The sequence below is a fragment of the Hyaena hyaena genome, unplaced genomic scaffold (assembly GCF_003009895.1).
Source record: "Hyaena hyaena isolate Hyena2069 unplaced genomic scaffold, ASM300989v1 scaffold_350, whole genome shotgun sequence".
In the NCBI taxonomy this organism is placed as follows: Eukaryota; Metazoa; Chordata; class Mammalia; order Carnivora; family Hyaenidae; genus Hyaena; species Hyaena hyaena.
Genome location: NW_024080980.1, coordinates 1,731,858 through 1,873,604, shown reverse-complemented (window position 1 = coordinate 1,873,604; position 141,747 = coordinate 1,731,858). Strand labels below are relative to the sequence as shown.

The following is a 141,747-nucleotide window of genomic DNA, read 5'->3' as shown; positions in this document are numbered from 1 at the left end:
ACCCCCAGGTGGGATGAGGGGAAGCCGGGAGGCACAGACCCTGGGACTGTGGTGTCTAAAGGGCTCAGGGGCAGAGCTGGAGCACCCAGGAGGACCTCTGACCTGGCTGAGGACAACCGTTCTCATTCTTCCCCCACTCCATGCCCTGTCCAGATGCTGGGACACCATCAACTCCTCATTTTGGTGGATCATAAAGGCCCCCATCCTCACCTCCATCTTGGTAAGGCCTCTTCCCACCATGTAGAGATAGGGAAACTGAGGCCCAGACTGGGAATTCACTTACTTCAGGTCACACAGGAAATTCGTGTTAGAATGAGGACAAAAACATAGGCTTCCCAGCACCCCTAAGCAAGATCATCACCATCCTTTTCCCCATCACTTCCTGCTCTAAGATGAAGAAAACAGATTGGGAGGGCCAGTCCCTAAAGATGTGAAGTAGAGTTCCCAGATGACCCGCCCAAAGTGGGGGAAGCTAGGGAAGAGATAAGACAGACAGACAACAGGGTCCTGGGGAAAAAACCAGGCCATCAGTCCGGGGAGCTAGGCACCTCAGCCTCCCCTCTCTGACCACTAACCTTGGCCCCATCTGCCAGGTGAACTTTATCCTGTTTATTCGCATCGTCCGAATCCTGGTTCAGAAACTTCAGTCCCCAGATGTTGGGAAGAGTCACAGCAGCCCATACTCGTGAGTATGCTCTGGCTTCGTCGGTGTCCACAGCCCTGGTCCTCAAACCTGCCCACGTGTCTTTGACGTTTTCCAGGAACTTAGGTGACTCCAGAGTCACCAAAGCCACCTTGCTCTTGCCCACTACCACCCCCATGACCTGGCTCAGCTCACAAGTGTCCCCTGCTCCAGCTCCATGCTCACCAGGCTCATAAACCCTGTGCCTGCTTCTCCTGCAGTCACTCACTTAGCAGGTGACCTGACCCACATATTTATCTTCTGCCAAGCCAGGGAGCTTGAGAAGACAACAGATAACTTGTACCCTATTCACTCCATGTGCCCAGTCCCTGGCATGTACCTGGCACGGAAAAGGGACACAGTAGATGCATGCCCTGGGGAAGCCCTCAGCTGAACAACGAGGTCACCGCATTCAGGATTCAGGAGTCCCCAGTAATAGTAACAGCAGTTTGCATGTGAGGTGTGTGCTAAGGGGTTTCCACAGATCGTCTTATGTCATCCACACAGTCCCATATAAACTGTCCACATTTTGCAGGTGAGGAAACTGACACTCCCTCCTCTTCAAGGGTGGGAAGCACATGGCCATGGCAGGGGGAGGGGGCAGTGTGCCTGGGATAGTGGTCATGCTCCTTGCTTGGAAAGGTGTGTGGGCTGCCCTCTGCTCTTGGGAGGACTGTGGAAACAGGAAGGTTTTCATGAGAACAGGGCTTGAAGACAGAACTAAAGAAACATGGACAGGGTGGCTGTGTGGAGGTGAGTAGGGGTCTGCGTGCCGTCAGACGAGAATAGAAGACTGATTTTCGGTGCTGCAGAGATGGGACAACCCTTAAGTGTCCCTTAAGGGCCTCCCAGTCCTGGGATTCTGGACTATTCTTGGCCTGGCTTCTCTTGGGAGAGTCTTGTGCTGTGGTTCTAAGATTCTTAGCTAGAACGTCACCAGCTGCTGGATTTAGGATTCTATTCTGGAATCCTGTGATTCTCTCTGATGAGACTAAGACTCATGTTCCTGGTGTGATGGCATTCTCCCCTGCTGTGTGCGTAGGAGGAACTTCCCTTCCAGTCTGAGAATGGGGTCTGTAGCCTGCCCGGAGGCAGTACAATAGACCTGTGCATCCTTATCCTCTGCTTTGCCTGCAGGGCCCAGTTTGCCCCAATGGAAAACTGCTCCAAAGGGCTTGAATCTGAGGCAAAGGAAGCTGGTCATCACCAGGTCCACGTGGCTGAGATAGAAACTGAACAGCTGTTGGCAGGCAGGGGGCGGAGGGAACAGGAGATGGAGCTCCCCGCTGAGGGGCTGTCAGTTCCCACTCTCCACCTCCCCATAAGCCTTCAATTTAAAGAAAGCCACCATCTGTCAGCCTCGGGCATGTGGGATAGAGTTGTGGGCAAAGAGGGGTGGGCAGTGCTTAGGATCTTGGCATGGCTGGGAACCAGGTCCAGGAAGGAGCAGGAGGGGCCAGTCCGTGGGACCTCAGGCCCAGGACTAGGCTTCCCTGGACTGACTGCCAAGGCAGAAGAGATCAAGGCGGAAACCTCCTGCCCCTCAGACCTCTCCCAGCCAGGGAACTGTGAGCTCACACTGCCTGGGCCAGCTCTGAGGTCAGGTGGCTGGGAGGCCTGACCAGGATGATCCCTGCTCCTTTGGAGAGGTATGAGAGGTATGAGTCATTTGTTATGAATATCGACCCTTTCAAGCACACAAGGCTGGTGGAGGAAGAGCTGGTCCTTCAGAGCCTGCTGAGAGTGTGTGCATGGATGTGGGAGGCTTGGAGGGAGGGATGCAATCTCAGAAAAAAATGGCAACTTCTAGAGAAGTGGACAACAGAGAAGCCAAAGACAGAGCTGTACTAAACTGGAGAGCTCAGCATTCTCCCAAGTGGCCTTGGGCACATGTGGTCAGGACCCCAATTACAAAGTTTTCCTTCCCAAATGTCCTCATCCCTAGTAGAGAATTAGTTTCTTGTGGATGAACTGCACTTAATAACATCCAAAGCAGTTCTGAGTTGCCAGTGGACCCTTGTTTCCATAATTTTTCATGTTGAGCATACATGTATCCCACCATAAAGATTAGGAAAGCTGAGACCAGGAAAGAGGGAACCAAGACCTCCTGTAGGCTGAGAGCATCTCTCCCTTGGCTGCCACAGAGCCTGAAATACTAGGTTTCATCCTCGGGGTTCAGCACTGGCCTCCTTTATGGTCCCTCCTCCAGAAAGGTGAGAAAAGAGAGTTTCCTTCTCCTTTATGCTTGCCTTTAGGCTAAGAGACCTGGAGGTGGCGGGGAGAGGGATGAGGATAGAGGCACTGCAGATAGGAAACAGGAACACATCGGCACATAGTACTTCCGGAAGCCAGCAGCCCATCCTCACAGCCCGATCATTGTCCCTACCTCCTGTACCCACTGTCTGTCTTTCCCTTGTCCCCAGGAGGCTCGCCAAATCTACTCTTCTTCTGATTCCCCTGTTTGGAGTGCACTACATCATGTTTGCCTTCTTTCCCAACAACTTTACAGCTGAGGTGAAAATGGTCTTTGAGCTCGTCATGGGGTCTTTCCAGGTATGAACCATCAACCAATGTCTGTGTTCTTCTCTGGGCTCAAAGGGAATTGGGGTCTTGGACCCTTGCCACTGGATTCCATTTTTCTCCCACTGTAATAAGTCGTGATTAAGACCTACTGTATACTTAGTCCTTTGGTTAATCAGGGGAACCTAGGGACAGGGACGGGTGGTACAGGGGCTGGGGTCTCCTGGAGTCTGTCTACCTCACCCCCCCTACCCTCTTCCTCCCTAGGGTTTTGTGGTGGCCATCCTGTACTGCTTCCTCAATGGCGAGGTAAGCCACTCCCAGACCTTGGGGACCAGGCAATAGCACTCAGGTTTCAAGATCCGGAAACACAAATGGGATATGTGCAGAGCAAGGATGGGTTAAATCTTATGACTCCAAGTGTGATTCTCAGACTAGAAAATAGGTGATGGCCCATAACTAGGACCTTGTGAAAAATGCTGATTTCTGCCCTCTGCCCAGACCTGCTTAGAATCTGCATGTTAACACACACACACACACACACACACACACACCCCTGGGATACCTGGGTTTCGTGTGCACATTGGTTTGGTTAAGTGGCAAGTGGGGATAGGGGAAAGGGGTGGGCAGCCAGTGGAGGCTGAGTTACTGTGGAGGGTTACAAAGCACAGAAATCTATCCACTCAGAAGAGCTCGTGTGAGCTGGAGGGCAGTGTTCAGAAGAATGGGGATTCGACCATGTCGGGGCAGCACCCCTCTCCCTCCCCAGACCTCATTCTCTGATCTTCTCTCTCCCTCCTACCTCCCCACCTACCTCCTCCAAGGCCTTTATTCAACCCCTATCCCTAGTGCACTGTGCATTAGCCAAGGTAGCATCTGGGTCTCTCAATTTAGACTCCCCTAGAGGATCTGACTGGCTGGCTCAGCACCCTAAATCCAGAGCAGCCCAGTCAGCCACGGAGGAGGCTTACTAGGAGCGGACTTGAATACCTCGCTTTTCCCAGGTGCAGGCGGAGTTGCGGCGGAAGTGGAGGCGCTGGCACCTGCAGGGCTTCTTGGGTTCGGACCCCAAATACCAGCACCCCTCAGGAGGCAGCACCGGGGCCACATGCAGCACGCAGGTCTCCATTCTGACCCGTGTCAGCCCGGGTGCACGCCGTTCCTCCAGTTTCCAGGCTGAAGTCTCCCTGGTCTGACCGCCAGCTCCCATGGGCCCCCACCAGCCATTCTTTCCGCACCTCCCACCCCGGGTGGCACCGGGCACCGAGGCCTGCCCGGGGGACACCAGCCCCAGCCCTGGGCTCGGAGGCTGCCCTGGTCCCCAGGCTACTGTCCGGACGCCCCCAAAGAACTCTGCCCTTGTGCTTTCCTGAGGAGAGTAGAGTGCACAGATGCGGGAGCCACTTCTCTGCAAGTATGGGTGTTGGGTGCTCTCATCTGGGAAGATGTGGGGTGGAGCTCAGCCATCAGAGTCCTCATCTACCAATCAGGGGCAAGAAACCCACATGCTCTCACCTGACTCGGCACTGGTAGCTCTCAGGCGCAGTCCAACGTAGGCAGCAGCCCATCCCTGGGCAATGGCTGGGGAGTGTGGCCAGTGCCGAGGACACAAAGATCTTGCACCTAAAGGTCACCCACTGCCACCATCACCTCAACAGAGCCTGAAGTTCCACCGTTCCTGTCAAGTTTCTTCAGGTTAAGCATCATTATCATTAATGATAATCATCTTCCAAAATGTAATCGCCTCCCCCGTCGTCGTCTTCTGAGCAGCTGGCTCCTCCGAGTGGAGGAGTTTCTCTGCCTCAGGCAGGTGTGGTTTTACAGGGAGTTCAGTTTAGGGGGCACAGGTATCTACATAATCCCTGCTGTAGTGAAGTGGTCCCAGGGTGGCTGGAATGGTTGGGACTGCCACCAGCCCTCCCATCTCTTTATGCAGTGGGAGTGCCCCTTGGCTTCCCACCAGGTGTGCCAACGATTAGGATCAGGCTGAGAGATGTGCACTCATGGGCCCCTTAATCCTCACATCAACCCAGCAAGATGGGAACGACTGTCCCTATTTCACAGGTCAGGAAACCAAGTCTCACAGAGAGGTACTTCGCCTTTTCACACAGATAGGGCTTGATCTCAGTTCTGTCAGATGAGAAAGCAAAGGCACAAATTCTTAACTGCTGCTTTTTATATATTGTAACAAGCTTCATCCTCTTAGTTATGTTATTGCCACCATCCCTGCAACCCCATTCCCACCGGAGCCACACTGGAGTATGGCTGGGAAGTCCTTGAGCCTGTATATTGTCTGGACAAGAGCCTGGTGGTCGTGACATCCTTTGTCGACCCTGCACCCTGTGGCCACATGGCTTCCTGCCCATGCTTCAGCCAGGAGACCCCCTCAGGACTGCAAACAGTCTGTGCAACAATAAATGTTGGGTTGAATTGGCTTGGTTTCCCTGGTGGTTGATGTTCCCTCGTGACCTAAAATGGAGACCAGCTCTCAACTTTTGGCCATTTCCCCACATTCAGAGGAGGGGAGGTCACAAGCATCACTGAAGCCAGATGTTACTACCCCTCTGGCTTGGGATGAGAATCCTACACTTCAGGTGAGAAACACAGGCCAGCATCAGAGTGACCATGAACCCAGGGGTAGCTCCAGGCACATACCCTTGGATCAGTGGCCCAGCAGGTCTGACTGTAGCAAACTCCATCTAGAGTCGCGTGCCATCCCTGCCCTGTGCATGGTCAGCTGTAGGACAGAGGAAGGAATGTCCCTGGCTTTGGTTTCAGGCACACTCTGGCCTGCTGGAGAGAGCATTCTCAGCACTCACCATCCCTTCCTCTGCCCAGGCCAACGGTGGTGACCACTGATTGGGTGAGGAGAGCTGGTCATGGGCACTTGGGTCACCTGGTTCTTGTTCTATTCTTCCCTGAGAGAGCCTCCTATCCCTACTACTCCAAGGCACAGGGGATAAGAAATCAGGACCAGGCAGGATGGCCATGCTCCTCTCTCCCAGCTGGGCCATCTCTCTCTCTCTCTCTCTCTCTCTCTCTCTTATTTCCCTCCCTATCTCCCCAGCTCAGTCTCTCTCTAAACTGTTTGCAGAGATGTCGTCTACCAGTAAGGTCCAGAAGACCCAGCCCTACTCTTTTAGTCCCAATTTTAATTCAGATGTTCTCATAGATCTTGAGCAGTTTCTTGTATCTGTGGGCCTCAGTTTTTCCACTTGATGGATGGCTAGGCTTAGCTCCTGGCTAAGGCATGAATGGCTTATGAGGAAGTGGCTTCCTCTGGGCTCGGGGAGGTCAGCAACGGGAGAGAGATCCCCAAGCTGACTGGGGGCCAGGGGATGCAGAGAGGATGGAGGCTGAGAGAACAAGGAATCGTTCTCTGGAATTGAGGATGAGCTCAGGCTGGTGGAAGAGGGTAAGGGGAGGAGGGAAAACAGATATGGGAGGAGTTTACAGATCTTAGAAGTTGGGTATTTGTAGTGGAAAGGGCAGCACCTTGCCTTCCAAATCAGTGATCCCACAGGCTGCCTGAGCTATGGGAAGGCCAGGAAGGACCACCAGACCAAGCTAGACCCAGTCCATCCACCACAGTGCCCGAAATCCCACCGTTAGTGAGTCATAGCTTCAGAGGAAAGGAGAGAGCCCAGAGGAGACCAGATTTATCAGCCAGGACTGTGGCAAGTGAAGTAAACATGGAGAGATCCAGCAAAAGGAAGAATACTGGTGAGGTCCTGCCCTGAGAGTAGGTGAAAAGTCCAGTGTCGGGCATTCGGGAAGAGAGAGAAGCTGAAATACGGTCTCGGGCGGGTAGATGCCATGGGCAGACATCCCAAGCTGCCTGTGGAGTGGGGCAACCATGAGCAGATTTCTCCTACACACCTTCTTCCCTCCAACCTCCGCAGTCCCTCTCCTGCCTTGCAAGGCACTTGTCAGACCAGTCCAGATCATCTCTAGCACCACCTGCTGGGTACCTCAAGGACTTCACCAATGTTGGCCATCAGGCCCCAAACATCACAGAGTTCAGGCCCCTCCACAGGAGGTCACGTGACACAGGCCTCTCTCCTCAACTCCATTTCAGAGTGAAATACAAGAGGGAAGAAGTAGTGAGGCCACAGGATAGGTGACCCCAGGGACAGCCTAGGATTAGGGAGACCCAGTCCCCTGACTTCCGTGGCACACAGTGATTCCTGTCCCAATCTCAGCTGTAGCGTTGGGCCTTTAGGGCACAGACTAGGTCCTGTCCCTTGACTGAGCCCTGACCTCAGCTCCTGAGGGCAAAGACCAAGTTAACTCAGCTGGGCACCTCCTGGAAAAAGGAGCAAGGAGCCCCCTCCATCCTGGTGCAGAGGGCCACCATCAATTCGATAGCAGAGGTCACCATGTGGACAGTACCTACCACTCTGGGGCACAGGCTGAACAAGGAGGGTGGTCAGTGTGCCGGCTGAATGAATAGGGAGCAGCTTCCCTTGTGAAGAGACATCAGGTTGTCTCCAAGGACTAAGCAGGTGTCTCTAGGTACGAAGGGAGCATGACAGGTGTCAGGGACACCCAAATCCAAGTAAACAAGTGCCTAAGGTGGGCTCCTTAGTGTAGACTTCTTAAGTGAGGCCAAGGGGATGAGGTGGACTTGGGGCAGGCCACCCTGGCTGCTGAGAAGGGCCCCAGGGGCAAGCTGAGGAAAAGTTGGCAGTCCATCATCCAGGTGAGGGAGGAGGAAGAGGAGGGGATGTGGGGAGATGGTGACCTGGTTGGGGACATGCTGAATGTAATGTCTGTGGGGATGTTTGGGGAAAGCCCCAAGGCTACTGAAATCAGGATTGAAAGGGACAAGGCCCAGGTCGGGGCAGCCCCCACGGGGCAGGGGCACAGGGCATCTGTATCTGTAGGCACCTCCATTGAGCAGTGCTGGGCCCAGCAGGATGAGGAGTCAGAGTCAGCCCCTCTGTTCCCACCACTTGCCCAGGGCCTGTTTTCCTGAGCAATAACCCTGCCTCCTGGCAGCTCCCCCTATGTGGGAACAGGAACTGCTCTTATCTCTCCCAAGGGAGGGGGCCAGAGCCACAGCTGGCAGTCATTAAACACCCTGATCAGGCCGGGGATGGTGGAGATATTAATAGCCAGGAGTCGATGGCCCAGGAGACACAGACTCCCAAGGAGAGGGACAGTAACCTCAGCAGGCCATGGGGATGAGGAAGATGGGTCAGGAGACCATCTTGGCAATGCCTTAGCCTCCATGCAGGACAGATGGGGTAACCAGAGTCCAGAGAAGGGAAGGGGCTTGCTTGGAATCATCAGCAAGTCTTTGGCACAGCCCGGCCATGGACCCAGGTCTCAAAACCCTAGAGCCCCGCTTCATTATATGGATTGACATAGGTGAGATTCATCAAGAGGGCCCTGAGTGGAATCACAAGCAGAGCAGACTTAGCAGGAGACACTAATTCTTTAGTCTCTTTATAAAAATCGTGGTATTTGTTCATTGCATATTTTTTATATTAGCTTTGATTTTTTTGAAATATTGCACTAAAATATCGTTTATTCTGATTACTGACTTTTTTGCCACCTCCTTAAAATCTGCATCTGAGGCAAATGCCTCGCTTGCCTCACCCTGGTCCCAGTCCAGCTCTTTGAAGTCCCAGTATCCCTGGGTTCCAGCATGTCAGCATGGAAGAAACTGACGTGTTCTGAGCCGGCCTCTATGTGGTTCAGAGGGAAAGGGTCCCACCTGGGTGATGCCTAGTAAAAGCATGCAACTCCAGGGTTAATGCTGTGGCTCAACCTAGTATTTTCTGTCTGTCCCCTCTACCATTCTCAGTATGTTGACTTTCATCCACAGACTTATCCCCTCATGATTGCAAGATGGCTGTCACGATCCCAAGCATCATGTTCTCACAGAACTCCATCTAGTGCCAGAGAGAATGTTTCCTGTGTGTCTCCATTTATCAGGAAGATAAACTATCCCAGAATGCATCTTATGCACACTTTCCTCAGGCTCCTGGGCCAGGACCAGGTCACATACCCAAGCCCTGCCTGCAACTTCCAGAAGGAAAGTTGATCTAGTAAGGAAGAATGGGGGGATGGCTCCTGGCTCTTTCTAGATGTTTCTTGGCCTTTCAACATCCCTCCATCTGAGCCGGGTGGGATAGTATATGGTAGAGGTGAGGAAGCCCAACCAGTCAAGGTGAAGTGCAGGAAACAGAAAACCACACTCTAGGTATTTTGTACAGAAAGATATTCAATGTAGGGAATTAAATGTAGAAAGATCTGGAGGCATGGAGGTGAGGGCACACTCTGCCCTGTGGTAGGTCACACTATCCCAGCTGCCACCTTGTAGGAAATTCTTGTCAGTATCCTAATTGCACGTCCATTAAGTGGTGACAAGAAAATCGAAGGAACACAGCATCCTGCTGCCGTGGAAACTCCTGTCTGCCAGATCCCAGCCAGCAGCCACCACACTGCAGGAAGAATGGCCTCTGCCTCCCTCTACCTTCCAGCTCACCCCTACGGTGCTTCCCTCTGGTGGAGCAGTAGTGGGTATTGGTGAGCATAACTGCCTTCCTCTGGTGGAGCGGTTGTGTCCAGCAAGTGGGGGCTGGGAAAGGTAGTCTTCAGCCTTTCAGCCCCTGCAACACACGGGAATATGGAAGGGGCAGACAGGGAGGCTGGGCACAAATAGGTCATTTTTTTTTTAATGTTTTATTTATATCTGTGAGAGAGATAGAGACAGCATGAACAGGGGATGGTCAGAGAGAGAGAGGGAGACACAGAATCTGAAGCAGGCTCCAGACTCGGAGCTGGCTGTCAGCACAGAGCCTGACGCGGGGCTCAAACCCACGAACAGCGAGATCATGACCTGAGCCGAAGTCAGACGCTTAACCGACTGAGCCACCCAGGTGCTCCGCCAATAGGTCATTTCTAGCACAGAGGTTCAGGTTGTCTTGTAGCCCGTGTTGCCAGAAAGAGAGCCCGAGACAAGAGTCTGTGATCAAGAAACAGGAATTGGGGACAGAGAAATGTGAAACAGGGGAATAGGAAAGCCAAAATGGTGGTGAGTTATTGCACTGGTTGCCTGTGTGGCTACTGGGAGCCTCTATGAGAATCAGGCAGGGTCAGGATAGCATTAACTCCTAGCTCCCACTATCTATCACTCAAGTCTGCCCATGTCAATGTCTTTCCATGCATGAGTTGTCAAGTGGAATCTTGCTGGTGTCCCACACCATGGTTTCGGAGAAACACTGGGCAGAAACTGATAGCTGAGGTGGGGAACAGGTTATTCCTGTAGAAGCTGGAAAAGGTAGGCCCAATAGGATAAAGGCAGCGAATCCAGCACAGGTGACCTCCTGCCAGCAGAGAAAAGGAGACTTACACAAAGGTCTCTGTGCTACTCTCTCTTCAAGGATATTGTCTTCATGCATATCCACTGTGGCTGAGACATTCATAGCCTGCTCTCTTGGCTGGGGCCCCAGGGCCTATCCTTGCAGATCCAGCCCAACCTTGGCTCATGCTGGCCCTTCAGTCATGCCTCTATCCAGCCCTGAGTGTGAGCTACCCTCACCTCACCGTTAGCCATGGTGGTGCCACATGCCAGGCCCACCAGCTCTAACTCAGCCATCTCCCTTATAACCTGCAGAGCATGCAAGAGCTTCTGGATCCCTACCAGGCCTCTGGGAGCCAAGAGTCACTTGGTGGTGCCCACTACAACCTCACCATCAAATCCACCCATCTACCTTTTTTACCCAGTAGGGTCACCTAAGGGGCACAGGCTGCCTGGGAGACTGGTTCCAAATGCAGAATGGGACACATGCCCCCTCTGTTTTCACTTTTTAGGGTTTTCCTCCCTCAAGATTTCCTACCAGAGGATGAGGGCAGGACACGTCTGAAGGATTCTTCCCCTTCTCTCTCTTGCTGCTCACCAGCTTAAGATGGGCTTTCCACTCTCCTCCTCCATCCTCCCTTCCGGTTTCTTGAGATGCCATCTGTCCACCGTCCCCTGGATCATAATGGTGGAATGACTTCTAAGGAATATAGTTTCAGGGGTTAGGAGATGAGAATTACATTGGTTTAATATTTTCAAAGTATGAATGGCATAATACTCATTCAGCAAAGAGTCACTGAGCACTTACTGTGTGCACAGAGTGACCAAGGCAGAGGCCCTGCAGGAACGGAGCTGACCCTCTAATGGAGGAGTCAGATCCTTAAATGGGGAAAATTACAGGAGGCTGAAAAGGACGGCATAGGGAACAGAGTCAATAATATTGTGATAATGGATGGCGACAGATGGTGATGACACTTACCGTGGTGATTAATGTACAGAGTTGTAAAATCACTATATTGTACCCCTGAAACTAACATTGCATGTCAGCTATACTCCAATAATAAAATATAGAAAAATAAACTATTGATGTTTACCAAAAATGAGGAAAATTACAGAAGGAAGAAAGCAGGGTGAGGGGCTAGAGTAAAGGGGTGGTCTGTTAGTTATGATGGGCAGACGCAGTCTTCCCAAGTGGAAACAGTGGAATAGGAGCAAGTCCTTCCCCCATCCCAATAATCAGAGGGTTTTAAACCACGTATACCAGAGTCAGGGCCCACGGCCTTCAGTCCCAGGTGAAAACATGCAGTCCCCTGCCTGTGCAGCAGCCTGAATACTATGAGGAGAGCAAGTACTGGGGGCAGTACTCACTGCCTAGCTCAAGGCCCCAGTGCTCACTACTTCCCGAGTGACCAGGACAGGATGGCCACCCACATATGGGGAGGCCTTGGACCCTCCATTACAACAGTGACTCAGGCTCACAGACGGCATCTGGGTGTGGGGATCAAGAGGTCCCTCCCGACCCTGGCCAACCGCAGTTCAGTGTCCTCAGTGGTGCCAAGTGACAGAGAACACGCAGCTCTTGAAAAGACTAATATTTACTCTTCAAATGGGAGCTGGCAGAGGCCGTTTCCTGTGACTGGCGTCTGGCTCACCCCACAGGATGGACATAACAGGAGGCACTCGGGAGATAGGCAGATGTCCTCGCGGACACCAGTACCCAGGACGAGGCAAGGTCTCCAAGACAGGGACAGTGTGTTCCAAGGCCCCATCTGACACAGCTCCTCTCCGTTTGCACACCTTCGTGGTGGAGGGCTCACTATCTCCCTGAGTCCTGTTGCACAGCTCTGTGAGAAAGTTCATCGTACTGTTAGCCCTGTGTTCCTAGCTTCTGGCCTCTGCTCTCACCCCTGGGGCCTCAGAAAATGTGCCTGGAATAATCCCTCAGGGCAATGGTGGTCCTGGGTTGCTTCACCCTCTTGTCCCTGGCCGCCTTGGGCTTACCTCCCTGGGCTCATGCTTTTGGCTCTGTGGCCAGAACAGACTATATCTGGGGTGGGAAGAAGGCCTTGCCACTGGGAGCACCTCTGTCCCTCCTGCAGCTGTGTTCCTTTTTCCCTGAGAGTCCCCTGTGAGAGTCCTTCAGCTGAGTGCCTCATGTGGGAAAAAGCCTCCGCCAGGAAACTACTGGTCAGAGAATCTGGGAAGGAAAGAGTCCCCGGTGGCCAGAGCTGGCTCGCCCATCTACTTTCCCCTTTTGAGTCTCCTCCTCTCTACTCTCTGCCCTTCCCCTTCTCCCATGTGTCCCAGAAGCCCTCCCCGACCATTCTAGCCCCTGGCCTTGGCTTCAGTTCCCCTAGCTTGCCCACTTGAGAACTCTGGAGGCTCAACTACTCTGGCAGCATTTGGGGCCAGAGCCCCACAGATACAGGCCTTCTCTGGGCACAGAGGGCAAGGGCACACCCAAGGCAAGATCTCCAGGGGCAATGAGGGCCTCCTGGTTCACCCAGGGCTCTCAGACCTGGCTGCTGACCCTAGCAAGTATTCTTTTCTTTCAATTCCTTATTATCTCTGTTCCTCACTCCCATGCTCCTGGCGCCTAGTAGGCCAGCACATGGATGTATTCAACAAGTATCTTTTAAAATACATTCTTACAAAATACTTTATCATTTTGTGTGCATAGATTCCCAATCATATAAATGTTATTTTTCTACTCCGTTCTCCATTTTGAAGAGCCACTGCTCCAACACACCTAAGTCTGATACTTGCGCCCGCAGTGTGGTTTCCGTGGTGAGCCCACGTACTTCTGTCTGTGCACAGTAGACATGCAGAATGCTTCCTACCAGCACAGACAATGCTTCTGTGAAACTTAACTGCACACATGTCCCCTTAAGGATCTGTGTAAAACGTTCCCAGGGACATCTAACCAGGAGTGAAACATCCACAGCATGAGGCCTGTGTACACTAAGTTTGGGAAGGTAGCCATATTAGTTTGCTAGGGCCGCCATGACCCAGTACCAAAGACTGGGTGGATCAGACAACAGAAATGTATTTCCTCACTGTTCTGGAGGCTGGAGGTCGGAGATCAAGGTGTCGGTAGGGTTGGCGTCTTTGGAAGTGTCTTTCCTTGGCTTGTGGATGGATGGCCGCCTCCTCTGTACCTCCAAATACACACGGGTTCTGAAGTACTCGGGCAGGGTTTAGGGCTTCAACATATGCATTTGGGGAGGGCACTGTTCAGCCCACAACAGTGGTATTGCCCTTCAGATTGGCTATACATGAAGTCCTATACCCTCCACTCTCCAACATTCAGTGTTTTCTAAGTGTTGCCAAACCAATAGGCATAAGATGATATCTTACTGTTGCTTTATATGTGTTTCTCTGTATTTCTTTTTTTTATTTTATTATTTTTTTTATTTCTAGGAGAGAGAGAGAGAGAGAGACAGTGTGAGCAGGGGAGGGTCAGAGAGAGAGGGAGTCACAGACTGAAACAGGCTCCAGGCTCTAAGCTGGCAGTCAGCACAGAGCCCGACGCGGGGCTCAAACCCACGAACCGCGAGATCATGAACTAAGCGAGCGTCGGACGCTTAACCGACTAAACCACCCAGGCGCCCCATGTTTCTCTGTATTTCTAATGATTTTACACATCTTCCTATGCTTTTAGCTTTTTGGGTTTTCTCTTCTGCAAACTGTTTATTGTTCTACTAAGGTTGCTGTCTTTCTTGCTGACTTACAGAATTGCTTGTACATTATTGGCTTCAGACATTCTAAATACCTGCTCCCATTCATTTTCCCTGTGAAATCTTTATTTGTATGTAATCAGACTCATCAATCATTTTGCCTTAAGGGCTGTACCTGTAACATTTTTATTGAAGAACACTTTTCCATCTTCGGTCACAAAGATACTTGCCTTCATGTTCTTCAGTGAACTTTCTAAGTTTTGCCTCACACATCTGATCCGGTGACATCTTAGAGATGACTCCGTGGGACCAGGTGGCACGTCCCTGCCTGGTGCACCCCCAGAGACCCCTTCCTCTCTGAACCTCACCCCTCCATAGGCACTGCTAGAGGATGCCCGAAGTTTTCATGACGTACTTCTTCTCCCTGGCCCAGAGAGAAGTAGAGCCCAGAAAAAGGAAAGCAATTCAGCAGCCTGAATGGGCACCCAGCCCTCCGAGGGCAGGAAGGGCAATTTCATGGGCCAACATCCCCTTTCACTCTTTGTGGCATACAGTACCTTGTCGACAAGGAGGTTGAACCAGGTGGTGGCAGGTGGTGTCTAAAGGCTCTACCAACTCCCAAATCCCAGAACCCAATAACTTAGAGTTTATTTTGGAAGTCTTTGCCCTCCCCAAAACTTTTGCTCTCAGGACAGACGGCGAGAAGCTTGGAGCATGCATTTCTCACTGCATCTTGAATATGGGCAGGAGAGGTCAGTGGATCTGTTTCCTTTCTGGGAATTTCGTCAGCTGCTACAGGGAAGACCTCTGTAAAAGGGTGCAGTCCCCTGGGCCAGGAGCTTGTTGGTGGGCTGGCAGCTGTGCCTCCTGCTGGCCATTCTGTGGTGGGGCTGGTCCTGGGAGATGAAACTCAATGGCCCTCATAGTACAGCCAGGAGCTCAGCGCCTAGAGCAGGGGAAGTGCCCACTCACAGGCACACAGATAAGCAGAGGCAGAGCCTAGATAGAAGGCAGGCCACCCAGCCCCAGGGCTGCTCTGTGGCTGCTGTGTTGGCTTTTCCAAGGTCTTTCCTGGCCCCACGACTGCATTCCAGAGTTGAGAGGTTAGTACTAAGGGCTGAGGCCCTGTACCTCTAGACACTGGACAGGAGGATGTGAATTCCACTTCTTTCAACACCCTCTCCCCTCCATGATGCCAGGCCCGCATCACACCCTCTAGGAAAACAGACCCATAACTCAAAATTTTTTACACAAATACATGCAACTTAATAAGCACCTTAGATTTATTCTCCTCTCACTTCTGAAGCCACCTTATTTAATTTATATATACATAGTATATAAATGGCTATACAATATTCTTTACATATATTAACACAAGTTTAGGCTTTACTACTGTGTGAGAGTTTGTTAAAACATACCCATCATTTATTCAAAATAGATCTTTGTTATTACATGAAAACAGTAAGAAGCTTGTACAACATGGACAGCAAGCATTCAAAACGAACATGTGAAGCAAATGGTTTTGCCCTGACTAAATCAGCCTCAATCTTTTGTGCTCTTAGTAGAAAAGTCTATTAAATAAAACAGAATTTGGGGTGGGGGTGGTGGGTCAAGTCATATGAATAATTCATTAAATATACTTCTGAAGTAACCCCAGAATCACAGAAGGGTTAAAGAAGGTCACACATAGAAAGCACAGGTTAGAAGAAGAGAATGGGTTTGATCATTTTACCCTAAATAAAAGGTGCTTGTGAGCCACGGCTCTGCCATCAGTACACACGGGCAGATGTTTCCATATCCGGCCATTCCCAGGTCTTACTGACAAGCCCTTTTCCACAGGTTCCCAGCCAAGACGTTACCCCAGCAACAGAGGTCTGACATCACGGCTCCCAGACGGGAGGCTCAGAGCTTCCCTCATCTGGGTCAGGGATGGGCCTTGAGGTTTGGTTTAAGCAGCAGAACCAGCCTCGCTGGATCCTGGAGGGCCCAAGGCCAACAGTATCAAGAGTCCTGTGACTGGAGGGCAGGAGGTATGTTCAGAGAGGAGAAAGAGAGGTCACTACCTTTCTAGATGGAAAGACTGAGGCCATTTACATTGCAGTATCCTAAAATGCCCATTTTTGTAAAATCTGGAAGACACGGCTACCCCTTGTGGCCTGGAGTGTGAACCTCGTCTCATCAGGTAGAAGCCGTTCTCTTCCTGCCCACGAACAAGGGACTCCCCCAGTATCCTCCTTCCCCAGGCTGACAGCATGCCAGGGGATAGGGTGGTTACCCCACTTGAGGGCCCAGGGACCCAACAGCATGATTGCCCATAGTGGTGTAGGATGGAGTTGGAAAGTCAAGTCTCTCTTCCTTGACCACTGTTCACACCCCCAGAGCACAGGGGAGCTTCCCTGTACCTGGGCAGGATTCTGTGTAGGAATGTGAGCCACACCAGAGCAGGGATGCAGTCTGGCCCCCATAAACCCTCCCATGCCTGCCGGTCCTTGCTTGCACTGCCCTCAGCATGCACAACTGCAGATTCCTGAGGGCCACCTGCCCTGCACATTGCAGTGAGTGGCTGATGCCTTCCAGGAAAAGCAAACAGCAGCCATGGCTGAAGGTGCAGCACGCGGCCCCGACATGCCAACGGGTAGCTGCTCGAGGGCCCCCAGCTCTGCTCCTCACCTGTCTCCTGCTTCTTGCACCATAAACAGCTGGCCCTCCTGGAAGGAGTCTTTGACTTTGAGCAGTGCCAACCACCAGAGACCCCCGAGCGTGTGCTGAAGACTCTGGGGACACAGAGAACACGGCTGGGGCTCAGTGCCATCTGTTCCGCCCCCAAGACTCCTGTACCCACCGTGTCCACTACAGTGAAAGTCGGCTTTCCCCACCCCTCCAGAGATTCCTGGCTTAGCCTCTGTTTCCAGGGCTGGAACGTGTGGGACAGACATGGAAAGAGGCAGAAGAGTCCTGGAGAATGGGGTCACCGAGGTAAAGAATAGGGAGCCCAAGGTGCAGTGACAGAAATGATATTAAATGTTTGAATTTCAGCACTCCTCGTAACACCCATTCCCACTCCTTAAGGAACTTTAAAACATGTAGCCTTGCTTCACAACGCCTGCAACAGAGTTCACAGACCACAGGGGTGCAAGGCTGAGAAGCAAAACCAGGAGTCTCTGGCCCCATTGCTCCTGCCACCAGCAGTGGGGCCTCTGGTACTGCGAGGAAATACCACCAGAAATACGGCCCTGATTGTCTCTTCCCAAGAGAAAGAAACTCAGGAATGGTCCTGACCACAGTAAGGCTAGCCTAGGGAAATGAAACCAGCGTTTCTCTTGCCTGCACACTTGGGGAAGGGAAAACTCTGTGGGCCTTGGCCCCATGGCTGGGAAACCCTGGCCGAGAGCACTGAGCCACGTTCCCAGCCCAATAGGGTAGACGGGAATAACACACTCTGATGTTCCAAGACCTTGCTGTATCTGATCCCAGAAGGCACTTTTAAGGTTTGTTTTCAACATTACTTCATCTATTCCCAGATCCACCCCTGCGAGGTTGGTTGGGCATGGAGCACTGCACCATGGGAAAACAAAGTGCTAGAGCAGCAGCAAATCCGTGGAGTAGTGAGGAGGACTCCTGCGATGTGGAGCCGGCTTTCTGGAATCAAGGATGACGCAGGGAGCCACAAAATTCCAAGCCTGAACCAGGTCAACCCGGAGCCAGGATTTCCCTTGGACAAAATCCCCAGAACTATGTTCCTATCATCTGTCTCCTCCACCAGTGAATGAGGCTTCCTTTAGCTGGGTTCCAGCTGAAAAATATTTCTGTGGTTACCATTTTGTAATATTTGTCTAGTGCATCTTTTCCCGCCCATTTGCAAAACCCAATCTGAAACCCCATGTAGATGTTAACTGAGGAAAACCACATTCAACCAGGGGTAGACAACATCTCCACTAGTGCAGGAAGCATTCATCAGGAGGGCCTACCCTTTAGGACGGTTCTCTCTCATGCCTGCTGAATAGGGATCACAGACTCCACCCGAGAGCGTCTGGGGTACAGGGCTACACAGTAATAACACATGGGCTCAAAAAATAATAACTCACTGGTAGGCTGTTCTCACCAACTTTGAAAGCCTTTCTTCCTTTCTTTCTCTTTTCTTTCTTTTCTCTCCTTTCTTTCTTTCTTTTGTTTTTGATGTTTCTAATGAACAAAGACTTCTCTCCCCTCCTTGACTTTCCATTCTATTTTACCATCTCTTCAAAATTATCTCCCAGAAAGGCTGAAGATTCACCTGCTGTGTGCACAGAAAATTATGAAGATGCAACACTGACGGAGAGACAACTGTGCTGTAGACATCTGAGGATGATACTGATATAACTTTCATACCCAGATATCTTGATTAAAAATAGAAAATTGTATTATAAGAAAATTACTGTGGCATCATTTTCCCAACAGTTTCTAGTCACATAAACTTGTTTTTCTTAAAGCGACACCAGGGTAGCTCAATAGCAATGCACTACCAGGAACAACCAAGTACAACTGAGTTCCCTAAAATGATATTCTTGCTTTCCCTATGTACTCAATGACTCTTGTGAGGATTTTTAACTTTTATGAATTATCAAAGCAAGATTTTAAATTTATCACGACCACATAATTCAAACCAAAATAGCCCATGCAACTGCTGTTGAGCTATTCAGATTCCAGACATCTGCCAAGAACAATCCAAAGCGGGGGTGCCTGGGTGGCTCAGTTGATTAAGTGTCTGAATCTGGCTCAGGTCATGATCTCACAGTTCTTGGGTTCAGGCCCCGCATAGGGTTCTGTGCTGACAGCTCAGAGCCTGGAGCCTGCTTTGGATTCTGTGTCTCCCTCTCTCTGCCCCTCCCATGCTCATGCTCTGTCTCCCCCCAAAATAAAATAAACATTTTTAAAAAATGAACAATCCAAAGGGCAAACTCCTGAAATGGCCTCCTGAGTGGTACTGGACAACCCAGGCTGAAATTTCTGGAGACCAGAGGTGTCTTATTTTACAGATTCACATTTTGGAAAACTATGATCAGTCACTATTTTGACAGAGAGAAGTCGAGTAACTTTTCAGGGCATGGGGTTTATTACATCTTTATGAAGCTTTCAAAAAGTTAACACCTGCTTAACTCCTGTTCATAAAGAACAAGGCCCTCAATCTAATTAAGATGACTGGGAGAGGGGCAGAGGAGTAATTAACTTGGGAGGCCTTCCAGAAACAGGTACACAGGGTAAGACATTCATCATCACTAACATGACAGGCACTCAGCTGCCATGTACTAGGCTGATGACAAGAGCTTTTGTTTTTTTGTGTTTTAAATACAACCTGCATTGATAAAGTGCCACTGTGTGATCAACTACTCCCGTCTGTGGCCTCACTGCAAAAAATCTGAAACCCTCAGGCTTAAAAGCTCATCCTCAAGAGCTTATGATCCAGTGGCACTGGTTACTCAATGTTTTAAATATTCAAATATACCCTGCACACACATACAAAACTTTTCTGTACTCACACAGTCCCACCACCATAAAAAGTTATATACAAATAAACTCAACTTTCTTAACCATTTTCTCAGCTTGAGTTTGTCCTTTCCCCAAATGAAGGTAAGTTTAATGTATATCCAAAATATATTTAAATATTCCAAAGGTATTGTATCAGACCTAAGTTATCAAAAAATGTAAACAAAATTTATCTAGCTTATATTTATAAGCCATATTTTACAATGTTTAACTCACCCTGTATTGACCCTCTAAAAAAACTAACCAAGTCCCATTTACACTGAAAAGCTGATGTGGGTTTTAAAGTGGTACCTCAGGGACAACCGCCAGTTACTAAAGCTAGTATTATTGAATCTAGTGGTTTATTGCATCATTCCATGTAAAAGACCAAAATAAGTCCATTCTTCCCTTCCAATAATGCTCCTTCTGACTGAGCCCCCAGATCCTGTGGCCCTACGTAAATGTGCCGAACAGGAGATTCTGTAGAAATGCCCAGCACAAACCTGGGCCTGCGTATCCAAGCGACCTCACACTTTCCTTTGCACCTGTTAAACATCCCCAACTTTTGGTATCGGTCTGGTTTGGTCGAAAGGAACTTCAAAGATGGAAACTCGAGGTGAAGTCGAGAAGCAAAACGAGAAACAGAGATGACTCTCACAAGGAAATGAAAGGATCCATTCATCACACGATGTCCTCTTCAAACTCCACAGTCAGACTGCTTCTCCTGAAGCTGCCTGGTCAGTATCTGATATGAAGACAGAAAGGCCACTCCTATGTGGAAAAGGATTTGCCAGAGGTTCCTTAGCCCATGCAGGTACATGTTGCCCAGGCAGATAGAGAGCAGCATCAGCACCACCTTCACAGTCCTGGCCGGACTGTAGAACAGGTACAAATAACACTGAAATGACACCATAAAAGGCAGTCAGGTCAGAGAGGAGAAAACGGCCACAGGTCAGATTGGAGATTCACTTTCTACATCTACATGCAGTGTCACCTCACACACAGTGGCTTCTTAAACTGAATTCATGACAATGGAGCCTGGACTTGCCAGGTGAACTGCTGTTAATCAAATCACTGGATGAAAGTGGAGACTCAGAAGAGACCAGAAAAGTGAAGCAGATGTCACAGGAGGATTTAGAACACGACACTCCTCAAAACATTTAAGAGTGCTTGCTTTGGCAGCATATATACTAAAACGTTTAAGAAATACAGACAAAAATGCCCAGGCTGGGGCACCTGGGTGGCTCAGTTGGTTAAGCATCCAACTTTGGCTCAGGTCATGATCTCATGACTTGTGGGTTCGAGCCCCACATCGTACTCTGTGCTGACAGCCAGCTCAGAGCCTGGAGCCTGTTTTGGATTCTGTGTCTCCCTCTCTCTCTGACCCTCCCCTGCTCACGCTGTCTCTCCCTCTCTCTTTCTCTCTCAGAAATAAATAAAACATTAAAAAAAAAGAAAGGAAGAAAAGAAATGCCCAGGCTGTGGGCTGTGAAAAATGAAGAGGTGTAGGTAAGGGAGAGAGAGCCAGGCCAAGATACCCCAACAAGAATGACTGGCCTCCAACTGGACTTTTCCTTCTGGGGAGTCATAAAAGGTGGGAAAGCCAGTGAAAGAAGCCATGCTTTCATTATTTGTTTTTCCTGAGTTACAATGACATCAAGGACCAATGTTCCCTAGACATCCTCCTTATCATGTCTTCAAAAGCATCTCTGATACAGGGAAAGGTCTTATAGCAAGGAGAGGGACTGACATTTTGTGTAGGGCATTCACACAGAAAAGAGGCCATTCTTGTCTGCAAAAGTTAAAAGTAACTTTCTGGTTCAATGTTTAAAAAAAAAAAAAAAAGAAAGGAAAAGCAGTCTTAAAACACAGAGCAATTCACTAAAGGCTCAAGCTCCAGTGGGAGGGAGAGCTCCCCACTGAAAGAGCTATCTGAGCACGAATGCAGTTGAGGGAGTGAAGGCCAAAGTGCAAGATCCCTGCAGCCCTGGAATGCAGGCTCTCTGGCACTTCAAATGGCAATACTCAAGGTTTTGGAGACTTGACTTATAAATGTTTTTTAATTTACATTTATTTATTTTTGAGAGACAGAGAGAGAGCACAAGAGGGGTAGGGGTAGAGAGAGAGGGAGACACAGAATCTGAAGCAGGCTCCAGGCTCCTAGCTGTCAGCATAGAGCCCGATGTGGGGCTCAAGTTTGCAAACCATGAGATCACGATCTGAGCCAAAGTCAGACACTTAACTGACTGAGCCACCCAGGTGCCCCCTGGAGACTTGATTTCTAAAAAATAATTGCATTTTCAGTCCTGGGTTGAAAATTTCTTTTCCCACAATCATGTCACTCTTAAAAAATAGACCGTTCTAGGATGTACGTGAGACAGAAGTGTTCTTAAGAAATTTTAATTGAAAGGAAAAGAAAAAAAAGCTTAAGAATGTAGACAAAGTACTAAAACCTGAGCCTCTGTGGAGGGTGAGGAAAGAAAATTAAAATCAGGTTTTCTTTTTTACTAGAATGAACTCTGCCTATAGGGGAGTCAAAAGCTCTGTTTTACTCTGTCCTGTAAGCAGGCAGCTTATTTGAAAATAACTAAACATTAATCAGGGGTGCCTGAGTGGCTCAGTTGGTTAAGCAGCTCAGGTCATGATCTCGAGGTTCGAGTTTAAGCCCTGTGTCGAGCTCTGCACTGACAGCTTGGAGCCTGGAGCCTGCTTCAGATTCTGTGTCTCCCTCTTTCTCTGCCCCTCCCAGCTCACACATACACTCTTTCTCTCTCGCAAAAATAAGCAAACATTTTTAAAAAATTGAAAATAATTAAACAGTAATGAAAGCCTACTAGTTAATGTTGTAATGTTTGTCTCATTTCCTAAGGACAGATTTGAGTCAGATGGTATTACTATTAAAAAAATTTTTTTTTACCTAGTCTTGTTTTTAAACAACACACACCACACACACACACACACACACGCACACAAGTAGTTGTTCCTTCTGCAGAAGGCATTTCTATACTTGGACTGCCCTGACAATACGCAGACCCTGCCTCACATTAGTCAGGCCACCCACTCCCCACAGCACTCTCATCCCTCCCTTCTTAAAATTTGAGTCCAAGAATTCTTGGCTTCTGTTCAGCCACTGTCAAAGGCTCCGTGCTCTCGGGCAAGTGGCTTTCCCTTTTTGAGTCCAGTGCTGTTCCCCTGTAAAATGAGAGGACCGGGCAGGATGGGCCACGGGTCCTTCCACTAAGGACCTGGTATGTCCATGACACGCCTTGGTGGAACAAAATCACATCTAGAAATCCGTTCATGGTTCTAACAGAAGAACAAAATAAGCCCATGGGTTCAACCCACTCAAAATATCAATGTTTCGGGGCGCCTGGGTGGCTTAGTCGGTTAAGCGTCCGACTTTCGCTTAGGTCATGATCTCGCGGTTCGTGGGTTCGAGCCCCACGTCGGGCTCTGTGTTGACTGCCAGCTCAGAGGCTGGGGTCTGTTCCGGATTCTGTGTCTCCCTCTATCTCTGACCCTCCCCTGCTCACGCTGTCTCTCTCTCTCTCTCTCCTAGAAATAAATAAAACATTAAAAAAAAATTTTTTAAAAAATCAATGTTTCACCCACCTGGAAAATACAGGCTACAAAAGGAATAAGAAAAGCCAGAATAGTTCCAATTTCCTCATGGGCAACCTAAAACAAATGTAAGAAACAGAAGAAAAGGAATATTTGGATGAAAGGAAACACTGACATGAAGCTCTTCACACCTCACTGGGTCTGGTATGGTGGATAATACAAACTCCCTTACTGAGACAGTAGCCCCTGTTTGTATGACAGAACTGGGGCTGATATACAACTATTTCCAACAGCTGGACAGACCACATGCCCTCCTGTCCCCATGCATCTGTACGAAGTCCCCAGGCTGGAATGTCCCCCAACACTACTACCTCTCAAAATCCTACTCCTCTGTCAGCACTAAGTTTTCCCTAATTCTGCACCCTTCAGGTACTGCTACCTCCTTAGTGATGTCACCACACTCTGCCTTATGCCCCATCTTAACTGTTTCATTGGCCATGTAACTGTTCTAGTGTGTACAGATGCTTGGCAAGTATCTGGGTATGGGTAACCGTAAAAAATAAGAGTGGGAAACACGGCACACATTGGTCAAAGGCAAGACACAGTAACAGGCGGTCACCGCTCTTGCAGCACGGACCTGCGGCCACTCTCCACACAGGCCAGTCGACATCAGTCTCCTGAGATCACCATCAGCCATGCTTCAGACTTTAGCTACCAGAGAGACAGGGTGAGCATTCTGACTCTATTTCTAAAAGCAGTGTCTATCTGCTTATGCCCACAGTGATTCTATACTTTTTCAAAGTGCTTTACATACTTCAAAATTTAGAAAAATATTTTAATAGCACTGACATAGAAAGAGGCATTGATTTGAGCAGACCAGCAAATCAACTTCCTAGTGACACAGGTCTCTGACAAAGACATAGGTAAGTGGCATCTGCATGATATAAATCAGACTAGGAGGCAACTTTTCCCAGGCAGAAACAGCCTAAACCTCAGAGGCTGAGAATCAGATTTGCCTTCAATGAGCAATCAGGCCCCTGGGGTGACTCCTGGGACCCTAAGGATGTCACCGTAGCAAGCTATTTCTCACCAATTCCCCCAGCAGGCTCCATTGGCTTCTTGGGACAATGGACACAAAAGAGCAAGTTTTATATTTGTTCAGTTTACTATAAAGAATAAACTTTTGGGGTGCCTGGGTGACTCGGTCAGTTAAGTGTCCGACTTCGGCTCAGGCCATGATCTCGTGGCTCGTGGGTTCGAGCCCCGCGTCGGGCTCTGTGCTGACAGCCAGCTCAGAACCTGGAGCTTGTTTCAGATTCTGTATCTCCCTCTCTCTCTGACCCTCCTCTGCTCATGTATGCGCTCTCTCTCTCTCAGAAATAAATAAAACATTAAAAAAAATTTTTAAAGAGAGTAAACTTTAAAATAAAAATTATTTTAATTAAACTGTTAAAACCTATGTACATAATAACCTTACAAATAAAGTGTCTCCCCCTCAGTTTCTGTCATTATAGGTCCTTCAAATTAAACTATGAAAACAAAGGGTACCTGGAGAGAATGTTCTGCGAGGTGAATCCCACGGATGAGGTTCAGAGCAGCACACATGATGTTGAGAATGAGCGAGAGGACACCCAAGGCTGTCACTGGCTCCATTCGGAAATTAGGAGCTTCACAATTAAAAAAAATAAGTATCTAGTGAAAATAATTTCTATATGAAAGAAAAATAAACAAAGACATTAACTAGATCTCCACTAATAATAGACTCATTATGTTAAACACAGAATTACAAACATATTAATTAAAAGCAGCTGCAATTAGAGGGTAAAAAGGCAAGAAATGGAGGACAGAATGGATCTGGGAATCCAAAGTGAGTTTCTCTCAGCAAGAGGCCTGTCGCTGAGTTAAGCACAGGTTTTACCAGGCCTGATTTTCTTTCTCCTTAAAGCACTGGTTCTCAGAGAGGGGCGATTGGCCCCTCAGTGGGCAACTGGCAATGCCTAGAGATACCTGGGGTTGTCAAAACTAAAAACAGGGTGTTACTGGCATCTAGTGGGTTGAGGCCAGGAATGATTCGAAGCATCCTACAATGCACAAGACAGCCCCTCACAACAAGGAATTATCCAGTACAAAATGTCAGTATGGCTTAGGCTGAGAAAACCTGATGTAAAGTAATTTGTGGCTTTATTTGTAAATGGATTGTCAAACTGAGAGCATTTCTACTATACACTTCAACTCTCAGCTTCTAAACAAGGACAGTATTCAGTGTCTCATGGGCTTCTGGGGCAATGTGCTGCAAAGGCAGTTTTTTAAATTCTAAAATAACTGGGAAGAGGAAGAAAACACTGATTACTCAAGCTACAATCTGTTTTTGGAGCTCTAGAACAAATGATCGTTCTTTCTTCAAAGATAACTAATAAGACTGATTGTGGTTCGGACCATTAAATGTCCAACACCTTGCCCCCATTCTCTTGGTACGATCTTTTAAATCATCCCTTCTTGTCCTGACATTTCACACACACACGCGCACACACACACACACACACACACACACACATCTAGCCACAACCCAAGTGATGTATATGGTTAGTGTGTTAGAATTTCCACTGAGCTATCAAAGCTCTTGTTGATCAGAACATGCTACCTGTAAAGATTCTAGCCTCAGGACAATAGGGTGAGTCAAACCACAGTAAAATGTCCTAGAAAGATAAGCAAGTTGATATTTTCTGGATTTTACTCCTCTTGTCTAAGTGATTGAAAAACAAAACACATGTTACAGAGTCACTCCATTTTTACATATGGCAAAAGAAGAAGCTTGGGGCTCAACTACCCAGTCTTTCTTCCGTAAAAGTTAAGTTCCTTGTCAGTATAAATTACAACTTATTGATTGGCATGAAAGCCAATCCAGGAATATATTTGGTTCAGATTTAAATAGATTAAATCAAAACACAAAGTTAGGCCAAAAATGTGAACATTAAAAAAAAATTTGTTTTCTTTTTTTTTTTTAATGTTTTATTTATTTCTAGGAGAGAAAGAGAGACAGCGTGAGGAGGGGAGGGTCAGAGAGAGAGGGAGACACAGACTGAAACAGGCTCCAGGCTCTGAGCTGGCAGCCAGCACAGAGCCCGACGCGGGGCTCGAACCCACGAACCGCGAGCTCATGACGTGAGCCAAAGTTGGATGCTTAACCGACTGAGCCACCCAGGCACCCCCAAAAATGTGAACGTTTTAAATACACAACTTTTAAAATTCAAGCAATGACTTTAATATAAAAACTATTAAAACAAAATAATTAGACTTAAAAAAAATTAGACTGTTATAGTGTAGACAACTCTTATCTTTCAAAGGATTCAGCTCTTACACCATTATAGAATGCTTAGAAGGTAAATATCCATTTTCATTAAAAATTGGTTTAATTGTAGGGGCGCCTGGGTGGCTTAGTCGGTTAAGCGTCCGACTTTCGCTTAGGTCATGATCTCGCGGTTTGTGGGTTCGAGCCCCGCGTCGGGCTCTGTGCTGGCTGCCAGCTCAGAGCCTGGAGCCTGTTTCAGTCTGTCACTCCCTCTCTCTCTCTTACCCTCTCCTGCTCACGCTGTCTCTCTCTCTCCTAGAAATAAATAAAACATTAAAAAAAAAAATAAAAAAAAAATTGGTTTAATTGTGATAATTATAAACAAGGAATAAAAAAATCATGCTTTGTTACATGCTGGGCATTGAGTGCGTAATGGTCTTAATGGCAGACTAAGTCCCGGAATGCCAGGGCACTTGGCTCAGAAATCTGCAGGGATGTCCCCAGGGCTCAGGGGAAGCCTGGCTCTGGCCCCGCCCACTCTCATCCCCTGCCCACTCTCATCTGCATGGCCCTTCCCTCCTTCCATCAAGGAGGGCACAGGGTTCTCAGTGGAGATGTGCAATGTTTCACTAAGTGCTAAGATGAGACAGGATTCATTATCAAAGGAAAAAATAGAGAGAGAAGAGTTGCCTCCACCTCAGATCGACACACAGACAAGTTTTTCGTTAACAGTCACCTGGATCAGTCCTTATTTTCCAGACATATTTTATACACTCATTCCCTAAAAAACACTTCCCTGGTAGGAAAAAAAAAAAGCCAATGTACATTTGAAATACCTAACCATCTTCATCAACATCAGATAACAGAAAACCACTCACCAGGCTCCACGTGTATCTGTGTGTGACCGTTCATTATCCCATTCACCACATCTGTGTCCTCCACAGTGAGAACCACTGGAGGCTGGAACTCAAGCTCCTCCTGAATTTTTTCTAAGTTGCTCTCCATCTGAGCAGAACTTACATAGTTAAAATGCCACTTCACTTTCTGAATGATGCTATCTGCAAAAAGAGAGCAACCCAAGTTGCATCAGAACAGATATTACAGAACAATATGTGCAAAATGAAGATCACCTTTCTGAGCAAGCTAGTAAGTCAGCCAGATTCTGAGACTGTCAGGATACACCTGAAGGTCAGATGACCACTGTGTGTCACTATTCGTCTCATCAGTCTCTTCAGTACAACTGTCTACAGAGAAGGCAACAATGCTTCCCAGAACCTCAGTGACAAGGGAGTCAAGGGACAGGGGCCTGAGTCTAAGCCACTGCTGGAAGTACAATCCTGGGCAGTTCACAGAATGAGGTTCAAAAGGGGAGACAGGTATTCTCGAACGAATTACCTCAGAAAAGGTACGGGAGGAAAAAATTACAAATAAATGTGAATATATTATGCAAACTAAAATGATATATTTGAAAGATATTAATTTTAATTGTTTTGTTTGTCTTAGTATTAATTGATTACCAAGTTGTAATAAGCATTTAGAGTTTTATCCATATTGGCAAAGGAAAATTATGTACAATGCCGGTATCTAATAGCTACTGTTATAGTCTACTCTAACTCAGTGGTGAGAAAACATGACACCGGGGCAGGGTCTGCTGTTGGAACAAGCATACCACTTTAGAAGGAAGGCACATGCAGAGCCAAGGGGGGAGAAGAACATGGTCCACGTTCATACCCACTGCCAGCCAAGGCCAGCGTGCCCTCTTTGTAGGAAGAAGTGGGGCTGAGAGCAGTGGTGGACTAGGCCTCACAGGGAGACCTGGGGAGAACTCTGTCTACATCACAGATCTACCTGGTAGAGGCCTGAGTACCAGGGAGTTCCCCAGCAGCTTTGGGTGACAACAAAATGCACCAGCCGGTGGACCAAATGAGGGAGTAGGAGGGCTATGGCGGTACTGCCAGGAAGCACACGTGGCAATACTTCTCTGCACCTGACCCTTCGTACCGATGGCTGCCAGCCCCATGTTCAAGGGCATCACAGAGACAGCAGCTAGTTTACATACAGGCCACAGAATGCCCCCCAACTCCCACCTCTAAGTTCTCCCAAGAGCTCAGATGACCTGACTCCCACCTGAGGAAAAGAAAGCATGCACTACAGTTATCATGCTGGGCTCCACAGCCTCTGAGCCTCTACAAGCCTCTCTGGCAGCGCCTCTTCCAGGGCAGTATTTCTCAGATCTTTTTGAGTAAAAGTTTTTTATTATTTATTTATTATTTCGTTTTTCTTATTTCCAAATGGTTGCAGACTGATTCTTTGATAAAATACAATAAAAAAGACTGCAGGCATGTCAAATTACCATTTGATTTTCTGGACACACTCATTCTCACTTTCCGTACCTACCTCATGATAGAAGAACAAATTCTCATACCACCCTTTGGGTAGTACAGCACTGAAGCAGGGCTTAGCAAAGTTTCTTAAGCTGCCAAGTAGCAAATATTTGAGGCTTCTAGGCCCCATATGGTCTCTGTCACAACTACTCAACTCTGCTGGGGAAGGGCAAAAGGAGCCACAGGCGACCCATGAAAGAATGAATATAGCTGGGTTCCAGTGTATTTACAAAAAAAAAAAAGGGGGCGGGGGGCAGCTGGCCCTTGGACCAGTTTGCTGACCCCTGCTACAGAAGGCTGTGATAAGTAACTGATACAAGTTTCATACTCCCCAACCCTGCCTCAGGCTCTGAAGAGATAAAGAGCCAGTGTTAAACCTTGAAGCTTTCCAGCCCACTCCAATCACAGAAATCTCATGGTACAAAACCAATCTGCAGTGACATGTCAAAGGACCTCCAGGGGTTTTCCTTGATGGTCAAAGCCAAATCTAAACCATAAATTCTACACATACAATGCCATAAGAGAGAACAGTAAATAAGAAAGAGGGTTACAAACCAAATTCAAGAAAGGCGTATGGCCTGGAGGCTAGGCCAATACAGGTGGTGTCATAGGAAGCTGTGAATTCCCACCACACAGTCTCCAGGAAGCAGAAGGCCATGGCCGCTGGACACTGGTGGGAGCAGATAGCCATGCAAGCCACATCTCCCAACGAAGAGAAACTGAAACAAAAGGGCAACATCTCCATTACCAGGAACAGACCCACGTATTCCTGTCCCATATTCAGATACAACAATGCATCTCTGCCCTGCTCTTCCTTGACCTTGAACAGTCCTGGAGTTGTTTGCTGCATGTATATAGTCCCTTCAGCTGGACCTTCCTAGGACTTTCTTGTCCTTCCTCTAAAATAGAGAGCACTGGGGTGCCTGCGTGGCTCAGTTGGTTACACGTCCGACTCCGCTCAGGTCATGACCTCGTGGTTCACGAGTTTGAGCCCCACATCAGGCTCTGTGCTGACAGCTTAGAGCCTGGAACCTGCTTCTGTATGTGTCTCTCTCTCTGCCCCTCCCCTACTCATACTCTCTTTCTCTCAGAAATAAATAAAACATTTAAAAAAGCTAAAAGTAAATAAATTAAAATAGAGAGCACTTATTTGCCACCGACAGCGTGCAATCACTCCTACTGATTTGTGCATGAAGGATGCATGTTTTGTGAGGGAGAAGTAGCCTCAGACTTCTCTGCATCTATTGAGGAAAATATTTTTTTTCTTTAATCCACATCAATAGCTTTCTAATGTTGAATCATCCTGCCATCCTGAAATAAAGTCTTCTTGGTTGTGAGTTTGTACAGATGCACATACACACAACTACTGGATATAGTTTGGATTTTACTTAGGATTTTTGTGTCTGTGCAAAGTAAGACTGGCCTGTGCTTTCCCTTTCCTGTACGATCTTTATCTGCTTGTGCTATTAGGGTTATTCTGGTCTCATAAAATAAATGCAGGGCTCTCTCCTTTTTCTACTACTTTTCAGAATGTCATGCTATCACTGCAAGTTCTGGGGACTCAAGTTCTCCTATCCGTGGTGTCTCCTGACTCACACTCATTCTAGAATATCTCCTTCGATGTTCTGTAAATTTTGGTGAGAGGGCACCAGCATGGAGCTTCTTGGCTTTTTTTTTTTTTCTTTCTGTAAGAATCTCTCAAGGACTGAGTTGCGGCACACGTCTTCCAGGGTGGTTTTCCATTTGTTTGGCCAGCTACTCCAGGAGTGTCATCAGTCTGGGACTAAATGAAAGCTGAACCTTGGTTAGGAATCCCTAGGCCATGGGGAGTAGAAACTTCAACTCCAATCCTACAGAAGGCACAGAAGCTGGGCTCCAATTTCTTAGATGAGAATTGGTTTTTCCTTCTCATTCAAAGCCAAGTAGAGATGAGCTACCTCTGTACTGGTGGGCAGCTACTTCTCATGTATTGTCATTCCATCTGGACTGTGCGTGGCCTCACAATAATCCCTTCTTCATGCATGGGTCCTGTTGCAACAACTCAAATCCAAGGGCCTCTCCCTTTATGGGTGCTGAAACTCAAGCCCTGAGTTTACGACTGACTGATTACCGGAAGCCTCGGTGTCAGCTCACACACTTACCACACCCTGATACTCTGTTCCCCTTCATTTCTGGCACCTTGGGAATTCTTTATTTGAAGCTCAGTTACACATTTAAAACAATTTCTCATGTACATTTACTTGCAATTCAGAATGTTTCTGGAAAAGAGTTTTATGGTTATATTGTTCTATCAGTAGAAGTCTCTATATAAAAACTTTGTCAATTAAAAAATGATAACCTCCTCCTTATACAAGGAATTTTCCAGAAGCCCCTATTTGTGGGCTGACTTGTGTCTCCAAAAAATATGACAAGGTCCTAACTCCCAGTACCCGTGAATATGACTTTATTTGGAAATAGTCTTTGCAGATACAATTAAGATAAGATGAGATTATAATAAATTAGGGTAGGCCTCCATTTAATGACCAGTGTGAAATTTGGCTATAGAGACAGAGGGAAGAAGGCCATGTAACCAAGAAGGCAGAGACTGGAATAACTCTTCTACAAGACATGGAATGACAAAGACTGCCAGTAACCACTAGAAGGCAGTAGAGAGGCATAGGAAGGAGTCTTCCTTAGAGCCTCCAAGACAGCAAGGCCCTGCGTACATCTTGATTTTAGACTTCTAGCTAGGCCCCAGGACTGTGAGAGAATAAATTTCTGTTGTTTTAATTTGTTACAGTAGCCATAGGAAAATATCTCAACTCCTTAACTATAAAATAAGCTATAGTACTGCCCACTCGTACAACAAAACAAAACAAACAAAAAACACTTCAGTTTTATTTGTGAAAATAATGGTGAATATTTAATTCAAAATACAAATGAGCAGAACGTTTTGTATTCTAGTTTTCAAAAAATGACTGAAGCACCCAGAATTTCATTTGAAGTCAAAGCCTTTTTTTTCTTAACAGAGAAAAGGCTTGAGGTGCGGCACCAAGATCCCACATGGTGTTAAGAGAATCAGAGCATAAGGAGGGAGGGACATGAAGGACGGTGGTTTTGGGCACCCAAAGAAAGGAGGCACAAATGCAGGCAGAGGCAGCTCAGCTGTAGCTCCTGAGCCCCCAGAGCCCCCAGCACAGGGTGACAGCTACCTGGCGCCCCCTTCAGGCCAGTCCCTTCTTGCCGGACGACACCAGCAAGCCCCAAGTCAAGCGCGGCCTCTTTTGTTTTTCTGATTCTGAGACTGAATTTCTCTAAAAGGACTCTACCTTATCAGGTCAACTAAAAATGTAGTGTTCAAAGGGAGCAGGAGGAACTTGGTAAGTGAGGGCCTAAATAATCAAAAACAATGACATAAAATCTATGACAAGCTTTTTTGATATTTCAAAACCTGTCTAGTCCCTGAGCCCTGAGCTTCTTGAATAAGAAATGACAGAACACATGAGGACCAGCCCTTGGGGCCCAGTAACCTGCATTCAAGTCCAGGCCCTACCACTTACTAACAGCACAACGTCAGCTAAGTCACTTCACCTCAGGTATATAATACTATCACCCACCAATAAACAAGCCAATAAAGCACTTAGAACAGTGTCTGACATACAGAAAGCACCAACAGTACTAGCTCTTATTACTAGGATTATTGTAACCACTTGATTCCTACTTCCACCAGAGCATTTTCCTCACTGTATTATATTCAGTTAGATATCTCTCTTGTTCCCTCCTTAGCCTTTAAGTTCCATTAGAAAAGGGGCCTACTTGTGCTCATTTTTCACACCCCTGCTCTGTTACATTAAAAAAAAAATTAATTTTTAAATTTAAAAACCAAAAAGGTGAAAAATTTAAAAAGTAAAAACTAAAGGCAAGAAGTAGAAATCTTTTGTTTTCTTGGCATTTTTACTTTTCCCCTTTCCCTTCCCTGACATTATACTCTAGACTCTCCCTTTCCTCAGCTTTTCCACCCCTCCATCTAATGCAGAATAAACTACCAAACTACAGGCATGAAAACTGATTGAACCCGGATGCTCAAGAGCAACCCCTCTAACAGAAGGGCAGGAGTGGGAGCAGTGCGTTCCCTTGACTCTATGACTGCAAATGCACAAAATCTCAGACCACTGTCTGACAGCAGACCTACTCTTAACACTAAGGTACGATCGACCTCATGTTACCCCAACGTATGATTAAAAGTAAACCAAAGCTTGCGGATGTTCTGGAAGAGCGAACATGCTTGCTTACTGTATACTGAAGTGATGTCCTTCCGCAGAACCTCTACCTGGGTACTGGGTCAGTCGCAAAGCTAAAGTCTTGAGCCGTCTCCTGCATTCCAGAAAATCCTGGGTGTGGTAAAAGTCAGTGGAGGCCGAGAGGGGCAGTCCATCCCTCACCCTCACCACACAGGCAAAAAGGATCATAGACATGGTCTGCAGGGGAAGTCATGAGGACACCTGAGGAAAGCAAAGGCACCTTGTTACTGAAGGCAGATGATGGTGAGAGATGCCCCCTGCCCTTGAAACGTCTTTTCTGGCTGTTTCACCCTCACCCCCACTGTAAATGCAAATGTTGCCTTTATTGTTACTTCCCTGGCCTCTACAGCTATGTCACTCCCTGTCTTCCCCCCTTCATTTTTCTTCCTGTCTCTTCTTCACTTGTAATCCTCCTCTTCCTTCTCTCTAATGAAGCTCTCCCTTTCCAGAATTATACCAACCAGGATGAGGGAGAGAGAAACAAGGAAGCAGCGCCCAAAAGGCTCAGGAGCCACAGTAATGACAGTGGGTAGCAGGACAGAGGCAGCAAGATGACCCCAGAGGGACAGGAAGCACCAGACGCTGAAGCAGCAGGGATGGGATCCAGTGACCTATTCATGTCAGGTCACCCAGGGAGGTCGGTGCTGAGCAGTTTTGTCTTGTCCTCACATGCCGTGGAGGGATTCTGAGCATCCAACCTGAGGCTGGTGGCAAGGAGAACAGAAGGCAAAACTGGAACTGAGGGAGTATAGCATGACCTCCTGAATTTCTGCAGGTGTTTGTTATGAAGCCAGTCTTCGAAATGATGACTGAGTCCCTACAGATGGCTAAAAGAAGTCATTCAGCAAGTTATACTATGGTAAGATACTAAATATTTGGTCTTGAAATGTGGGCACTATTAAGAAACAGAAGGAAACAGATCTTGGGCCCTCATGGAGGTTTCGGCAAATCAGCACAACGTGCTTCTCAGGTGCTTGCACATGGCATAACCTACACATGAAGGCTGTGGTAGCCCCACCCAGGGCTTAGTGAGGTGGCCACTGCAGCTTTAATGGGTCTCTCCATGCACCCACACATCCTGGTTCACAGATTGTGTTCATGAGCTCCTCTACTTGATAAGATGGTAACAGGTATACACACTGATGGACCTTTCTTTCAAAGAACTCCAAATACGTAACCTTATTTGGCCTCTCAACTCTTATGAGCAGTAGGAAAGGGGAACCCCCATGATGCACACTCCTCTCTTCACCTCTGTGCCTCTGTGGATTCTTTTCCTCTGTCTGCTCCTCCTCTGATCTCCCCATATCCACATCCACAGGCACCCTCTCCATGACCCCTTGCCAGACTTGTCTAGCCGGATGTACTTCCACCCCCTACGAATTCTCAGAGAACTTAGCTCTTTGTTACCTATTTTACTAATTCATCATTTCCATTACCTAAGTGTAGGTTCTAAGAATAAAGACCATATCTGAAATGCAGAAATGAATAATGATTCCCATTTTACCCATGAAGAGACTGCAGTGGTATAAAAACAAGACAAAGCTGAAAGAAAACTTAGCCTACTAGCCAACAGATGCTACAAAGTCCATGTGTCCCATCTCCCCACACTTTCCATTCAGGAGTAAACATGTGAAATGCCTCAGGAAAAATACCTCCACACACCAAACTGCTAAGTTCCCAGCACTGCTGGCAGATCCTTGCCAACTGCCTGTGGGCTGTGCCGGCTGTACCCTAGCTGCGTGGCCAACGCTGAGGCCTCTGGCACCAGAGAGGTCAGCAGGGGTTGGGTGTATTGAGGCTGATCTCATGAACTTATACTTTTGTGAATGTTTGAAATATTTAATTTAGAAATTATTTATTTATTTATTTTATTTCTAGGGGAGAGAGAGAGAGAGCGTGAGCAGGGGAGGGTCAGAGAGAGAGGGAGTCACAGACTGAAACAGTCTCCAGGCTCTGAGCTGGCAGTCAGCACAGAGCCCGATGTGGGGCTCGAACCCGCGAACCGCGAGTACACGACCTAAGCGAAAGTCGGATGCTTAACCGACTAAGCCACCCAGGCGCCCCTAGAAATAATTTTTTAAAGACTTACAGGCACAAAGCCCTGATAGAGGCAGGGGAAGACTAGAAGATTAACTTGAGACCAGGCCTTAGGAGCAAAACAAGAACTACAACTTTCTTGCTACCTTGAGAACAGTGTTATTTGGGTGAATGCAAGCTTCAGCTGTTCTGCAATGCATGTAGAGGGGTGCTGAAGAATACTTGTAATTAAGGGGCACCTGGGTGGCTCAGTCAGTTAAATATCCAACTCTTGATTTTGGCTCAGGCCATGATATCATGGTTGTAAGATCAAGCCCCCAAGATGGGCTCTGAGCTGGGTTCTGTGCTGGGCATGAATCTCTCTCCCTCTCCTTCTGCCCCTCCTCTGCTGGTCTCCACTTGCATGTGTATACTCTCTCTCTCAAAAAAAAAAAAAAAAAAGAATACCTGTAATGAAGACTTTCTAAGAAGACTACTAGATGAGAAAGAATATAAAGACACTGAGCCCTCCCTCCCCCCCACGCACACCTTGCCTAAAAAGAGAGAGCGAGCGAGAGAGAGAGAGAGAGAGAATGAATCAGTGAGACACAAAGAGAGTCAGAGACTGGACAGAGACACCTCAAGGCAAAATATGAAAGACACTGCTTAGGGGGCTGACTAAATTCTCTGCTCTGTGAAGGGAAGCAATATGTATGTATTCTAACTGTCAATCCCCAAATATCCTCTCTAGTGCTGTTTTTATAGAGTGCCTTCCATGTGTCAGGTATTGTAATAAACCAAAAAAAGGAAAAGAGTGACCTTTCCAAGCGATAGTAATCTAAGAACCAGTTCTACCACTCTTCTACCACTTGCTGAAAGACACAAACCTCACCTCAGGCTCTCTACTTGACCCACAAGATCCTTTTGGTGATCAAACCTGCTTTTCCTCGAACAATAGCATTCAAGATAAATAAAACTGTTGGTCAGTTCTCCCAAGTTATTAGTACTGAAAACTAGTGAAACCCACATCCATTTAAGATATTTAAAATTCCTTCTTATGCTTAAACGAAGGGGACGCTGTGATATTAAGTGTTACCTGTGTTTGTGTACACATATGAGTGTATGAACACACAGGACGAGAGGTGGAGGGGTTTTACACACTGCTGTGTTAGAGTCCAAGAACAGAAACAACATTTTTTTTCCTTTGTGAAAATGTACTCTGTATTGTAAAAGATTAAAAATGTATTTGTAAAAAAATGTAATACAAATAGGGAGCAAAGTATCTTTGTGTACTCACAGTGCCTGGTAAGAGCTCTGCATACTTAGGGAGCTGATATTTGCAAATTCAGGTTATGAACTATGATGAGAAGGTCTTTACTCGAATAAGAGATCTGACCACTGCTCAAAAAACAATGAACTGGGGGCTTTTGCCTCTGAAAGATAGAGTTGAAGGGCTTTTTCCTATTCCCACTAATAGCGGTATAAATACTATGGACACTATATGCAAAAAAACATAAACACCTGAAAGGTGGAGAGAGGCAAGCAGATTGGCTAGGGACTTTGAAACCTGAGGAATGACACAGTTGTGAGTTTGCTCAGTTTCTTTTTGCTTCAGTTATCCTACTCTTGGTGCTGGAGAAGCTGGCAACTCAGAAATGCCAATGAATGTAGGCAAAAAAAAAAAAAAAAAAAAAAAAAAAAGCCCCGACAATGAAAAAGAGCCTGCTGTCTCCAGCCAAAGCACCAGGAAAGGTGCGTGCAGCCTAGCAAAACAGAAAAGTCTTAGACAAAAACATTTTACTCCAGTCAAACACCACAGAAAAACTGCAGCCATCATACACCCACAACAAAGGCTGAACTAAGTGCCTGGACTTCTGTTCTTGCCTGGCAGTGATGTGGTGTCCCCACCAACTCTCCACACTGCCAGAGTGTCAGAGAAGATCCGGTAGGGAACTATAAGCAGTAAAGAGCCAGCCTCTCCCATTGTATCATTAAGGAGACAGAAATCCCCTTCTCCTTAGGGAGCCAGAAGAGGCCCAGTGGGGAAACCTGAACTTTTACTCCCACCTCAAAGTAATGAGTTAGTACCTCCACCACCCTGCTAACACAGTATCAACAAAGGCCAACTAAAACAGATCGAAATAAGATCCAGAATCTCATAACATAACACCCCAAATGTCCAGGTTTTCATAAAAACCCTTGATCACACTAAGAACCAGGAAAATCTCAAATTGAATAAGTGTCCATCATGATGATAGACTTTAAAGTAACCATCATAACGGTGCCTGGGTGGCTCAGTCAGTTATGCATCCGACTTTGGCTCAGGTGATGATCTCACGATTTGTGGGTTCAAGCCCCACATCTGGCTCTGTGCTGACAGCTCAGAACCTGGAGCCTGCCTTGGATTCTGTGTCTGCCTCTCTGCCCCTTCTCCACTCCCACTCTGTCTCTTTCCATCTCAAAAATAAATAAACTGGGGCGCCTGGGTGGCTCAGTCAATTAAGTGTCTGACTTCAGCTCAGGTCATGATCTCATGGTTCATGGGTTTGAGCCCCGCATCGGGCTCTGTACTGACAGCTAGATCAGAGCCTGGAGCCTGTTTTGGAATCTGTGTCTCCCTCTCTCTCTGACCCTCCCCTGCTCACGCTGTCTCTCTCTCTCTCTGTCAGAAATAAATAAAACATTAAAAATTTTTAAAAATAAAAAAATAAACAATAAAATTTTTTTATTTTTTTAATAAAATTAAAATAACCATCATAAAAATGCTTCAATGAGCAATATAAACACACTTGAAACATATGAAAAATAAAAAGTTTCAGCAAAGAAACAGAAAGGTACAATGAACCAAATGGAAGTTTTAGAATGTAAAAATAATACAATAACTGAAGTAAAAAACTCAATAGATGAGCTCAACAGCAAAATGGAGGGGACAGAAGAAGGAATCAAATCCGTAAACATGAAGACAGAAAAATGGAGGGGACAGAAGAAGGAATCAAATCCGTAAACATGAAGACAGAACATAAAAATTATTTGTTTTTTCTTCTTAAATAGTTTATTGTCAAGCTGGTTTCCATATAACACCCAGTGCTCATCCCCACAAGTGCCCTCCTCCATGCCCATCACCCCCCTTCCCCACTCCCCCACCCCCATCAGCCCTTAGTTTGTTCTCAGCATTCAAGAGTCTCTCATAGTTTGCCTCCCTCCCTCTCTCCAACTATTTTTCCCCTTCTCCCTCATGGTCCTCCGTTAAGTTCCTCCTAATCCACCTATATGTGCAAACATATGGTATCTGTCCTCCTCTGCCTGACTTATTTTGCTCAGCTTAACACCCTCAAGTTCCATCCATGTTGCTACAAATGGCCAGATTTCACTTTTCTCATTGCCATGTAGTATCCCATTGTGTACATGAATGACATGTTAAAAATTACTTAATTTGAACAATCTGAGAGAAACTAGATTTAAAAATATTACACAGAGCTTCAGGGACTATGGGACTATAACAAATCCTCTAACACATGTCACTGGAGTCCTGGAGGAGAGGAGAAAGAGGGAAGGACTGAAAAGTATTCAAAGAAATGTCTGAAAGCTTTCCAAATTTGGCAAAAGACATAAGGCAACAGATTCAAAAAGAATAAATCTCAGAAAGGATAAACCTAAGAAATACATGCCAATAAACAAAACAAACTTAAGAAAACTAAAGACAGAAAAAATCTTGAAAGCAGCAAAAAATAGAAACCATGATCTTACAGAGGGGAGAAAACAATTAGTACAACAGCAAATTTCTCACAGAAACCATGGAGGCCAAACGGAAGAACTTTAAAAAAATTTCTTTTTAACATTTAATTTACCTCTGCGAGAGAGAGAGCGTGAGAAGGGGAGGGTCAGAGAGAGAGGGAGACACAGATTCTGAAACAGGCTCCAGGCTGTGAGCTAGCAGACAGCACAGAATCCGACGCAGGGCTCGAACCCACGAACCGTGAGATCATGACCCGAGTTGAAGACAGACGCTTAACCAACTGAGCCACCCAGGCACCCCAGGAAGCACATTTTTAAAGTGCTAAAGAAAAGGACTGCCAACTAAGAATTCTGTATTTTTAGCAAAAATATCTTTCAAAAATGAAAGGAAATTTAAAACATATTTAGATGAAGAACACTAAAAGAATTTGTGCCAGCACACCTGCACTAAGAGAATGGCTAAAGGAAGTTCTCTAAATCAAAAGGATACGATACAAGAAGGAACGCTGGGAAAAAAAGAAAAAAACTCAGAAATGTAAAAACATGGGAAAATACAATAGATTATCCTTCTCCTCATGAGTTTCGTAAGTTATGTTGCGTGGTTGAAGCAATAACTAGAACATTTCTGATACTCTCAATGTATTTTGAGAAAATATTTAAGACAATTATAAATGAGGGGTACAGAGAAGTAAAGGCAGGTAAAGTTTCTATGTCTCACTTGAAATGGTAAAATGCTGTCTCCAGGAAACTGATAAATCATAAATATGTACAAATGTAGATATACATATGTGCATGTATAAGTAGACATGTATACATATGTACATAGGCGTATACTAGAGCAACCAATGAAAAAGCTATACAAAGAGATATATTCAAAAACACCATATATGAATAAAAATGGGATTCTAAAAGATGTCTGAAATATTCACAGGAATGCAGGAAAAAAGAAAACAGAATTTTAGTGCTCACTTCAGCAGCACATATACTAAAAATTGGAATGATACAGAAAAGATTAGCATGGTGGCTGAACAAGGATGACATGCAAATTCATGAAGTGTTTCATATTAAAAATAAAAGAAGAAAACAATTTAAAAAAAAAAGAATAGACAACAAAAAATAAAAGACCATACTTAAGGCCTAATATATTAATGATTATATTAAATGTAAATGGTCTAAATACATAATTAAAGACAGAAATTGATAAAGTTGATAAAAGACAGGATCCAATTATTTACTTCTTTAAAATAAAAAATGCACACCAAGGGGCACCTGGGTGGCTCAGTCAGTTAAGCGTCTGACTTCAGCTCAGGTCACGATCTTGCAGTTTGTGGGTTTGAGCCCCGCATCGGGCTCTGTGCTGACGGCTAGCTCAGAGCCTGGAGCCTGCTTTGGATTCTGTATCTCCCTCTCTCTCTGACCCTCCCCTGATCACGCTGTCTCTCTCTCTCTCAGAAATAAATAAAACATTAAAAAAAATTAAAAGAAAATAAAAATAAAAAATAAATGCACACCAAATATAACAATATAGGTAGGTTGAAAGTAAATGAATAGAAATAAATATACCATGCAAATATTAATTAAAAGAAAGAATAAGTTATATTAATGTCATATAAAGCAGACTTCAAAGCAAATTTCCAAAGATGGAGAAAAACATTACATAATGATAAAAGAATAAATCTACCAAGAAGACATAAAACTAAATGTATATGCACTAAACAACAGAGGTGTAAAATCGGTGAGGCAAAATTGATAAAGTGAAAGGAGAAATAGACAAATCATAAAATTACAGTTGAAAACTTCAGCATCACTCTTTTAACAATTGATAGAAAACCAGCAAAGATATAGAAGACCTCAACAACACTATCTACAAAAGTAGGTAATTAACATCTATAGAACACTCAATCTAACAACAGAGTTCCTTTCAAGCACTGACAAAACATATGGCAAGATAGACGTGGGCCATAAAACGAATCTCAACAAATTTTAAAAATGCGTACAGAGTATGTTCTGGGACCACAAGTAATCAAAATAGAAATTAATCAAAGAGAGGTGTTAAAAATCTCCAAACACTCAAAAATTAAACAACACACTTTTAAATAATCAATGAGTCAAAAAGGAAGTTTCAAAGGAAATTTTAAAATACACTGAACTGAATAAAAGGAAAATCTATCACAATTTGTGAGACACAGCTAAAGTAGTGCTAACAGGGAAATTTATTGTACCAAATGCTATCATTAAAAAAGAGGAAAAGTCTCAAAATAATAACGTAACCTCACATGTCAAGAAACTAGAAAAAGAGCAAAAAACGAAAACAAACAAACAAAAAACACAAAGGAGGCAGGAGGAAGGAAATAATATAAATCAATGAAACTAAAAGCAGAAAAAGTAATAGAGAAAATCAAGGAGATAAAATCTTAGTCCTTTGAAAAGATCAACAACATTGACAAATCTCTACCAAAACAACAAATAAAAAAAAATAGAAAAGAGACATATTATTAACATCAAGAATCAGATAGGAAGTATCATTATAGATACTACAGACATCAAAAAAATTAATAATAATGGAATACTATAAACAACTTTACACCCATAAATCTGACAATGTAGTTAAAATGGTCAATTCCTCAAAAAACACTAACTACCACAATTCAACCCAATATGAAATCGGTAATTTAAACAATCTTATAACTAAATTTCTTATTAAGAAAGAATTCATTTGTAATTTTGAAACTGCTGAAAACTGGGCATCTCCAAGCCCAGATGGTTTCACTGGAGGATTCTACCAAACACCAAAAAAGAAATTAACACCAATCACGTACAATCTCTGCCAAAAAATAAAAGAGGTGGAAATAATTCCTTCATTTCATGAAGCTACTATTACCCGAGAAAAACTACAGACCAATAATCCTCACGAATTTATATATGAAAATCCTTAACAAAACATTAGCAACTAGAAATCAGCAATATAATAAAAAGAACTAGACACCATAACCAAATAAGATTTATTCCAGGATGCAAGGCTGGCTTAACATAGTAAAATCAATCATGATAATCCATGATATTAACAGGCTAAAAAAAAATGTTATCAATTAATCAGAAAGGGTGTCTGACAAAATTCAACCCTGTTTCATGATAAAACTTTCTGGAAAATACAAACAGCGGTGAACTTTCTCAATTAGAGGAAGAGCATCTACAAAAAGTCTAGTTAACATCATACGTAATGGTTAAAGACTGAATGCTTTCTCTCTAAAATCAAAAACAAGGATGTCTGCTCACACAACTAGTATTCAACACATTACTGGAAGTTCTACTCGGTACAACAAGGCAAGAATAGAAATAAAAGGCATATAGATAGGAAAGGAAGAAACAAAACTACTGCTATTTGCAGACAACATCATCTACATGAAAAATCCCGAGGAGCCTACCAAAAAACCTCCTAGAACTAATGTGTTTTCAACAAGGTTGTAAGACAGAAGATCAACATACAAAAATCAATGTACTTCTATAAACTAGCAAGAACACATAGAAACCAAAATTAAAAATAAAATGCCATTTACAATCACTCCAAAAAAAGATCTCAATAAAGCTATAATCTTTAAAATAAAATATTTAGGGGGCGCCTGGGTGGCTTAGTCGGTTAAGCGTCCGACTTTTGCTTAGGTCATGATCTCACGGTTCGTGGGTTCGAGCCCCGCGTCGGGCTCTGTGCTGACTGCCAGCTCAGAGCCTGGAGCCTGTTTCAGTCTGTGACTCCCTCTCTCTCTGACCCTCCCCTGCTCATGCTGTCTCTCTCTCTCTCTCCTAGAAATAAATAAAACATAAAAAAAAAATTTTTTTTAAAAATAAAAAAAAAATAAAATAAAATATTTAGGTATAAATCTAACAAAATATGTTCAGGTCTTCTATGCTGAAAACTACAAAACACTGCTGAAAGGAGTCAAAAAAGTCTTAAATAAAGGAGGAAACATCATGTTCATGGACTGGACAATTCAACATAATAAAGATGTTAGACAAACTGACATACGGGTTTCATGCAATTCCTATAAAAATATCAGAATGACAGTTTGTAAAGATAGAGTATTCTAAAATTTATACGGGAAGGCAAAGAAACTAAGATGGCTAAAAAACAAGTTTGAAAAGGAATAAAGTGGAAGGAACCATGCTATTACATTTTAAGACTTTTTACATAGCTACAGTAGTCAAGATTGTATGGTGTTGGTAGAGGAACAGACACATACATCAATAGAATAGAAGAAAGAACACAGAAATAGACCTACAGTAGTACAGCTAAATGATTTTTGTCAATGGTGCAAAAGCATTTCAATGGAGGGAGGTCAGTTTTTCAATACTTGGTGGTAAAGCAATGAACAGCTATAGGAAAAAAAAATTATTGACCTAAACCTCACACCTTACATAAAAGTCCATTCAAAATGTATCATAAATGTAAATCTAAGAAGTAAAACTATAAAAATGGTAGAAAATGTAAGAGACAATCTTCAGGACTTGGGGACAAGTTCTTAGACATGACACCAAAAGCATAATCCACAAAAATCAGTAAATTGGATTTCATCAAAATTGGAGACATTCGATCTCCGAAAGCTCATGTAGGGGGGGAAAAAAGCTCGTGTGAAAAGGATGAAAAGACAAGGGCAATCCAGAGACGGGAAGAAAATATCTGTAAACCACATATCCAATAAAGGACTCTATATATCTAGAATTTATAAAGAACTCTCAAAAAATCCAGTTAGAAAATGGGCAAGGTACATGAACAGACATTTCACCAAAAAGAATATACAGATGGTAAGTAAGCATATGAAAAGATGTTTAGCATCACTAACAGTTCAGGGAGTTGTAACTTAAGATCACAATGAGATAATGCTATATACCTATGAAAAGAGTTAAAAAATTTTAAAATAGAAAGATCAAATGCTGTCAAGGCACGCAGAGGAACTGGATCTCTCATATATTACTGGTAATGTATAAAATGGTAGAGTCACTCTGGAAAACAGTTTGGTAGTGTCCTTTATTTTTATATTTTTGCAAGTGTCTTAAAATTAAACATGCAAGGGGGCATCTGGCTAGCTCAGCTGGTTAAACATCCGACTCTTGATTTCAGCTCAGGTCATGATCTCACAGTTTGTGAGACTGAGCTCTATGTCAAGCTCTGCACTGACAGCATGGAGCCTACTTGGGATTTTCTCTCTCTTCTTTCTCTCTGTCCCTCCCCCTGCTCGTGCTTCTCTCCCTCTCTCTCTCTCAAAACAAATAAATAAACTTAAAAAAAATAAATAAACTAAACATGCAACTAACATATCATCTATCAATCACACTCCGGGGCATTTATCCCAGAGAAATGAAAATTTACTTCCACACAAAGCCCTGTGTACAATTGTTCATAACAGTTTTATTTGTAATGGCCAAGAACTGCAAAGAACTAAATATCCTACAAATACTGAATGTTAAATAAAACATTACATTCATAGCATGGACTATTACTCAGCAGTAAAAAGAAATGAACTACTGAAACTCAGAACAACTTGGATGGATCTCAAGAGCACTGTGTTGAGTGAAAAAAAAAAACCTCAAAAGGTCACATACCACAGGAATCCTTTTATGTAACATTCTCATAATGACAAAATTATAGAGATGAAGAATGATTAGTAGTTGCTAAGGGTTAGGGATGGTGGGGAGGAGGGGAATGGGTGTGATTATAAAGGAGAGCAAAAGAAAGATCTTTGTGTTGATTGAATAATTTTGTATTTTGTGAAGGTGTTATAGGAATCTACATAAGTGGTAAAATGGGCATGGAACTATACATACTTTATATCAATGTTGATTTCCTGGATTTGATATTGCACTGTACTTATGTGAGATGTAACCAATGGGGGGAAAGTAGGATAAAGGGTGTATGCGACCTCTTTGTACTATCTTTGCAACTTCCTAAAACTGGAATCATTTTTAAATAAAATTTGAAGAATAAGTGTATTAACTTAAGGACTTTATACCACTTACGTTCCTACCTGCTTTTTATGTTTAAGTATCATTTTTAAATATTTCTGTAAGTAGGGGCCCTGGATGGCTCAGTCAGTTAAACTCCTGACTTCTGCTCAAATAATGATCTCATGGTTTGTGGGTTCGAGCCCCACAATGGGCTCTGCACTGACAGTGTGGCGTCAGCTTGGGATTCTCTCTCTCTCCCTCTCTCTCTCTCTGCCCTTTCCCCACTCATGCATTCTCTCTCAAAATAAATAAGCTTTAAAAATAAAATAAAATAAAATAAATATCTCTATAAGTAGATCAATAATCTTTTCTGCTAATTAACTGTAGTTTCAATGATTTCTGCTTTAATGTTGAAAAACATGTTTTATAGTGAGTAGCTCTATAACTACATGACATTTCCAAAGTAGAAGGTAGTATAATCTCAGGATTAATTAAAATAAAAACTGTTTTGAGAAAGAATGAAATCTGGCCATGTGCAGCAACATGGATAGCAACATGGATGGAACTTGAGGGTGTTATGCTGGGCAAAATAAGTCAGGCAGAGAAGGACATATACCGTATGTTTGCACGTATAGGAGGATCAGATGGAACTTAACGGAGGACCATGGGGGAGAAGAAGGGAGAAAATAGTTGGGGAGAGGGAGGGAGGCAAACCATGAGAGTCTCTTGAATGCTGAGAACAAACTGAGGGCTGATGGGGGTGGGGGAAAGGGTAAGGGGGGTGATGGGCATGGAGGAGGGCACCTGTGGGCATGAGCACTGGGTGTTATATGGAAACCAACTTGACAGACAATAAACTATAAAATTTTTTAAAAAAGCTGTTTGCATTTAACTAGTATTCAGTTTAAATAATAAGAAGTAGTGGGGCACCTGGGTGGCTCAGTCAGTTAAGTATCTGACTTCAGCTCAGGTCATGATCTCAAGGTTCGTGAATTCCAACACCGAATGGGGCTCTGGCTAACAACTCAAAGCCTGAAGCCTGCTTCAGATTCTGTCCCCTTCTCTCTCTGCCTCTTCCCCACTCACGATCTCTCTCTCTCTCAGAAAATAAATAAACATTTAAAAGAATAATAAAAATTATAAACAAAAAGTAGTGGTATAAATCTGAAAAATCATGCCGCAATAGAAAAAAATATATTATGAACTATACAAAGACAAAAGCACCCTCAGAGTACTCACACAGAGACAACAGTCTGTCTTCCAGGTCTTCCCAGCTCCCTCTACGAGCCAGTAACCTAACACCATGCCTGGCACACATGAGAAGCCTTCAGTAAAAACTGCTAAGCAAATGAATGAACACCTAAGAGCTGCCTTTTTTTTGTCCAATGAAACAAGAAATGTGGGTTTTCAGATCTTGTCATATCCTGACCTATATTTTGAACACTTTTCCATAATAAATTTCTACTTGGAGAGAAAAAGACATTGATATAGCTGGAATTTTTCTGAAACAGAAGCTGAATTAGTAATTATACATACCTACGTCACTGCTACTATGCTTTATAAAATTTTTAATCTACCTCCCCCATTTCCTAAATCCTCTTCTCAGCATCTATTTATAAACTGCTCATGTCATAGATTATCCCTACTCTACCTGCACTTTGTCCCTAGCTGGAGGCCATCCTTACTCCTATTGGTTTTTTTCCTCACCCTTACCCTTAGGGCACTCCCAAATCCCTACCACAAATGCTCCTCCTCTCCTCCCTCCAAAAGAGAGGAAAGAAAAACCAGGAGAGAAAAGCAGCATTAAATGATCCGACCATGACCAGGCCTTGCAAAATAGTAACTTAAAAAAGCACAATGAATTTCATTTGGCACACATACTCAAACACAAGTCTTCGCCATGAGGCATATTACCCACTGTTCAAGTACACAATACAGAAAACAAAATTGTTAGTCACCCTTATTGAATTCATCTTACACTTGAGAACTGGTTACCTAATTTGTAGATCACTCAGGATCCTCTGTTCCATGTTTCTTGGGGATGGTGTGAGGGTGGGGAGGGGGCAGATAACTCTTTGAAACAAGCTAAGAAGAGTAGGGGACTGAACTTGATATCGACTAACATTACGAGAGAGGCACTGTGCTAGGAACTTTTAAACTGACTGCTCAAAATTATCTATGAGGTAGGCATACTCTACATAGAGCAGGTGGGAACTATACACTTCCAAAGGCATAATCGGGAGAGCCAAGATTCAAACCCAAACTTACTTACTCAAAATATCTGAAAGCCTATACAATCTTTCCACTATACTCTGCCTCTCTAAATCCAATTTTTGGGATCACAGCTACTCTATTTCTATTGTTTCTTTCTCCTAGAGCATTACTACTCAACTAATAATAGAAGGAGCAGAGGCCTAGGGTTACACTTGTTACAATTACTCTTTACTCCTTGTGTTACTTTGAATAAATCAGTTTTCCTCTCTGACCATCAGTCAGCTTTTGGATGCAGTTTGTTTCTAAGGCTCTTCCTAAGACTAAAAGTTTTGGACTTCACGATCTACTCTGTATTGTAAACACAAACACTTGGAGCTATAACTACATTGTCTACAATGTATTTTCCAGAGCAAACTCTATTATGTCAATTTAATTCTATTTGCCAATACGCACCACTTTCAATTATTTATATTTTAATTTTACTAAAATTATCTTTATCGGGATTAATTCCTTCGTAAAATTTAATTAAGATTTACCCTAGCCATTGGTCTGAGCTTTACTTTTTTGTTCTGACCATGTAACAAATTTCACCAAATACTTTTCGCCACTAGGAACAATTCTTTTGTGGTTTTGATTTCTAAAAACCTCATTTTTCCCTGAGTGCTTTATCCTTCTGGCCCTGGCGGTCTAGATATAAGCCTGTAATGGACACAAATGTACATCACCTCCTACATCTAATGTTCGGAAAAACTGGTCCAGTGCGCCCAGTATCTGGTAAACCAAGTCGTATAATTTCGGCCTGGTAAGGGAAGTTTGCTCTTAAAATTAAACAGTACTCAGATGTGGGCTTCGTGGATAATCAAGAAAACGATCGCCCCCTCTCTGATTTGGACAAACCCCTTTTCCTCCCACTGGGAGCAGCGCTCCACGCGCATCATTCAGTTCAGGGTTCCAGGAGGCGCGCGGCCGGGTTGTCCCCAAGTCCGGAGAGCAACGGGGGTGAGAAAGAACAGACAACTCCTGGAAGACCCACGAAACCAGGAGGGGCTTAGCCGGGCCTGAGGGCGGGGCGGGCCCGGCGCCGCCTCCACCTCCAGGCCCGCCCTGCGCCACACCCTACCCCGCCTGCTTTCGCCTAACGGGCCGCGGCGCCCAACTCCGCCCGCCAGCCCTCACCTCGCCCTTACGGCGGCCTCCGGAGTCGGCGCCTGCCGGTCGCGCCGCCTCGCCGCCGTACCACCCGCTGCCTCCTCCGCAACCTCAGGCCACCGGGTGGACCCGGCCCAGGTCACTGGCGGCCCAGGCGCAGGTAGGCGATGGTGCGCACGCGCGAATCTTGAATTCCTATTTGCAGCTGCTAAGCGACACCCGCACCCGAACCGACCAATCCTGGAGGGGTTCCCCGCCCAGTCCCGGGGGAGTCCTGAATAAGCTGGTTCTTAAAGAGCTGCGACCCAAATGCAAAGGGGGTGTGGCAGGGGCGCGTGCTCCTCCTAGCTTTCTTCCCGTCTCCTGGCTCTCACCCGCGTGGGTTTGACGTCCAAGCCTGTAATTCCCACTTCCGGAGGTGCGAGGAGACTTGCAGGTCGATTCCTGCTGGGGTAGAGTGCAGAACTGACGTGCCGCGACAAGGAGGTTCTGCGTAAGTCCGCGACACGCCCCAGCTGTGGGTTCTGCTGTTCTGCGCAGCTGGGCGGGAAGTACGAGATAGGCAAACCAAAGAGCACAGTCTCTTGCCAGCCTGGATGAGGTGCTTAAAGTCCGACCCTGGAGGGACACACCCCAGTCTGGGGGTGGAGGCACTCACAGCTGTCACAGATGGGTGGCCCTCTGCAGGGGAGCAGAACTCATACATTTAATTTTCGTCCAACAAATTCTGAGTACCTGCTGTGTGTCAGGCACTATGCCAGGTAGTGGGGACACAGTGAGGAACTCCTGACACTAACAACTATGTTAAGAGAAGGCAGAGTGAGAGCACCTATCAAACAATTACACAGCATGTGTTGAAATACAAATGAAATATGTGCTCTTCAGAAAGGAACAAGGTCTTGGGGAGAAGTTACAGGAGCTCCTGGTCTGAACTTGGGGGGTCCTAGGAGGCTTCCTTGAGAACGTGACACTAGCTGACTGGTAGCTCACTGGGCAAAGGGGAAAAGAAGAGTGTTTCAGACAGAGGGCAGTGTGTGTATAACAAACAGGAAAGCAGCAGGGCTCCTTTGATGGATGAAAAGAAACAGGGGTGATGCATGAGGAGCTAGTGTTTAACAGGCACAGAATTTCAGCTGGAGAAGATGAAAAAGTTCTGGAAATGAATGGTGGTGATGGCCACACAATAATGTACAATTTTAAGTGTCACAGAACATTTAAAAATGGTTAAAATGGTACATTGTATGTTATGTACATTTTGCCACAAAAAAAAAAAAAAGCCAAGATAAGGAACTCAGAGTTGAGAGAGTAAGGAATAGGATGAGAGCCACTAGAGAGAATAGAAGAGCTAAGACCATTTAGGACCTTTGTAGGCCATGCTAGAAAGTTTAGGACAGTGGAAAACTGATAAAATTTACCTTATGTAAAATCACTTTGGCTGCTGAAGTTAAGATCAAAATGAAAAAGGCTCATAGAAGCTCTGGTAGGACCAGCTGGGAAGCCAATGCAGTCATCTGGGCAACAGAGGATGAAGCTGGGGCTTAGACTCCTACTGGAGCAATGGTGAAGAAGAAGAAGAGAAGCAGACAGTCTGCAGAAACAGGTAGGAGCAAAATCGACAAGACGTGGTGACAAATTGGATGTGAAAGAGTAACAAAGTGGCTTCAAGGATAAGGCCACTGTTCAGCCTTGAGTGAATGCATAGATAGTGGAGGGATTCATAGATACAGAGAACACTGGAAGAGGATCTCATTTTGGAAAGAAGAATGATCACTAGTACTATCTCAGACAAGTTGAATCTGAGGCACCCTTGAGACTTCTGGTCCAGGTGTCAATGTAGGCAGTTCAATGTACAGGTTGCCATTCCTTGTACAGGTCTGGGCTGGACATCAACATTTGAAAGTCAACACCACATGGGTGGAATTGAAGGAGGTCTTACAAAGCCAGAGAAAAATTACAAAATGAAAACAGACCATCTCCAGGGATCCCCACCTCTTGATATTCACACACTTGTATAGTCCTGCCCACATTGGATCAGGGTTGGCCTGTGTGACAAGTGATCATGAGGCTAGGTCATAAAAGGCACAAAGAATAAAAGCAATGAGATTTGATTGGTAACGGAGATTGAAACCTCTTCAATGTATGTGCCAGGAAAGAGGCTGGGATTCCCTCCCAAAGTGTATTCACAGGTGAAAGAAGACCTGTTCTTGTCACCACAAGTCATGAAAACAAGGCTCTGGCTTAAATGGGGAAGGAAAAATTGGTGCCAGACCCAAAAAAACCCAAAGCTTTTGAATATGGAGGCTTGGGCTCTCAGGACCTGCAATGTGAATGCTTTATAATCGGGCTTTGTGCCCTCTGATGGGTGCAGCTAGAGTGGGTCAGGCACCAAAGTGGATTGGGCTACAGGGGTGAGATGTATCTGGGGTCCCAGCCCTCCTCTCCAATCACTGGTTGTTTTGACTCTGGGCTCCAGAGATTTTCTTTTCCAGCCTTCTTCATTCCTCCACTTCCAGGGTCACACCCTGGACTGCTGTATCACCACAGAAGAGCTCCAACCTCTGAAGTGGTAAATGCAGACACCTCATCTCAGATTGTCCCTCAGCTGTTCTCAGAATTCTCCCCACTGTTGCCTGGCCTTCAGAAGCCTCCAGTCCACTTGTCCTTCTACTTTGTTTTATGTATTACCTCTCTCCCATAAAGGAAATCTTTATTTCCTTCCCCATCCACTGACAGTCCAGGGTCTATCATTTCCATCACGTTCTTCCCAATATGCTTACCTCCATTGTGCAGTTTTTCTTCTGTCACATCTGCCTTGGAGCTTGCCAACTCAGGAAGGAGTTCAGTCTTCCGGCTTCTCTAAATAAGCCTCTGATCTGGAAGTACTGCTAGAAAAAAATCACACAGGTCAGTGCTATGCATGTACATTGCCAGCCTCCACCAGGTCCTCAACGTTACCCGGCAGTCCTATGTTTGCCAGGTTGGTTCTCTCTCCAGCTCTCCCCAACACCAACCTCAAAATCTCCTGGAGGCTCCCCAGGTCTTCCACTCTTCAAGATCCCCCGAGCCCTTCCAGGTGCCCCCTTCACTGAGGAAAAAGCAGCCATTAAAGTAATAGTCCTCAGCTCCCACCAACTTCTGTCCCTCCACCACCTTCTTTCCCTTTTCCCCTTTATAGCCAGACTTTCGGGAAACAGTGGTCTGCTCTAAAGACTCCATTTGCTTCACCTTTCCTGTATTTCATAGTCCCTGGAAATTCTCACTTCTGCCTCATCGCATCATTGATATCTCCTTCATTAAAGACATCGAAGTTCTAGTCTTTATCTTGCTTGACCTTTCAACAGCATTTGTCATTGCTGTCCTGTCTTGCTTTCTCAATCACTATTATTTTTTATATGACCACCCCCCACCTGGATTTCCTCTTATATCTTTAGTCTTCCCCCCCCTCACACACACCCATCCTTCTTTGTAGCTTCTTTTCCTTGGCCATGAAAGAAACCAAGTCACTCTCCTTGGGCAAATTTATCCACTGCATGGTTCTGTTTCCGCGAGTGATGCCCCTCAAAGCTTATATCGCCACCCCAGGCCTTGACCCTGAGTTCCAGACCCAAATAGCGAGAGATCTTGGGCAGGTTATTTAATCTATTTTCTTGTCTGTAAAATAGAGAAAATAATAGTTCTTTTTAGGGCTGTAAACCTAATGAGCTTTAGTACCACCCAAAGGAAAAACAGGTATATATACAGGTTTCTTCCTTAGCGAAGAGTAAAGCTAACACTAGTGTTTTCCTAGGCCCTGCAGGGTTTGGCTTGGCAGGAGACTATGGCCAGGGTTCACGCTCCAGACGCGTATCTGGAGGCACCAGAGTGATGTCGAAAGAGGGAGGAGTGGACTTGGACCCAGATATCTCGGGTTCAGCCACAATACCCGCGTGACCCCTGGCAAGGTGCTCCCGCAGATACACTGCACAGCACCTAAAAGGCGGAGCGCTAACGCCGGGCCCCACCCTCGAGGATAGCTCTCCAGACTGCGCAAACGCAATGGGGCCGCCAACAGTTCCGAGCCCCAGGGGCGGGACCGAGGCTGACGCTCTGAGCATCGCCCTTGCGCGCCCAATCACAAATGACGTTCCGTCTGTTCCCAGTCCCCGGGGAGGACCCAATCAACGTCTGGAGCGTAGGCACCACCTATCATGGTTCCCTGCTGCGGTTGTTGTGCGCCTGGGGCTGCGAGTTGGCTCGGGTCTAGATGCGCGGGGCTCCGCAGGGCTTGAGGCCGGGTTCTAACCTGGCTTCTCGGGATGTCGGTGGCCTTCGTACCGGACTGGCTGAAAGGCAAGGCGGAAGTCAATCAGGAGACGATCCAGCGGGTGAGCGCGGACGAGGACGGAGAGAAGTTCCTTGGTTGAGATCCCGAAAGGCTACGGGTGCGGGAAGCTTCCTGGAGTGAGCTACATCCCAGTCGAGGCTTGTGGTGGGTGTACGTAGGGGGTTGGCTTGCAGCGGTATGGAGTGAGACAGAACGAAGCTGGTAAAGGCACCGGGGCACTACTGCCCCGCACTGGAGAGTCTAGGGGGCAGTGTACCCGGCAGTCCCGATGACGCACTGCACTGACCCTTTCTCTGGTCTTTCAGCTCCTTGAGGAGAATGACCAGCTCATCCGCTGTATCGTGGAGTATCAGAACAAAGGCCGGGCGAATGAGTGCGTCCAGTAAGTACCCGCTCTTTCCCCCAACTTTTGAGGGGAGGATAAACCAGTGCGGTGCTCCTGAACTAGGAGTCTTGGATGATTGATCCCCAATGAGGCTCAGAGGCCACTTACCTGCCCCAAACCACACAGACGGCACACTGTGAAGCCTGGAGTCGGATGTGGCACCCTCTTTGAATTTGAATCATGCTCACCGCAAACCTCCTTGTGTAGACATGTCAGCTGATGACAGCAGGGGTGGGGACGGGAGCATATGGAAAACTAGTCTCGGGAGATGAGAGCTGTGGCCCCTTTCTCATCATGGATCCTCAGCTCATCCTTTTTCTGAAAGGGTAGGACCATTTGACCGCTAAGTTCCATTTCATTTTCTTTTTTTTTTTTTTTAATGTTTTATTTATTTCTAGGAGAGAGAGAGAGAGAGAGCGTGAGCAGGGAAGGGTCAGAGAGAGGGAGTGACAGACTCTGAAACAGGCTCCAGGCTCTGAGCTGGCAGTCAGCACAGAGCCCGATGCGGGGCTCGAACCCACAAACCGCGAGATCATGACCTAAGCGAAAGTCGGACGCTTAACCGCCTAAGCCACCCAGGCGCCCCTCCATTTCATTTTCTAACTTGCAGTCTGTAATGCACACAAGGACCAATAAAAGACTTGCAAGTTAAGCCAAAGGCACATTCAGCAAAGTAATTGAATGTGCTCTCTAGTTATATATCAAAATGAGAGAAAATAGTCTCCTTTCTAAATGTAGTCCAGGAATTAGGCTCCGTTTATTATAACATTATTTCATTCTTACTGAGGACATGTTTAAGAAAGCCATGCTTTTTCCACCCCCTAAAAAAAATCACCTACAATCCCTCACTTAGCTTAATGGAATAGTAGAGATGTCCGTCTTTGTGTAAGACTTTGCATTTGATTCTGGCTTTTGGCGATTTGCCTTTATATGGTTCATAGTAAACTCTCCCATTTTTCTATATAGAAGATAGTTGCAAAACATTCCATTTGGTGTAGCGATTCTCAACCCATGCATAAGAAATTTATCAAAAATTTCTGGTGGGCTTTTTTGTATTGCATGGGCCGTGCTTGCTGGCCTCCTAGTCTGGTTTGTCTTCCTGGGTAGAGAACTCTATCACCTGATTGAGAATCACTACTCTAGTAAGCTCACAATGATACCATAGAAATGCTTTGTCCCTTCTTTAAGTTTGTTCAACAGACATTCTGTAAGTACTACTGAGTACCAGACTTTGTTTCAGCTACTGAGGAATCAGTACCAAAACCAGCTTTGCTTTTTACCAAATCAGGTGCCTTCTATGCTCTTATAGAGTTTACAGTCTAGTCTCCAGAAGCTGGAAGGAAGAAATCATACAATTAGGCACATACTAGTAAGTGCTTTGAATAAGAATAAAACAGGGTAAGTCGAGAAGAAGGGATGGCATTTTACACAGGGCATCTCTGATGAGACATTTGAGCAGACACCAGAGGTGAGGGAGCCAGCTTTAAGATTTGTGAGGCAGAGTCAGCATCAGGTGGAAAATCCCCCTGGGATGGAAGATGCTGGTTATCTTCAAATCACAGCAAGGAGGAAAATGAAGCTCGAACTCAGCAGAAGGAAAGTGGTAGGAACTGAGATCAGAGAGATAACTATAGAGGCCCCAATCTTGTAGCCTCATAGGCCACCAGAAGGGCTAGAAGAGCTCAGCGTTACTCAGAATGAGATGGGAGCTTTTGGAGGGTTTTAATCTGAGGTATTGCAAGTCTTATACTATATAGTGATCACTTAGGTTGCTACTTAGGGAATAGAGTAGGAGTCAAAGGTAGAGCAGGGAGACCAGATATGAGACTGGCCCAATACCGTAGTCTAAGCAAGAAGGGGAGTGGCTTAGCCCAGAGAGGTAGGTATGGAAGGATCAGTGCGAATAGGTAAGAAGCTGGATATATTTTCCGTGGTGTTAAATAAGGAGGTTGATGATACTGAATCATCTAATCAATAGATGAGTCATTCCACTAGAGTGGGTAAATTCCTTTCCAGTGTTTGATTAATGTTCAGCAAAAACAAGCCTCTCATTTTTGCCTGTTTCTCCCCCCTAGGTACCAGCATGTGTTACATAGAAATCTCATTTATTTGGCTACTATTGCAGATGCCAACCCAACCAGCCCTTCAAAACCAATGGAATAATCTTTCAGCTGGCTGTCATGAGGAATAATTGAGTATAATCCATTTCCTATGAAGTAGAGACAGGATCTTTACCAACTCAACTGCTTGAAACATGAATGAGACAAACGTCTGTGGCTCTTTTAAAAATGTGAGCATGTGAAGAAAGCTACTAAATGAACTGTATTCTCAGTGTATTTACTTTAATAATTAAGCAGATTAAGATGAATCCAGATGTCTTCTTTCCTGAAATAGGCATGTTTGGATAACAAAAGTATCATGGGCATCTTCAATTCTACTTCTCAGTTTCAGCGTAAAGAGGAAGCTGAGTATATGTTGGGCAATCAACAGGAATTGACAAGACTCCTAATCGAGGCCCTGCCGAATGGATATGTGACTATGTGCTCCCTTCTACCAGTTTGTAGTTATGAACCTGACCTTTTTTTCAGGTTGTTTTGAAATAAAGCTCTCCTTTCCATGAAAGACCCCTATTGAAATATAGAGGTTTTTTGTGTAATAAGTGTTCCATTCGGTCTTCTGGAAAAACTGTAAGGACTTAAAAATATGTGTAATAATGGGTACCTGGGTGGCTCAGTCAGTTAAGCATCTGACTTCGGCTCAGATCATGAGCTCATAGTTCATGAGTTCGAGCCCTGTATTGGACTTTGTGCTGACAGCTCAGAGCATGGAGCCTGCATGGGATCCCGTTTCTCCTCTCTACCCCTAAATGATATTAGAATCTGAGTCTGAATGAATGAACATTTAAAAAATCTATATGTAATAACACCATTATCATTGCTAACAAAATCAACAGTAATCCTTAATTATATAATATCACCTAATAACTTTTAAAATACTTTTTAAAAATGTCTTTTTCCAACTATCTTTTTAAGGTTTTTAGCTGAGGCTCTATAACAAAAGACAGGTTAACAAAAGAAAAGCATATAAGTTAAGTTTGATGTGCCATGGGAACCCTTCATAAGGAAATGAAGACCCAAAGAAACAGTTAAACCTGAGCATTTTTACATGAGATTTGATGAAAGGTAGAAAGTTGTGGAAAACTGAGAGGAACAGAAGGGTATGAGCTAAGCATAGTAAATTAGGGGAACTTAGCATGGCCTTCTCATTCAAAATCTCAGTGTCCCTCCATTTTAAAAGATAAAGATGCTCCTTTCTTCTGGGTATAGGGAGGGCCCCTCTCACATGGGTTATCATGACCTGCTTCTTGGGAGGTCAGAGAGTCCTTCCAGCATCTGTCATTTCTCAGACTCCTTTAGCTTAAGATATTCAGTACACCAAGGTGCCACGTTTTGGAATAGCATGTCCTGAATCCCATCAGTTATCACAAAATGTCTTTTTGTTGATTTGTCTAACTTGGTGCAAACAAGGTTCATAACTGCATTTTGTTGACATCCCTTAAGTCGCTGTAAAAATACTTAGCAGTTCCCCTTCTTGTATTCATTGCCATTTGTTGGGAAAACTAGGTGATATGCCCTAAAATTAATCATGTTCTGGATTTGCCTAGTTGTGTCCCTATGATGTTATTAACTATGTCCCAGTATTGCCCACTTTTCCTGCAAACTGGGAGATCTAGAAGCTCATTCAGACTCAGATTCTAATATCTTTGGCAAGTATACATCATAGGAGGTAAGAGGTACTTGCTTTTGCATTACATCAGGAACGACCTGATTTATTCATCAAGTGCCCAATAGTCTTTCACTTAAATTATGATCTACCTAGCTTTGATCTATTATTTCGTTAGGAATTACATAATGACGATTTTCTGTTTTATCATCCCTCATGCCTTTATTGGCTTTGTCCAATAAAGAACTTTCTCTATTTGAAGCTTCTCTGTAAAATGAGGCAAGGATATTTTCCTGAGTGAACCCAAAATTAGAACCTCCAGTGACTGGCTCCTTTCGTAGGGTTGCAACCCAGAGAGGCCTCATTTTGAATCCCAGCTCTATCATAATCTCTGACAGCTGTTTCCTCTCAGCTATAAGATGATGATAATGAAAGTACTGTCTGCCTCCTGAGGTGGTAAGATTGGGGTAATGGGGTTGAGAACTGGGCACATAGTAAACACTCAATGTGTGTTAGCTCTAATGTGTTATCCAAGGGCTCTGGCCCTTTCTGGCCCTTCTCAAGTCTTTGTTCTCTCATTCCCCTATTCTTCCATCCAAGTCTTTGTTCTCTCATTCCCCTATTCTTCCATCCTTAGGGTTCTAGTCCGTTAATGGATGACTCCTTCCCCCACTGTTCATGGGGTTGGTGCCATACTATGCCAAGTAGGCTGCTCATGGGCCTGATGTGGTCAGCAGGTATGGTGGACACGATGCAATGTTTTTAGTTTTGAATTAGGTGCTAACATTTAAAGAGGATTTCCCATTAAAGCCTGGGTTTCTAGCAGCGGTAGGCCTGCTGATCCACATGGCAGCCATCAGTGGGAGTTGGATGGCAGCTGTCCCCCTTTACTAGGCAGCTTGACTTGTGCACATAGGGCTTGGCTCTAGCTGGAATGAGTGCCAGTTGATGTTTCAGTTTGGGCCTCCCCTAACAGAGCCTGAGACAAGGCCTTAGGTGCAGATAGTTTATTTGGGAGATGATGCCAGGGAACAGGAATGAGGCCATGGGGACAATGAGACCGAGAAGGAGGAAAAGCCACTAACCAAGTGTGTTACCAAGGTTACTGATAGGCAATAAGGGCTCAATTCTGGGGCCTGGGGCAGCGGGGAGGGGATGGATCTCAGAAGCATACAAAAGTCTCAGAAGTGTCTTCCTGAGAGCCCCTGGTTGGGGTTGCCTCCAGGGGAGTTAGCTCCTCTGTACTAACAAGTAGCCTTTGTGGCCAAGAGGGCCCTGGATGTCAGAAGAGGAAGAAAGTAAAAGCTGCAGGGCAGCCCCTCAGGTCGGCTTCTGCCAGCGTTATGAGAGTCTGATCTTGGGGGAACTGTCCACTACTGGCAAAGTAGGCAAGGGTCTGTGACAAAGCACTGAAGCTTCCAGTGTATGGGCTCTGGGCAAGCCAATCTGGCCTGTGGCAGTTTAGTGTAGCTTCCTGGGTAGTAGGGGGAATGGCAAAGTCCAGTTCTCCTCTCAAGGGAAGGAGTTGGTGACCTGCTGTGTTCCCCTCCCTTTGTCTCTTGGAAGGATTTGTCAGTCAGCATGTAGACAGCTAAATCAGGGCAAATCACAAGCCTCTGCAAACAGCTGAGTCTGTTTAAGCGACAGTTTTCCTGAATTGCCAGAAAACTGCCAGACTCTCCAGAGGGCCCTTTTCTGGAGAGATACACTGGAGAGGATGGCACGGGCTGCTTAGCTGTTACAGTACAGGCCCCACCCATCTCTACCAGCTTGCTGCAGAGATGGCCTGAAGTGCAAGTACTACCACCCCTCTAAGAGGACCCAGAACTCAATACAGTTGGGAAAGGTGATTTAAAAAGGTAAAGACCAGGGGCGCCTGGGTGGCTTAGTCGGTTAAGCGTCCTACTTTCACTTAGGTCATGATCTCGCGGTTGGTGGGTTCGAGCCCCGCGTCGGGCTCTGTGCTGACTGCCAGCTCAGAGCCTGGAGCCTGTTTCAGATTCTGTATCTCCCTCTCTCCCTGACCGTCCCCTGCTCACGCTGTCTCTCTCTCTCTCCTAGAAATAAATAAAAATATTAAAAAAAAAAAAAAAAGGTAAAGACCAAACCTGACCAGACTGTATTAACTGCTCTCTTTTCTCAGAGGATCTCCTGGTTCACAATTAAGCCTCCACTCAGCCCTTTTCCAACTCTCAGAGTCAAGCTTATCTCCCAACAGCCTACAGAGGGCCTGGGCCTTTCTCTTCAGTTTCCAAGCCTGCTTCCCAGGATTTGCAACTGTCATTATCACATAAATGTCATTATCACATTTTCCTGACATGAGGCTATGGCAGCTAAAACAAAGAGAGCAGATAATTTGAGGTCAGGTTTCTTCCACAAAATGTTAAGCTATTTTTTTCCCACTTCCTCATGAGGCTTTTTAACATCTCAGTCTGACTTTTGGGGACTGTAAGTAACGATATGGCTGGGGAAGAAACGATGTTCAGTGCTATCCCATATACTCTTGTGACTGTAATAAACATCCATTACTAAAGGTGATTCTGACTGTATTTCTTAAGCTGGGCACGTAGTATCTTCATTTTTGTTGTTACTCTATATGTCACACATATATTGTTTTATTCTACTTTAATAAAAGCAATTTTAAGAAGTTATCTGTTACCTCTTTTCCCAATGAAAATCCCACAGACAACTCTGGAATCTAGATGTTCTATTCATTCACTGCGACCTTTCTTTCCTTCCTAAATCTTTTTAACAAGAGTCTAGGGTCCAAAGGGAAGTTTTGTTTGTTTTCATTTCTGTTTGTGATACATTCATTCATTCAGGAAAATACTTACTGATCCACTAGTGTATGCTGAAGGTACTAGAGTGAGGAAGCCAGACAATGTCATTGCTCTCATGGAAACTTTATTCTTATATAAAGAAGACAACACAGTATAAATAACCTGTATTTATGGGGGAGACAGGCAATAAAATATAAACAATCAAGGAACACTTGACATGGTAATAAGCGCTATGCAGAGGATTACAAGGTAATGTGCTAGAGAGTATCTTGGTGGCTACTTTTTTTTTTATTTTTAATGTTTTATTTATTTCTGAGAGAGGGAGAGAGACAGCATGAGCAGGGGAGGGTCAGAGAGAGAGGGAGATAAAGAATCTGAAACAGCCTGTAGGCTCTGAGCTGTCTGTCAGTACAGAGCCTGACGCAGGGCTTGAACCCATGAACCGTGAGATCATGACCTGAGCCGAAGTCGGACGCTTAACCAACTGAGCCGCCCAGGCGCCCCTCTGGGTGGCTACTTTAAATAATGGAGTCAGGAGTGACCCGGGGAGGTAACTTGCAGCTGAGATATGAATAACACGGAATCTGACACGTGACCATCAAGGGAGAGCAATGCAGGCAGAGGCAAGAGCTATGCAAAGATTTTTCATTCCAACTGGTTTTTCTTTTCTCTCCCCATCTCTCTCTCTCAACTCCATTTATATAGAGCAAAATTCATCTATGTGGTCATCAATTCAGTTAGAACATGAGTTGTCGTTTGACCAGGCTCTCCAGTGAGGATAATAGGACACAGGGCACTGGGCCCTGCTTTCAGTGAGCTCCTAATAAGCCTGACAAGATAAAAGAGACGCACACCCAGGCACGGATCAGGGCACTATGCAGGACCAAGGATTCCAAGAAGTTGTCCATATATTGAAGCTGCAGAGATTCCAAATGGAAATTATCAAGTGCTTCTAGAGAGAAAGTCTATGCTTTTCCATTCCTGAGCACTCTTGTCTGCAAACAAAAAATTGCCTGTTATAGCAGAAGCTATCAGCATCCCACACTAATTTCTTGAACTTTACTTACTCTTTTATTTGTGCTGCAACCAACTTCCAACAGTCTAGATCTGTATCTTTATTCCTGTGGACTTTTTTCTAAAACTAGACATCTGCCTTGCCCAGGCATTGCAGACCAGAAGAATCTGGGGATTACCATGCTGGGAACAGCTTTCAACTCAAGACTCTCAGGACATGGAGTATTAACATCCCAGCTTCTTCCCTCTGGAGGGACAATTCCAAGATGTTTCTTGTATACTTAGAATTTAGAGTTTGCAATCAGAGAATGAGTTGGCCAACGTAAAGTAAGGTAACTATCTGACAAGAAGTGCTTGTTGTTGTGAGTTTTACATATAATGGGATATGTTTTGATGGGATCCAAACTCCCCGCTAGAGAGGATGAAGCATTAGAGATTTGTTAAAAAACAATCATGCTTTAAAGCAAATTAGTGGCAAAAAAAGCCAACTGCCTAAAAGGCCAAAAGATGTGTAGTATCCACAATTAAGGTGACTTCTTAGACTTCTTAGTTTTCAGCCATTGCCTCAGTGCCCATCTCTGTGCTGCCATACCCCTGTGCTTCTGGTAATTGGTACCACCCTAGGTTGATCAGTCAAGGTATCTGCCCACAACTGTGGCCGTCAAGACTGATGGACATATGAACCTCATCAAGTCAAGAGATTTCTCGCTGGGATTTTTCTCACTGGTGCCGGCAGGAAAAGTGCTTTCCTCTGAGACTTCCAGGCTGTATGCCTGAAACTGCCATGGCCATCTCCCTTGACCCCTATGGGGAATACCCATCTGCTCTTGACTAATATCATAAGAATGTTATCCTATCAAAATATACATTTTTCTGTAACATGGAGGTCGGCTAGTTTTCCACAGAAAAATAAATCTAGGATTTCAAAAAATGTATTTTCAAATTTTCAATAGAGATTTTGTTATCAAATTCTGGTAATATTTCTGTTGCTGTGTTGTAGGTCCTAAGATTACCTCCAGGTTTGATGATTGGCTAGGAGAAATCACAGGACTCAGCATATAGTTGTACTCAAAGCTATAACTTCCTATAGCAAAAGGATACAAAGCAAGTCGGCAAAGGGAAAAGGCACATGGGGTGAAGCCCAGAGGAAACTAGGTTCAAACTTTCCTCTCCCAATGGAATCACACAGGATAAGCTTTATTCCTCCAGGAATGAATCATAACACGTGAGAAATGTCTACAAGGGAAGTTTATTAGAGATTCAGTGCCAAAAGTTCCTACTGGGGGCTGCTCACTTATGTTTATATCCTCTGCCTAGCACATACCCAGGTTCCAGATTCCCAGAAGGAAAGCAGGTGCTCAGCAGATTATTTGCTCAAAAAGTTCAGGCATAATAAAGCATTCTTATCATTTAACTGAAGTTTTCTATAAGTGTAGGAAATTGATTACCATTCAAGTTCCCAGATTCCACCCACAGGCCAACCTTTAAAGCAGGCCTTTCTAAAGATAGCAGTCTTGGGCCTATTCATTCTTTTCTGCACAATTTCTCATTTAAGATATAAGATATCCTTTTATTTAAAAAATGGTATAAGCAAATAAGGTAGAACTGTATATGTATCTTCTCACTAAATTCCTTTTCTCTCCTTTTGTTTGCTTTTTTTGTCCTTTCCCTAAATTATAGAAATGTAAGTTATTTTTGTAGGGATCCCTGTGTATTACAGTGGATATACTGAGAGGCAATAAATAGATAACCAGTACACCATACATTGGGATAATCATATGCCTTTTCTTTATTCTGTAAATATGATGAATTACAGGAACAGATTCTCTGATCTTGAACCATCTTTGCATTCCTGAGTTAAAGCCAACTAGGTCATGAACATTTTGGGGTTTAAATGCTGCTAAACTCCACTTCCTAATATTTTATTTGATTTTTAAATCTGTGTTTATAATGAGATTGGTCTATAACTTTCTCACCCTGTCTTTGTTTGGTATTGGTATAACAAGGTAAGTTAGATAGTTCTCTTTTTCCATTTTCTAAAATCTTATGATTGAGAAAAGATTATTGATCCTCAAGGGTCTGGTAAAATGTGCCTATGAACTGGGGTGCCTGGGTGGCTTAGTCGGTTAAGCGTCTGACTTTCGCTTAGGTCATGATCTCGCGGTTCGTGGGTTTGAGCCCCGTGTCGGGCTCTGTGCTGACTGCCAGCTCAGAGCCTGGAGCCTGTTTCAGAGTCTGTGACTCCCTCTCTCTCTCTGACCCTCCCCTGTCTCTCTCTCTCTCTCTCCTGGAAATAAATAAAACATTAAAAAAAATTAAAAAAAAATGTGCCTATGAACCAATGTGGAACCTGTGTTCTTCAGAAAGGAAGCCTATGTTTGGTCATAATGGTTTTATTATGAGTCATTTCAAAGAAATATAAAAGTAGAGAATATAGCTCACTCAAAAATCCCCATATTCCTCTCACCTATATGCAGCAAGATTTACGCACATTTGTTTCATTCATTACATCTAAAAAACAAAGGACATTTTCTTGCATAACCAAAATATCACTGTATTTATGTTCATTACTCATTAGAAGTCTAACAAAATTAAGTGTATTTCCTTGTTTTCACCTACTATCTAGACCATTACCAAATTTCCCATCTGGCTATGTCAAAATATCCTTCACAGTTGTTTGGAAAGATTGATTAGGATTACTAATTCAATTTTTTCAATGGTTGCTAGTTTTTTCAGGCCTTCTATTCCTCTTGAGTCAATTTTGGCAATTTCTCTTTTGTAGAAAATTATGTTTCATCTAAATTTCCCTACCAGCACTGCTTATTAGTTTTGCCAGAGTCCTATCCATTAAAGTGCCAACTGCTGGTGTGATCCCACTCCAAGAGGCTTAAAACTAGAATCAAAATACCTGAAAATTCCTACTACTAAGGATTCTCCAAATCAAGCCTGAGTTTGTAAACTCCTAGGATATGATTTTTCTACTGCTCTGGAGGATGAGGGAAGAGGTACCAATCCCTTTGGTGGATGCTGGCCCTAGGCCTGCCTTCTTCCAGTAGTTCCTTCAGCTTAGCTACAGACCAAATAGTATGGCTTATCCTCAAATAATCTGAAATATAATTTTAATTCACAGGACATAATAAAAGAATTTTGAGCAAGGAGGGAACTTAGAATGTATTTCATCCTGCTTATTTTACAGATGAAGTAACTGAACTTCAGGATCAACGTGATTTGCCCCAAATCATATGATCAGTAGCAGGAAGTAGACTTTACTGGAGTGTCAAGGTAAGAATGAATTCCAGAAGATTTAAAGTATTTTAAGTACTCCCCAAATTAAGTACGGTATTTCATTCCAGAGCCCTAAAGCCAACTTACATTGAAGTCAGCTGCCCCAAAGCATAGTAATCACAAATTACTCCCCATGGAAGTGCTTCTCGTCCTTCCACAAGCCTTTGTATGAAGTTAGCTTTACCAACTCATTTCATCTCTGAGTAGGCAATGTACATTTCATTTTTTTTCCAAACCTATATATGGTTAGCTGTAACACTGTGAACAAAATTAGACCTAGGACCACTAACTTCTGAATTCAGCCTAAGTTACAAATGTGAAACCCAGGAAGCTGTTGCTTTAATAGAGATACTGTACTCTCAGAGAGAGAGAAATGGTATCTGATAATAGGGATGACACTTCCATTATTATTTTGCAAGGTGGTACAGATGCAAAAGTAGATTAGAAACTACCTAAGTGACCCTGATTTTAAAAAATTTACTACAAAGCTACAGTATTCAAAACAGTGTTCCACTTCCCACTTATCAGGATGACAATTATTTAAAAAACAACAATGAAAAAAAATACAAGTGTTGGGGAAGATGCTGAGAAATTGAAACCTTGTGGAGTGCTGATGGGAGTGTAAAATAGTGCAGTCACTATGGAAAACAGAATGGCAGTTCCTCATGAAAACAGAATTAGCTTCTGACCTAGTCATCCCACTTTTGGGTATCCACCCAAAGGAATTTAAAGTAGGATCTCAAAGAAATGTTTGTATACTCATCTTGAGAGCAACATTATCACAAGAGCCCAAAGGTAGAAGCAATCCAAGTGTCCATCTACTGATGAATAAAGAAAATATGGTATACTCACACAATGCAGTATTATTTAGCCTTAAAAAAAAAAAAGAGAAGGAAATCCTGCAATATTGGTGATATGGTTGAAACTTGTGAACATTATGCTAAGTAAAACAGGTCAGTCCCAGAAAGACACATATTGCATGATTCCACCTATATGTAGTAACTAAAATAGTCAAGCTTATTCAAAGCGAAGAATAAAATAGTGGTTGCCAGGGGATGGGAAGAGAGGGAAAAGAGTTGCTATCAATGGTAATAAAATTTGACCTATGCAAGATGAATACATTCTAAAATAATTGCTGTACATTATGTCTATCGGTAACAATACCACATTGTACACTTGAAAATGTATTAAGAGGGTAGATGTCATGTTAAGTGTTTTTGCCGTAATAAAGTTAAAGAAAAAAAAAAAGAGCGGTTGCCTGAGGCTGGGTAGAGGGGAGAACGCAGTTCTTGTTTAATGGATACAGAGTTTCAGTTTGCCAAGATGAAAAATGTTCTGTGGTGATGATTGCACAATGTTAAGGTACGTAACGTCTCAAAACTGTACATTTGAGTTAAATGACAATTTTACGTAATATGTATTTTACAGTTTAAAGAAAATAAAAACAAAACAGTGTGACCCAGGCATAAAGATAGATACATGGAACGGTGTAACAAAATAAGTGCAGAAATAGAACCACCTATGTAAACGGTCGCAAAGCCAAGATAATTCAATTGATAAAAGGCAGTTTTTTCCAACAAAGGGTGGTGGAACTACTCTGTTTCCGTAGGCGGGTAAAATGAACCTCAACCTCTACCTGACATTACAACGAAAAATTCCAATTGATGGTATTCTTACACGTAAACGACAATGGAACTTCTAGAAGAAAACACAGGAGCTTGGGTAAACAGAGATTTCTTAGCACAGAAAGAGCACAAAGCATACGAGAAATTGATCAAGTGACTTCACTAAAATTAAAAACTGCTTTGCACAAACCACTGTCAATACAATGAAAAGACCCAGCTTAGGAGAAAATATTCGCAATGACATGACAAAAGATTTGTGTTTAGAACATATACATATCACCTATTTAACAAAGCATTTGTACACAGAACTCTCGAATTTAATAAGACGAACAGGAATAAAAAAACGGGCAAAGGTCTTTTTTTTTTTTAATGTTTCATTTATTTTTGAGAGAGAGCGCGCGAGAGAGAGACAGCGTGAGCAGGGGAGGGTCAGCGAGACAGGGAGTCACAGCATCTGAAACAGGATCCAGGCTTTGAGCTTGCTGTTAGCACAGAGCCCAACGCGGGGCTCGAACCCACGAGCTGTGAGATCATGACCTGAGCCGAAGTCGGATGCCTAACCGACTGAGCCACCCAGGCGCCCCAAAACGGGCAAAGGTCTTAAACTGACTCTACACAAAAGATGTAGAAATGGTCACAAACAGAAAACTATTCCAGTGACGCTGGCGCCAAAGAGGGAACGAAGCCTCATCTCAGCCTAAAAGGTCTTTGAAACCAGAGTTTAACAGGAGAGTTTCTTTTTTTTCTCTTTTTTTAAAAATGTTTATTTTATTTTTTTTTTTACAAATAGTTTATTGTCAAATTAGTTTCCACATAACACTCAGTGCTCATCCCTACAAGTGTCCTCCTCCATGCCCATCCCCCCTCCCCCCTACATCCATCAGTCCTCAGTTTTTGCCAGCATTCAAGAGTCTCTCATGGTTTGCCTCTCCCTTTCCCCCACCATTTCCGCCCTTCTTCTCCCCCTTGTTCCTCCGTCAAGTTCCTCCCAGGAGGAGAGTTTCTTAAATACTCTTTGCTAAAAGAAAAACAGGCAAAAAGATACGTCGTTTACTAGACATCAACCACTTAATTTCTCACAGATTGCACGTAAGAGTAAACAACACCGAAGCACCACTTCACAGGAAACGGGCGGACGCTCTCGGGTCTTGAAGGAAGGCGAGAGGAAGTAGAGAGCGCAGGCGTGTTCGAAGCTCTCAGATTGGACGACTGACTCCAATAGGGGGGAAGGGGACAGGACAAAAAAAAGGGCCAGCTCAGGTATAGGAGCGTCGGGCCAGATGCTCCTCAAGAGCTCCCAGACACGCCCACCTGCGCGCGCACCCTTCAGTTAAACACTCCCTTTGAGACAGTGATCTCGCGTTATTTGTCCCGACTCTCGCGGAGTTTAGCGTGGCACTGGGAGGCAGGGCCCGTGGGAGGGGGTGGTGGTCCGTTAGTGGCGTTGGGCTCCGGCCGCTGCGGTGGCAGCGCTTTCTCCTCTGCTCACGGGGAACTGCTCAGGCTGGAGGCTAACCAGGTGAAGAGCTCGCCCGCATATGTGTGCGCGGTACTTGGGAGTCGGGAGGCCCGGCGCTGGAGGGGACCCCGTCTCAGCCTCCAGTGGTATCGAGACAGGCCGGCGCGAGGCGACCGTGGCGCGGGCTCCGCCCCAGCCTTCGCCCAAGCTCCCTCCCTGAAGGCTTTCCTCCCCCTTTCTCCTAGCTCTTGCCGCCGCCTCGGTCGCGATGGGGGCGCAGGACCGGCCGCAGTGCCACTTCGACATCGAGATCAACCGGGAGCCGGGTGAGCCGGAGACTGGGCTCCTGCTGGGGCCTGGACAATCCCTGGGGAAGGGGAGGGGTCTCCCCTCATCAACACTCCCCCAAGCCGTTTTGGGAGCGGGTAGACGCAGTCCGCACTGAGCGAAAATCTATAGAAAGGAGATTTTCTATGGAAAATCTGTGGCCCGGATACACCATTCCCATTCTACTCGGAGTCCGGGCCTCGCCCTCCCAGGCCCCTTGCGGGGACACTACGGCCTGCACCCCCGGACTGCGTGTTCGTACCCTGTCTGGCGCCAAGATAAAGGGGTGCAATCCTCGGACTTTTTCACTTAGTGTCTCTAGGGGCAAACACTCCCAATTCCTGTTTCTGGTATTTTTCAGTCTACTGTGAGGTTTGGACTCGTATATTGTCTTTCCTAAAGGTTGTGTATCATTAGTAGATTAACTCCACTAATATTTTTCCTTAAGTGTCTTCAGCTAGAATTTCTCGGTTCGTGGGAAAATGACTTTCTGAAAGTCTTGTGCGATCAACCAAAGCAGTGTGTGCCATCAGGCTTGCAGCACGAATGCACGTAGCATTAATGTTTCGTCTTTAGGAAAACCATTCGTTAGTATAGTTTATTGAAAATAAAATATTTTCTTCGGAAGAGTAGTTGCGACGTAGCGGAGCCTTCAGGTTCCGAACTGTTAGCGTCCTCCTCCCCCCCCGCCCCCAAATCTGTGACAGAAATTTTAGTTGGAACCATATATAAAGCCTTTGTGCAGCGTCTTGTTCAGCAGATTCTTACAGATTCTTATTGAGAGCCAGCAACTGTTCAAGACTGGGGATAGCAGTGAATAAAACAAAGGACTCTCTTCCTTGTAGTTTGTATTCTGTTTTGGGGAAGACAGACCATAAACAAGGGGAAAAAATACAGTAGGGGTACTGTTCAGATAAGTTGGTCAGAAAAAGCCTTTTCTTTTGAGGTGACAGTTAAACAGGCATCTGAAGGAGATGAGGGGAGCCATTGTGGGTATCTTTGAGGAGCATTCCTGCCAACAGAAGTTAGTACAAAGGTCCTGAGGAGGGAATGTGTTTGCATGTTTGAGAACTGCTGGAAACCCCGGGTGGAGTAGAGGAGGGATGAGAGTAGCAGCAAATGGCTGTAGACCGTAGTGCGGACTTCGACGACTCTGAGATAAGATATTGCAGAGTTTTGAGCAAAGGAATGTTGTGATCTTAGAAATCTTGTTGCATTCTCAGTTTTTAATATCTTGAGGCTTGATGGATTTTAAGCCTCACACTATAGTGAATCCATGTTTCGGATAACAGGGCTTATGTTTTTTTAAGAATTAAAAATAGCATACTCATCTAATGTATTAAGTAAAACAGAGTCTGTAAAATAGAGGAGTATAAAATACTCCTCTCCTAGTACATATATTTATATCCTAGATTTGCAAATAACCTTTGTTATAAAAAATCTATAGAAGATGTTTGGTAACTGTTGAATGAACTTCAGTCCCCAACATCTGAAGAAATTCATTATATAATACATACCATTCTGACAGAAGTGGCCAGCAGTTTTGAGAACACTGAAACATACAAGGAATGTTTATACTGTTCCAGGTTGAACCAGTTGATACTTGGCAATTTTATATGGTTCAGTATCGTATATAATACTTTTAGCACTTTTCAGTGTATTATCTAAGTAGTAGGTAATTGATTTTTACACAGCCTTTAAGGATCACTTCAATTGTTTGAAGTGAGGTATCCCACTTTATAGGATTTAGGTATTAGCAAGTATGTCATTTGAGTACTTAGCCAAGTGATATTCTTGACTTCTTGAATTGTTAATAAGTTGCTTAATGTAAATACAAAGTAGTAACAAAGAGCCGTACTGACCATATTAATAAGAGATCAAGAAGTATTGATAAATATTGAGTTGAATACAACACAGAATGTATTCTCTTCCATTACTATCAATGGAGATGTGTGTGCTTTATAGCAAGTTAACTACAAAATGAGTGCAAGTATATATTAGAAAAGGAAGAGTCTTTTTTTTTTAAGTTTATTTTGAGATTGAGCGAGCATGTTCTTTTAAATATAGTTTTTAAAAAATTATTAAGGTTGGATATGTTCTATTTTAGGGGAGGGGGAAGAGAGAGAGGTTGGAGAGAGAATCTTAAGCAGGCTCTGCACTTTCAGCACAGAGGCCTGTGCTTGCGAGGCTTGATGTGAGGCCCTGTCTCACAAATCATGAGATGATCTGAGCCGAGATCAAGAGTGAGTTGCTTGACCTCCTGAGCCATCCAGGCACCCCAGGAAGAGTCTTTATATATGAGTTTTTCTCTATGAACCCAATAAGATGGTTCCTATTTGAAATAATTCCAGACTGTATCCTAGGAATTTTTTTCAGAAGGTTTTTAACTAAAATTTTCATTTCTTTAATAGTTGCAGAACTGTTCATGTTATTTCTTTTTGAGTGAGTTTTTCTGTGGGATCTATAGTGATAGCTCTTCTTTCATTTCTGATACTGATAATCTGTGTCCTTTGTCTTTTTCCTTGGTTTGTTTGGCTAGAAGTTTATCATATTTAATATCATTTCAAAAAACTAGATTTTGGTTGATTTTTTTTCTCCCACTATTTTCCTTCAGTTTTAATGATTTCTGCTCTTCATTTCCTTTCTAATGCTTGATTTGGCTTACATTTGCTCTTTTTCGAGTTCCTTTAAGGTGGACACTTGGATTGTTGACTTGAGACCTTTCTTTTCTAATGTAAGAATTTAATGTTATAAATTTCCTTCGGTATGCAGGACCCCACAAATTTTGATATATTGTTTATTTTATTTTAGTTCAAAATATTTTCTAATTTTCTTTGAGGCTTAGTCTTTGGCTCATGAATTATTGAGAAGTGTTTTGGGGCACCTTGGTGTCTCAGTTGGTTATGTGACTGACTCTTGATTTCGGCTCAGGTCATGGTCTCATGGTTTGTGGGTTTAGGCCCCTCATCGGGCTGTCAGCGCTTGGGATTCTCTTTGCCCCTCTCTCAGCCTCTGTGCTCTTCCCCTGTTCTCACAGATGTGCTTACACACTCTCTCTCAAAATAATAAACTTAAAAAAAAAAAAGAAGTGTTTTCGTTTCTAAGTACAGTACTTGGATATTTTGCAGTTGTCTTTTTAAAAAATATATATATTTTTAATGTTTTATTTATTTCTGAGAGAGAGAGAGACAGCATGAGCAGGGGAGGGTCAGAGAGAGAGGGAAACACAGAATCTGAAACAGGCTCCAGGCTCTGAGCCTGACGCGGGGCTTGAACCCACAAATCGTGAGATCATGACCTGAGCTGAAGTCGGACGCTTAACCAACTAAGCCACCCAGGTGCCCCTGCAGTTGTCTTTCTGTTAATGATTTCTAGTTTAATTCCATTATGGTCAGAGAATATACTTTGTATGACCTTAGTTCTTTTAAATTTATTAAGGTTTGATACGTTCTATTTTAGTGAATTTCCCATGTGTACTTGAATGTCTATTTTGCTATTTTTGTGTGGAGTGTTCTACATTTTTTTTTTAAGTTTTTAAAAAATGTTTATGTATTTATTTTGAGAGAGAGCATGAGTGAGGAGGGGCAGAAAAAGAGGGAGAGAGAGAATCCCAAACAGACTCCACACTGCCAGTGCATAGCCGGAGGCAGGGCTTGAACTCATGAACTGTGAGGTCATTACCTGAGCCAAAATCAAGAGCCAGATGTTTAACTGACTGAGCCACCCAGGCACTCCTCTGTAGAGTGTTCTACAAATGTCAGTTTGAAGCAGTTGGCTTAATAGTGTTGTTCAGTTCTATATTCTGGCTGATTTTTTTGTCCCCTTGTTTTATTGATTACCAAGGAAGGAGTATTGAAGTCTCTATAATTGAATAACCTATAATTGTGGATTTATTTCTTCTTTCAATTCTATTAGTTTTTGCTTCATTTACTTTGAGGCTCTCTTTAGGGTGAATACATACACCTTTAGGATTGTTATGTCTTCCCAGTTAATTGAGCCTTTTGTCATTATGTAATAACGCTTTTTAATTTCCTTGCTTCAAAGCTTACTTTGGCTAATGTAAATGCTGCTACTCCAGGTTTTTTTTGTGTGTTTATATGTCATTTTCTATCCTTTTAATCTTAACTTCTATTTAAAGTGGGTTTCTTGTAGATGGTAAATAGATGTATCTTGTTTTTTCTTTTTTTTTTTTTATGGCTCTTGTTTTTTAATCCATTCTCATAAGCTTTCAATCATATATTTAGACTATTTACATTCAATGTAATTATTTGGATTTGTCTAATATTTGTTTTTGCTTCCTCTGTTTTCTGTTTTGGATTCTTGGAAATTTTTTAGTATTTAAAATTTTTCTATTGATTTTTTTTGATGGTCTCTATAGTTTTCTTTTCATGCAGTTTTAATAAAAAATTTATTATACAGCAGTAATATAATCAACACTTTTCCAAATCCAAATGATACTAAATACAGATTTACATGGTGGATCAGAGGGACTCCAGCAAATTATATGGATTCGATCTCTGAATTGTTTTTTTAGTTGTTACTCTAAAGATTACAACATACATACTTGGCTTTTCGTGGTGTACCTAGAACTAATGTTGTACCACTTCAGGTGAAATGTTGAAACCATCCCACCATATAATAACCCTTTACCTCTTACTTTGTATTGTATTTGTGATATGTATTACATTTACAAACATTGAAAAACCTTTGCTTTCAAACATCAAACATACTAGCTTAAGAGGAGAAAAAATACTCTCATTATTTACTCACATATTTACTATTCTGTTGCTCACATGTGTTCTTTCCTGAAGTCTAAAGTTCCCTTTGGTATCATTCCCTTCCACCTGAAGAACTGGCTTAAAGTATTTCTTTTAGAGCAGATCTTCTAGCAACAAATTCTCTTTGTTAATTTTGTTTCTGTTTTTAACCTGAGAATTTTACTTTGCCATTATTCTTGAAATAAATTTTCAGTACTTGTAGAATTCTGGGTTGACAGCTACTTTCTTTTAACACTTGAAAAATGTTCACTGCCTTCTGGTCAGTTCGGTTTCTGATAAGAAATCCGTAGTCATTCAGATTGTTTTGCCCCATATGTAATGTGTTACTTTTGTCTGACTGCTTTTAAGATTTTTACTCTTAGATTTTGTTTTATTTAAAAAAAAAAGTTTTATTTTTAATGTTTTATTTTTGAGAGAGAGAGGAAGAGAGAGAGAGAGAGACAGCATGAGCAGGGGAGGGTCAGAGAGAGAGGGAGACACAGAATCTGAAACAGGCTCCAGGCTCTGAGCTAGCTGTCAGCACAGAGCCTGACATGGGGCTCGAACCCACGAACGGTGAGATCATGACCTGAGCTGAAGTCAGACGCTTAACTGACTGAGCCACCCACGCGCCCCATGTTTTATTTATTTCTGAGAGAGAGTGAGAAAAACAGCGTGAGCAGGAGAGGGTCAGAGAGAGAGTGGGATATAGAATCTGAAGACAGGCTCCAGGCTCTGAGCTGGCTGTCAGGAGAGAGCCTGACGCGGGGCTCAAACCCATGAACTGCAAGATCATGACCTGAACTGAAGCTGGACACTTAACCGACTGACCCACCCAGGTACCCCTGAGGTTTACTGATCTTGAATCCGTGTTTGTCTTTTGCCATATTTAAGACCTTTTCAGCTAATATTTCTCCACCTGTTTTCTGTCCAACACTTTTTTCCCTATCTTTCCAGGACATTGATGACACAAATATCAAACCTTTTGATGTTACCTCACGAGTCCAGGGCTTTGTTCAGTTTTTTTTCCTCCCAATATTTTTTCTCTCTGTTTTTGAGATTGGATAATTTCTATTAATTGGTCAAGTTCACTGATTTTTTCCTTTTGTCTTCATTGTACTGTTGAGCCCACCTAATGAATTTTAATGTCGATAAATGTTGAATTGTATCCTGGACATTTTGCACATTTTGTTACATTACCTAGAGTCTAGTGTAAATCATGTGGAGAATGTCCACTATTGTTGTTATTGGTGGTGATGATGATGATACTATAGTAGATGGTCACTCTGTTGTTTAGAGTCACATCCACTCATGCATAATACGTGGATGAGCCCTGGAGTTGGTACTTTATGGGGCTGTTTTCTTGAGGGAGCTCCCTCTTTGAGATTTCCTCAACACGTTTTGGCCCTTAAAGATTCCCTTCTTTGGGGGCGCCTGGGTGGCTTAGTCGGTTAAGCGTCCGACTTTCGCTTAGGTCATGATCTCGCGGTTCGTGGGTTCGGGCCCCGCGTCGGGCTCTGTGCTGACTGCCAGCTCAGAGCCTGGAGCCTGTTTCAGTCTGTGACTCCCTCTCTCTCTGACCCTCCCCTGCTCACGCTGTCTCTCTCTCTTTCTCTCCTAGAAATAAATAAAACATTAAAAAAAAAAAAAGATTCCCTTCTTTGGTCATCTGGCCAGAAAGCTAGGGTTTTAATTTCCTTACTCTGCCATGTACTTCTCATGATCATGTCTGTCTCTGAGGCTAAGTGGCAAGAGAATAGAGAGTAAAAGAGCAGCAGAGGGGCACCTGGGTGTGCAGTGGGTTAAGTGTCCAACTCTTGGTTTCAGCTCAGGTCATGATCTCTTGGGTGTTGGATTTGAGTCCTGCATCGGGCTCTGCACTGCTGGTGTGGAGCCTGCTTGGGAATCTCTCTCTTTCCCTCTATCTCTCTCTCTCTCTCTCTGCCTGCCCCTTCCCCTCCCCCACATGCACTCCCTCTGTCAATATAAATCAATTTAAAAGAAAAAAAGCAGCAAGGATTGTTATGCTCTTGGGAACACAGTTCCTGCAGTCGGAAAGATTTGCCTCCCACTGCTCTTAGGCTACCATCACTGTGGAATTGCCTAGGAGCTAGAATGGGGGAGAGTGGGAGAAACAGAAAATGAGATTTCCCCCATTCACTGTGATGTGTAGTGAAATAGAGGGCTTTCCTCAGAGCTCTTTTCTGTACCCAGAGTGCAGTTCTGGGTTTCAGATTGCTTTTGATTCCAGGCTACGAGATAAGGTAGGAAAACAAAATTCATTACCAATTCTGTGGGCTTTTGTGTTGTTTCTGCAGTCTGGCTTCTTCCATTCATTTTTCAGTCCTTAGATCATCGTTCCATGCTTCCTGTCCAAGGTTTTTTAGTTCAGTTGCATTCAGTGAGAAAGTTAGGGTGGTATATATTTGTTCCATCTAGACTTCCTTATAAGGAGGTCTGAATCTAGAATTCCTTAGACATTTCTAAAGATGTTAATTGATAGAAATTAGCCGGTCATGTCTTTACAGATATGTTCGTGTTTTCTGAAGGCATTAGCTTTTTGAATGAAATGTGATATGTACATATATGTATATGTATGTATGTATATGTATGTACATATGTATGTATATATGTATATATACATATGTATGTATGTATGTATGTATGTGAAATCCTCTTTGACAACCTCACTTTTTCTGTCAGACTCACCCTTCTCTGGTTAAATGTTAATTTTCTAGGATTGTTAGTGAGAACCTCCCGGGGTAGACATGAAATAGTGATCTTGTTTTTCTCTCGTTTGGTGCCTCGGGAGCTTGCCTTTTCATTCAGATCCTTGTACCAAGAAATTGGGAACCCAAGGAGCCCTGTTTTAGATACCTATTAGTAAACTGATTTAAGCCAGGTTAGTCAAGAATGGCCATTAGGTTTTTTAAGTACATATTGGGGAGTTGGCAGTGAGTTAGGTGCAGACCATAGATTGCCTTTGTCATAATCTTGCTACCAGGGTACCTCCAAAAGTCACATTTTGCCAGCACATAGTCATTAGCAGGCAAGTATGCCCACACGTAAGAAACCACCAGTTCTGTAAGTTTGATGAAGTCCCAGTTCTGTTTTTTTTCAGTGCTTGAAGCACTCTTTATGTGAAAGATTCCTGCTCTTGAAAATTGTCACACAAATGTTTATCAGGCACCGGAGTACTTTAAACTCGGGGCTAGACTCAAGATTTTTTGGTGGACCTAGCCTCAGGTTCTGCTCCAAAGAGTGACCCTCCAGATTCTTTTGTCCTGTTAATGAAAGGGCATGGATTATCTCCAAATGTTTTTATTCAGTCTGTATATCACTAATTCTGAACATCACTAATTGCTAATTCTAAGGCCTCTGGTTGGTGAGAGATAAAGATAGCCAAAGTATTTTTAGTAGCCACCTCTGAGGTTTGGCCTTTGATTGTCACCTCTGGAGGGTGTTTCTTTCTGGTTAAGGTGTAGTTTAAACTCATGATTGCTTTGTATCAGAAATGTCTATGAAAGATATCTTAAAGTAAATTGTAGTTATAATGTACTACATGATAGTAGTAAAATGGTGTAGGCCTTTTATTTTCAAATTGCAAGATGTTTTCATGAGGCTCCGGGGTGTCAAACAGCCATTTGTTCGCTTGCATCCTCTCAGTATGCAGTGGTTTCCCACAGGTTAAAGGACATGTGATGACACAACAGATATAATGCGGGAGCAGGCAGGAAACCCTGTCTGCTGCCACCCCAGACATTAGTTAGATTTGCAAACATGTAAAACAGTAACACTTGAGGGGCGCCTGGGTGGCTTAGTCGGTTAAGCGTCCGACTTTCGCTTAGGTCATGATCTCGCGGTTTGTGGGTTCGAGCCCCGCGTCGGGCTCTGTGCTGACTGCCAGCTCAGAGCCTGGAGCCTGTTTCAGTCTGTGACTCCCTCTCTCTCTGACCCTCCCCTGCTCATGCTCTCTCTCTCTCTCTCGTAGAAATAAATAAAAAAAAAAATATTAAAAAACAAAACAAAAAAAAAAACAGTAACACTTGAAAACTTTTTGTTCATTTTTGAAAATATAAATTATTAAAAACATTTGTATTAACATGTGATGAGTTATTTTATTGAAAATTGATTAATATTTCTTAAAATTTCTCCACCTTAATTTCTAATATGGTAAATATCAGTAAATATAAACCCATATACAAAGTCTTTAAGGTCCTCAATAGTTGTTAAGAATATAGTGGGGTTCTGAGGCCAAAAGTTTTGAGAACTGCTATTCTAGACACATGCTTTCAAGAATGCAAATATTGGGGGCACCTGGGTGGCTTAGTTGGTTAAGTGTCCTACTTTCTCTTAGGTCATGATCTCGCGGTTTGTGGGTTCGAGCCCCGCGTCGGGCTCTGTGCTGACTGCCAGCTCAGAGCCTGGAGCCTGTTTCAGTCTGTGACTCCCTCTCTCTCTGTCCCTCCCCTGCTCACGCTGTCTCTCTCTATCTCTCCTAGAAATAAATAAAACATTTAAAAAAAAAAAAAAGAATGCAAATATTGGGCTTTATCTACAGATGTTTTGAACTTTTTGCTTGGATATAATTTCATATTTATAAGAAGTTGAAAAACAGAAATAGTAAAAATCATCCATCTGTCCTTTATCCAGAATCATCTGTTATATTTTATACCATTTGTTCTCTCTGCACACACAGTTTTTTTCTGAACTGTCTGAGGGTAAGTTACCTACATCATGGCTCTTTACTCTTAAATACTTCAGTGTATAGTATTTAGCATATTTGTTAAGAATAGAGATATTTCTTAACTACAGTGTAGTTGTCAACTTTATAAATTTGGATTGATGTGATACTTTAATCCACCATCTCTGTATTCCTTCCATAAAATATCAATTATAGCATTTTTTCTCTTCCAATACAAAATCTAATCTAGCATCAGATATTACATTCAGCTGTCATGTCACTTTATCCTCCTCTTTTTGAAAAAAAACGTTTATCTCTTTTGAGAGAGAGTCTGTGCCAGGGCAAAATCAAAGAAGAGGCAAAGAGAGAGGGAGAGAGTATCCCAAGCAGATTCTGTACCACCAGCTCCGACTGATGTGGAGCTTGATCTCACAAACTGTGAGATCATGACCTGAACTGAAATAAAGAGTCAGATACTTAACCAACTGAACCACTCAGGCACCCCATCCTCCATTTTTATAGCTTTGTTTCTTTTATGACATTGACATTTTAGAGGAATACAGTGTCCTTCCCTCGTTTTTAAGTAGAACATTACATTTTGTGTTTGTCAGAGGCTTGAAGTTCATCTTCAAAAGTGATAACCAGGGTATTTCTTTAGAGGAATGTTCATCTTTGGATTTTTTATGTGGGCCTTAGAGCAATATCACAGAACCCTGGCAATTCATCAAAATGGGCAAAGAAGAGGGTAAATAGTTGAAATTGGTGGGTTTACTTTATTGCTTACGATTCACATGGATTCAAATAATTGAACTGGAAATGGAGTACTACTTGTGACCTTGGGTAAGCCACTTGACCTCTTTGTAGAAAGGAAATACTATCAGTTTTGTCTTAATGTGCTTCTGAAGATACCACAGCATAATTTGCTTATCTTCAAAATTATCCTTTAAACTTTAGACTTACACTCAATAGAGTTTCTCCTTTGAGAGTGAGGCATGTGGGGATCTGGTATATTCTGAGGGAACAGAAGATTGTGTCTGCCATCTCAACCTTACCCTGGTTCTCAGCTCATGAATAGAGTGACTGGATGCAGTAGTCTGCACTATTTAAATGATTTCTTCCCTTTTTATATACTCACAAATTAAATAGGACTCCAGTGTAATCATTCCTGGGTAGTAAGGTTGTTAGGAAGACTAATAAAGTAATGGAATCAGCTGTCTTATAGATTGTGTTTTTTTTAACATGAGTTTATTGTGATGGTATGGATTAATTAAGGAGAATGGGTTTAATTAGTTTTATTACAAAACAAATTACTGTTTGTATTACAACAATCAGATAACAAGGTGAGACACTGGTGTAGGAGGCAAGGGCAGTTGGGCAGCACTGTTCTTCTAAGTTATTCTAGTCTGTTCCAACTGATCTGAAAGACCACAAGAAGGGTTATGTTAGTGACAGTGCTGGGAAAAGGGGACAGAATAAGGTGTGGTCAATTGTAGGATTCCCACAGTGATGTTTAAGTTCTACAATATACGCTTGTAGCTAAAAGCATGCTTTTGTTAGAGATACTCCTAACAAAAATGTGCAATCTCACATTTCCTTGTCCCCCAAACTCCCATTTTCCTGTAGAAACAGTTGTTTTTATATGTGATTTTTGACAATGCAGTGTTTCTTTAAATTCTGTTGTGTTATTTTCAGAGCAGACTGTTATCTCTAAAGAATCTAGCAGAGTGACATAAGTTTTCTTTAAGTTGCTTTAATTATTACATGTACATGAACATGAGCGTGTGCACTGAGTTAAATACAGCTTTTATATTAAGGTATTGTTTAGACAGATCTTTGTAGATTAAGCCTTTTTCAAATTTTAGAGAAAAAGCTTGTTTCAGGTTTCTGTAAGCAAGAGGGTTTGGTGTTTTTTTTTTTTTTTCTCTTTTCTCTTTTATTAGTATTATTATTTCTTAAGAAATTTGGCCTGGAGAATTCCAATCCAGACCTGACTAGATGGTTTTGAAGGCAGACACATAGGGGTTTTTATGGGGACTTTTAGAGGAGAGAGTTGACTTCTTAGCACCTTCCTTTCCCTTCACTTTCTCTGCCTCAAAAATCTCATGTGACATATACAAACTTTGCTTTTCCTTTTTCTACTTTTAACATAAGATGGCTGTTTCTTGTCTAACTCCCACCTCCTATCCCCCCATTGAATTCCTGTTATTTTTCTACCTTTGTTTTTCATCTGTCAGTGTTGTTGCAAAGGGAATTCTGACATTGGTGGCATGAACTACCTGTCCAGTATGATTCCTTATAAAGTCTTAAAGCTTTTCAGAATATGTAACTTTCAGCCTGGATCCTTGGTAGAACATAGCATTTACACAGATGGTTAGGTGTTCAGTAAACAGTTATCTTACTGGGAATAAGAGCAGATGGAAACTAAAAAGATTTCTTTAGGTAGCCAGAAGAAAGCTCAGGCTAAAAAGGGCAAGACTTAGCTGACTAACAGAATTATCTAGAATTGAGATAATGCTTTCAAAATTATCTCAAAAATTGAATTCTAAACCCCTACTGTGAATGCCTTACTGTGTAAGTCTTGCTGCAGGTAGTACCCTATTTTAGTTTCATTGTGTTTCAGGAGACTCTGTCTTAAGTAGATTGCTGTATAGTGAGATCTTGAATTCCTGTTTCCAGTCCTTATAGACTTGTACACATCATTGAAGCTTGATTCTTAAGTAAGGTGTGAGTAGAGGGGGTAAAAAGAGTAGATTCTCTCTATTCAGATTGGGTATCCAGCATGAAGGGGAAAAGAAAAGAGTTATGTCCCTAAATTAAGCTCCAGGAAAGGAATCCTCATAGGTAATGCAGATTAATATGAAGACCCTGACATTTTCATCACAGAACTGCAGTGACACTAGTAGTTTGGAAATGACCCAAACAGACAAACCAGACAGTGTGACCTACTACAGCTGCTGCTCTGCTCTCTGCCTCCCTGGTCTTACCTAGCTGTCGTCACCACCTGCAAAACTTCATGTTTTTTTTTTAGAAGTTTGATTCGGGAAGTAGAAGAAGGAGACTGAAAAGCAGGAATAAATCGAGGGTATGTAGCTTCTGCCCCAAAACAGTCATCTTTCCCAGAGAGCCTGAAAGTCTCCACATGACCTTTCCATATGAACTGGAGTTCTGGGTAAATACGCGTTCCTTTTTAAGAATGCTGTCCATCTCTGGGAAGGGTTGTTTGTATATATAACCTGAGCTTGTGCAGCAACCTGCTTCTTTTTTTACAATGTTTGTTTATTTATTTTGAGAGAGAGGGAGCATGTGCAAGTGGGAGAGGGGTGAGGGGGGGTGGAGAGGGAGAGAGGGAGAGAGAGAGAACATCAAGCAGGCCTGTGCTGTCAGCATAGAGCCAGCTCAGGGCTCGGTCTCACGAATCGTGAGATCATGACCTGAGCTGAAGTCAAGAGTCAGATGCTTAACTGACTGAGCCTCCCAGGTGCCCCAAGACTGCTTTCTTCTAAACTGTTTGATGAGAGAGCCACTCTGGGAGTTGTGTTTGGGTCAAGGGAAAATCAGTGATGTTACAGCCTGGGAAGACAGCTGAGTATACATATTGGAAAGAACATTGGATGAGGACTTAGAAGACAGGCCCTTCATACCCATTTTACAGATGAGGAGAGTCTCAGAGGGGCTAATTGATCCAGCCAAGATCATGTAGCTAGAAATTGTGAAAGCCAGGACTCTAGCCTAGGTTTTCTTTCTTAACCGAGTGTGGCTGCTATGTAAAACCTAGGGTTTAGTATTGTGAAGTTTCTGGAAGAGCAGAGCAGATTTGAGGAGAGTGCTGAGTAGGGCAGCATTAGGATATTTGTTGGCTGGGGAGTGGAGCGCCTAAGATGGGAAAGAAGATAGATACGGCAGTAGGAATTCTTCAACAAAACAAAAAATATATCCCAAATGTATCTTCCATTATCATTGTATGCAGGAAGGAATGAAAAACTCCTTTCACCTCTTCCTCTCTTTCTAGAATTTTAGCTAATACTGTTAGCTGTTTGCTTGATTACATCAGTATTATAGATCAGGTAGGCTTTCTTGGCTATCCTCAGAACTTAATCGCCACTTATAACATTGTTTCTATTTGAAAATATTTTCCACATTCCTAACCACCAATTTGAAGATGGTTTTTTAAACATGTAAGATTAAGGTTAGAGACTGCCAGTGTTTATGACTGACACATCAGGGAAAGAAAGGCATATTACAGTCAGTAAAGTGAATTTGCAGGTTATAAACTGTGTGACCTGAACACTTGCTGCATCTGTTTGGCACATTTGAAGCTGGAAAGGGCTTTCTTGTCTTTTCTGTTAGTAAAAATAGTACATGCTCATAATAAAAAACACCAACAATATTTAAAAAGTTAAACCTGCCTTAAAATCCTGCCATGCAGAGATAATCACAACCAACCTTTTCTGAACATCTTATCTTACTTAATTCTGTATACTGGTTCATACACAATTTTCAAAAATAGTACAAGCTCCATTCTACTCTGGCTCTGCTTTTTTCTGTTAAACAGCATGTTCTCAATTTTTTTTTTCCATTTCAGTAAATTAAGCTTTATGTAATCACTTGTAGTGGTTATATAGTTTACTGTTGCATGGAAGTATCTGTATTTATTAGACTATATGTTGGTGATGGTTGCTAAACATAAAGGCTAAATAGCAGTGACTTAGATTAAAGACAGATTTTTTAAAAAAATTATTTTTATTTATTTCTAGGAGAGAGAGAGAGACCGCGTGAGCAGGGGAGGGTCAGAGAGAGAGGGAGACACAGACTCTGAAATAGGCTCCAGGCTCTGAGCTGGCAGTCAGCACAGAGCCCAATGCGGGGCTTGAACCCACGAACCGTGAGATTATGACCTAAGCGAAAGTCGGACGCTTAACCGACTAAGCCACCCAGGCGCCCCTGAGACAGATTTTCTCTTACACAGCTCCCAGCCAAGGCTGATGATGTCAGGGACTCAGGTTTGGTCTTGTTACTCTGTCACTCTTGACATAGAGTGGGTGGGTAAAGATCTTAACAGAATTCAAGCTCAGTAAATACGAATGAAATGGTGGAATTAGAAGAAACATTTTGCAACCCTCAGTATGATTGTTTTGGGAAAGGATCATTACTGGCCAAACTGTTGGGTGAAAAGTTGTTATAGAACATAGTATATACATGTATGTTATCATTCCACTTAATAATTTAAAAGTGGAGGGCAGTGAAAGATCTGGCTAATACTTCAGCATTACCAATAATGGGTCAGACTGACTTATGCTTCCTCATAGAATGCAAAAAAAAGGGGGGGGGGGGCTTTTTTACAGTAAGAGACCAAAGCATGACAACCAAAGCAATGCATAATCTTTGGTTAGATTCCTAGATTTAAAAAAGAGGTATAAAGGGCATTGTGGAACCAGTTGGGTAAACACAAATATGGACTATGTATTAGACTGTGGTATTAATCACTATTAACATGTTGTGACAATGGTATTGGGGTTAAGTACAGAATATCTTTTTTCTTTAGGAGTATATGCCAAAGTAATTAGGGTGAAGCATTACAACATCTATAATTTTCAGTTTGAACTAGAAGAAAATTATCTGTGTAGAGAGGCAGGTATAAAGCTAATATGGCAAAACATTTTATAGATTAAAATTTTTTTTCAATAAAAAGTTGATGTGGAGAAGGGCATTGCATGTTCATTCAGATAAACTTCAGTATCATTTTGTTAAATACTTCCAGAAATCTTAGTACTTTTGTGGGGTTGCAATTAAATGACTATATGTTACTTTAGGGAAAATTGGGCACTTTTGCAATTTAGAGTTTTCCTGTTTAAGAACAAGTTATGTCTCTCTTTTTATTCAGATTGCCTTTATGCCTGTCAGAGGTTTATAGTTTGTATAGGTCTTATGCTCTTATGGCTGAGTAGCTAGAATGTTTTTTGTTAGTGTTGTGAATATGATTTTAATTCTGTTACCTTTTTTTACTAGTTCTTATTGATCATAAGATAAATATTAACAATATCAATGTTTCTGTTAATATTTCAGTTGGTTCTTTTAGGTTTTCTAGATGTATAGCTATGTCTTTCAAATAATGGTAAAGTTACTCTTTTTGATATATGTACTTCTCATATAGTTCTCTTGTCTGCTGCATTGCCTGGAATTTCTAGAACACCATTAAATGATAGTGATGATAACATGCACTTTTGACTTGTCCCTTACTTTAATGACATTAGTGCTATACTAATGTTCTACCACTAAACATAATGCTGGCTCTTGATTTGAAGGGTGTCTGAGAATTTTTGTGCTTATGTTAAGGGATGAATGTTCAGGGTGCTTTGGTGGCCCAGTCTGTTGAGCGTTTGACTCTTGATGTTAGGTCACGATCCCTGGGTCTTGAGATTGATCCCCCGTTGGGCTCCATGCTGAGCATGGAGCCTGCTGCAGATTGTCTCTCCCTCTGCTCCTGTCCCCTGCTCACCTCTCTCTCTCTCTCTGTTTCTCACATTCATTATCACCGCCCCACTTTTTTTTTTTTTTTTTTTTAAACCTTCACTGAATGCTCTTTTGGTTTCTGTCTCAGGATAGTATCTTTTAAAAAATGAGATTGATATATAGAAAGTTTTAAAGTTTGTTTTATATCATCTTTCTCAGGCTTTGGTATCAATTTAATTTGCTTCATAAAATTTGTTAAGTTTTTCATCTTTTGTCATGCTCTGAAATGGTTGAGTTGATATTACATTTTAATCTGAAGAGGTATTTATGGATGGGTACTTACCAGCATTTTGTTTCTTTTTTGGTTCTGTTTTTTTAGTCTCCATCTTATAATTTTTTTCCTAAGTTTTGGTGTCCCTTTTTATTTTTCCTCCAAAAGAGCGAGCTTTGGAAGTTATCAAGTCTAATACTTTTGTTTTCCTTTTTTATTGTTACTTTTTTTAATGTTGGTTTATTTTTTATTTTTTATTTTTTTTTATATTTTTATTTATTTCTAGGAGAGAGAGAGAGAGACAGCGTGAGCAGGAGAGGGTCAGAGAGAGAGGGAGACACAGACTCTGAAATAGGCTCCAGGCTCTGAGCTGGCAGTCAGCACAGAGCTGACACGGGGCTCGAACCCACTAACCGCGAGATCATGACCTAAGTGAAAGTCGGATGCTTAACTGACTAAGCCACCCAGGCGCCCCAATGTTGGTTTATTTTTTATTTTTATTTATTTTTTATTTTTTTAATATTTTTATTTATTTCTAGGAGAGAAAGAGAGAGAGACAGCGTGAGCAGGGGAGGGTCAGAGAGAGAGGGAGACACAGACTCTGAAATAGGCTCCAGGCTCTGAGCTGGCAGTCAGCACAGAGCCCGACGCGGGGCTTGAACCCACGAATCGCGAGATCATGACCTAAGCGAAAGTCGGACGCTTAACCGACTAAGCCACCCAGGCGCCCCTGTTGGTTTATTTTTTAGACAGAGAGACAGAGACAGAGACAGAGACAGAGACAGAGTCAGAGTGTGAGCGGGGGAGAACAGAGAGGGAGACACAGAATCTGAAACAGGTTCCAGGTTCAGCACATAGCCTGAGGCGGGGCTCCAACCGATGGACCATGAGATCATGATGTGAGCCAAAATCAGATGTCTAACTGACTGAGCCACCCAGATGCCCCATGTCTAATCTTTTTGTTTTCTAATTTATTAATTTCTTGTACTTTTATTAAAATCTTTGTTATATCTTTGTTAGGTTTGTTTATTGCTTTTCTTTCTTATTTGAATGATTAATTTATCTGATCATCAGTGAAAACATTTAGGGCTGTGTACACTGAACAGGACAAAGAGGCGGTATTCATTATTTTTTGCCTTTTGAAACCTGGAAGCTCTACCGTTCCCTGGCCTCATTCCCTGACATCCTGGTTCCTACAGTTCTTTGATTCTCTGAGCTCAGTCCATATCCTTGTCAACTAACTACATGAGCCAGTGAATTCTCTTGAGTTTTTTGCTGGTACTATCTGCAGGATATTTTTAGCTGGGGTTTAATGGCCTGTCATGAAAAAAGCTCTGTGTGCCCAAAAAATTGTAGTGGTTTTTTGTCTTACCTGAAATCTTGTGTTTTCTTGCTATTTCCTTTTATTTGTTTTATAGCTTTGTACTGTGTATTGCTCCTCCATAGTAACTTGAAAGATGTTTAATGTATTTTTAGTTCTACAGGTGTAGAACTAAAACATGACATACATGTTTAAGTGTGCCAAACCATATTTCCTCTGCCTGTTGATTCCCACTGTTAAATATGAGGAAATGTACTTTTTCTCACCAACTCAGCCCTCTCTTGTTGGTTTTAATGATACTGCAATATATATTTTCATGATACACTCATTAAGTGAATAAAGGAAAGTACAGTATGGAAAACATGCTACCTATTTTTTAACCAAGGAATTGCTCATTTTTATTCATCTTAAAATTGAAATATAATTGACATACGGGGTGCCTGGGTGGCTGAGTTGATTTAATCATCCAAATCTTGATTTTGGGTCAGGTCACGATCTCATGGTTCATGGGTTCAGGCCCTGCTTCAGGCTCCGTGCTGACAGTGTGGAACCTGCTTGGGATTCTCTCTCCCCCTCTCTCCCCCTCTCATGTGTGCGCGCTCTCTCTCTCTCTCTCTCTCTCTCTCTCACACTAAATAATTAAACTTAAAAAAAATTGACATCTAACATCTTCATTCCAGGTATACAGTATAATGATCAGGTATATGTATGTGTATAGCAAAATGATCACTGCAGGAAGTCTTGTTAATATCCATCACCACACAGAGTTAAATTTTTTTTCTCCTGATGAAAACTTTAAAGATTACTACTCTCAGCAATTATGCTTTGTAAAACAAGAAAAATAAGAATATATCACTATTTATTTACCTGTGTGTTTGAAGAGATATTCATGATATTAATGAAAGTGATTACCTGTTGACAGAAGTATGGGTAAGACTTCTCATTCTTCATGTTTTTTCCATGTTGGATTTTTGAATCATGAAAACATTATTCAAAAGAAAAACTATTTTTAGAAGGTTCCCAAAAATAGCCAAAAATAATTTACCAATACATACTTTATTTCCCAATAGCTGTAACATTTATATTTTATTCTATAACCATACTTACTGTAGTTATTTTGGTTTAATTCTGTGTTGTAATGGATTTAGTGCTCAGTGCGACTCTTATCCCACTACCTTTTCTCATTTGTCCCTTGAGACCTATCTCAGGCTTATATTTCAAATAGATTTTTCAGGATGAAATCTAATTATTGTATTTCCTTTGATATATATAAAATTCTTTGTTCACAGCATATGAGTCTCAGATGGTAGACAGTGTTCTTGGTGTCTCCAGTTTCTGAAGTAAAGTGTTTGAAGTCAGCCTAATTTCTTTTCCCTGTAGGTGACATGAGTCTCTGGCTGGATGCTAGAAAACTCTTTTCCTTTATATCTCCGAAAATAGCTTTTATTAAGCAACGACTTGATGTTGTCCCACTTGTAGTAAGTTTTCCTGGTATCTAATGAATACTTTTTATCTGTATATTTAGGTATTTGTTCTTTATATTTTGTTAATGTTTATCTTTGAATAGTTTTGGTTTCAGGTGTTTTTATTGTATTTATTCAAGTATTTGTTGTATATTTATTTTGTACCAGACTCTGTACAGATCAGTGGGGATAGAGTGGTGAGTAAACAGACATGGTCCCTATCCCTCTGCCCTCACACACATCAGTCAGGCCTAGAGTGGATATAAGTGCATTTTGTTCATACTCCTGATGGCTCATTACATTGTCTAAGGATTTGTATCTGTCATTCCCACCTAAGATATGAGCTCCCCAAACAGGCACTGTGTCTTATATACTATTGGACAACCTGACATATGGGATGGACCTCAGTTAAATGGGTAAATGGCCTGATTTTGTTGAAATTGTATACCTATTCTTTAATTTCCTCTTATATTTTGCTTTCTGCCTAACCACTGTGATCCGTTCATACCTTTGTTCTTATCTTCATCTCTTACTTGTAATTGTATATGTGATATTCTTTGCCTTGTGCAGTATACCATCTCCTAAATATTTTTCCTCAACCAATGATCACTTTTCCAACTGCTGTATCTCTTATGTCTATGATATATGTCTCCTCTTTCACCACTGTGCCTGTAATTCCAGTGCAGCTGTTTCTGAGAACAAGAAACAATGTTATTTTTGAAAGGTGAGATTTGTTATATCCATATTCTTGAGTACTTGCTGATTTTATTCCTGCCATCTAGTGGCCAAATCAGGATTACACCATGACTTAGGTGTGTCTTGTTTGGTCCTTCCTGTCTGTAGCCAGTGTTTATTTTATTTTAAGTTTATGTATTTATTTTGAGAGAAAGAGAAGAGAAAGATGGGGGGGGAGGGGCAGAGAGAGAGGGAGTGAGAGAGAATCCCAAGCAGGCTCTGCACTGTCAGGATGGAGCCCGCCACGGGGCTTGAACTCAACAAACTGAGATCATGACCTGAGCTGAAATTGAGTCAGATTCTTAACCATCTGAGCCCAGGTGCCCCTTTTTATTTTATCCTTAACAACATAATGCCATAAAAGACACAAAACTTCAGCTCTAACCCCTGCCCCATGAGATTGAGAAGTCAATGGAAATATTTTTTCTTCGTCAAGTTAGAGGGTGAGATATTAGAGGTGAGTGGTTTTTTTAAAACATCGTCATTTGCTATCCCTCTGTGAATATTAGACATGGAAATGTAATCACATTTAACTGTTTTCAAATGTATTGTACCACTAGAGGGTTCATAACTCAATCATCTGTAAAGGAAGAAAGAGAAACATTTGAAACTTTTACCAGCTTTCATTTGGAATCATTAAAGGTTTTGGGAAAAAAAAAATTGATGTTGAAATTACTGTAGTTCTAAAAGAAAAAGGCTAAGTTTTCAATTATTTTGATTATATCTTTTATCCTAGAAGGTAACCATATTACAGAGATTCCAAATATCTATATTCTAGTTGGCAAAGCTAGATGGTTTTGGACTTGTCACCAATCGAGCCAGCCATTTCCCAGGGATTTATAAAGATTGAAAATACTTTTATTACACTGGCAAAATATTTCCGTGCAAATATAAAGAGTGGTATTGTTACTGATATTTCATGCATTTTAAAAAATTCTAATTCCCTATCTTTTTCTTCATTCCTTTAGATATAAAGATCAGCTAGAACATTTTAAAATTGCTTTAAAATTGGGTTGCATTGAAACTATAAGCAGAGTGTTGACAGAAGAAAGTCTTATGTGATGCCATTAATCCTACTTTTTATCCCGTAAGGGTGTCTCTTATGAGGTAGTTTGTAGCTTTGTTTTGTCCTCAGAGGAACTTAACTGACATTGCCAGGAATAAATTCAAATCTTAGTCATACAGAGTAAATAAGTCAGTTTGTATCCGTGATGAAAACAACTTACATTTGGCTCACAGTTAATTTTAATTTATTCTTAAGTCCCTTTGATTAAATAAAAATGTTTCTTCATAATGGGAAGGATTGTGTAGAATAAAAGGAAAGGGAACTCAGGAAGGTGATTGTAAATCAAAATATTTTTTACTTTATTTGAGAGGCTTTCAGGTCTGTAAAGCAAAACTACTTTTGTAATAATACAGTTTGCCTATTGCGCTCTCATTCACAAGTCGAATTTTCCAGAGATAATACAATATGTAATGATCTCACCACTCTGACAGCTGATCGAAATGTGTGCTTTATATTGTCTTTTAAAAATTTCTGAGTTTTAGTTTATAATACAGTAAGTAGCAATAGAAATAACCCACATTGTAAAAGCTCAATAATTTTTAAGAGTTTGAAGGAGTCCTGAGACCAAAAAATTTGTGAAGTGCTTCCCTGTGGCTTGGTTAAATCAGATTTGTAAGCTTGCTCCTTCTCATTTCCTGTGTATTGTGTTTTTTCTCTGTCTGTTTTGTGTGCTTTTGGTATTTTTTTTAGGAACCATAACCAAGATGGCAGTTCAGGAAGTTGGCTCTAAATAGTTCTTGCATAAAGGTAAAAAGCGAGATACAGAGGACAGAAGAACCTTCTTCTAACAGTATGGGCCAGAATGACTGTCTTTTGATGATGTGCTCTCATCACTGGAGGGACTCAAGCATATATTAGACAACTATTATTGAGAATATTTTAAAGCAGATTAATGGTGTTCAGGTAGGAGACTGTACTAAAAGAGATCTAATAATATGAAGCCCCTTTACAAGACACTTGAAATCCTACAGTTTTTGGGCTGAAACCACTTAGGCTGCATATGAGTTCTAGCACTAACAAATAGAGTAGAATTCTTGTTGGTATTGCTGAGTTAAATTTTTTCCTATTAAGCCTTTTGAAAAGTTAAATTACAGAAATGGACTTTGTAGTTGTTGATTCTATTTATCTATTTTCTCCCATATATAATGTGATCTGTTTAATCATCTTGCTTACCTTTTTTTTTTTTTAATGTGTTTTATTTCAGTTGGTCGCATTATGTTTCAGCTCTTCTCAGACATATGTCCAAAAACATGCAAAAACTTCCTTTGCCTATGCTCAGGTAAATGAATTATTAACGATGAGAAATCGTGGCTTGCAGTTTTATCTTGCTTCACAGAGTAGATATTTTCCTTAAAAAGTATTGGGCTGTAAAGTGAGTTTAGCACATTAAGAAACACTATTTTTTCTGAGAGGAAATCAAAGAAACATTTCTTAAAGGGAAGAGAGGACAAAGAAATGGTGTTAAAAGTGAAAAAGAAAGTACTATTGCATATAATCTCGAAACATTGTAGTTCACAAATTCTAAATTTCTGTTTTTTGAACAAATTTAGCATTTGAACAATTTAGATTTCACAAGAAATTTAGGATTAGAAGATAGACAAAATGTAATGCAGTTGTTTGTTATTTATAGTTGGGTTTATATTTTTTTAAACTAAAATAGGAACTCCTCTATAATGTTATTTTAAAATAGCAAATTAAAAAAATAGCAAATTAAGATTTTAAGTGTGTGCTTGGATATACTTGCATACATATACAATGTTTGTACCAACTCCTTGACCACCCTCTTTTGCTGAAAGGATAAGCATTTCTAATCTTGCTTTTCTCCTGTAGCACGTAGAATCGCTGCCACACAATTTAAACATTTATATGCTACTTGATACTTACTTTGGTTCATGCGTGCTTTCCGTCTTCTCCCTGTCTTGTATCTCTTACAGTTACAGCACATGGGAGGGGTTTCACAAAGAACTAATTGGATGGGCATTTCCATGGAAAGATAATTTGTAGCTAAACTTCATTTCTTTGTTTTCCAGGAGAAAAAGGCCTTGGGAAAACAACTGGGAAGAAGTTATGTTATAAAGGTTCTACATTCCATCGTGTGGTTAAAAACTTTATGATTCAGGGTGGGGACTTCAGCGAAGGTAGAGCTAAAAGTTATGCTTTTAATAACTCCAACTATCTGTTTCTTATGTATCTCATTATACTTTTAATTGTAAATATTGTATTACAGTATAATGTAAATATTAAGTGGTCTACAAATAGATGTTGGATGAATGAACGTTGTAGAGCAAGAATGTATGAAAAACAAAATACTAAGCCATTTTATTTTGTTTTTATATACTTTTAATAATATTCCAAATATTTGGTAAATTCCCTTATAATGAATGCCAAGTACTTGTATATTATTTTTATTCTTCCTGAATTCTGTTGGTCTGATTACTTTGTGAAATAAATGGATTATGGAGATTTTGTTTTGTTTTGTTTTTCTCTAGAGTTCTATTTCCATTCTTGTATTCAAAAATTTTCCCTGTTTATGTTCAAAATAAACAACTGTATCGTTAATTCCTGTGTTTTACTTCAAGTGCACTATACTTGGAATGTAGATGTACTTGGAAAATTCAGAGTACATCAAAACTACTACAAGAGTTTTGAAAATTACAGTTAATGTTTCAGAAGAAATCTGCTCAGGTTTGCAGGTTATCTTTCCATTAAAAGATGAAAAAAAGCCATCCTAGCCATGAGTTTGTTACATTTAATCAAATTCTTCAATATTAATGCATAAAAGCTTAAACAATTCAGTCTCAACCAGAATCAGTTCATGTTAGAAAAAACTAGAATAAGAGCTAACATTCAGTTTTCCATGTTCACAATGTTTGAGAAAGCATATTTTGACTATTAAAAAAGCTTAGTTAACAAAAAAGTTCAATATGAAAATGCATGACCTGATTTTTATACTGTAGTAAAACAGGTACTATGGAGGGGACATGTGGAAGCAGTTGGTTTCTTCAGGTGAACACACCCATCGTTTATACTCGTTCCGAGGCTTCTAACATGATGATGCTGTTTCCTCGAATTACCACCATTCCAATATTGTTCTGTTGCCCACTAGTTGCCATCTCCACACGTTCATCTATCACCAGATTCATAAAGGGATCGAATCCCCACAATATTCCTTGGACATGTCTGCCACCATTTAATTTCAATGATAATTTCTTGCCCATAAATTTTTTCAACTCAGGAGCTTTGCTCTTGGTGTCTACTCGGCGAGCTCAAAGATGCCTCCTATGGAGATTTTTTTTTAATGTTTTTTAAATTTATTTTTTGAGAGAGGCAGAGCATGAGCATGAGCAGGGGAGGGGAAGAGAGAGGGACACACAGAATCTGAAGCAGACTGTAGGCTCTGAGCTGTCAGCACATTGCCCGACGCAGGGCTTGAACTCGTTAACCTTGAGATCATGACCTGAGCCAAAGCTGGATGCTCAGCCGACTGAGCCATCCAGGTGCCCCTGGTGATAATTTTTAATAACATTTATTATAACAGTATTGGACTTTTTTGTACTTATATTTAAAGATGAGGTTAATTGAGGATTTGTAGAATTTTGATTATGGCAATTACAAGTTGTTAGCTTCTTTAGCAAATTGAAAGCATAAAAAGTAATTTATATGTATTAGTATATTTTAAATTATCATTGTTACTTAATATAGGACATTATTTTGCAGGTAATGGAAAAGGTGGAGAATCAATTTATGGTGGATATTTTAAAGGTAAGGCTTAATATTTTATGGTCTTTTGTTTCAGTTCTGATATTAAAGCAGATTTGATCATGTACTTTTAATGAGGAGAGGTTTACTTATAGTTCACTTTTTGCATGAAACTAATGCTGCATGAAAATACTTTATTTGCATGAACTTGGGGATAAATTATATTGTAATATGTAACTTTTAATTGACAAAATTAAGGCTAACTTTATGGTTAAACATGACTTTCAGCATGGAGGTTAGGCAACTATATACATGAAAACTCCTATCTTCCTGCCTAAAACTGTCAACATATTCTTTTGTTTATAGAGAATGTGGTCTTTTGCAAAATGAAAAGGTAAGAGAACGAAGCTCAGTAACACAAACTCCAATTCTGTTCCCTTGCACCCTTCCTAATAAATTTATGGATAGCCTGGGTCAGGTTGTGGCTGGATTTCTTATATTGCTTGAAGACTTGGAAAATTCTCTGTACTATTTCATACATGCATCTGTATCTTTTTTCTTTTCACAATGGGTTTAGTTCTACATCAGGGAAAAAAATCTAGTTGTGTTTTTTCCCCCCTTAAACCAAACAATTTCTTTGAATAAAAGTTGGTATTTCCTACTTTCTCAAAGGTTTGTATGTTTTCTTTTGTATACTAGAACTATATGATTGTATTTTATTTCTACAGTAGTAGTATTGCATAAGTCTCATATTGCATTTGCCCCAAAAAGCCTTAGAAAAGTCAGTTGCAGAGATTTATAATGGGATCCAATCTGATTAGATTTTAATGCCATGGTAGCTTCAGTGTTATAATAGTCTCTTATATTTCTTTTGGGGGAAAATGGATTACTACTCTTTTTCAGAAGCCTGTTCCTAAGGTAATCATTTTTTAAAGTTTTCTATGTTTCTGTTTGTTTTAAAGAAAGATTTGTTTGTATGAATGCTAAAAGGAAATTTAAATTAGTTTTCAAGATATTTCTGCTGGAATTAAAATCCTCTCGGAGTGATCCTTACGACACTCAGTTTTTCCTCTGAGCCAGTAGGAAGCACTCATTAGCTGGTTCTGTCAGCTCATAGCAATTTGAGACTAATGTTGTAGGCCGCTTGAATGTGGTTGTTCCCTGCGGCAGATACTTATGTATTGTAATTATATTTTGCCCTTTAAGTTTTTGTTTTTATAGGATTTTCTACCTTAGCTAATTTTTTATCCTGTTGTTAGGAATCTATATACTTGATTTAATGTAGGCATATTCTTACAACTTACTTTATATAAGTTTTTGGTTTTTGCTCTCATAGTCTAGCTTTAGTACAGTTGAGTAATAAATGTACCATATAGAAATTAAGTGCATAAGATTATTAAACTTCTCCCATGTTGAGTGCATTACGTAGGATAATTGGAAATTTGAAGGAAATGAGCTTTACTGTAAAGATTTTTCTAAAATTTCTTTACTAGCTTTCCCTGAAAGTAATAGTCTGCGTATCATGTAGCCAAAGTATGTTACTACTAAAAGTGACTGTTCTAAGGCTGTTTGTATCAAGTATTAAATATGTGTTCTTTTCCTCAAGGCTTTAAGTAGTATCTTGGATCTTTTTATGCTTTTGTTTTTTGATTAGTTAAAAAAATTTTTTTCTAAATACTCAGACAAATATCTGTACTGACCAGAAGAGGAATTTCATCCTTTGCTTTCTATTTATTACTGTAAACATTACACTTTAAAAGTGGCTTATAATTGGAGACTGACGAATTTGTGTTTTCTTCAAACAGATGAAAACTTTATTCTCAAACATGACAGAGCGTTCCTTTTGTCAATGGCAAATCGAGGGAAACATACCAATGGTTCCCAGTTTTTCATGTGAGTAGGCATAATTCAGAGATGAGCTTTTCTTAAACAGAGAAGCGCTGTTCATGAGAAAGATGGTATAGTTAAACCAAGTTTAATGTTAGAATTCTGTCAACTTGGGCGTTATTCTTAATTTCTAATGTTACAGTAACTGGTAAGCTCTAACAGCCGCCTCAGCTTTCAGCATATATCCTGCATTTGAAGAAAGGTACTTACAAGATGTAACTTGAAGATGTACATTATTTTCAAAATATGTTGGCTTCTACTTAGCAAATTTGGGAGCTCAGTTTGCTAAAACTAGATTGGAACATAAACTGTTGATCAACATTTAAAAATTGTTCATAGATTAGGAGTAGATATACTCTTGGCCTGGAAAGTAGTTATTTTGAGTAAACCTTTTTATGGTGGCTTTTTTTTTTCTCTTAATGAACTCTTTGAGTTCATTTGAGAGAGATGCCATTATTTCTAATACTGTATAGAGATGAGTTGATTTGGTGTTGCATCAGCATTGTAAAAATCTTAAATCTTTTGAGATTTCTATGCATAATTGAATTAACCCAATATTGCTGTCATTTCCACCAAAACTTGTGAGATTATTACTCAGGAAACTTCCGAATGCTGAACTTACTTCTTAAAAAAAATAAACAACTTTTCACGTAGGTAAACGTACAACCAAAACCTTACTTACTTCTCATCTGAAAGAACTGTGGCAGACTTGTAGTTATATCTCTAAAACCTATTTTTATTATAATCCCATGATGTAAAATACGAACGATAATTGACTAGCATGAAGTTCAGTGCTTTTGATTGGAAGTAAATCTCTGGAGTTTTGCTGTCTATGTTGGAGAAATATTTTATCACAGTTTACCAGAAAAAAATTTTTGTCATCTTTCTGAATGTATGAGTATGAATGGCGCTTCCCTGTCTTTAAAGGAGCAAATTATTCATGTAAAATAAATCTCACATTTTAAAGTTGTCTGCAAAATAGATTTCCAACATGATCTGATAAAAGTTCAGATAAGGAGCATTCTGTTTCTAAGAATGTCCTAAAAATGGAAAGCTGATGGAAGATGACAGTGTTGGAGCTGTGCAGGAAAAAAGGAGGACCAAAATCATTTGTTCCTAGATCATGTTTTGATCCCATAGAGCAGTAGTTATTAAGACTTCTCTACTAGAGTATGTTTCTATCCTTAACCTTCTTAAGGGCCAAAAACAAACAAACAAAAAGTGGGAAATATTTTGAAAAACTTCTTTTATAATAATTTAAAACTGTTTATTCTTTGATTGAGGTTTCCCATTTTCCATTTTTAAGCTTATCTGAACTGTGAACATGATAAACTAATGATTCATTGGTCTAGAAGCTACCATCTGAGGGCTCTAAAGTTTCTTTTAGATTTCTTTTTTTATATCGGTACATGAATATTGATCAGGCAGCACCAGCCCCTTCCCATTGCTCCACACCAGTCATCTCGTGCACAGAGTGTAAAACTCGGTGCAGGCACATACATTAATTAAAACCCAGTGTCTGAGGTTCTCCCTTCAAAAAATACAGTGTTTTGTTTCTGTGTTCTTTAGTACTTCCTTAAGTCCTTTCTAGGAATGCTTAGTATCAAACAAAATTAAGGCCATTTTGCTTTCTACCTAGTTTAATTTTACATTGGATGGTATTTTTGACAAGGAATGCCAAATGAAAGTTTTAACATTCGTGAATTAGGATTAAAATTTTTAAGCTTGTTTTCATAATTAACTGTAGATGGCAGTGATAGATGGCAGTAAATTCACTGTGAATTTGTGTTGAAAGAAAATTTTCTACTTTCAGTTTGAAATTTACTTGTGGAAATGAGTTTGCAGTTAAAAGCAATCTTGGAAGCAATTTAGTGGTTTTGCACATACCAAAAAAAATCCTTATCTTTTTTTTTAAAAAGAGATTTTTGTGGCATGTGCTTTTTTTTATGCTGGCTAAAACTACCAGGTCCCCATGGGTTGAAGGATAAAATAAAACTAACATTCACCTTTCTAATCAAACACTCCTTGCTTTTATAGAAAGGGAAAATGGAGATAATGACCCATGAAAGAGAAATCTTTGAAAATCTCTGTCTTGCAAGCCCAAATCCTTTTGGAGTTGGAAGTAGTAAAAACAAACAAACAAAAGAATGTATTATCTTAAAGTTGTGTAAACGGTCACAGACAATCACTCTAAAAAGTTGGGGCTGTGGGGGTTGGTGGCGGCAGGGCTGGCCAGTAGCTCCCCAGGCGGTGGCTGCATCCCTCCCTCTCACCACAGCTCTGCCCTTCGTCACCTGGAGCAGCTCTTCTGCATTTGGAACAAGAAAGGGTGGTGTGAGAATGGGTGGTAAAATACCACCAACTCCCTTTACAGTTCCAATTTGATAGGCTTAGTAAGGACTTTTAATGCATCCTTGCAAAACTGCATTTGTAGCTCATATTTTAAAGCTATTTTGTAATTCCTAAGGAGTAAGTTTGGTACTGTTAGTGTATTTGCAAAATGTTCCTCAAAGATTCTTGTGCTTTGTGCAGTAACTTTTGTCTTTATTACTTAAAACTTCCCCTTCCTAAGGCACATATAATTTTTGTTAAACATGATTGCACACATATGGTTCCTTTGGATGGAACAATTATGTATCTCATAAAACTCACATTTTCTTCTATAAAGCTGTGATTTTTGCAGTTACTGCCTATGACTACTACTGTGTTAGTCACAAAGATTTTGCCTTGGGGGAGGGTCTAAATAGAAGAAAACTGATTCTTTCTGGAATAATACTGCTCAAGAAACATGGAAGAGATGATATATAGCACTGTCCCCATGAATCACTAAGGAAATAATGGTTTGGTCATGTCGAAGTATTTTTGAAGAAATTCAAAGACCTGGGACCAATGTAGTAACCAAATTAACTCCGTATTTAGTCATTTTGTTCTTTTAATTATTTATTTGTTGAAGCCAAACACTAGAAAGAAACCATAATAAAAGCTATAGACTTGTGAAGTCATAGAGGAAAAAGGATGCGATCATCTAGACCAGCATTTTCCTTGTATGTATAATGCTAAAATGAAATGATACACGGGGAAACATTTTTCTTTTCCTTTGACTGTTAGTAATAACAGTCTCCTAATTTTCATTGTTTCTGTATATATTCATTGAAAAGATAAGGTATTGCATGAAGTAGTCATTAAAAAGATTAATCAGGTGATTTATAGCTTTGTGTTAAATAACCGTTTTTCTGGGTTAGAGCCACTAACCTAGCTATCAGGAGGCCTTTGTTTTCGTTTTATTTGCTATTCACATTGTGTTAGTTTGTCTTTCCTTTTTGGTTTATAAAGTATCTATCCCATTCTCATAGGTAAAGTAAACATTTTGGCATGAAAATGTCGACATAAAAGGCAGAAGGTGTAGGTCGATCCAAAGTTTCTGAAAATGAGGAATGATTTCTGTGCAAACATTGTCTTGCCTAAAGGAAAGAGTTTGCTAATTGCCTAATTTTCATGATTCTGAATGGTGCTGCAAAGAAGCTGCTGGCTCATTTGTCTAAATTAGGCCACAGTCTTCATCAGCTGTGGATAGAACGATGACGTGGTGGTTACACTGGTCTCCCTTTGCTTATTCTGTGGGACCTTATGTACAGCTGTGGAGTAGGAAGACCTACAGAGCTGAGAACAGCTTTGTCACTGGCCACTGTCATTGGTCATGATGATTGCAAAGTTAACGAGATAATGTAAGAAAGTCAAACTTGAAACAAAAAGCTTTATATTTTAACAGACATAAATAGGGCTATGGGAGGACAACATAAAGAAGTTCCAGGATGTATTCTAAGCAGACTTGGCAGGAGGCTGCTTGCCTCCGTAGGAGAGAAGTGCTGGTCATTCTAGGGGAGCTGAGGGTGGTTTGTTGTTAAAGGGTTTATAAAACTGTGTGGAGATTTTGGGTAGCAGCAGTGAATTTGTGCAGAAATGCTTTTTCCCTCCACATGTTCTTGAATTTGTGTGAGAAGAAATGCTAGTGTTAATAACCTGGGCGGTTCTGGTTTTCTTTCCTTTTGTTGGGTGATATCTTCATGTGTAAATTGCAAGATTTTTCATCAACAAAGATGTTGATGGGTTGGATTACCTTAAACCCAAGTTCTCTGAACATGAAGGGTCATCTGTAACATCCAGTCTTACTATTACTTAGTGTTTATGTGACATATGTGTTAGCAGCCTGGAAGGAATTTTTTGTGTCTAGTAGTGTTTGATGTGTATTATGTTAAGCTGAGTGCTGAACTTTTGAAAGTTCTCTGGTGACTTTTGGAACACACAGGAAGAGCTCTGTAACCTGGCTTGGTTAGTTTCCATGACCCTTTCACTCTATATAATTTGGTGCCTCTTCCATCATTGTGTGGTAGTTTCACAAATTGAAGGGAAAACTTGCATGTGAGAGGCTACATTAGATAGAAATAGGTTATTTTTATTTCCATACTACTTTACACCTGGAGTCACTTTTTCTTTTTAAAACATCCATTGAAAACACCACATTAATTTGAAGCATTGTATTATTTTTTTAACAGCGATTCATGTGTCAATGCCTTTATAGGAAATTAAAGCTTATTTTAAAATATTTCAAGATTTAGTATGTCCAAAGCCTTTATAAAGAATTTTATCCACTGTGTATAATGTGGGTTTTGGTCTGATTATAGTAGAAATGTTTAAAGTTTAATGGAGTTACAGTTGGTCGGACTGTGTATTTTTTGAAAAAAAATTTTTACAATGGGGAAAGTCAGAGATTAGGCAGGAAAAGCAAGTATCATGGCCAAAATTTGACAGCACACTCTAATACTTTCATCTCTCTTGCCTTTTTATCCTTTAAGAAGATCCTTAAAAGTCTAGTTATGCTGCTATAATATTTTATTATTATTTGGGGGGACTTAACTAGGAAGTGTATGTAAAGACAGTGAACAGAAACTACAATCTAAACATTGTTCATTTACTCCTAATAGTGGTCTTTCATGATGTGTGAAGAAAAAGATTTCAAATGTAGTAATATGAAAGATTCTTTAACTACTTGAAGAGAATTACTGAAAAAGAAAAAAGTTCCCTGAAATTTTGTGCTGAATTCTCTTAACTCAGTTCTTTTCGTTGAAGTTTTTGCTTTCCACTGGTAGTAACTGCCCCCGTATTCAGATATTTAGATTTGTATACTCAGGATACATTATTCTCTTTTTGAGAAAGATGTTGGTTGATTACTAGTTTGTAGGATTTGCAAAGCAAAACAGAATGCTTTGTTATTCACACTAAGGTTTGAATTATAATACTAAGGTTATGAGCAGATAGATTCCCATTTTAACCACCGTGTTTTTCTTAAGCACAGTTCATCTCTACGTACATATCCTATGTGAAAGAAAATTTAGAGCCCTCCATTTTAAAAAAGCTTTTTTGCTTTGCCTAAAACTTGAAAATACTTAATTTCAAAGTTATATTGATATTAAAACGTAGAATCAGTCTTGTCTTAAAAGTGTATTACAATTTATTTCTTGCCATTTTTGTGTAAAATTTACAGAAAGAGTGTTACACCGTGCGCTCCAAAGGTAATGTCTCATTACTCTAAGGCTCTCTTTCTCTTTCTTTGCCTTTATCTCTTTAATCCTATTGTTATGTGCATTGAACGATTTTAAGAAAAACTTTCTGCTTGATTTATGGCAGCAGTACATGTAAAACAAGTGTGTTTTATTGTTCATGGTTAATCCTGAGAAGTATGTTTTAATTTCAGTGGCTTGTTTCCACCATTTTCCACACCTCTTTTGGGGGAGGGTGGGGAAAAGGGTATATTGTGTAAAATGGTTTAGATTTCATTTCAGTACAGAACTGTTAATTTCCATATAAGGCCAAAAGATTCTTTGATAATGGTATAAAAATGTAGATTGTTTTCGGAAGTAATAGTGACACTTTGATTTCTAGGATTCACAAAGTTTAAATGAATCCTTATGCATATATTTTTAAAAATATATTCAGGGGGTAGATGAAACTGGAATATCAGTGTGTGAGTGACAGGAGAAAATGGAAATGTGAAAATATTAAAAGCTTTTATACTTTGAAATGTTCTTTGTGGTTCTTTCTCTTTTAGGTATGTTTTCATAAGCATGTGTAAACTTACATATTTATGATAATCTCTGGCCTTTAAAGCCTGAGCTTATTGAGTATATGTCCCCACTGCATGGGCCTTTACAACTGTATGGTTTTGAGAGATCAGTACGATTAAGAGTTGGTGGGATGAGATCTCTTTGCCCGGTTGAGTAGGATTGAGTAGCTTGGACTGAGCTTATCCTTTCTCCCTGCCGATTTGGCAGTGTCCTTTGTTTTTACATGTCTGTTGTCAGCCCAGTGTCAGTGTGCCTGCTTCACACTGTTATTTCTACTCCTGGAATGTAGGTTGAGAACCCCAAAAGGCTTCTTTGTTTGGATACTTTTAGTATTAATATGTAGTCTAACCCAATCAAAGTATAAATTTGTATTTCTGCATTCCAAACTGCAGATGCAAGTGATAGACTTAATTATTCATACCAGTTTAGGCACAGCAGGCCAGCTGAAGTTTGTCCTTAAGATAATTGTTCTTGTCTTCATTTGTTTTCTTCACTATTACAGTAAAGGGCCCAAGTTTTTTCGTCCTCAGTTTTCATGTAAATTCAAAACAAAACTCGAATCTGTCATAAAGATTCCGTCTTCGAATTGAGTCTCAAGTAGTATGTTGCTACATCACTGCACTTAGCTGGATTGTTTTCATCTCACCATGTGCTCGAAAGTTTTGACATCATGTGGTTTTTACAGGACTCCTAATAGCCAGTGTAGCAAATTGAATTGGGTTTTGTATGTTTTAAGAAAATCTGTAGGCTTTTCCCTAGTGCTGAAAGATTCAAGAGTTGTGAGAGAAAGGATCAAGGAAGGAGGGGGAATATATCTAATTAATAAACCACTCCTTGTTTTCACTACTACATATTTGAAATAGATCCCTTATACTATAAGAACATTTTCTACCTTTAAAAATTTTCCCACTTAGTTCTTTCATACAGTGGAATCACTGTCTAGCATACGTACTAATTTCTTCCTATCATTAGTGTGCTTTGCTAAAGTTTTATATTTGTGGGAAGCACATTTCCATCTTAAAGTTACTATCCAAAGTAGTTTCTGGATTCTAGTTTAATTATTTAATCATTAGTTCCTCACCAGCTTGCTAGATTTTCTTTCTTCTGTTTTTACTCATTTCTACTATATGGCTTGAATTACCACTCCTCAGTCTTCTAAGGAGAATTTGAGACTTCGTGGTTTTAAAATTCAAGATTGCTTTTAAGATTCTTGAACTTCCTAAATTGACAGTTTTTAAAAATTCCGTAGGGCTTTTTTAGAACTGAATATTCTTAATGTAAATATAAATGCTATCTACCATTCCTTGTAATGATTTTTAACATTTCTGTGAAGGTTAAAAATTGTGCTTTGTTGACTTACATGTCTTAGAATTGCCTTAAAATGAATATAAAAGTTGATATGGGAGCTTTTAGTACAGTTAACTGCTTTAACATGGCCTCATATCCAGTGTCCTTTCTCAAATTCTTCTATTTCTTATTCTTATAAACTAAGATTTTTGTGGCTTTTGGATGTTTTCACTGCAGTTCACATAATGTGAAGATTTGTGAAAATGCTATGGAAAAACCAGTTTGGGTTCAAAATCTCTTAACTAAATATACCCCATTAAGTCTTCCCAAGAGTGACTCTCTGCCAGTTTGTGGCCAGAAGAAGCTGGTTGGGCATTTTCTGAGCCATAGAAATTTAACGTGTCTCTAATTTATCCATCATTACTTGCTGGCTGTCAGAAATTTGACACATTGAAGGTTTGCTCCCTGTTACATTTTTCAGAGTTACTGTGAGAATGGAAGAACTTCACCATAGGTGGGAGGGACAGGGAGTCCTGAAAACAGGACTCCCGAGGCCTACCTCCATCTGCCTTCCTAAAAGATGCAGACTGACTCAGTATGAGAAGTAAAGACTGGAAGAACTCATTGAAGTGTGGGGGGCAAGTGTTGATCACACTTTTCTTTCCTAGGGCAGATGATAGTGCTTTTTAATTCTCTTTAATTCTCTTGATGAATTTTGAGTTTGTTTTTGCTTTGTTTGTTGTTCTTTTGGATTCAAGAGTAACTTTAATTTTATTGTATATGCTGTACATTTCAAACCTATTTCATATGTTATGTATAGGTATAGTCCTCATATTGGAGAGATATATACAACTTTGTAATTATAATCTTGAGGTTAATTTTTTTAACCAGTAAATTGGCTATTTGCTGTTTGTAAGGTAATTTTAAGTTCAAGTGTGTATCACGTTTAACTTTTTCCCCTATCTTTTTATCTTTACCTCTTTGTTCTCTACATGCTGTGCTTTAAACCCTTCTGCTCTGTTCACCTGAACACCTGGTTTTTGCCATCTTTGTGTTGATGTTTACACAGTACCACCAAACCTGCTCCACACTTGGATGGGTAAGAGTTATGTTTTATTACCTTGGGGAGTTGTTTAGATGGCTAGTTCACTGCAGATTGGACCGTGGATGAGCCTCTAGGGGGTGCTCTTGATCTCTGAGCTAGTCTCTGACAGCCAAGCCACTCCTTAAGGATCACAGGTTAGTTAGTGTGATATGGCCACTGAATCTGGGCCCATGGGTAGACTTCTCAGCCATGCTGTCTTGAGTGACCTGTAGCCATGGTTTCTGAGTATCAAGTGCAATCTGATTGTTCTCAGATTCTTCATCATAAAATAGTTAAGAAATATTGTTTTAAGCAGAAAATGAAGGCCTGGTTTGAGTCGTGTTTTTATTTTTTTAATTTATTTCTAGGAGAGAGAGAGAGAGAGACAGCATGAGCAGGGGAGGGTCAGAGAGAGAGGGAGACACAGACTCTGAAACAGGCTCCAGGCTCTGAGCTGGCAGTCAGCACAGAGCCCGACGCGGGGCTCGAACCCACGAACCGCGAGATCATGACCTAAGCAAAAGCCGGACGCTTAACCGACTAAGCGACCCAGGTGCCCCAGAGTCGTGTTTTTAATTTTTCCGTTTTATGAAGCAGATGTCAAGTTTTAATTCCCTTCTAGTTGCTTCATTCATCAAACCCTTTGCTTTTATATTTAGGTCTGTAGACGTGTCATTTATGACAGTTGTCTTGATTACTGATTACGGCTTAATTGTCATCAGACCAATTCTTTCCTGAATTTGTATTGTGACAGAGTGCATGTCGTCTTTGGATTGGTTATTTCTGGTTTTGAAGTAATTGAACAGATTGAAAATCTGAAAACTGATGCTGCAAGCAGACCTTATGCAGATGTGCGAGTTATTGACTGTGGGGTGCTTGCCACAAAATCAACAAAAGATGGTAAGAGTTTTGGGCGAGTGGAGGGGAGCTAGGATACTGGTAAAACATGGCAAAGATTATAGCTTAAAGATAACCTCCTGAACTTTAGCAGTGGAAAAGGCCATTCGAATAGTACATACACCAGTAACCTTGATGCCTCTGTATCATACCTTTATCCAAGCCATCAACAAATCTTATCAAATCTTACTTCTTTTTACTTCCCGTGTTACAGCCTTGTCCAAACCACCACTGCCTCTTACTTGGATTATTGCAGTAGCCTCATAACTATTCAGTTTGCCTCTGTCTTTCTTATAATCTCTTCTTAGCAGCGGTAAATTCCTAACTGGTCTCCTTCCTGTACCCTTGACTTTGTGTTGTCTGTTAATAGCAACCAGAGTGATCTTCTCTTAGGGCTTCCCTTCTCAGTCTACCAAAGCTAAAGTCTTTACTTGGTTTGTAAGGCAGTCTGTTCTCTCCTCTTGCTCTCACCTCTTTCCCCTCATCCATTGTCCTCCCAGCCATATTGACCTTTACCCAGACATGCCAAGCACAGGGACTTTGTGCTGGCTGTCCATTCTTTCTGGAACACTCTCCATCCAGATAACTGCATGACCCATACCTCACTTCCTTCCAAGTCTTTGTTTGAATGTTATCTTAAATTACTGCCCATCTCTCCCTATCCGCTTTACCCTGCTTTTTTTTTTTTTTTTTTTTTTTTTTTTTTTTTTTTTTTTTTTTTTTTTTTTTTTTTTTTTTTTTNAGATAACTGCATGACCCATACCTCACTTCCTTCCAAGTCTTTGTTTGAATGTTATCTTAAATTACTGCCCATCTCTCCCTATCCGCTTTACCCTGCGTCTTTGTTTGAATTTTTTTTTATTTTTTTTCTTTTCTCTCTTTTTTCTTTTTTCTGTTTTTTTTTTTTTTTTTTTTTTTTTCCGGTGTTTGTTTTCTAGCACTTTTCATCTTTTCATTTGTCATATTATGCTGTTATTTACTTATTTTCTTATCTGGTCCAGCTAGAATATTGACTTCATAAGGGCAGTGGCTTTGTTACCTTACTGTCTCACCAGCAAATTGTATTATCAACGTGAAAAAACGTTTACTTAAATTTTGTCTTTAGTTTGCTGTTATAAAGCATGTTTTGTGTTATTATTTTTTACTCTGAAAGGTAGATGCTAAAATGCAGTACTAATATTTTTTGTTAATATTTCTTAAAAGTTTTTGAGAAAAAAAGGAAGAAACCAGCTCATTCAGAAGACTCGGATTCTTCTTCCAATTCCTCTTCCTCTTCAGAATCTTCTTCAGAAAGTGAAATTGAACATGAGAAAAGCAGAAGGAGGAAACATAAGAGGAGGCCAAAAGTTAAGCATTCTAAAAAGAGACGCAAGGAAGCAAGCAGTTCAGAAGAGCCAAGGAACAAACATGTAATGAGCCCAAAAGGGTAAGTATGAAATGCCAGGGTAGTCTTAACCTAATGCACAGACACCCTGGAATGGGGAAAGTTTATGCAATTTGTTTTACTACCTATTGTTGAAAAAGGATAGCATTCTTGTTTTCTACTTTCATTTGAAATCTGACAAATCCAGTCTGGCAAATCTAGGGGTAGCACAGACATTTCATATCAAAGATTTATGTATTTGCAGGTGACAAAAAAATTCCTGAAAGTCTTAAAAGAAAAACGGATCATTTGACAGTTTTATACCAGAATTTTAGTACTGTGGCTTTTTCACTCCGTTGATGTTTTATATGTTCTTTGTGAAAATTGTGCAAACTTTTTGAGTGAGATTTGCGACTTATTAATAGTTTTGCTGCTGTTTTATAATTAAAAAAAACTTTTTAAAGTTTATTTATTTTGAGAGAGAGAGCGCACGCGTGCATGAGCAGGGGAGGGGGGGGAGAGAGGAAGGGAGAGAGAATCTCAAGCAGGTTCCTTGCTGTCAGCACAGCCCAACATAGGGCTCAGTTTCATGAATCATGAGATTGTGACCTGAGCCAAAACCAAGAGTTGGATGCTTAATCAGCTGAGCCACCCAGGCACCCCACTATTTATTATTATTATTATTATATATTATTATTTAATATTGTGAAATGCAAACATTGCACATTTTAATTGGTGTCTTAATTTGTTCTCTCTAAGTTACTCTCAGAGGAGTGATCCCAATGAAAAAAGGTCAGTTGATTCAAATGCTAAAAGGGAAAAGCCTGTGGTCCGACCAGAAGAGATACCTCCAGTTCCGGAGAACCGATTTTTACTGAGAAGAGATATGCCTCTTGTCACAGTGGAACCTGAACCGTAAGTAGGGTGATTAACCTCTGTGTTTTCATTTCTGTGAATGATAAATCCACCAGCTCATTGCAGTTCCACACTCATTTATTGAGTATGACCCATAGTCAGAGCTCTTTGAACGACACTGGGAGATGCCAGGTGAATCAATGACATGCACCCTGCCTTTTTGAACTCACAGTCTACTCGTAGGGAAAGGGGGCTGGTCAAGTGAGTCAGGAGAGAAGTTCTTACGGAGGTCTGGAAAGATTTCATTACTACTTTTTTTTCCTTGACTTTTCATTAGAAGTAAGATTTGGTTGTCAGAACAGAGGATTAGTTGAACTCTTTGGATCCACTTGAATGATGAAATGTGTTCCAATTTGAATAGTGTAAAATTGATTGCATGGTGATTGGGAATATAATTTAGTATTATAAATATGTGACTCTTGGAGCTTGCTCAGTGATAACTTGCCTGCGTTGGAAAAGGTAATGTGTAGTTTTAGATTTGGTCTCAAAAAATAGTATATTTTGTGTATTAACTCAAGTTTAGAATTATTAAAAGAAATGTTGTTTGAACAGAAATGCTGTAATGTGGCTGGTGTAATAGTAAGTGCCCTATGAAGAGTTACATTGAAGATTCAGAGGTCATGCACATGCTCCTATTCACAATCAGGTCTCCACATAAGGTTATCATTGAATTTATTAAGTATTTTTAAAGCCTAGAATTGTCTTGTTTCAGAAAGCTATTATAAGATTGGATGTATCTTTGAATTAATGGCTGGTGTTTTCATTTTTTAAAACTCGGCTGTTAATAAATTTTAGTGGGATTTCTTCTTAAAATACAAGACACCAAGTTCATTGATGAAACCTATTTGGCTTTCAGAAAGTAGGAAACTGGAAAGGTTTATTTCTCTGTCATGTGGCAAACTATGGTCCGGGGACCAAATTTGGCCTGTTGCCTATTTTTGTACAGCCCATGAGCTAAAAAAATATGTTTAAATGTTTGTAGGAAAAATAAAATGGAGAGTAATATTCTGTGACCTGTGAAAATTATATGAAACTCAAATTTCAATGTCCATAAATAAAACTTTTCTGGAACACAGCCACTTCCATTTGTTCATGGTAAGAGAATACGTAAGAGCTGTTTCTGTGCAGCAGCAGCAGACTTGAGTAGTTGTAGCAGAATTTGAATGTGGTGTTCTGTTGCATTACACTGCTGCATCAGTGATGCTGGTAGAACTCTCTAGTATTTCAAGCACTACACATATAACACATCTATGTGAAAAGATATTTTTAAAGATGAAAGATGCACAATTTCATTACAGATCAGCATTGGCACTATATTGATAGGGAACACTGTGAACCCCAATTAAGTGAAATGTTCTCTCCCCTCATTAAAAGAGCTCCATTCCTGTTATTAGTAGGTCTTTATTACAAAGAAATGATAGTTATATTTCAAATTTCAATGATAAAATATTAGTGAAAATTTGTTTCCTTTCTTTTGTAAGTACCTACATAATAGCCTTCATTTTCTTGGCCTACAGATCCCAAAATACTTACTTTTGGATTCTTTTCAGAAAAAGCTTGCCGACCCCTGTTATCTGGTATTGTTAAAGCAGTGATTGCATTTGTGCTGATTACCACTGGTGATTTTGTTTGGTCATCACTCTTTAGTCACATAACATCTTTGGAAGTGATTTGTGCAGAATTATTTTAAATCATAATTGGTTGCTAGTTGTGTTGTATAAAGATAGCCCATTGATCTATTTTATTAGGGTCCTTAAGGTTTTCATCATTTGTTTGGGCGCTATAATTAAGTGTGCTACAAAAACTCAACATAAGAAAGGATAAGAAGCAGGGACTGTCAGCCATATGTACTTGCCACCTTGCTGATCGTCCAGCAGTCAGGTGGAGGGTGGCATAAGTGGATCAGTACCTAAAAGGTTCCTGGGTAAATGTTAATTGTTGCTGAACACCTGTAGGCAAGTTCACTGCTTTTTCTTCCCAAGGAAAATGGGGTTAACAGTTGCCTACCAAGAGTACCTACTTCTCTCATTGCGAGAATTAAGTCATGTTAGGAACTGTGAATTGGCTGAAAAATCTGTTTTATACTTTGTAGTTGATACTTTTTTACAGTATCATTATATGTTTATCTGGACCCTTAGAAAACCCAATATATTGGTTTTAAGAGTTGCATTTCTTTCTGTGTCTTTAGGCAAGACTTTTAACCACTTATCTTAAAATTCTGTCTTTAAAATGAAGATGTTAATAGTGCCTGCATCATAGTGCTGTTAAGAGAAGTAAATGAGCTAATTAATACCTTTACAGTGCTTATTAACAACCAGCAGTGAACAATCTGAAAAGAAAATTAAGAAAGCAACTGCATTTAAAATAACATTAAAAGAATAAAATGGGGGGGAGGTGCTTAGGTCACTTGCTCAGTTGGTTCAGTTCAGGCCATGATCTTCCTGTTCCCGAGTTCAAGCCCTGCGTCGGGCTCTGTGCTGACAGCTCAGAGCCTGGAGCCTCCTTTAGATTCTGTGTCTCTTTCTCTCTCTGCCCTTCCCTCCCACCTCCCTCCTTCTTTCCCTCTCACAAAAATAAATAAACATTAAAAAAATTTTTTTAAGAATAAAATGGGAGTAAATTCAGTTAAAAAGGTGAAAGACTTATACAATGAAAATCACAAAGTATTTAGACCTAAATAAATGGAAAGACATTGCAGTGTTCGTGGGTTGGAAGACTTAATACTGTTAAATGTCAGTACTATTCAAAGCAAGTTTAGGATTTGATGCAGTCCCTATCAAATTTCAGCAGACTTTTTGCAGAAATGGAAAAGTCAGTATCCCGAATCATATGGAATAGTAGGGGCCCTGAATGGCCAAAACAATCTGGAAAAAGAAAGGCAGAATCGGAGCAGTCATACTTTCTGATTGCAAAACTTAACACAAAGCTGTAGTCATCAAAATAGAGTGGTACTGGCATAAAGATAGATATATAGACTAATGGGATAGACTTCAGATTCCAGAAATAAATTCGTACCAGTATACGTGGCCAGTTGATTTCAGACAAGGGTGCAGAGTCCATTCAGAGGAGAAAGAAGTGTCTCTTCAATAAATGGTGCTGGGACAAGTGGATTTCCACATGTAGCAAAACGAGGTTGGACTCCTACCTCACATTATATGCAAGAATTAAAGGGGCACCTGGGTGGCTCAGCCGGTTGTTTCCGACTTCGGCTCAGGTCATGATCTCACCGTTCATGGGTTCAAGCCCGGCATTGGGCTCTGTGCTGAACGCTTGCTCAGAGCCTGGACCCTGCTTCGGATTCTGTGTCTCCTCCTCTCTCTGCCCCTCCCCAACTCATGCTCTGTCTCACCCTGTCTCTCAAAAATAAATAAATGTAAAAAAAAATTAAAAAAATAAAAAGAATTAAAATGAGTCCATGACCTAAATATAAGAGCTAAAATCATAAAACTCTTAGAAAACATAGGAGTAAATTGTGATGACCTTGGCTTTGGCAGTGGATTCTTATATTTGACACCAAAAGCATGGACAACAATAACAGAAAGACAACTCAATTTAAAAATAGGCACAGCACTTGAATAGACATTTCATACAAATGGCCAGTAAGCATGTGAAGAATGCTTAACATCATTAGTCATTAGGGAAATACAAATCAAACCCACAGTGAGATACTACTTGCTTACTAGGATGGCTATAATTTAAAATAAAAACAGTGTTGGTGACGATATGGAGAAATTGGAATCCTTATACATTGGTGGCAGGAGTAATAAAATGATGCAGATGTTTTAGAAAACAGTGGCTGTTTCTCAAAATATTAAACCTAAATTTACCATGTAACCAAGCAGTTCTACCGCTAGATATACATCCAAAAGAATTGAAAATCAAAAATCGAACAGATACTTGTATGCCAGTGTTCATTAGCAAAAAGGTGGACACTGATCCCAAGGTACCAACAGATGAATGGATAAACAAAATGTGTTGTATACATACAATGGAATGTTATTTGGCCATAAATTAGAGGTTACAAGAGGCTGAGGGAGTTGGAGGGGCTGGGGAGGTATTCCTTTTTTTTGGTTGGGGGAAGGTATTACTTAATAGGTGGAGTTTGAGTTTTGGAAAGATAGTAGTGTCGGATGTACAACATTGTGAATGTAATTAATACACTGAACTGTGCACTTAAAAATGGCTAAAATGGCCAATTTTATGTTATATAATTTACCAATAAAAATGTTAAAAATGTTTATTAACATAATGTCTGATACATAATAAGTACGCAGTAAAAGCTAGCCATTGTCAAACCCACAATAACAGATAAAAAACAAATTTGAGGTGGGGTGCCTGGGTGGCTCAGTCAGTTAAGCATCTGACCCTTGATTTCAGCTCAGGTCATGATCTCATGGTTCATGGGACTGTATTGTGCCCCTGCATTGGGCTCTGTACTGACAGTGCAGTGTGTGCTCAGGATTTTCCATTTCTCTCTCTCTCTCTCTCTCTCTCTCTCTCTCTTTCTGTCTCTCCCCCTCTCACATCCCCGCCCATAAACTCTAAACAGACGAGGTATGAAGACTTCTCACGTATGGAGGACGATAGCTGCCCCTAAAACTATACTTTTAGCATTACCATAAGGTGGCAGCACTGAAGGGAGGGGCAGCTTATCTTAGAGTGGGGGAGACAAATGAATTATTAAAAATATGAAATAGGGGCTTCTGGTTGCCTCAGACAGTTCAGCATCCACCTCTTGATTTCTGCTCGGGTCATAATCTCACATTTCGTGAGATTGAGCCCTGCACCGAGCTCTGCATTGAGAGTGTGGAGCCTGCTTGAGATTCTCTTTCTCTCTCTCCCCGTCCCCTGCTCATGCACGTGCTCCATCTCTCTCTCTCTAAATAAATAAATAAACTTAAAAATATATATATATATAATTTAAAAAACACAATTTAAGCATAAGAGTCAAAAATATCTTAGGATTCCTGTAGAAATCACTGTTTTGACAAGAGACGTGTAAAAAGAGATTTTGTTTAAAAAAAGCACTGTGCTTAAAAAAGTATATAGTATGATATGTTTCTACCCAATTGGATTTTTTTTTTTTTTGTTTTAAGTTTTGATGTTTAAAGAGTTTGCTTAGAAAAATTAGGTTATAGGGATTACTTCTTTCTACAGAGGTGTTGGATCTAAGTGAAATGATTTTGTATTGTAGGGACATAAATTCTGCATTTAAATATTGAGAGAACCACCTAGCATTTGCTTATTTTTAATTCTCAGTCTTCTTTTTCAGGAAGATTCCTGATGTTCCACCCATTGTAAGTGATCAGAAACCATCTGTATCAAAATCTGGACGGAAGATTAAAGGAAGGGGTACAATTGTATGTTTATTAAGACTTCTGTTTTCAAATTATTTATGTAAGCAGTATAATGTTTTTGCCTATAGGCAAAATCCCAGCTTTAATTTTAGGTATAATCTAGCATCTCTTCAAGGAGCTAGCTGTATTCTCCATATGTATGGGAATGTATTCCTGTTAGATGCAAATTTATTGCTGAGTTTTTAAAGTATGAAATGGCATGTGAAGTAATCAGTGAATATGTTGAGAAATCTTAGTATGTTGAGTAATCTAAGCTAATGAAGGTAACGATTAGAACTTCAAAGAAAAAAATCCAATTTCTGTTAGTCTCTTATGTTTGACATAACTTCATACCATCCTTTTGGTACTTCAGTCATTGCCTTTGAATGGCATCTGAGTTTGGGTCTTACACCTAACTCTGTCCTATAGTAGACTGTAATTGAGAGGTATTTTAAAAATAGTTATTTCTATCTTTGTTTTTAAAGCGCTATCACACACCTCCAAGATCAAGATCATGTTCTGAATCAGACAATGATGATAGCAGTGAAACTCCTCCTCACTGGAAAGAGGAAATGCAGAGATTAAGAGCATACAGACCACCTAGTGGAGAAAAATGGAGTAAAGGAGATAAGTAAGAGCCTTGAGTATAAGCACAATCCTGTGTCTGTTCTATTTTAAGTGTTAAGAGGGTAGAGACTTACTTCTGGACTTTTCATTAAAGACTTACATTGAAAGTGTGACCAAAGAGAATACATTTAGAAATACTTGGCAGAAAGAGTTGTTAACTAGGAGGGCTGATTGACTTCAGGGTGCTTTTAAATCAAAATTTTGCTTTCCCTCACAAAACTATAAAACTACTGAATCTCTCAGAGATTTCCTGTACAATTTTAGAAATAATCAACAGTTAAAAATTACATGGCAGAGTTTCTCCTAGCCAGACCTTTCATTCACTGATGATTGAATGGTTAGATAAGAAAATCTGTACCTATCGTGTGTATTAACTTCTGATCCCAGGGACTGTTGCTGCTTTAACAGTGCACCTGACTCTTCCCCTCAGTAACGCCCCCCGGTGGGTTACCTACCCTCAGTAATGCCCCGCAGTGGGATACCTACCCTCAGTAGTGCCCCCCAGGTAGGATACCTACCCTCAGTAACACCCCCCTCAGTAATACCCTGTAGCGGGGTATCTATTGTAGAGATGGGCCTGGTTCCAGAATAGCTAGTGGAAACACACCACTGGGACCCTGTATCGTTGTTCATGGTACAAGTCTCTTCTCCTCTTTGGGTGTTGAGTAGAATGGTTAGAAGCTGGCAGAGGGAATAAAAAAATATGCATCTGCTTTGTGAGGATGATTTAGACACAGTGGTATGGAGAACACTGAATTGTGAGCCCTGACATGACAGATGACCATTAAGATTGTAAAACCTGCATCTGTTTTTATGTGCTTTTACCTCAGTTTCTGTAGTAATTAAACCAAAACCTTAAGAGAAAGTCTTGATTACCTCTGTGAAGCTGAAATAAGACAGTAGCCATGATAGCTTCTCAAAATGCTTCTCTTTCAAGTTCAGGCAGCTATCCTCTATCTGTGGGGAATCAACAGAATTGTTTGGGAACTTAATTGGACTCTCTCTCAAAAATTGTTCCCAGAAGCAGAGGGTCATGAACAGATCCTTGTCAGGAACTCAGTATGTCATCAGCGCTCCTGTGATGAATTTGTTTGGTTTGGCTTCCAAAATCATTTTTCTGTCAAATTTGAAATCCTTTACTTAGTTGAAAAAAAACAAACAAACAACTAAACTAAATCCTTTTGTAAGTAAATCTGTTGGTGGTTGTCAATGTGTGTCTCTGAAATTACAAGGTCGAGACCAGGCCTATCACACTTTGATTTATCCTTCCTACATGTACTCAAAAGTGTTGATAGAGTCAGTACTGTGTTAACTGGGCTTTTGTCAATGCATTTGTATTGACAGCAAATGTGTTTTAAACTTAAAGCGTAGAAAACATGCTTGTAAATAACTGCATGTGTGTTGTGTCCTTTTCTATAGATTAAGTGACCCCTGTTCAAGCCGATGGGATGAGAGAAGCTTGTCCCAGAGATCCAGATCATGGTCATATAATGGATATTATTCAGACCTTAGTACGGCAAGACACTCCGATGGTCACCATAAAAAACGCAGAAAAGAGAAAAAGGTGAAGCATAAAAAGAAAGCTAAAAAGCAGAAACACTGCAGAAGACACAAGCAGCCTAAGAAGAGAAGGATTATTGTACCTTCCGACATAGAATCCTCAAAATCTTCCACCCGACGAATGAAGTCCTCTTGTGATCGAGAACGGAGGTCTCGCTCTTCCTCGTTATCATCTCATCACTCATCAAAGAGGGATTGGTCTAAATCTGATAAGGATGACCAGAGCTCTTCAACCCATTCCAGCAGGGACTCCTACAGATCTAAATCTCACTCACAGTCTTACTCTAGAGGAAGCTCAAGATCAAGGACTCCATCAAAATCCTCTTCACGTTCTCGAAGTAGATCAAAGTCCAGATCTAGTTCCAGGTCAGAGCACCAAAGGACCGCATCAAAATCACCAAAAAGAACAGCCTCTCAGTTAAGTGAAAACAAACCAGTTAAAACAGAACCTTTAAGAGCAACAGTGCCACAAAATGAAAATGTCGTAGTACAAGCGGTGGTGGCAGAAAATATCCCTGTAATACCACTGAGTGACAGTCCTCCTCCTTCAAGGTGGAAGCCTGGACAGAAGCCCTGGAAGCCCTCTTACGAGCGAATTCAGGAAATGAAAGCTAAAACAACCCATCTGCTGCCCATCCAGAGCACTTACAGTTTAGCGAATATTAAAGAGACTGGAAGTTCATCCTACCATAAAAGAGAAAAAAATTCAGAAAGTGATCGGAGTGCTTATTCAAAATACAGTGATAGAAGTTCAGAAAGCTCACTAAGGTCAAGGAGCAGATCTTCTAGGAGTAGATCTTACTCCAGATCATACACAAGGTCACGAAGTCTAGCTAGTTCACGTTCCAGGTCTAGGTCTCCCTCATCTAGATCTCATTCACGAAATAAATACAGTGATCATTCACAATGTAGTAGATCATCATCATACTCTTCTGTTAGCAGTGACGATGGAAGGCGAGCCAAGAGAAAATATAGATCCAGTGGGAAGAAAAATAACACTTCAAGTAAAAGGCACAGCAGCAGCTCTGAGAAGAAACTTCGCAATAGATATGGGAAAAGCAGAGACAAGTCTTCATGTCAGAGAAAGTATAGCGAAAGCAGGTCATCTTTAGATTATTCTTCAGACAGTGAACAGTCAAGTGTACAGGTTACACAGTCAACCCAAGAGAAGGAGAAGCAAGTCCAAATGGAAATGAATAATAAACAAGAGAAAAACAGAGATGAAGAGAAATCCAAGTCTGAACAGGAATGCCCTCGTTCCAAAAAAAGAGCCTTGAAAGAAAATCTTTCTGATCACCTTAGAAATGGCAGTAAGCACAAAAGAAAGAATTATGCTGGGAGTAAATGGGACTCTGAGTCAAACTCCGAACGAGATGGAACTAAAAACAGTAAAAATATTTCCCGGCCATCTTCTGATAAAGAGGAAGGTGAGGCTACATCAGATTCTGAGTCAGAGTTTGGTGAAATTCACATCAAAGCCAAATCCATAACAAAGTCCTCAGCAAGTACTTCACTGCCTGATGGTAATGGTGCTTGGAAGTCAGGTAAACAGAGGTCTTCAACCTCTGATTCTGAGGGGTCCTATTCCAATTCAGAAAACATTAGGAGAAAGGCACGGAAGCACAAACACGGGTCAAAGGAAAATCTTAAAAGGGAACAGACCAAAAAGGCAAAAGAGAAATTCAAAGGGAAAAAAGACAAAAAACACAAGGCTCCAAAACGAAAACAAGCATTTCACTGGCAGCCTCCACTAGAATTTGGTGAGGAGGAGGAAGAGGAGATTAGTGAAAAGCAAGGTACGCAGGAGGCAAAAGAGAAAAAACAAGTTTCTGAAAACAGTGAAACCATGAAAGAAAGTGTTGTGCAAACAGAGAAGTCCTGTGAAGAGGGCAGCCTTTCAGGTAAATGTAATACAGTAATGATTCCATCAGATATTGATCAGCCTACTAAAGACGATAGTAAATGCAGCATTTCTCCCAGAGCTTTAAATGCGGATGAAAATGTAGCTGCTTCTCCCTCAGACGTTCAGCACATTGCACAAAGTGTCCCAAGCGGAGTGGAAGATGTGCTTCAGACAGATGACAACATGGAGATTTGCACTCCTGATAGGAGTTCCCCAGCAAAAGAGGCATCCCCTCTAGGAAATTCAAGGCTTGACACCCCAGATATAAACATTGTTTTAAAGCAGGATGTGCACACGGAGCGTCCTGAGGCAGAGGAGCTAAAACAGGAAAGCAGTGTGTCTGAAAGCAAAACAACGGGGGACGTGGGCAAACAGGATGGGGGCCCCACTAGCGTGGCCAGTGCTGCAGAAAGCACTGTGAAAAGAGAGGTGGCTGAGAAGAGCCAGATCGGTCTCTTGGATAATAAATGGAAGCCCCTGCAAGGTGTGGGGAACCTGGCTGCTCCAACTGCCACCACACCCAGCACTGTGGAAGTGAGGGCATTGACTGCTGCACCTGAGATGAAGCCACAAGGTTTGAGGATAGAAATTAAAAGCAAAAATAAAGTCCGGCCTGGGTCTCTCTTTGATGAAGTAAGAAAGACAGCACGCTTAAACCGGAGGCCAAGAAATCAGGAGAGTTCAAGTGATGAACAGACAGCTAGTCGAGATGGGGATAGCCAGTCCAGGAGTCCAAGCCGATCTCGAAGTAAATCTGAAACCAAATCAAGACACAGAACAAGGTCTGTATCCTACAGTCACTCAAGAAGTCGATCGCGAAGTTCCACGTCATCTTATCGGTGAGCACTATATTCTCTTTCTTTTTCCCTCCCAAGGAGAGTCTGTTATCGTTTAGCTTGGAAGAACATCAGAATTAGGGACAAGATCACTGTTTCCAAATATCTGGAAGGGAATGAGGGGAAGTCTTGTGCTGTGTGACTCAGAGAGCAGATCGAGGGCATAGGAAGTGGAGATTTTAGGGGAAGAAATTTGGGCTGTGTCAAAAAATATTAGCTTATCAGGGTGCCTGGGTGGCTCAGTTGGTTAAGCGCCAGCATTTGGTTTCAGTTCTGGTCATGATCTCACGGTTTATGAGTTTGAGCCCTGCATCGAGCTCTGCACTGACAATGCGGATCCTGCTTGGGATTCTCTCTCTCCCTCTTTCTGCCCCTCCCCCATTCACACTGTCTCTGCCTCTCTCAAAATAAATAAGTAAACTTAACAACAACAACAACAAACCAATTAGCTTTATCAGCTATAGCTCTGGCAGTAGAAATGAGCAGCTGTGATTGGTGGCAGGTCTCTCTTTACAGGTGTGATATTCTCCCACCTCTCCATGATACCTTAGAAGGGAACTCTGAACTTAGAGAATTGTGCAGGATTTAGAGATCATTAATCTAACCCTCCATTTTACACAAGTGGAATGTGAGGGCCGGAGAAGCAGTTACCTGCCCAAGACCTGTGTCTATTGATCTTTATTCAAGGATTGGGTGAGGGGCATGGCAAAACCAAGCATCTTTAGACTGGATTTATTTTAGTTCAAGTTGCCTCATTAATAAGTAATTTGTATTCCTTTTTAAATTTTCCTTATAAATAGTTCATGGTTTTACCTCACTGTCTCTTAATTACTCTTATCCATTATTAATATCTTGTGCTTGGTTTTCATCACTTGAACTTAAAATATAATAAGAACCTTTGAGAATTTTTTCCCCTTTCTAGTTGTTTATCTTCCCTTTCTCACCCAGATTTCTTTAAAAGTAGGAACCAGTACTTGCCATCTGTACTAACAGTCTCCTATTTACTCTTTCGTTGTTTGTAGTCTGCCTTCTGTGCCTTCCCTCCCTGTTTCTCCCTAAATGGGCTATTTTCAGGTACTTGGCATGAGTGCCAGGGCATGTTTTCAGTCCTTTCAGTTCTTTTGGGACCTGCTGCTGGCTCTCCTCATCTGTCTCAGACCAGTCCATGCTTGTGTTGTGGGCTCTTCTTCCTCCTCCTACCCTGACTTATAGCGGGCCTGGAGAGCTGGTGAATCCTGATCTGTCTCTTTAGGTCCATAGTCCCAGAGACAGGAGGCTGTGGAGCTACTTTGGCTCCCTGTCTGCTCCACATCTGCCTTCTCATTCATGCTCCCGCACTTCTGGGCTCTCGCTGATGCTGGCCATTCATTTAGCTTCCTACTGCTGCCTTTGGAGTGGGTGGCGTTTCATCTTCTGAATGAAGACAGGCTTAGAAAGCCTAAGGAATTTGCTTTAGGTTATGCAGCTGATAGACTGGACAGCTACTCTTGCCTTCCTGTGTTGGTTAGTTGCCTGGCCCTGACCCCCAACTACACTGTGACCATAGTGAAGTCGGGGACCATTTCTGACTCATCTTTCAGTCACCTCACAGAATCTGCTCTATAATTGTTGAGTAAATGACTAGAGTCTTACTAGAAGAGAGTGTGTTCCATTCTCTTATAGGTAAACTGGAAGCAGATCATGTCTTCCAAAACATAAATGCATAGTGAATAAAATAAAACCTACGAGGGGTGCCTGGGCAGCTCAGTCAGTTAAACGTGCAACTTCGGCTTAGGTTATGATCTCATGGTTTGTGAGTTCGAGCCCCACATTGGGCTCTCCACTGTCAGCGCAGAGCCTGCTTGTGATCCTGTCTCCCTCCCTCCCTCCCTCTCTCTGTCCTTCCCCTGTTCATGCTGTCTCTCCCTCAAAAATGAACATTAAAAAAAAAAAAAAACAAAACCTATGAAGATGTTACATAAGTAGCCTGGACATAGGGGTATTGTTCTTTCCTAAATGACAGGTATAAAGTGGGGGAAGAAGGGTTGGGAGCCAAGTGAATGTGGAGTGGGAGCACAATTGCGCTACATAAGTTCCTTGTATTAAATAGGTACAAAAAAATAAAAAGTAAAACAAATGATTAGGTACAAATAAATAATTTAAAACGTCATCTAGCTTAAAAAAAATAAGAGCTTTGACATACCTGATATATCCCTACCCAGTGCCACTCTACTTTCTTTTCTCCTAAAGTTAAACATTATTCTAAACTGTTGTTATGGTTTTGTTGTTTTTCTTTAGTTTTGCCACAGATGTTTCTATTTGTATACAGCGTTGTTTTTGTATGTTTTCAAAGTCTTTATATATACATAATGTGTTCTATTTATGCATTTTTCACCTAACATTATGTTCCAGGAGATGTCTCTGTTGATGTATGTAGCTGTAGTTCATTCATTTTCCTACTTTAGAATATTTTATTATATATCTGTGCATTAATTTTTTCCCCATTCTATCATTAATGGAGATTTAGATTATTTCTTCTCCTGATATTGTTCATAGGGCTCCAGTGAACATACCTTTAGCAGTCTTTTCTGCTTTGTTCCATTCCGTTCAATCTAAACACTATTCATAAGCTGTCACTGTCACACCCGCTATGAAGAGTTCCGTGAAAGACCTTTCCTTTTGTTCTTGTGTTTTCCCCTTCCTGCCCTATTCGTAATCCTTTGAAAAGACAGCAAAGTGAGTTAATATGATTTGTACTTTTTCTATATTAATTGTAGATCCAGAAGCTATTCTAGAAGTCGGAGCAGAGGCTGGTACAGCAGAGGCCGCACAAGAAGCCGGAGCAGTTCCTACCGCAGTTACAAAAGTCACAGGTGAGCCTGGGAACCTTGTCCTCCATGCGGTCTCCATCCTGTCTGCTTTTCAAGGCATGCACAGGCAGAGTGGGGGAGTTTGAGAAGAATCTTGTCATCCTTGAATACTAGACAGGTCTATTGTCTAGTTTCTAAGAACTGTCAGATTCTCACTGGCTCTTCTCAGGATGTGATATCAGAGTGAGGAAAGAGAAGCAGTAGTATTTAAAAGAGGCCCTGCCCACTAGCTCCCCCTCCGTCTACCTCCAGTACATCTTCCTTAACCTTAGTTCACCTCTGCAGTCACCTTTCTTGACTTGGGTTAGGGATCGGGATAGGAGAACTGATTTGTTAATAGGGGGCCAAAGGATGAAGCATTTCAGGGGTGACCCCAGTCTATTTCTCCTAGGTTCTTAAAATCGTCTTTTATCTCTCAGGTATTTTCCAGGGCTGCAGCTTCATTTTATTTACAGATGTCTGACCTGTGCAGACCTCCCCCTTCCCACCCAGTTAGAACCTCCCTAGTGACTTTTGTTATGTGCACCTCATAGAAGAATTGAGTAAAACATAAGCTTTCTAATGGAATCCGACATGGTTTTTAAAAGATACAATATAGTTTTGATATAAAAATGAAATACAGCTACTGGATTTCATTGTGTTTTTTCCTTGATGGGCAAATAAATGTCTAGATTCTTTATATAGCCTGTCCTGACCCACAAGATGATGTCCCTCATGTGGTTACTATTAGGACATCCAGCAGGAGCAGGTCCAGGAGCAGCTCGTACGACCCCCACAGTCGCTCCAGGTACGGACGGGGTGGGGAACCACCTGTGGGGGCAGAATTCCCAAGCCTTGTTTTATAAAACCCTTCATTTCTTTTTTTTTTTTTTTAATACTGTATTCTACTGAAAAATGTAAATACCTGTATTTGTCTCATGAAAACCTACCTGAGTTCTTTTTGACCGCTTTTGTCTGTTGACCCGTTGTTCTCTAGTGTCAGAAGTGACCATTGATGTCCAGTTGTAACGGCAGGTATTTATTGAATACAGTTGCCTAATAAGATCCACCAGATTTGGTCAAACTTAACTTACTGTTAACTTTGTGATATTTTTCAGTGCAGAAAATAAATTAATGTTTCTCTTTTTACTATGGTAAGCCTGGCTAGGGTAGTTGTTCAGTGTTTCCAGTACTTGCTATGCAGCTGTGTCCCCACAGTGTTATCTAGGCCCTTGTTTTCAGAGAATACTGATCAGATCATAAAAAGAAATGGATGCACAGTATTTGGGAAAACTGAGTGTGTGTTGTTGCTGTTGAAGCAGGTCCTACACTTATGATAGCTACTATAGCAGGAGTCGGAGTCGAAGTAGAAGCCAGAGGAGTGACAGTTACCACCGAGGCAGAAGTTACAGCAGGCGGTCCAGGTGGGTCCCCCTCCTTTAGGTCACTGCATGGTACTCTGGGCACTTGGTGCATGAGGTGACAGACGGCAGGTAGAAGAGAAAGCATAAATCTTCAGAGGATGGAAATATTTTTCTCTTCTTGAATTTCAGCAACCCACAGGCAGCTGCTAAAAGTGGCCGTTGTGTTAAGGGTTGCTGGGTCAAGTTTGTTGGGTATTGTTACATGTTTGACTCCAAAATGGATCTGGTAATACCTACATATCCTTGAACAGTTTTTTGCAAGGAGTAAAGGGAGAAGGCCACCTAAACCATGGCCCACTCTTTTAAATAGGGCTAGTTGCTAAAAATAGCTAATCAAATTTGTTAATTTTTTAAATTAAAAGTATACTGAAATGTCATCATTTGCTTCAGTAGCAGAGTTGAGGTTTATAGCATCAATTTGTAGCAAAAACATTTTTATATATTGCAGATATTTATAGATACCACATTTTATGTAACATATTTTGGCTGGTACTGTAAAAGGCTTTATGGTGACTTTTTGTGATGTCCCTTTCCTGGTTGCTTTTGGTCATAACCCTTCCCCCATTCATTGCAACTACCATCAATGATCCTTGTCGCATAGTGGTATAATCTAGACACCTCCCTTGTTTGAAACTCCTGAAGGACTCCCTGCTGCCAGTAGGGCAAGTCTGGGCCCTTTAGCATTGCATGTAAGGCCTGCCTCCCTACCACTTCCAGCTGGGGCTTTTCTGTCTTCCCTCCTTTAATGTGCTAGAACCTTTCCTTCTGCCTGGAGACATACACACCTCTTGAAATGGCCAGTTCCCACCTACCTACACCACAGGCCTCAGCTGCAACCCACTACCCCAGGAGGCCCGCCCTGACTGATCACTCTGAGTTATGCCACCCCCACCTCCCCGCCGTGTGCCCTATTTGTCTTGTCCACTAATTCTGCACTATCTTTGAGCCCCGGGAAACTATACTTGGTCTTACTGTGTATGTCCCTAGCATTTGGCAAAGTGACTGACTCCCTGATTTTTTTTCAAAATAACTGGTGACAATTGCCACGTCCTCTTGACTCAGTTTCCCAGTGGTCCTATCCACATCTGCCCTGCCTTCACCCCTCAACCCTCATGGGGTCCCCATTTTGGTTTCCCTTTTTTTTTTTTTTTTTAATTTTTTTGGAGTGAGGGGGTGAGTGTGAGTGGGGGAGGAGCAGAGGGAGAGGGAGGGAGAGAATCCTAAGCAGCCCCATGCAGGGCTCGGTCTCATGACCTGAGCTGAAATCAAGAGTCGGATGGTTAACTGACTGAGCCCCCCAGGCACCCCTTGGTTTCCATATTTTTAATGAAACTCTTTGTGTACCTTTTTTATCCCTTGCTTCCTTGGTCTCATTAAATATTGAGGTTTATTTTGGGTAACATTGAAAATTATTCTGCTCATTTGCATGAGTGGATTTCAAGTAATTTCCCAAGATGCGATGTTTCTTTATCTTAACCTTGATATTATTACTATCTGTTATTTAAAACATTTTTGAAAAGTCTACACTCTTGCCACCATCAAGACCCCACTCATCCACCCACTGTGCTTTGCCACATCAGTATTGCTTTCAAGCAAAAAAAATTTAAAAAAAAAAAAAAAAAAAAAAAAGCTTCAAGAGTAATTCAAAGGGTTGAAGTTAAAAGGTGTCTGTATATTTCTTTTGTTATACAGGAGTTGTAGATCTTATGGCTCTGACAGTGAAAGTGACCGAAGTTACTCTCATCACCGGAGCCCCAGTGAAAGCAGCACATATAGTTAAAAATGTCCCCTCCCTTTTTTGATACAAATTATATCTTATTTGTAAATACCTGGTAACTTAAAAGTTGGAGAAACTTAATGGCAGTCTGTTGTTCTATTTCAATATTAGGGACGTTTCAAAAATAGGCACTTCTTAATTGTTATCGTTCATGTACATGTACACAATTTAAAATACAGATATGTCTCCTAAAAATATTTTTATGCCACATTTTACAGTAGCCAACTATGGAAATGAATTTCATTTTCTTGAATCAAGAAATCATGAAATTTAAGTATAATTTGCAATATTATTTTAGATGATTTCTTTCCATCTCATGTATTCCTTAGAATGCAGGTTCTTTTTGCCCGTGTTTCAGGTTTTAGCATATATGCTGCCAAGCATAGAACTGTGAAGAACTGTTAAAAGTGGCCAAATATTTATGAACCAATCACAGTCTCATACATACGTGCTCTTAAGAACAAACCACCCAGAACTGACTTGATGGTAGCCAGGAGTGTAAGGCGGTGGCTCTGGAGTTCTTCATTCTTTCCTTCTTGGTTGTCTCAGAGGACCAGGAAAGTGGTCATCCTACAGCCCACCATACAGCCCACCTCCGGCTACAGGTGGGGTCCAGAAGGATAAATCAGCCTTAACCATGTACCTGCACTGTCTCTAAGGACCTCATGTTTTATGTGCTTTTTAATGAATACTATCACAAGTTTAGATTATAGAAAACAATTCTATTCCAGTTCATGTTTTGGTGCTCGGTACCTTTTGGTGCCTCTTAAAGTATACTTTACATTAGAATCTTATAGGAGAGAGAAATGATTTTTTTTTTAATTCACTGGCGCCAAACATGGTTCCTTCTGAGCTGTATTCACGTTAAATATTTAGAGGGCTTCTCTCCAGCTCAGGGGTGGCCTGGGGTCCTCTGGAGCAGGCAGGACTGACCCAGGGGGTTGTGTGGCTGCTCAGGGCTGCTGCACATAACTGACATGTGTGCCTTGGGAAGAGTTGATTGAAGAATGGACTTGAGAGTACCACCAAAACCTCACTGCCACCATCCTAGACACTTGGCAGAGCTTGTAAGTCTTTCAAGTAAAAGAGAGTGAGACCACAGCAGCAGCTGAACTGCTCTAAGCACCAGCATGTTTTCCCTCTTTCTGCTGTGACCTGCTCTGACTCTGAAGCCCCGCACGACACGAGGAAGTCCAGGACATCAGACAGGGGAAGAGGGTGTGCACTAGTGCACAAACTACACGTTTTCAGTTTGGGGTGGTTCCTCCAAAAATGATTTGACCTGTAAAAACTGGTGTGGTTTTTTTTTTTAAATCTTTGACTTTTCCCCCCAAGTGTACTTAATCACCTTAGTGCCAGTTTAATCAGTTTTGCAGAAGAAATTCCTGTCAGATGTTTGGTGTGGGACTCTGCACCATCCTAAGCCAGGCCTTAGAAAGTGGGAAAGAGCCCTCATTTGGAGGGATCTGACAACCTTGGATGGGTGGAGGGGGAGACCTTGGATATAGTAAAACCATCATCCATAAAAGGTTCATAAACAGGGTTAAGTGGTCAGCTGTCTGCCAGGTTGATAGAGTACATTAGAAAACAGGACCCAAGTCAAATAAACGGACTTCCTAGTGAACACAAAATAATGTGTGATTTATGTGAAGGGTTTTCAAAAGTTGCCTGTAATATTCAGTGAAAAAACCGCATTCAGAACCCCAACAGAAACTGCCAAATCCAATTAGGTTAAGAAAAGTTAACCTTGGGTGATGTATTCGTTTTCTATTGCTGTGTAACAAATTACCCCAAACTTTGCAGAGTAAGACAACACCCATTTCTCAGCTCACAGTTCTGCAGCTTGTGAGTCTGGCACAGTGTGGCTGGATTCTCTGCTCAGGGTCTCACAAGGCTGGAATCGGGGGTCAGCAGGGCAGCATTCCTTTATGGAGGCTCTGGGGAAGGATCCGCTTCCACGTTTGTTCAGTTCCTTGCTGGCTGTCAGCCGGAGGCTTCTCCCTCAGATCCTGAAGGCTGTTCTCGTTCTTACCTGTGTGCTTCCCTCCATCTTCAGGCTCCCAATGGCCCATCTTCTTGGGCTTCCCATCCTCTGCCTTCCTCTTCTGTTTTATGGTTCGTGTGATCGGATCAAGCCCGCTGACCAAGTCTCCCTATTTTATGGTCCGCTCTGCTCTAGAACACGACATAATCACAGGGGTAACCGCATAGGCGCGGGCTCCTGGGATTTGAGCGTGGAGTGGGGGGCTCAGGCCTGTGCGGAGGCCTGCCCACCACAGACGATCACGGCCCATAGTGCTGCAGTGTCATCCCAGCACGGTGGACCCTGGAAGCCTTGTTTGTTTCCTCCATGGACAAAACAGCCCTCAGCTGTAGCATTCAGCCATGTGCTTACTGAGTGGACTACAGAAACAGCTTTTCTGCTTAGAGGGGATTGCTCTGTATTTTAAGTTATTTTTTAATAAAATTTAATTATGTTGTGTAATGTGCTTCTTAATAGGAAGTGTATTATTGGACTGTTTTTGTAATGTCTTGTTTACTGCAAATGAAACATGATATAGCTGGTATTAAACTGTAGAAAATACTTTTGTACATATTGGCAATGTCTAATTTGAATACACTTCATTTAACTGTTCCTAAAACTTGAAAGGGGTATCTTGTAGAAATTAAAATATATACTTAGTCTAAGTCTGTGCCTGTTTTAGCTTTCCTTACTCATCCAGACTTCCAATAGTCTTTCTGAAATGGAAAAGGAAATGTTGAGTCTCTTTGCTGACCCAGCGGCAAAGAGACTTCATCTCTGCTGCTCACGTCTGTTGGCAGTTGAGTTTCAGCGGTGGGGCAGGAGGTGCGGCTAGAGACGGACTGCAGCCAGGTGTGCACCTACCCAGAGAGGCAGTGACGGTGCCTGGGCTTGCTTGTCCTGCAGACTCCAGATTTCCTCCAGCCCTGTCGTCGTCATTCTGCTGAGGTGACCTGCACACAGAGGTCTTTGCTGAGGAAGGAATATGTGCCATCTTCTCTGGGAGCTGCACATTTACCGACTGAACCACCTGCAGCCTCCACACTCCCCTCTATAACAGCAGCTCACAGGGCACATAGAGAAAACATTTGTGGTGATATTTTTAGTGTCCACATGAGAATTTGCAGGGCAAGTACAATTAACTTTTTTCTCCTCAGGACTCAGAGGAATTTGTATTTTCTTAGTGAATACCACATAAGTTCTTACTATAAGACTTGCAGAGATTCACTTTTCAGAATCAACAGTAGACTCCCAAGTCTGGCAGTCCCTGACAGTAGTCAAATCTGGATGCATTAAAATTTAAAGAAAATTTCAGAGTCCTTTTGCTGTAGGGAAATCAATCCCCAAGTGAGGTTCTTTTTTAGTGAGCTTCAACATTTTGTTCGTATTCTGATAGTGATCATTTTGGTCAGCTGGGCGGTACTGGGGGGAAACGTGTCAAGGATTTTGGTCTTGACTGCCCTGAATTAGCTGGACATTAAACAGGAGGTAAGAGGATTCAAGAAAAATGCCCCTCTCATAAATGACCATGAAAACTGGCTGGAGATCACTGTTGGGAAGGGAAAGGAAGCTGTAGTCCATGTAGAGACAGACTTGCCACGGAGGTGATGCAAACTAGCTGACCAGGGGAGGTCTGGGAGCTGTGCCTCACATGCTAGAAGAGCCTACACTCTGCTGGTTTCTACAAAGAAGTCCCATGAGGCACTTGGGATGGAATGAGCTGGGAAGCAAGCTGAGGAATCCTGCTGGGCAGGGAGAAGTCCTTGTAGAGGCAGCAGCCTCAGGAGTCAGGGGGAGGAGTGGGGTACCCTGGGAGAACAGGGTACCTGCCATCTTCAGGACCAACTCTGGGCAGCTCCAGTCAGTGCCCGATCCGGGCGAGTCAAGAGGAGCGTACTGCCACAACACAAAGGGGCAATAGGCTTTTTAAAGGGTCTGTTTTCTTTAAAGGTTTCAGTAGAGGGCAGAGGTAGCACTCCCTTGCTACTTTCTCCTCCTCCCTGTGACTCATAAGGCCAGGGTGGGGCCTTGCTGAGCTTCAGGCCAAGTACTTCTGCCTCTTAGAGACCCTGGGCCCACCACTCAGAGCTCCACAGGCTGAACTGAGTTTCAGAGCCCGGCCCCGGGACCCAGGGTACTCAGGCTAGCCTGAGGACTGTTGTGTCTGAACCAGCAGAGAACCCTGAGCAAATCAAGGTAAAAAGTGACCTCAGGCTGCATGAGAGACCCCTGCATTCTGCCTGACCCTGAGCCTCTGACTGCTCAGAGGTACTAAGAGGATGTTGATTGCCTGCCCATTCCTCAGCTCATAAGCCTGTGTGAGGTTGCACACAACTGGACATGGGAATCTGTGGTGCCCATCCTTTCCCAGACCTGCCTGGAGAGGGGTCAGCCTCCCAGAGGGTCTACAGGGAATGGAGGCTTGGGTTGGCCCTTCCCAGCCCCAGGTTAGTCAGGTCCTACTGCAACTAACATCTCCACCAGCAGGCCAGATTCCAGAGAAAGGCTGAGAAGGCCCCTACTAATGTCAATGCCTCCAGCCTAATTTGATTTTATTTTGAAGAAATAAAGGACCTCTATGAGCAACCAGTCTGTGGTATAGTCCCTAAGAGGTTTGGGCCAGAGCCAGAGTGTCTGGGTTCAAGTTCTGCTCTGCCACTTCCTAGTTTGTTAACTAGCTAGATTGTTTGACCTTTATAATTCAGGTCCTCGTCTGAAAATCTGGGATACCAAGGCCTCCCTCTTGGAAGTAGTGAGAGTTAAATGCTTAGAGCCAGGCATACATCAAAGGCCCGGGAACGCTGGCCCTCGGAGTGCCTCTAGGAGGAGGGTAGGAGCCCACCGTTTTCATGTAGAGGGCTAGGCTCAAGTCACCAACGGGAAGCCCATGGTCCCTTGAACCAACGGTGGGAGAGGATCCTGGAAGCTGCTGGTGAGGCATGCCAAGGCCATGACGTTTACACAGCAGGAGGGAACTAAGTAACCTGATGGTTTGAATTAGGCCCCCACCCCGGCAGCTGTAGCTTATTAGTGTGGTGCTTGGTGGAGGCAGAACACAGGAGCAACACCCCCAACTCCACACCCAGAGCTCTATGCTCCCCGACCCTGTAGGGCCCTGGGTCAGCCTCTAGGGGGTAGCTTTAACTTCCCTTTCCATCCTGCCGATTTCATGCTGTGTTGTCCTCTTCTGTTTTCTGGCACTGTCCACTCTGTTGTCCTTCCCCATCTCAGCTACAGCAGCTACACAGCCTCATGTGCCCCAGGGAGGCTGAGTCCTGTGCTGTGCAAGTGTGCACACACACATCCCTCCAAACCACCCCTGGGCTGTTTGTTCTTTCCAGGCTCAGCAGAGACTGGAAACCAAGCTTGGGGGACTTCCCTCACAGTTTGGATGGCCCCATTTGAGCCCGCCATACTGGGCTCTTCAAACAACCTCTTCCTGCCTGGTATCATGTGACCCAAGTGCCACTAGCCTCTCCCAGAGCTGGCTGTGCCCACAGGCTTTCCTAGTAGATGGGCTGTAGGCCAGAGAAGCAAGAGGGGAAGAGCTGTGGTCTTCAGGGAGACTGAGCCCCCATTCCCTCTCTTCTTACCCAACCTCCAGCCTCTTCTTGGCTTGACTGCCACAGCCAAAGCCAATCCTGAAGAGGCCAGGGGCCCTACCTTGGTTACTTAGGCTGGCCACGCCCCTTGTCAAGCCTTGGCTGAAAGTGGGCCCACGAGGGTGTCCCGGGCAGTCCTCTCTGCCAGGCTCCTCCCAGCCCAAGAGGAGGCCATGCTCTCCCAGCCTCCCCTTTCCCTGGCTCCTGACATTGATGCCTGGCTGTATTTTCTGTACTCTCTGGGCCTCACTGTCCTTATCCAAACAATGGGTACACAATCCATCCCTTGCCCCCTCCCAGGTCAGTGCAAGGATCCACTGAATCGGATGAGGAAGAAGTGGGCTGGAAGAGAGGAAGAGGCAGAAAGCACCCCTGAGGTGACCAGCTGGTCACACATGCTGGCCAGCACTGGCCTGGCCTCAGCTTGAGGCCTCTGGGAGCTGAGCCAGCTGTCTGTGCACCCACCATGGCCACAGAAGTGCAGGGCGTCTGCAGTGGCCGCCTCTGCTGGGGGAGGAGGGGGGTTGGAGGGGTGGGCATGTCCCCAGCTGTGTCCCCTCCTCTTCCCCCATGTCTTTATCCACTGGGTCTCTCCCTACGCCACATCTAGCTGTGTGCATCCCTCCCCTTCCTCTCAACACTCTTTGGTCACCCCCATCTTTGCCCCGAGATGTCTTCTCCCTGGCCCCAGGGTCCAGAGGCCCTTGCAGTCTTACAGGGCAGCCCATCAGACTTTTTGATGGGGTTTCCCTGGGATCTTTGCATCTGTTCCATTTCCTCTCCTGGCACCCAGAACCAAGTCAATGTGAGCAGGCCCCACAGACTTTGCCCACTCATGAGGAAGAGGGCAGACCCAGGGGATGTTGAGACAGCTGGGCCAGGGGCTGCTGTGTAAGCGCAAGGGTGCATGTGTGGGGAGGGATGTGGGTACTGCCAGGAGAGGGGCACTCTCAGAGTGACCACGACGGAGTGGGCTGAGGGCACAGAAAGTTACCTGGATGATGACAGGGGCCACATGAGAGGCCCACAGAAGCCCCCCTCTCCACCCTGGAGGCCCAGCCACCACCTGGGCCCTGCCAGGCTGGCGCCCTGCGGTCCCCACACTGCTGCCCGCTCAGCCTGGCAGCGTTCCTTTGCAGCGTCCTGCCAGCACGCTAGCCCCCTGCCCCCACTGGTGTCCGTGCCAGAGCAGCATTCCGCAGGCCTGGCTGCGTCTCCCCAGCGGAGACTGAGCAGGGAGGCTCCTCAGCACTGGTCAGGTCACACGGCCGAGGGGCACGGTGGGGCCTGGGCCTCTGGCTCCCACTGCTCTCATCCTGCCTCTCCCTGGTGCTGGGCCGGCCACCTTTAAAGACTTGCTCACTGCAGCGGTGGTTGGGTTCTGGCACCTCCCGCCCTGTGCCCCTGCACTGTGGAAAGCCAGAGGAGGCCACCAGGTACAGGTATGGGCCAAACAGCACAGAGTAAAGAGCTCTGGGCAGCCCTGGGGTGGAGGTAGGGGGGTGGATAGCGCCGAGAGCCGGCCTAGCTGGAAATCCTAGACTCACCCTCAGGTCAAAGCAGCTCAGGCCAGAGGGTGGGGGCGGTGAGCGCGGCTAGGGTACGGGGTTCGGTCTCAGCGTGGGGTCGCTCAGGGGAGCAGGGGAAGCATTTCTGCAGCTAATTGGGGAGTGGGCGCTCCCAGCTTCCCCACTGCAGGGCCGCCTCCTACTCCGACCTCGCCTCTGTGGTGCAGCTGGAAGGGTCTGAGATTAGACTCTCGGACGAACTTCCCGGCAGAAAGGGGGCTCCGCGCGCGAGAGTGAGGCCGGGGCCCATCCGCTAGCATGGGAGCAGTGGGGCCCGGCTGGGGTCTCCTGCCGCCCCAGCTAGAGCAGGCTGCACCGGGACCGCGCACACCACGCGTGTCCGCGCCCCCCGCCGGCACGCAGGCGGCCTGGCCCTTTAAGCGTCCAGACGGCGGCCCCAGCTGACGCGCGGGCTCCAATCGGCGCCCCGCGCCCCCCGCCCGCCGCGCCCGAGGCTCTGGGGCCGCAGCTGCTCCGCGGCTGGACTCGCCGCGGCCCTGCGCCTCCGCCCGCCCGGCCGCGCCCCCGGGGGCCATGGTCGCGGGGCCCTGCGCCGGGGCGGCCCCCAGCGCGGCGCTTCATGGAGCGGCCCCGGCCCGGCCGCCGGGGGCAGCGCGATCCCTCGGGGCCCTGTGAGCCCCCAGCGCCACGGCACCATGGTACGCAAGGCCCTGCCTGTCCCCCCGCTTATCCGCCCACCTGCCCGCTCCGCCCTCCCGAGCGCACTGCCCGCCAGCTCAGGGTGGAGGAGCTGGAGGTGTCTTACCCCTCCTCCGTCTCCCCGACCCCTTCTCCTAGGTCCCCGCGGGCCGGGAATGCGGCGCTTCGGCGCGGCCCTCGGTGGGGAGGGGGTTAAATTCCTGGGGTGGGGGCCCAGGCGCGAAAAGCTGAAGTCTTGCTAGGCGCAGGCAGAGGGGGGCGCTTCTCCGGGCCCACGACGCCGCCGCCCTCCACTGGGTGATTGGGGGGAGGGGGGAGGTCGAATTCCCGCCTGGGCCTTGGGCCACGTGGGCCCTGGAGCCGCCCTGCTTGGGGATTTGGGGCGACTGGGCCAAGCCGGGTGTGTTGCGGCTGGACGCCCGCAGCTCCGGTCCAGACTACTGTGTGACCTTGGGCCAGTCCTCTGCCCTCTCTGGGCCTGTTTCCTGGGAAAAGAGTGGGGCCATATGAGTGCAGAAGAGCCTGGAACAGACAACCCTTCTCCAAAAAGAGGAGCCTGGAAGTTACGAACCTGTGCCTCTTGCTCAGTCTGGGCCCCACCCACGGGTTCCTGGCAGTAAGGATTGGCATAGGCGTTTGGGGTGTGTGTTGAGGCGGGGGCTGCCGATGCATCCTGGGGCCTCCAAGCAGGTCAGGATAGGGAGCCGGCAGCTTCATGGCGCTGAGAGGGGGTACCCCTCAGATACAGAAGGCTCTGGCCCTGGTGAGCAGTCTCAGCAGGTGTCCCTGGCACCTGGGCTTCCCAGCCTGGCTTGCGGGGAGAGTTGGAGGGCGACAGGAGTGCCTGACCGCTCCCAGGCTGGCCTGGCCTTGAGGATGGAGTGCACCTGGCTGCAGCTGGCACAGCAGTAGGGACGCATGTCTGCAGTTCCAAGGAGTTGGCACATCTGGCCCAGGAGGCAGGCACAGCTCGTGGGCCTGGCATGGGAGGTGCCAGGCAGATGGGTGGCTGAGGCCTGCTGAGGTAGTTGACAGGTATGGACTCACGCTGGATGGGTGTGCCCTGTCAGTTAGGGCCAGCCAGGGTTCCTGTTGTGAGATTCTTGGGCCCCTCAAGGGTGCAGGGTGGTACTGACCCGGGAGGGGTGGTACTGCTGTGGGAATGGAGTCTTTAGGGGCACCAACACCCTCCAGGCTAACCACTCCCTCCCTGCTGAGGCCAGAGGGCCCTGGGACCAGATCTGTACATGGGAAGGTCAGGCACTGCCCTTTATTTCCAATGCCAGGTAAGCATGGGAGGGCATTTTGTGAAAGGGGATGCAGAGTGGCCCTGTGGCCTAGGATGTGCTCCCCTCAACAGGCGTGGCTTTAACAAGCCCTTATCCAAGCCACTTCTGCCACTCTGTGGCCCCCAGTGGCCCTTAGGGGCCCTCTTACAACCCAAGTTGCATCCTGACCCCTCACTGACCTGCAGGTGGTAGCAGCTCTGGGGAGAGGCTACGTTGCAGGGGGTAGTGGTGGCATCTAGGAAGGACAGCTGGTCCCCTGAGTCTGAGGCTCCCCAGAAGCCTCTTACTGCTTTTTAAGCCATCGCAAGCCAAGAAATCCGTCCACGTGGAGTGGCGTCCAGTCCATCAGGGAAGGGGTGGCCTTAGCAAACTGCTGGAAGTCTAGGGGCTCTGCTGCTGTTCACTTGTGGGACACTCCCATTCTGAGCCTCGGTTTCCCCATCCGTGCAGTAGGGATTGGTCCCAGAATGAATCAGAATGAGTCAGAGGAGGGAGGTGGGAGGACTTGGCAACATATCCTTGTTAGATTGGCCAGGCCTGGACAGGCCAGCAGTCCTGAGACAGAGGGGCAGATGGGCGACTTCTTGGCCGGGGGTCAGGGAGTGTGGGAGACCTCGAGGAAGATGGTGTCCATGGTCAAGAGTCTGGCCAGACTGGGATCTGCGAGAGCATGGGGTGTGTGCTGCCCTGGGTATGCAGGGTGGGGCCCAGGGCAGATTCTCATTCAGGTAACTAAGAAGGTGAACATAGGTACCACCCCGGAGCCCAGACTGGGCCCACCAACTGCTATCCCATCATGGAAGAACTGTCCTGGGGGATTGGGGCGGACTATGGATAGACCAAACTAAGGTTTTATCCCAGGGCTTACAGGGAGGTGCTGGGGGCAGGGTGGGGGGAGGAGCTGATGGCTTGTTGGCAGTGAGGCAAGGTACCCCTGAGTTAAACAGGGCCCGAGGAGGGCCCTGAACTGGAACATGAAGTTGGTCCAGCCAGGCAGGTGATGGACAGATACTATCTGAACATCTGTGTGCTGGACCTACACACGGGACTGGGCGTCCTGCCTGTCTGCGCTGTCTACCTTTTGGGGGGGCTGCTGGGGAGGAGCCAGGAATGATTAAGCCAGCCCTCATTCCGGACAAGTTACAGGTGCTGGATGTGGCCCGAGGACCTGATAATCTGACCCGTCAGACTTCAAGGGCCTCTCTGAGGCGTCAAAGGAGTGTGGCCTCCAAGATGGGCCCCTCTTAGAGCCTCTGGGCCTGGATCATACCTGACCTGGGGTCTGGGGCCCTAGAGGGAAGAGGGTCTAGGACAGGCCTTGGGGGCCTCCTGTCTCTAAGCATGGTGGACAGGTAACCCAGCTATGTCCTTCTGCCCCCACAGAGCCCCTGTGTGAGGGAGTTGCTGGCAGCCAGAACTGAGGCCATGGGCAGTAGCCTGGCCCAGTAAGAAAGGGGTTGGCTCGATCCCACCAGCCGCCTGCAGCAGTGAGTGGGACCAGGCCCTGGGCCTGGATTTCTTCATGAGAATTTCTAACTCTGCAAGGCCTCAGGCCTTGAGGCCCGATGCTGGGGAGGGGAAGGGTTTCTGAGGTGCTTCCCCCAGAGTGCAGTAGCAGCCAGAGGCTGAGCCGTGAGGTAGTGAGCCTGACTGTCGTTCTTGAGTTGTCTGGGCTTGGGCAGGCATGATTTTATTTCTGTGTGTGAGTGTGAGGGAGAGAATCCACAGAGCTCCAGAAATGCTGAAGCAGTGCTTGTATCTGAGGTGACCACCTCGCCCCAGTCTGCCCAGATCAACCCTGGTTTTAGCACAGAAGGCCCCCACATCCCAGGAACCTGCTAGGTCCCAGGCACTCCTGGACAGTTGGTCACCCTATTTCCTGTTACTTCCTCTTTCCTTTTCTTCCCCTTCCCTGCCCAGGAGGACTTCCTGTTTCGCAGGGAAGAGCTGGAGGTCCAGAAAAGTTAACCAGAAAAGTTAATCCAGGAGCTGAAGGTCATGATTGAAGTCTGCGCTCTAAGGGGCAGCTGGATCGGGCTTGAGTCCTGGTTCCCCTCCCCCTTCCCTCCCTGCCACATCCTTGCTTGAGCTTCAGCCCTTTTTCTATAACGTGGAGCCAGGAGTGCTGGACAGGCTGTCCCCCGGTGGTGGGTGCCGCCCAGGTTGCCGGCCTTGACCTGACCTGTGCCCTGTGCCCCGCAGTTGCTGGTTGAGAAGACAACAGACTCGCCAGCGGTTGAGTTCTCGCTGGTGGAGGACGTGGCACTGCACTTCGCCTGCTTGATGGGCCGCCTGAACGAGCAGCGCCTCTTCCAGCCTGACCTCTGCGACGTGGATCTGGTGCTGGTGCCCCAGCGCAGTGTCTTCCCGGCACACAAGGGCGTGCTGGCCGCCTACAGCCAGTTCTTCCACTCACTCTTTACCCAGAACAAGCAGCTGCAGCGCGTGGAGCTGTCCCTGGAGGCGCTGGCGCCCGGCGGCCTGCAGCAGATCCTCAACTTCATCTACACGTCCAAACTGCTGGTCAACGCGGCCAACGTCCACGAGGTGCTCAGTGCCGCCTCATTGCTGCAGATGGCTGACATCGCCGCGTCCTGCCAGGAGCTGCTAGATGCCCGCTCCCTAGGCCCCCCGGGCCCCAGCGCTGTGGCCCTGACCCAGCCGACCACTGGCTGCACCCCTGCTGCACCGCCCTACTACTGCGACATCAAGCAGGAGGCAGACGCCCCAGGCCTGCCCAAGATCTATGCCCGCGAGGGCCCTGACCCCTACTCTGTGCGTGTTGAGGACGGGGCCGGGGCTGGGGGCGCAGGTGGCCCGGTGCCTGCTGCCATTGGGCCGGCCCAGCCCTTCTTCAAGGAGGAGAAGGAGGGCGGTGTCGAGGAGGCTGGTGGGACCCCTGGCAGCCTGTGTAAGCTGGAGGGTGGGGAGGGGCTGGAGGAAGAGCTAGGGGGTTCTGGCACCTACAGCCGCCGGGAGCAGTCCCAGATCATTGTGGAGGTGAACCTTAACAACCAGACTCTGCACGTGTCCACGGGGCCCGAGGGGAAGCCGGGGACCACCACGGGACCGGCCACCATGGTGCTGGGCCGGGAAGATGGGCTGCAGAGACACTCAGAGGAGGAGGAGGAGGAGGAAGAAGAGGAGGAGGAGGAGGAAGAAGAGGAAGAGGAGGGTGGTGGCAGTGGAGGGGAGGAGGAGGAGGAGGAAGAGGAGGTAGAGGAGGGTGGCAGTCAGGGAGAGGAGGAAGATGAGGAGGAAGGGCACAGCGAGCAGGAGGAGGAAGAGGAGCAGGAAGAGGAAGGGCACAGTGAACAGGAGCAAGAGAGCTCAGAGGAGGAGGAGGGGGAGGGGGAGGTGGGGGGCCGGCAGGGGCCGGCGGGGCGGCGGGGCAGCAGGGCAGAGCCCCCTCCCCATGGTCACATGGCCACGCGGTCCCGAGAGAACGCCCGGCGCCTGGGCCCCCCTGAGCCTGAGGAGACCAGGCCACGGGGTGGGAAGAGGCCCAAGCCCGCGCCCGGAGCCTCTGCATCGGCCCGAGGGCCACAGGCCACTGATGGGCTGGGGGCCAAGGTGAAGCTGGAAGAGAAGCAGCACCACCCATGCCAGAAGTGCCCTCGCGTCTTCAACAACCGCTGGTACCTGGAGAAGCACATGAACGTGACCCACAGCCGCATGCAGATCTGCGACCAGTGCGGCAAGCGCTTCTTGCTGGAGAGTGAGCTGCTGCTGCACCGGCAGACAGACTGCGAGCGCAACATCCAGGTGTGCCCCTTGACTCCCTGGGGTGGGCGGGGCAGGGCCGGGCAGAAGGCCTGCTGAGTCCACACGACCACCCAGGCCGGGCACCCAGGGTCATGCTGCCTGCATTACCCAGACAGGCCAGGGAAGCCAGACTTACCCCGGGACTAGCCCAGGCCCGGGGTGGCGAGAGCTCCGGGGATAATGTCAAGGAGGGCTTCCTGGAGGAGGCAGGTGGAGCTGGGCTTGGCATGTGGAGACATGTGCAGAAAGGACTGAAACAAATAGTACCCTTGGCCAGAGGGGCGAAGGGGAGCATGGACTCTGGAGGATGAGAGGAGGGAGTTGTCTGAGTACTTGAGGCTGGTGGATAGCCAGCTGTGAGGAGGGGTGAGTCTGTGTTTTCCTAAATCCTAGGGCTGCTAAGGCCAACAGGGCCACCATTTGCAGTTTCAGATTGTGCACTGCACAAAAGCACAGGCGAGGTGGGGCAGGGTTTGCCCAGAGAGGGCGCCATTTCCTCTTGCCACAAAGGCTGAATAGAGCAAGGGAGTGGCCGAGCAGGAGAAAGCCCCTGCTTGCAGTCAGTCTTTGGAGATGCCAGCTGGCCTGGGCCTGGGAAGAGGGCTCAGATGAGAAATTTGGGAAGAGCAGGGGCTGCTGGGGCCCAGCAGGGGAGCTGGGCTGGTGGCCAGGCCCTGTGTTGGCCTGTCAGGGTGTGGTCAGCGCAGGGCCAGCCTGGCTGCTTTTTACTTGTTCTGACCTGGGAGGGGAGTGATGGGGCAGCAGGTAGGCGGGTGCTGATTGCCTGAGCTAATTGCTAATTGCATTGCCCTGTGGAGAAAGTGTTACCTGGGGGTTACCTGGTCTCCTGGCCCACCTCCTGCACCTGTTCCCACCTGTCTGCCTGCTGGGCAGCCCTTTGACTCTCCACCTGCACACACCTGAACCTTCCTCCTGAAGGGGAAAGATGCATGTGCCTCTTCTGACCTGGGCGCCCTGGCCTGTTTCTGCCCAAGCCCTGACCTACTCCAGCTCTTGGGGAGAGTGTCCTGAAGGGATGGGTAGGACAGGAGGAAGAGGGGGGCACAGGATTCCCACAATCCTCCGTGTCCTCATGGGACCTAGTACCTCCCACAGTCTCCCCCAGGTGGCCCTTTGACACCTATGTTCTTGAGGATCCACGGGGTCAGGGCCTGGGTCCCAGCAGGGGGAGGCAGCAAAGGCAGTGTCCCAGCTCTGTCAGACCCATTACCTGAGCAGCTCTTCCCCATGCACCGTGGCCTCTGGACCTGCTGTGGCCCATCAGCTAGTTGTGTGTCTCCCCTCAGTAGGGAGATGCTTTGTTAAAATGAGCACAGAGGAGGGGCTTCCTTGTATAGGTGACCCCTGACCCTAGTTCGGTTGAAGGTTGAGGGGAGGGCCCCAGGCTGCAGCCCTGGATGGGTGGGTTACCATCCCCGACTCCCAGAACATCCAATTTGGCTAGGCTCTCTTGCCAGCACAGTTCAGTTGGAGAAACTGAGGTCCAGAGAGGGGCAGCTTGTCCCAGGTTACATAGTCCTGACACAGGACCTGGGCCCTAAAGTCCTCTTACCCCACAGTGTGTGACCTGTGGTAAAGCTTTTAAGAAGCTCTGGTCCCTCCACGAGCACAACAAGATCGTACATGGCTATGCAGAGAAGAAGTTCTCCTGTGAGATCTGCGAGAAGAAGTTCTATACCATGGCCCACGTGCGCAAGCACATGGTTGGTGAGTAGGCTGAGAGAGGATGGGGCCTGAGGTCAGAGCTCGGCCAGCTCCTGGTTGTGCTGGGAAGGGCTTCCCATCCAAGGGCAGTGTGAAGATGTGAAAAGGCCCCTCTTAGCTGGGAAGTCTGGGGGAGGCTGGTTGTGGCGGCCGTCGTGGCCTGGATAGGCTCCAAGGTCAGGGGCACCATGTATAGTTGGGCAGGCTGCACACTGCGCAAGGGCTCCTGGACAAGATGGCAGATGGGAACCAGAATCCAGCTGGCACACTACTAACCAGACTAGGTATCACAGCAGGGGGTTGTGCCCACCAGGGAAAGGATCACCTTTTCCTAAATTGTACAAAGTGCCATAGGTGCAGACATAGGCCATGTCTCAGTTTGAGGCCAGGTGTGCCTCTCATTTTTTTCTTGCCTTCTTTCTGGCCCTCACAGGGCTTCAGGCTTCTCTGAATGCAACCCATGATAATGCAGTGCAGTAAGGAGGTGTGTGTTGGGCTCCTCCTCTGCCTTGGGCATGACTGTCCCTCCCCTCTGTGGGCCTGGGAGTCTGGTGTCCAGGTGGCCCTTCTTTCTTTGCCTGCTTGGGGCCTGGGGCTCAAGGGAGGTGTGGCCCCTGGCCAGGCCTTACCCCCTTTCTCCAGCCACCTGGGAGCTGGGGCCCTGGGCCTGAGGTCTCAACCAGGAGCATGCTGGGTAACCCAGAACTGGTAGTCTTCCTGGGCTCGAGTTCCTCAGCTCTGAGCTCTGGCTCTGGTTGTTTTCCCCTAGATCTTCCTTGAACAGTTTATTAGTCCTCATCTCTCCATGGTTTTAGGGGGAGCACAGCTAACTTCCTCTGGACTGCTTAGTGTCATCCCCTATAAAGCCCACCTTTGAGGTTCAGTGCCATTCCTAGCCTGTCTTTACATTTTTTTAAATGTTTATTTTTGAGAGAGAGAGAGATACACACAGTGTGAGTGGGGGAGGGACACAGAGGGAGACAGAATCCAAAGCAGGCTCCAGGCTCTGAGCTGTCAGCACAGAGCCCCATGCGGAGCTCAAACCCACAAGAGGTAAGATCATGACCTAAGCTGAAGTTGGCTGCTTAACCGACTGAGCCACCCATGCGCCCCTCCTAGCCTGTCTTTATAGAAGGGCATGCCTGAAGCCCACAGAGGTTGTGCAGGGAGCCCCTGGCAGGGGCCAGGGTGTGAGCTGAGGCCAGTCCTACTTGGGGTCCTTCAGTCACTCCCCAAAGTTTTGGGAGTGAAGCAGCCTTGGCCAGAGGCTGAAGAACATGAGGGCGTCCGTGCTAGTCTGACCAGACTTGAGAACAGACAGACCTAGCCCAGAGGGAAGGGGCCTTGCTCTGAAGTCAGCCCCAGATCTTGGACTGAGGCTCAGAAGCAGACCCTGAAGTAGGTGTGCCTCCCAGGAGGGCCCAGTGTGGGAGGTGGTCAGGCAGGGATCCCCTGGGAGGAGCCAGGGGAGTCCCCCTGAGACATAATGGCTTTCCCCACAGCCCACACCAAGGACATGCCCTTCACCTGTGAGACCTGCGGGAAGTCCTTCAAACGAAGCATGTCTCTCAAAGTGCACTCACTGCAGCACTCTGGGGAGAAACCCTTTAGATGCGAGGTGAGCCCCTTCCTCCGCCTGCCCCAGGGGCCACCGGGATGGACGGGGATCAGGAACAGCAGCTGCCTAAAAACCAGGGAGTTGTGGGGATTGGAGTCCAGGATTTGGAGAGAGGGGACCCCACCCTGGTGTCTGTGGCCCTTTCCCCCCACTCTGTCCTTACCTGGTTGCCTATCTGCCGGCCCCCGCCCCCACCCTCTGCCATCCCCACTCCAACCCCGTCCCCACGCATTCAGGGTGGGCAGTCTCGTTGGGCTGGAATGGTGCATGGGGTGGGCTTTTTGGAGAGGAACATCTCAGAACAGAGACAGAGCTGCAGGCAGGGATGGGGTGGGAGGGCCTTCCAGCAAGGAGGAAGGATGGCGGTGGGGTGGGGGGGGCGCCGCTCAGCTTTAAGCATGAGGACTCCCTCCATTCTGTGGCCTTTTCCCACTTGACCTCCATTCCCGCCTGGGCCCTGTCTGCCCTTGGTCTCTCTTCTGCCCGTGTGCTGCCCAGCCCCAGGAGCCCGGCCCGTGTGTGTGTCCTCCCTAGGCCCTGCGGTCACAGGCAGGTGCTTCCCTTCCCAAAGGCTGCTCCCTACTCTGCCCCCGGGCCTCACCCTCCACCCCACCCTCAGAACTGCAATGAGCGCTTCCAGTACAAGTATCAGCTGCGGTCACACATGAGCATCCACATCGGCCACAAGCAGTTCATGTGCCAGTGGTGTGGCAAGGACTTCAACATGAAGCAGTACTTCGATGAGCACATGAAGACCCACACAGGTACGGCTGCCTCCCAAGAGGGACCCCTTCGCAGCCCTGCTCCAGAGGCCAGGGGTGGCCCCAGCCATTGCAGCTTCTCACCTCCAGGCTCAGTGTGCCCTTTTCTGTGAGGCCCGGTGCCATTCTCCCTGCCTCCGGGGGTAGGGAGGCACTGAGGGGCCCAGGGCTGGGCCCACCATGGCTCTAGGAGCGTGGGGAGGCTGGCGCAGAGCTGGGGCGTGGGGAACCCCTCAGTGACTCCCTGGTGCCCGTCGCCCGTGCCTAGGGGAGAAGCCGTACATCTGTGAGATCTGCGGCAAGAGCTTCACCAGCAGGCCCAACATGAAGCGGCACCGGCGCACGCACACCGGCGAGAAGCCTTACCCCTGCGACGTGTGCGGCCAGCGCTTCCGCTTCTCCAACATGCTCAAGGCCCACAAGGAGAAATGCTTCCGCGTCAGTCACCCCCTGGCCAGCGACGGCGCCGCTTCTGCCCCAGGCCTGTCCCCGTCCCAGCCTCCGGCCCACACACTGCCCCTGCTCCCGGGGCTGCCCCAGACCCTGCCACCCCCGCCCCACCTGCCGCCCCCACCGCCACTCTTCCCCACTACTGCCAACTCCGGCGGGAGGATGAGCGCCAACAACTGACTGCCGAACCGTGCGTGCGTGGGGCATGGAGCCCGGGGCCGCCTCCGGGAGGGATCCCCCTGCCCCCCCTCCTTCCGGTTGGAGGGCAGCAGCACTGGCCTGGCACCGCCGCCCTCACCTCCAGAGGTGGCTGGACACATGCTGCCCGGGGCCCCCGGCGCTGGGGGAAGGACACCTCACTCCCAAGTGCCCCCCTTTCAGTGACTCCTTGAAGCCTTTACTTTTTTTTTTTTTTTGGAAGTGGAGGAAAAAGAAAAGAGAGGAAACTATTTCCAGTACCCCCTCCAGGTGAGGGGGGTGCTCGAGGCACAGGTACAGCAGGGAGGGAGGGGCTGGGGAGCAGGTGTGACCCAGTTGCTCTGCTGATGCCTAAGCCGGAGGGGGTTGGCCAATCCAAGCCTGGGTCAGCTGCAGTGGCTCATCTCTGCCTCCCTTGTGCCCCGTCATCTTGGGGAGTTTGGGGAAGAGTTGGGGTATCAGCCACTCCCCCTTCTCCAGAAGGAGTCGTGGACCCAGTCTGAGGCCTGTGGACACTGAGGCACGGGCTTGAGTCTGGATGCCTGTGAGTGTGCTGTGGGAGAGGTGGCGAAGTGCAAAGGCTGCATACCCAGCTTTGCACTGTGTGCAGTGTGGTGGGCAGGGGCTGGACCCCAGGCATTTGCTCTCCCGCCCACTACCCTGCCAGCAGAGAGCCTGAGCTATACCAGACTGCGTTGAGGTCCCTGAGTCCAGGAGAGGACGTCCCCAGCAGCCACTGGGCCTCTGGGGCAGGGGAGGAACTGGGGGCTAGGCCCAGGGTGGACAGATGGGCTGGCTCCGGCAGTGCCAGATCCCCCGGGCTGCAGCCAACGGCCCTGCAAATGGGTGGACACTAGGGGCAGGGCCCTGAGAAGGAGACCCGGGCAAATGTTTTGAGGTTTCAAGGTGCTATCAGCGGGGCCGGGGTAGGGCTGCTGTTCACAGAGCACCTCGTCCCCCACCAGCTGCCCTGGTCATCCTTCCCACACCAGAGGAGATGTGTCTGTGTCTGTACCCATCCCGGCTCCGAAGGCAGAGGCCTCACCTTCCTAGGCCTGCAGCATCCCTGTCTCCCCTGGGCCTCTGTGCTGTGGTCAGGGCGCCTGTAGCACTGTTGGTGAGAGGGGCCTGCACATTCAGGCCCCGGGGTGGGGGCGAGAGCCCTGGGGGAGCCCCAGCCTGTGCCCAATGCTTGCCCCCATGAGGCTGGCACTAATAGGACACCCTTTTTTGTTGTCATTTAACGTCTTTATCCCTGCCTTTAAGATGGGGAGGAAGGTTCCATAAGCTACGTGTTTCCTAGTTAAGCTCTTTCCTTTTGTGTTTATACAGTTTTGTTTGTTATACTCTGCACCTTAAACTCCCACGACTACCCCCACACCACCACCTTCCCAAGCATGGCTGGAGTGGGAAGAGGCCTAGGCCCTGGGGGGAGGGACAGTGGCAGGGGGCAGGGGGAGTGGGCCCCATCAGCCCAAGGGCTGAGGGGGTCAGAACCCCTTTGACCTCCTTGTGAGGCCCATGGCACTGGGGTGGGGGCTGGGGACATTTTAATCATCAATAAACGAAGCACTTTATTCTGTACAGATGTGGGCAGCTCCAAGAAGCCCGAGTGATTTGAAGATTCATAATCCAAGCTACACAGCCCTGATTGTTCTCTGGGTGCAGAGCAGGCACTGTCCTGGCCTAGTTGCATGTGGGGCTGTGGCAGTAGTAGTGCAAGCCGGAGCCTACAGGCTTACCCTCAGACACCCCTGCTGTCCTCCGGAGAGAGAAGGTGGGCCCCTCATTGAGGGAGGAGGCTCCCTGTCTGGCTCCCAGTTCTGCAGCTCCCTTATCCCCAGGCTGAGTTCCAGGCTCCTGCTTTACTATAGCTCCCTCTCCTGCACTCCTTGATCTCTGGGCTTCCATGACGTCCTCAGGGTCCCCCCGCCCCCGTTTCCTCCTTTTCCTTGCTATTTCTAACCTCTGGACCCAGTGCCTGGCAGCTCTTTAGAGCTGGCTCATGTTTTCCCCAAAAAAGTTGATCTCCCCCAGTGTGCTGTAGGTTGGGATCCCCATGGGTTCCCCCAACCCCCGTTGCTGACACTAGGGTCTTACATGGGGACTGGTTGTCTTGTCACCAGCTAGCCCCACTACAACTTTAGTGAGTGAGCCTGGCTGGGGGGTGGGGGGGATCACAGCTGGCCAGATCAGATCCCTGTTAGGCCACTCATTAATAACCAGAGGCTAGAGGTGGGTGTTAGGGGGAGGGTGAGTTGGTGTTGAAACCCTGCCCCAGGATTTGGGTTTCCTGTTCTCCTTCACCTCCCCTCTGAGGGCAGGGGTCCAGACAGCAGGCTGGGCTCTGATCAAAATGGTCATTATCGTTGTGGGTGGGCATCGCCAAGCCCTCTCTTGGGAGGCCCCTGTCCTGGTGAGAACAGGAGCCCTGGTCCCTGGTGCTAAATGCTCTCTTCCCCTTGGGCCAGTGTGAGTGGGAGCCTTTCCAGCCAGATCACAAGGGTCTGAAGCAATAATGGAACCTCAGCAGTGCCAGTATGGGTAGGGGATCTTGTTTTACCAGCTTTTACATTTCCTTTTTATTTTTAAAACAAATTAGCAAGCACCTGG

The 141,747-nt window shown here is 44.0% G+C and overlaps 6 protein-coding genes and 1 non-coding gene across 23 annotated transcripts in view; 5 read left to right on the top strand and 2 right to left on the bottom strand.

Moving 5' to 3' along the window:
• Positions 1–4,912, top strand: part of VIPR1 (vasoactive intestinal peptide receptor 1) — a 28,234-nt gene extending 23,322 nt beyond the window's left edge. The window contains exons 10-14 of the mRNA XM_039249865.1: positions 154–220; positions 594–685; positions 3,106–3,235; positions 3,470–3,511; positions 4,207–4,912. Coding sequence (XP_039105796.1) covers positions 154–220; positions 594–685; positions 3,106–3,235; positions 3,470–3,511; positions 4,207–4,398 — 523 coding nt within the window. The 3' untranslated portion in view covers positions 4,399–4,912. The remainder of the gene's footprint in view (positions 1–153; positions 221–593; positions 686–3,105; positions 3,236–3,469; positions 3,512–4,206) is intronic.
• A 5,138-nt stretch (positions 4,913–10,050) lies between these two features.
• On the bottom strand, positions 10,051–48,740 carry SEC22C (SEC22 homolog C, vesicle trafficking protein). Of its 8 annotated transcripts, none has more exons than XR_005531360.1 (9): positions 48,636–48,740; positions 33,200–33,408; positions 29,483–29,646; positions 27,422–27,601; positions 24,803–24,921; positions 23,306–23,371; positions 13,572–13,666; positions 11,053–11,211; positions 10,463–10,539 (listed from the first exon to the last, which is right to left on the bottom strand). XR_005531360.1 is itself a non-coding variant. In XM_039249838.1 (8 exons), exons 2-8 carry the CDS (start codon positions 33,379–33,381, stop codon positions 10,363–10,365), a joined length of 1,047 nt encoding a protein of 348 aa, XP_039105769.1. In that variant the 5' UTR covers positions 33,382–33,408; positions 48,636–48,740; the 3' UTR covers positions 10,051–10,362. The 8 variants fall into 8 exon arrangements, 6 of the variants coding, with proteins under 6 accessions (XP_039105769.1, XP_039105771.1, XP_039105770.1 ...); XR_005531361.1 differs by having other exon boundaries at positions 11,053–11,189; XM_039249838.1 differs by lacking the exon at positions 13,572–13,666 and having other exon boundaries at positions 10,051–10,539.
• On the top strand, positions 39,920–40,027 carry LOC120243632. Its single transcript, XR_005531363.1, has one exon. It is a non-coding gene; the product is annotated as a U6 spliceosomal RNA (small nuclear RNA).
• Positions 48,741–52,412: 3,672 nt separating the features above from the next.
• SS18L2 (SS18 like 2) lies at positions 52,413–55,600 on the top strand. Its single transcript, XM_039249834.1, has 3 exons — positions 52,413–52,625; positions 52,891–52,967; positions 55,046–55,600. The coding sequence occupies exons 1-3, from the start codon at positions 52,557–52,559 to the stop codon at positions 55,131–55,133; spliced, it is 234 nt and encodes a 77-aa protein (XP_039105765.1). The 5' UTR covers positions 52,413–52,556; the 3' UTR covers positions 55,134–55,600.
• Positions 55,601–66,783: 11,183 nt separating this feature from the next.
• On the top strand, positions 66,784–124,163 carry NKTR (natural killer cell triggering receptor). 10 transcript variants are annotated; one of them, XM_039249846.1, is made up of 17 exons: positions 66,785–66,916; positions 67,102–67,182; positions 89,135–89,209; positions 89,961–90,068; positions 91,648–91,692; positions 93,435–93,522; positions 101,995–102,024; positions 102,764–102,909; positions 104,110–104,332; positions 105,029–105,184; positions 110,457–110,544; positions 111,006–111,151; positions 112,567–115,449; positions 118,203–118,298; positions 119,026–119,082; positions 119,597–119,698; positions 121,391–124,163. In XM_039249846.1, the coding sequence occupies exons 2-17, from the start codon at positions 67,125–67,127 to the stop codon at positions 121,476–121,478; spliced, it is 4,389 nt and encodes a 1,462-aa protein (XP_039105777.1). In that variant the 5' UTR covers positions 66,785–66,916; positions 67,102–67,124; the 3' UTR covers positions 121,479–124,163. The 10 variants fall into 10 exon arrangements, with proteins under 10 accessions (XP_039105783.1, XP_039105784.1, XP_039105785.1 ...); XM_039249845.1 differs by having other exon boundaries at positions 119,594–119,698; XM_039249847.1 differs by lacking the exon at positions 66,785–66,916 and adding an exon at positions 88,621–88,677 and having other exon boundaries at positions 67,104–67,182; positions 119,594–119,698.
• Positions 90,814–91,175, bottom strand: LOC120243620 (small nuclear ribonucleoprotein G-like). The gene has a single exon (XM_039249856.1). The coding sequence runs from the start codon at positions 91,146–91,148 to the stop codon at positions 90,954–90,956; it is 195 nt and encodes a 64-aa protein (XP_039105787.1). The 5' UTR covers positions 91,149–91,175; the 3' UTR covers positions 90,814–90,953.
• A 5,081-nt stretch (positions 124,164–129,244) lies between the features above and the next one.
• On the top strand, positions 129,245–140,718 carry ZBTB47 (zinc finger and BTB domain containing 47). Its single transcript, XM_039249862.1, has 6 exons — positions 129,245–129,327; positions 132,820–134,382; positions 135,963–136,110; positions 137,610–137,725; positions 138,345–138,489; positions 138,755–140,718. The coding sequence occupies exons 1-6, from the start codon at positions 129,325–129,327 to the stop codon at positions 139,114–139,116; spliced, it is 2,337 nt and encodes a 778-aa protein (XP_039105793.1). The 5' UTR covers positions 129,245–129,324; the 3' UTR covers positions 139,117–140,718.
• The last annotated feature ends 1,029 nt before the right edge of the window (positions 140,719–141,747 follow it).

Bases quoted from the DNA above. Each gene is read 5' to 3' on its own strand.
- NKTR (XM_039249845.1), top strand. From the start codon at position 67,125: ATGGGGGCGCAGGACCGGCCGCAGTGCCACTTCGACATCGAGATCAAC. The intron at 104,333-105,028 runs GTAAGTATGAAA...GTTCTCTCTAAG, and splicing joins CATGTAATGAGCCCAAAAGG to TTACTCTCAGAGGAGTGATC. The intron at 118,299-119,025 runs GTGAGCCTGGGA...GGTTACTATTAG, and splicing joins CGCAGTTACAAAAGTCACAG to GACATCCAGCAGGAGCAGGT.
- SS18L2 (XM_039249834.1), top strand. From the start codon at position 52,557: ATGTCGGTGGCCTTCGTACCGGACTGGCTGAAAGGCAAGGCGGAAGTC. The intron at 52,626-52,890 runs GTGAGCGCGGAC...CTGGTCTTTCAG, and splicing joins ATCAGGAGACGATCCAGCGG to CTCCTTGAGGAGAATGACCA. The intron at 52,968-55,045 runs GTAAGTACCCGC...TCTCCCCCCTAG, and splicing joins CGGGCGAATGAGTGCGTCCA to GTACCAGCATGTGTTACATA.
- SEC22C (XM_039249838.1), bottom strand. From the start codon at position 33,381: ATGTCTATGATCCTTTTTGCCTGTGTGGTGAGGGTGAGGGATGGACTG. The intron at 27,602-29,482 runs GTTTGTAACCCT...CTCTTTTTGCAG, and splicing joins ATACGCCTTTCTTGAATTTG to ATAGCATCATTCAGAAAGTG. The intron at 11,212-23,305 runs GTGGGTGAAACA...ATTCCTTAGAAG, and splicing joins TTGTAGCCTGTATTTTCCAG to TCATTCCACCATTATGATCC.
- ZBTB47 (XM_039249862.1), top strand. The intron at 134,383-135,962 runs GTGTGCCCCTTG...CTTACCCCACAG, and splicing joins ACTGCGAGCGCAACATCCAG to TGTGTGACCTGTGGTAAAGC. The intron at 136,111-137,609 runs GTGAGTAGGCTG...CTTTCCCCACAG, and splicing joins CGTGCGCAAGCACATGGTTG to CCCACACCAAGGACATGCCC.
- LOC120243620 (XM_039249856.1), bottom strand. From the start codon at position 91,148: ATGGGCAAGAAATTATCATTGAAATTAAATGGTGGCAGACATGTCCAA.